We start from the raw sequence: 144,179 nt of genomic DNA, 5'->3' as shown, positions 1-144,179 counted from the left end.
CTCTCACCGTGGAGGAGTTAGCTAGGACATTAAAAGCCCACGAATTAAGGAAGAAAAAGAAAAAGAAGGAACCCGACGAGCAAGCACTACATGTACAGTTTGACTCGAATAAATCTCGTATTACTCAGAGCTGAGGTCCTGGCGGCAGAGGGCGAGGAGGCCGAGGACGTGGTGGACGTAGTCGAGGTAATTTTGAGAATGATAGTGAAGAGCAAACCAGTCAGCAGAATTGGCATGACCGAGGACAAGGGAAAGGCCGATGAGATCGGTCAGGAGTTGAGTGTTTTAAGTGTGGCAAGTATGGCCACTATGCAAACGAGTGTAGATCAAGCAAGTGCTACAACTGTGGCAAGGTTGGTCATATTGCAAAGTATTGCGAGACCGAGACAAAGGGGAAGACGAATCTCGTTACTGAAGATGTTGAAGAAGAGTGTGGAATCGTGTTGATGGCAAAGAGCTCGGATGCAATGGACATGGAGAGTCCAATCCCAACAATGGATGAAGTGATCTTAGTAAAGGATGCAACAATTGTGGAGAAGGAAAACCTAGAGAAAGAACTCAAACAAAAAGATGAAGAGATTTAGAGGATAAGGAGACGTCTAGATGAAGCTAATAAAAATATGAATAAACAAAGGGCTGAGCTTGAGGAGCTGAAGAAGGCGACTCTTGAAAAGGAAGAGGAAGTATCTAGTGTTCTTGAACCAGACGAAGAGGAAGATGAAGATGTTGAGAAGAACCCGATGAAGAAGTTGGAAGAGATTGTTGAGAAATCGCCTAAGGTTGTAAACGAGTTGGTCAAGGTTATTGAGAAGTCGAACATAACAAAGTCAGTCAAAGCATTAAAGAGGTCAACCAAGGTAAATTACAGGAGGGCAGTATGCAAAAGAAAAACTCAAATTTGATTGAAAGAAGCAAGCCCGGTGTGGGATGATGCACATGGAAAGTCGATCGAAGGGAGGAAGAATTTAAGTTTATGGGGGAGTTTGTTAGGATAAACTTAAATTTTAGGGTTTTATTAATAATTTTGTTTAAATCTTATTTTATTAGTTTCTGTGTATAGTAATATTTAGTTTGATTTGATAGAGATGAAATAGGGATAAGTAGTTATGATTTTCGGTTTATCTAGGTACAATATTATTTTATGATAGATTAAGCAGATTTTATTTTTAAGATAGTTGATATTTTATTTTTATTCCGCATAATATTGTAAGTGTTCTTGCTATTTAAAGCCCTTCAATTATAATGAATAATAAGACTCAATTTCAGGAAAATATCAGAGTGCGTATATTGTGAGATTATCCCATCACAATCCACTTTATGAAATCGTCAACGACAATTATGAGAAATCTACATTGGTGGAGGAGTTAGAGAATTTTCATTTCCCATTAGTGAAAAGCTATAAAATTAGACTCGTTAATTTGGCCCCTTTAATATGGTTTGGCCCTGACCCTCGTGGGTTGGGACCAAAAAAGCCCACAGGGCCAAAATGCCCCTCATAGAAAAAGCCTATAGGACCAAAATATCTATAAAAGCCCTGTGCGTTACGACCAACCCATGGGCCTTTTTTTTAGAAATATTTTTTATTTTAAATGCAACAAAAAGTGTAATTAATTCTAATTTGTTGCAAGTCTAAGTGTTATAATTTCTAAAAATGATCCAATTATATTTGATAGACCAAAATTACCTAATTATCTTTTTTATTATATAAAATAAATATTTATTTTTCGTACTTAAAATTCTATAAATAATCTTGTTTGAATATATAAACTATATATTGAATTTAAATTATGATATAATATTTTGTTTCTTTTAGATGTTATAATCTTCGACAACAATTCCATTTTTCCACATACACTTCTTCACACCTATAATAATCTAGATTTCTTCTGCCAAAAATTAAACAAATAATTAATTTGGCCCAAAATACAAACAATAAAAAGATAACGTAACAAAATAGAAATTCAAAGAAAACTCATGTTGAAAGGCAAAGGAATAGAAAACTCCATTAATTTAAGTGACTACTAATTAAATTCTTTCAATTTATTTTCTACTTTGCAAAATAAAATTGTCATAAGAATTATCTTATATCATTAGCAAAGCAAATAAAAAAAGCATTTGTACAAGCCAAATTAAGACTAGAAATCATCAAATTCATATTAGAGATCTTTATTTGAATTACAACTTATCGTTTACTATAAAAAATGTATTTATAGAAAATAATTATATCTATCATCCATGAAACTCATATTACCATGAACATAAATAATTTTTATTAATTTTATAAATAATTTTTTATTATAAATAGTTATTTTAGTTTATCAAAATAGTAAGTTTTAGAAATAATTAAATAAATAATAACATTTAATTTACAAAATATTACCAACAGAATGAAATTAATAAGATAATTATTTTAATTAATATATATATATATATATATATATATATATATATATATATATATATATATATATATATATATATATATATATATATATATATATATATATATATATATATATATATACAAGTATTCACATTAGTCAAAGAACATACTACCAATAGAACATGTTGTATGAGTACTTTAGAAATAAATAAAAATGTAAGAATGAACTGAAAATTATTAATGAAAAACTGATAGATATTAAATGAATTGTTTATAATTAATTAACATATTTTTTGTATTTGTGTTAATAAGATTAAAATGTAAATTTTCAATATTAATTTTTTATATCAACAAGTTTAATTTACATAAAACCTCATTTTTTTTATCTTTCTAATGTGGTTATTTGACCAATTTGATTCATAAATATTTAATATATATATATATATATATATATATAAAATATATGAGAGAGAGCAAAATTACAATCAATTATGTATATATAAATTATATTGTTTCTAAAATTTAATTAAAGTTTTGCAGTTGGCTAAACCCACTTTCACCGTGACCCTAACCCACTTGAGAGGGGATTTTGGAAGTTGGGGTTTTTTTCTGACCCCTATCTAAGAGGTTTCTTAAAATAGGATTTTTTCAATAATAGGTTAGGACTGGCCTTAGGACCATGGGTTAAATTGACACCTCTAATCATATATAAGCATTCTTATTTATTTTATTTATTTATAAAAACATATAATGATAATTGTAGAGAAAATTGTTGCTGTATTTTAAGAAACAACAATAATATGTTTATAGCAATTTAATTAACATGCATATAGCATAATTTATTCAGACTCCACAATTGACAAAATACAAGTTTAATTTCATTTATAATTAAACCATAAAAGCATAAAACCATAAAATGTGTTTAATCATAATAGAAGACATTCATATAATTCAACATATAAAAGGTAGCAAAAACAATTTTAAAATAGTATTGTAAACGCCAAGAACATAAAAAATTAAAATAAAGAATTAAGAAGTCTAAAAAGTAATTTAAGATATAATCATGTATGGTGAAAAAATTAATAGGTTGTCCACGTGGATCTAATGTAGACATTTATTGTTTTGGAATAAAAATAGAATAGATCTATATCTTTCAATACTTGAGTTGCACTGTTAACTTATTTGATCTTGCACTTGATTCACTCTTTAAAATGTTTTATATGAAGTAGATATATTAATAATAAAAAAAACATCGTTTAAGTACAACTACGTAAGCTTAATTACCAATCTATTATTTGTTTAAAATACATGGAAGACTTCCTATATAATGAGTTGAATACAAACAATAATCAAGAATAGTTGGTATTCAAGAATAGTTGGTATTCAAGAATAGTTGGTATTGATGTCTACATAATAAAAAAATAAAATTAAATATGATTTTAGTTTTTGAATTTTGATAAAAATTTAGAATCTGTTTTTTTTCGAAAATTTGATACATTTTAGTTTTCAAACTTTTAGAATAAACAAATATAGTTCTTTAACTTTATTTGTTAATTTTTTTAAAATATTAAATATGTTTCATCCTAACATTTGTGTAATACTATATCTCTAAGTTGGTTGATCTTGGAAACAAAGTTACAAAATCATTCTCTAATGTTTAGAAACAACCAAAAGCATATGTCATGAAGCCATGAAATAATCATAAAGAAAAAGAAAATAGAAGAATCATAATAATAGATATATATATATTACAAAAGATAAACTACATATACGAAAGTTTCATTTCATGGAATGGAAATTAGCTACTCCCAATTGGGGTACGAAAAATGGCAAGAAAATGAAGTTTGTTGTCCTTTTAAATGTCTCCTTTTCTAATGCAGGTTAAAAACATGTCTTTTTCTTCTATTTTGGAGTTAAAAGAAGTCCTTAACACATAAAGTTCTATCTATTTGAACTTTTGTAAAAAATTGCAATTTCATTGTGTAAACTTATCTCTTGTTGGTAGAGGTATCAATTTGACCCACCCTAACCCACTCTTGAAAAAGTCCCCTCTTAAGAAGCTCCTTAAATTGGGGCAAAAAAAAAGCCCTAGCCTCCAAAGTTCTTCTCAAGGGGGTTAGGGTCAGGGTTAAGGTGGGTTTAGCCCCACTAAAAAATTTTTGGAAACTAAACTTCAATATTCTCATAGTAACTATTAAAAGTATTAAATTTTATATTCATGTAATTGATTTCTTATTTCAAATTATTAAATAAAACTAATTAATTATAGTATAATAGAATATTTAATATTCAAAATAACCACTTTTTTAAATAATTAAAAACAATTGCAAACCACACACTTAATTTTAGGGTTAAATATGTTTTTAGTTCCTAAACTATGAAGCGAATTTGTTTTTAGTCTCTATTTCAAAGTAAGTTACATTTTAGTCTTCATCCTTCAAAAAAACCTTAATTTTTGGTCCTCCAAAACTAACAACGGGAGGATAAAATATTAACATTGTTTTTAAATAGAAGGACTAAAATGTATCTTACTTTGAAAGAGGGACTAAAAACAAATTGGCTTGATAGTTTAGGGACTAAAAACATATTTAACCCTTAATTTTATACAACTAAATAATATTACAATTTTTTTTTACTAAAATATTATAAAAATGCTTTATTTTGTTGTCAATTTTAATACAATTATGTCCTATATTGCACACACCAATTATTAAAAAATTATATATAATTAGTAGTATCAAAATAACCCCAAAGAGGGATAATAACATAATAAATTGATTCAATATTTGCACTGCTTTTACAATTCTTAAAAAGAATCACTGTTTTGTTTCCTCGACATCTAAAATATCACTCAATCTGTTTTTAATTATTTAAAATTAAAAATAATTCAAAAATTTATTATCTAAAATTTTTGGATCAAAAATAGTATTAATATTTTATGTGTAAATTAAACTTATGTTTTATTTTGTTTTTTTTCTCATTGATAATCTTTTCTCAAAATCACCATAAGATATATTATAAAAAGAAAGTTAATTTCTTAAAAATTTATAAAAAAATGAAAATTTTAAATAGACCTAAAGTACTAAAGAATGACAAATGTTATAGTGTTTCAATTCTTTGACTAACACATTAAATAATTTATTTTTAACTTTCAATTAGAACACATAACATAAATGTATGTTTATGTTTATGTTTATGACATTTAAAATGTAAACATTTTGAGTAAGTAGTACTACGAGATTGAATCCTATGGGCGAATACAACTGCAGCCTACATAAGGTTTATGAGTTTTTTCTTTTTACTTATTATTTATGTTATGAGCATGATTTGTTGAGTATAAAATGAAAAAGAAAATCATTTATATTTAATTTATTTTTCAATAGCTTTCTTTCTAAGAAAATAAAGAAACCTTATTTTTTTTTAAATTAAGAGCTTCAATTAGAGAAAATCTTCTCTTAAATTTCAATTTGGATAATTTTAGATACAAAGTTAATTTCTGATTTATAACCTAAAAAAAAGTGAAATTAAATATTTAAATTTCAAATTTATAAAATGATCCTTTAATTATATGCTTAGAGAATCTAACTCAATAAATATTGTCATTTTGCTTTTGTTATAACTCTCCTCCTATAAAAATTTCAATTTATTTTCTATACCAATTATTTTTGTAACAAATTAAGAGTTAATTATATTTTTTCTTGTATTCAAAATGAACATTTTTTCTAAAAAAAGACTCATGGGTTGGCCCTGACCCACAGTGCTTTTAAAAATATTTTGACCATGTAAGCTTTTTTTACTATAGACTTTTTAATCTTATGAATTTTTCTAACCCCAACCCACGTAGGTTAGAGCCAAACCATGTAAGGAGGCCAAATTGACAAATCTATGTATGATAGCAGATGCTAACATATAGGACACACACGATGATGATCATCAAAACAACTACAGTCATATATATCTTATATGGCGGATGTTTCAAATCATTAGTTAAAAGTCAACGTTTTTAATCCGAACACTGACAATTATCAAATTATCCTCAATTTTTTTCCATATTATGATCCCGTAATTACGATAAATAACAAATTAATTTTAGAACTAACTTAACTATTAATAGATCCACTTAAAAATAAAATTTACTTATTTTATTTTAACCCTATTTCTATATATAGTGGGATTATAAAGTGTAAGAGTATAGTTATCACATTTGAGTCACTAGTAAATGACGTTTGAACTTTCTTTTTCTTTTTCATGAGAAAACCATGTTTAAGTTAACACGACAGTGAAAAATAAGGACAAATTTAATTATTTTTTCGAAAAAAATCAAGTAACTTTAATTAATTGTTATATTTTGAATGAATCACATCAACTTTTTCCAAAAAGAAAAAATATAAAAGAAACTTGATAAAAATGAACTAAAATACATAAAAAGTCCTGAATCCGTTTCTAATGAAAAATTGACCCAAATAAAGTCATTGAAGTAGTTAGGTCAAACATTTGTGTATCTTTTCTTGTATTTAATGCATGAGTAATGCCACTTTTTTCATTGATATTTCAGAGTAAATAAAAAAATTCTTCTTAAATTGAAGAGAAATGAGTTAGCATTCACGTACAAATATGTTAACAAAATTCTAAATGGTATTTTTGACATAAAAAAATTGATAAAAATAAAGAAACAAATTTTAAAATATAATAATCGTGATATTTATTAAAAAAACGTACAAAAGTGGATTATGGTATTAGATTTTACTAGAGCTGTCAAAACGGGTAACCCGACTCAACTTGGCCCGACCCACCACGGATTAGTCACTTAGTGAGTCAACCCAATCCAACTCGGCTCACTTATTAGCGAGCTAAAGAAATTCGAACTCGGTTCGACCCACCATGGGTTGGTAGATTAAACGGGTTGATTCACTGACTCATATAATTATAATTTTTTTAAAATAAAAAAATTACAAATTTTTAAAATCAAATCTAAATAAATTTCACACTAAAATGATGTTAAACTCCAAAGACAATTCAAAACAATTAAAAAACGTATCATACAATCCAAAAATACGTACAAAAGGCGAACAAATAAGTTTTTAATATTGATAATTTTTGTATCACTTGTCCATTTATAATATTAGAGTCTTGAATAATTAAATATATAATATTTTTCTCTCTTAAACATCTTCTTTATCACCATCTACAATATAATAAAAAAAATGCTAACTAATAATGTTGAGACACAAAATAATAAACAATTAGATTAAATTAGGTGGGTTGGTGAGCCAACTTCGCCCACCACGGGTTCAACCCCGGAGAGCCAGGTTGAAAACTAATCCGCATAAAAAAAATTACATTTTTTTCAAACTCAATCCGGCTCAAATCCGTGCTAGACCGATTGACCCGCGGGTTACAATTACAACATATTTTGACAACACTAGATTTTAGTTCCTTTACCTTTTAAATTGCTTGTTTTAATTTAATTTTTTTTAAGTTTATATGATTTAAAATTATTTGTTCTCTTTTGTCTTTTTAAATACCGTTAAAAGTTTTGTTTGTATAAATAATAATTAATGATAACATGTTGATGGGTTGATGGGATGACACATTTCTTATATTTTCATCATAAGCACATCTTATATTTTCATCATAAACACATCTGTTAGACGTTTTTGCTTTCAAAACATTTATTTGTACTGTCTAAGTAGATGATAATGAAGTAGAAAAACTAAAACATATTTTTAAATTAAAAATCAATTTAAATTTTGAACCAATACAATTAAACTTAACTCAATATTAAGGAACTTAAAAATCTTATATTTATTTTTTAAGAAATTGTCCAGGTTCCTTTGTATTCATTTCTCAGAAATTGTCCATGTTTTATTCTGGGTAAGTGGGCTAGTGATGAAGATTAAATTTCTACTGAAAATGGGATCAGGGAAATTAGGGATGGGTAGGTGGTATGAGCAAGTCAATGAAATCAAATTATTATAATCCTTAAAAGAGTAAAATTATATTTGTTTAGAATAAATCATAGAGAATAAAACCTAATAAAATTAATATAATTTTATTTATTACTTTTATAATTATACCAAGTAATTTTATCGAACCTTGAACGTGAGTTTACAAATAAATGATAAAATTTTTGAAATTCATCGTAATCTCTAACTCTCTTAAAGATTTTAGAATATCTATAATATAATAAATATATAAGTAATTATAACGTGAGTATTTATAAAATCAACATAAAATATTGATTATGTTTCTATTAGAATATATAATAATGATATATAATTAATAATAATAGAATAATAAATAATAATCTTTAACATATTTATTGGATTTTGTAAAAAATAATGTTTCAATTATTAGGCTGAGTCACCAAACTCCTTCACAATTTGTCTTCTTGCTGTCCAGTTTCGCTCCAAACTCCGTTGTCACACTCTTCCGTTCGGGAGGGAACTTGTCAAAGATCCTTCAATGCCAAAGTCAGTACAGAAACCGTTTGGCGATTCAATGGAATAGTAATGAATGTGCAGTAAATTCAACCTATCTACCACTTATCTCTGACCTGTATTTATAGTTATCGCCATGGCCTTGGGATTAGTGAAAAGTTAATCACGGTCCAATTCTAGCCCAATGACTCTAATCACTATTTACCTTAATCCTAGTCTTAATGATCCAGTTCACCCATCGGCCGATCTTGTGCAACCGTCCGGTTAGGTAGGTGTCGACGCTACTCTCTGAACCGCCCGGTCCGTACGATACATAGTTGTTACTCACCCGAGTGGAAGGATGAATGGTCGAGTAGAATAGCGCACAATGAGTGTTTATGCAAGCTGTCCGGCAATGCTATCAGAAGCGTAAAAAAAAGATTGAAGAAACATTGGCGGTTGGGTCGATATCGGCGTCGCTCTCTGGACCGTCCGGAAAAAAAAAGAATGGATTATATTGAAATTATAATATATAACTTTAGAATGTTCATAAATATTAATAAGATATTTATCACACGATTATGTCGAAATTGGATGGCCTTAAAATAAAAATCAACATTAACAGATATTTACTACAAATTTATCATGATAGTGACCGTAAATATTAATAAATATTCATTGTGTGGTCTATATTTATCATTACACGATGTATGGTGTATAATGGATAGATAATCAATTATATAATTTTTTAAATATATTAAGATAGCTTACTGTAGTATTTGTTTGTGTGTACATGCAGTTTTGGTTGAATATTTTGTATTTATTGGGTCTATAAACTTGTGGTCACACTCACTACTTACATTTTACTAAATTATGAAATTAATAAATCACTAAAAAATGTTACAAGTCGCCGAAGAAAATCTTGTATAGTTAATATTTTTTTGTGCATAATAGTGTTAGCAATGTGGAGGAATATTTATTGATGTATGTCTCTTTACTTGTTCAAAAATCTTATAGAAAATTGGATGCATCAATGTATTTACGTTATTTAATATACTTATTCTATGGTATGAAGTATGACCGAACGGTTGGAATCCAGGACCGTTCGGTCCAAGACGCTACACCACGTTCAAAGCAGATAAAATAATGTGGGGCCACAATTGACTCAACATTTAAATTATTATTGGATCAATAATCCAATAGAGGATAAAATAATTAAAGATATCTAATTAAAGATATTTATAAAGTTGTTTATGAGAAACTGATCGGATTTTAAGATAAATCTGGTTAAGGTAAGTCTGTTTATATTTTTTTAGGTTTGTGATAATCTATAAATACAGGGCCAAAACTAAAAGCCAGGTACATTCCATTCACGTTCTACTCACACTCTACAAGATCCAAATACTCAATGGTGATAACAATTCGCTAAATATTCAATTATGAGCAGAAGCTCATCAAACCGCTCCTAACTTGAGCGTCAGAATGCCTTTTGCAGGTACCTTCTCCCTCTATCAAGAAGGTAACCGAACGGTCAAAGCTGAAGGCAACCAAACGGTTAGCACCAAAAACCGAGTGGTCATAGAGAAGCGAACGGTCTAGACTGAAGGAAAGCAAGCGATTCAGGCGATCCAGGCGTTCGGAAGCAAGAAAGACACGTCAGAAAAAGTTAATCTCTCGGTCTTATAAATCCCCATCGAAACATTTTGGCACCCACCGTGGGGCCGAGAGCAAGCTGAAGAAACCTAATGGTAACAACAAGAAGCATGGAGGAACAGCAGAACACCAGATATTTGATAGCACAGATGCAAGCACAGGCACAAACCATACAAACGCAAGCCCAAGCACAACAAGAGATGCAGCGAAGGCATCCAGAGGAGATCGCGTCGCTAAGGGCGGAACGAGGTTGCACCGAGTGGTCTGCTTAGCACTCAGTGTCGACGGTCGAACGAGATAACAACCGCGAGAATGAAAACGATGGAAGTCGTAATCAACAGACATCCCAACACACAAATCCGAACGGAAGAAGGGAACCAACACCCCTGCGAACCGTTCGACCTACAAATTTACTTCCTTTTACGACGACCATCATGCAAACTCCAATGCCCGAAAAGAATCATCCTGCATTAGAGAAGTATGATGTTTAACGGATCCCGACAATCATCTCAGGATCTTCATTAATGCAATGGCGTTCTACACGGACAATGATCTGGTCATATGCAGAGCCTTCTCCATATCACTCAAGGACGAAGCATTGGAGTGGTACAAAACTCTTCCTCCAAACACAGTGGATTGCTTCGCCACCATAGAAACCCTCTTTAGGAGACAATACGCAGCTAATAGGAGACAGGAGATAACACTGGCGAAATTGGTAAACACCAAACAAGAAAAGGACGAAACTTTGAAAGCATTTATGAAAAGGTATAATGAAGTCGCACGACGAGTTAAAGATGTAATGGAAAGGTATCATGAAAAGGTATAATGAAGCCGCACGACAATGTTAATCACACTTTTATCATCAGCAATCTGCCTTCATGCTAAGGCCAAGATATTTTGCTGAAAAATTGTATTCGCGACCACTAAAAACTCTGGAAGAGCTCTAAGAAAGAATAGTTGAATTCATCCGTATGGAGGATATGCGAATCTCGCAAAGAAAGAAACAACAAGAAGTCTCTACAGGTGGAAGCAAGAAAGAAGGCAGGCAGTCATTCAACAGTAGGGACAAGAATGGAGGTACATTTCTCAAGGATTTCGTCCGAACACCCAGGTATAATCATTACACTCCCTTCAACGCACCCAGGGTAAAATTTCTTGAGGAAGCTCTAAATACTTAACTTTTTACAATTCGGAAAAAGTCTTCTCCAAAAGACGCTGACGAAAGGAAAAACTGTCAGTTACATCTAAACCGAGGACATACTACAGAGGAATGTGATGTATTAAAAAATGAGATAGAAAGGCTCATCCGAGGAGGCGATATGCAGAAATTTGTAAAAGAAATGGCCCAAACAAAAAGTCCTACCAGAGAAAAGTCTCAGCGTAGAGAAACTGAACGGTCATATCAAAGGATCGAACGAAGAAGTCGTAGTCGTAGTTATAGCCCTTATCGCTCAATTCGGGACCGTATCGACTAGAAGATATGATAAAAATTCCTTCTTAACATGTGGAATGCGACAAATCTCAAAATTTACTTTAGTTGAACATTACTATCATGCTTATTTCAATTTCTTAAGGCATAGACTTTTGTTATTTAAATTCTTTTATCATTATCACGTTTTATCTCACTTGCATTCGGCCATTCGGTTTTCCATGCATTCGACCGTTCGGCCTTACATGTATTCAACCATTCAGCCTCACATGCATTCGGTCATTCGGCCTACCATGCATTCGACCGTTCGGCCTCACATGCGTTCGGCCATTCGGCCTCCCATGCATTTGATTCGGCCGTTTGGCCTCACATGCATTCGGCCATTCGGCCTCCCATGCATTCGACCGTTCAGCCTTACATGTATTCAGCCATTCGGCCTCACATGCATTCAGCCATTCGGCCTCACATGCATTCAGCCATTTGGCCTCCCATGCATTTGACCGTTCGACCTTCCATGCATTCGGCCATTCGACATCCCATGCATTCGATTCAGTCGTTCGGCCTCGCAGATGTTTGGTCATTGGGCCTCCCAAGTGTTCAGCCATTCGTCCTTACAGGGTAGAAGACAAGATCAGGCACACATCTCATTTGGTCAATCCGAAGTTAACCGTTCAGCCCATTCACAAAACCCAGGAAACATTCAAAACCGAACGACAAAGACAATCCCCCATGGACTATAAATCAAAGACAATACCCCATGGACTATAAACCTAGCAGTAAAGACAGTCTCCCATGGAATATAAATCAAAGACAGTCCCCCATAGACTATAAACCGAGCAGTAAAGACAGTTCCTTATGGACTATAAACCAAGCGGTGAAGACAGTCCCCCATGGACTATCATCCGAACGGTAAAGGCATTCTGTCAGAACTCATTAAAACCCACTAAAACCCCCAAGTAGTGGAAGCCAAGTGTCAAGCAAAGGGGATCTGGAAATCAGAAAGTGGGAGGCAAGTGTGAACAGTTGAGTGGCTGTTCGGTTTTGACGGTAGGAGTAAAACTCTAAGTTTTCAAAAATTTACGCCACTTTCTGAATGCAATCATCTTCTTCAACCTTTTGAACTTTCCGTTTTCTCCTCCTTCTCTCTAAAAATCTCTTACTTCTCTCTAAGAAATCCTCATCTTTCCTTCCTCCGATCACCACTCAGGCACCATTTCTACTTTCCCGGCGTCGAGGGCGTCCGTTTGAACCGATCAGTTTCGGATTCTGGACTGGTAAGTTCATCTCTCTCAGCTGAGTGGTTTTTCTGTACATGCAAACTCAGTTTTCGGTTGCATGAGTTTCTTAACCCCTTTCTGAACGCCTTTCTAGTATTTCATTTGGTTAGTTTAGTAAATCGCGATCATAGTCTTCTAAGAAATTGGCGGTGAACCATATTCTGCATCTGTGAGCGTTCGGTCACGTTAAAAGGTAAGGGAAGCTTATATAATTTGATTTTATTCTCGTTTTTGAATGCTGGCATGCTTGTTTGATTGTTGGATGAAATATGAAGTATGATTGTTACCATGTTTTGGCTGTATGAATGTATGAAGATAAATGCTGAGAAATGTATTAATAAGAGTATGAATTCTAAGTCTATATTTCTATGTGAAAATTGATGTTCGTCACTGAAGGTCTTTGACCGTTCGGTTTTCTTGTAGACTCGGTTAAAATTGGGTTCTTTCATTTGGAGAGAATTCCAGTTGAGGACCGATCGTTTTCATTTTTGGTTATATCTCTAAATAAGCGTTCGACCTTGGTATTTGGTTATAAACTTCAATATATATATAAGTATTTGTATATTTCGTTCGTTCTTGAACACTAGTTAAATGATATCTTATATTTATCAAGCCTTTATTCTATAAGTTAAGTAGTGCTCGGTCTTATACCAAGCGCTCGTACTAAGTAATGCCTGGTCTTCCACCAAGCGCTCGTACCAAGTAGTGCTCGGACTTACACCAAGCGCTCGTATTAAGTAGTGCTCGGTCTTACAATAAGTGCTCGTACTAAGTGGTGCTCGGTCTTAAACCAAGCTCTCGACCTTGATTTCGTAATCTAATTTTAAAATAAGAGCATCAGACCAAAACCAATAGAGTTCGGTCTCTACAGTGCTTGGTATTCGACCAGTACTCGTTCTCCTTAACGTTCGACATTCGGTATCCTATGGGATCTGTATTCAAAGTGGTTCGGTTTAAGGTTTTGAAAATGAAAGATGATGGAATATGATGTAAATGAAATGAGTATGAATATGAAAGAGTATTCTGGGGAGGAATGTCTCATGAATGAATATTAAAATGGTAAAGTATGAATGTGGATAAAGCTAAGCTGGCGGTTCATCCTGATATTCCGTGATTACTCGTTTCTCACGTAGAGAAGGGTAAGTCATGAATGGGAATGACAGGAAATCCTAGTCCTTATGGTTAATTTGGACAGAACGGACTAACCTCGGGTGGCAGCTGTTGAGGGTATCCCGGTTACTACATCACCCGGGTGCACGAACGTCATAGCTACACAAAATTCATACAGTCTAGACAGTCAAAGTCTAGTATTAGGCTTTGCATGCAAGAGTTAATGATCTATCTTGTTTAATTGATTGTGTGAAAAATATGTTGATACTTGAATTAAATTACATAAGCTTACCCTATTCTCTGTCTTGTCTGTATTGTTCGTTCGTTCGTTTGTCCTGTTGCAATGATCATCCGTGTGGATGTGAGCAGAAGGAGAAGAATTGCTGGAAGAAGCACTGGAAGAGGCATTGGTCGAGGTAGAAGTGAAGACCGAACAGTAGAACCGTTTGGTCCAAGTTATTTTTTTGTATAACGATCGGTTGTTGGATAGTTTCTTCCTTTGTATGACCGATCGGTATAAGTTTATTTTGTAAATCATTCGGTCTAGTTTGTATATTTGTACAGTTTTAACTCCCTGCTATTTTGTAAGGTCGTTCGGCCATAATCGTACGTCCTATCTTTTGTAAGACTGAGTTGTAATATTATTATATGTGATTATTCTATTATGTGGTTTACACTATATTTTTGGGATGTTACACATTCCCCCGATGAATGCTCACTCATACGCATTCAGCCATTCGGCCTCTTCTGCTCGGCCTTCCATGACCTCAAGTATTCAAGTACTCGGTCATTCGGCCTCGCAGGTATTCTGCCACTTGACCATTCAGCCTCAGGCATTCAACCATTCGGCCTCTAAAGCACTCGACAATTCGGCCTCGCAGGTATTCTGCCACTTGACCATTCAGCCTCAGGCATTCAACCATTCGGCCTCTAAAGCACTCGACAATTCGGCCTCCCAAGTATTCAGCCATTCGGCCTGAGGTACTAAGCCATTCGGCCTCACAGGTATTCGGCCACTCGGCCTCACAGGTATTCGGCCACTCGGCCTCTACTGTTCAGCCTTCCATGGCCTTAAGTATTCAACTGCTCGGCCTTCGACGGCCTCATGTACTAAAGCATTCGACCATTCAACCTCACAGGGTACAGCCCGATCAGACCTTAGTCTCTCTCTTGCTGTTCGGTTCAAAGATGAACAACGACTAAAAGCACACTCCCCAATATAGCGAATACAACCTCCCTCAAAATCATAAATCCTATAGTTAATCATGGCTAAAGCTGAACGATTAACTCGAACTTGGGGGGCATATGTATGGTATGAAGTATGAACCGAACGGTTGGAATCCAGGACCGTTCGGTCCAAAACGCTACACCAGGTTCAAACCAGATAAAATGATGTTGGGCCGCAATTGAGCCAGCGTTTAAGTTATTATTGGGCCAATAATCCAGTAGAGGATAAAATAATCAAAGATATCTAATTAAAGATATTCATAAAGTTGTTTATGAGCAACCGACCGAATTTTCAGGTAAATCTGTTTAAAGTAAGTCTGTTTATATTTTATTAGGCTTGTGATAACCTATAAATACACGGCCAAGGCTAAAAGTTAGATACGTTCCATTCACGTTCTACTCACACTCTACAAGATCCAAATATTCAATAGTGATAACAATTCGCTAAATATTCAATTGTGAGCAGAAACTCATCAAACCGCTCCTAACTTGAGCATCGGAGTGCCTTTTACATGTACTTCCCCCATTGTCAAGAAGGTAACTAAACGGTCAAAGCTGAAGGCAACCGAACAGTTAGCACCAAAAATCGAGTAGTCATAAAAAAGTGAACGGTCTAGACTGAAGAAAGGCAAACGATTCAGACGATTCAGGCGATCGGAAGTAAGGAAGACACATAAAAAAAGGTTAATCTTTCGGTTATAAATCCCCACCGAAACACTTATCTTTTATATATTTGATAATGCATGTAATCGTTGGAGATACTATAGATATAATTTAGACACATTATAAGTTATTTTCAATATATAAGTTAGTAATCATATATATAAAAAGGTTAATAATTTGTTTTTCATATCTTTAATGTAATATTAATTACAATATTATTTTTTTGAAAGATAATTAGTATATTATTATATCATTTATCTTAAAAATAATAGTTTATAAGACTAAAAAGAGCACATAAATTAGTAATCATATAAGTTAGTAATAATATAAAATATATAAAAAAGTTAATAATTTGTTTTTCATATCGTTAATGTAATATTACTTTTTTGAAAGATAATTAGTATATTATTATATCATTGATCTTAAAAATAGTAGTTTATAAGACTAAAAAAAGCACATAAATTATATGGAGTCTATCTTCAATTAGTACTTGCTATTATACTTTATATTTCAATAAATGTATAATTAATAAATGGTGTATAGTTTTAGATCTGTATCTATTTATAAAATCACTATCATGTTCAATTTAGTTAACATATATCTAATATAATAAATGTATAGTTAATATGTGGTGTATATTTTTTGATCTGTATCTATTTATAATATTATAGTGAATTTTCACAGTCTATATCTTTTTCACCCACGAAAAAGTCTGGAAGGATTAAAAGTGAAAAAAAATATACAAAATAAAGATATAGAATACAAATACGAAAAACACAACCTATTATAAAACACTTCATTTTTCTTCTAGGTAAAAAGAAAATTTCAATAAAAACTCTAAATGATAATTAATTTTGCATAACAATATAATTGATTATTATAATTTTACGTATGATTATATATTTATGCGCAATTAATTAGCTTTTAAAGTTACTAATTATTTTAACATAATATACTATTAATAATAATTAACTTTTAAATATAATAAAATAACTAATTAAAATAATAATATATTAATTAATTTAAATGTTGATATTTTATTATTTTAATTTATTTTAATTTATTTGAAAAAAAATTATAATTACTTTTTGTTTGAATTGAAAAGTTGTTTAAGTTTTAATAAAAAATAATATTTACATTAAATAATTAAAAATTATATATATTAATATAAAAATTTATTATATTATATCAACCAAATTATCTATAATCATCCTATTCATCTCTCTTCAATTTTCATCAACTTCTTTTCCATTCAAAAAATCTTATATTTTTCCCTCTTTTTGTTTTTTTTTTCTTTTCCATTCTTTCCTTGTCCGAACAAAACTTTAAGCATCATTCAAGTATCCAAGATGACTTTAATACATAATTAATATATAATTCTCTTATTACTCATCTAATCATTTTATAATGTATAAGTATAAGATTTAGTAAATTATTACGTGAAAGTTATTGAGATTTTTTAGGCCATATTGGTCTATGAACTTAAAGAAGAACAAGTAATAAAATTTGTGAAAAGAGAAATATCATTTCTTTGGTTGAGACCATATTGATTTTATTCGTATATAATTACTACAGTCGCTGCTTCGACTTGTTTGATTGTTTAGAGATGTTTCACATAGTTAGTTATGTGATGTTGTGTCCTTAGTAGAACTCGGTAAGACCTTTTTTGTAAAATATTGTTCATTGTCTTTAATGATTGTACAGGAAATCTAATACCGATATATAATTTTTATCCAAACAAACTGTTACACCTATTGATTCATTATCTTAGACAAAAGTTTGGGTCGTCCACCACAATTATGAGAAATTCACATTGGCTAAAGAGTTAGAGAATATTCATTCCACATTGGTGAAAAGCTATAAAATAATATGGTGGAGCCCCCATGAAGTATTTCATGTTGTTGATCCTTTAGAAATGTTTTCCCAAAGTCAACATAATCTCTTCACAAATTCCACTTATAAGATCCAAGACTTTACAGTTTGTCCTCCTAAATGAAAATCATATATTTCTAGTTGCAACTCTTTAAGAACATATAAGCATAATGCATTTGAGTAAAAGTATGGAATAACTTTGTTCGAATAGTTCAATTCCTACGAGAACAAATCATGCTATTCTCTTCTTAAAGGTCTTCTCAGGATGAATATGTTCAATACCAATTTCTTCAAAATTCTATGAAATTGTAAAATTTAGGTAATAATAGATCCATACCCTTAAACTCTTGTCAAATGTCTTATTGCCAGCTAAGAATCACTTCAACATAAGAGTTTCATTGCACAAAGGGAAGTTCAACCATTAGTGTTTCATATCCTTCTTGTTTATTGGCATTGAAAGTTGAAATGAAAAAGATTATTCAATTAACACATTTTTTAGTTCTTTTAGTGCAATTTCAGCATTACTTCATTTTTTTTACAATCAATCTACATTCAATTCTCACCCAGTTCGACATACACACATAGATAGATCTCTACACTGGTAAAATATTGTCCGGTTTGGGTTAAGCCCTCACGAATTTGCTTTTGGTACCACTCCAAAAGACTCCTTACCAATGAAGGTATCTTATGTGTATATAAATACATGTTCATCTCTTGTTTTATCTTATGTGAGACTTTGTTTGACCAATTCAATTACCCCATCCTCGATCACCCAGTAAGGGATTTCAAAGTCTTAGAGGATGTGGCTAATGAAGTAGACTAAGGTTTGCTCTTGCTTTTCCTCAAAAACAAGTATTCCACTAACTACTACTTCCAAGACTTAGATGTGCAAAATTAATGGTGAACCTAGTTTTAATTTTGTAATTTAGATGGAAAGACAAGCAGCATTTTGATTTCCATAAATCTCTTCTCAAATCGAATATGAAGGTTCATGACTTTTTCTTTTTTACTAGATTTTTAGTGTGCCTTATCTTTAAAGCCAAAAATGGAAATAAATGAGATAACAAAGTTGTCTACCATCATTTGTTGTGCTTTTATCAACCTTTTTGAGTTGTAGATTTTAATGAGAGAATTTTTAAAAGTTACTTCTATACAATATGAATTACTATAAAGTCAAGGAACTTGTCTCATTCATTGTAAGAAATACATTAATCTGGATTTAGTTGCATGCTATACATTCTCAATGACTTGAAAATTTCTTTTAAAGCCAAAATGTTATTTGCATAAGTTGGATTTTATAATCATATCATCAATATATAGATTTTCATGTTCTTACCCTTGAAAACCTTATCCATTAACTTTTGATATAATGCACCAACATTATCGATGTAAAAAGAGAGGACTTCGTAATAATAATTAATTGGTTTCGTGAGAAATATAGTTTTATATGTCTCTTTAAGTGAACGAAAATCTTTTAATATTGTTGGAATATGCATGTTTACGAAGCTCAACACTTAATAACCCGCAAGGAGGCTATCAAGTTAAATCACCTTTTAATCTCTTTCTCTCCCCCCCTCCCTCTCCTCTCTCTCTTCTTGCTTTGTTAATTTTTCAAAATTAATTAACAATTTATTTTTACAACTGTTTTACAACTTAGGATGGCTTATGATTCGTTTATTTCAAATATGTTTTTCAAAATAAGTTCAAAAAGTCAATAAAATAGTTACATATAATTAATTTATTGTCAGAAAATTGTTATAAAAGTTATTAAGATATCATCATCCAAAAATTTATGCATAGTTTTGAACTATACTTTTTTTATTGTTTAAGATTGTTTGTATTAGTTATTGGGTTGAGCATATTTATATAAATATATTATGTGGTTGTGAAACATATTTTTATTTGCTAGACTAGCACATACATACATTGAGCAAGAATTGGAACATTGCACAACCCGATTTCATCATCATCAACAAGATCGCCTCATCATGGCATGGCTACAGGCTACAATGTCAAACACCCGGCTTACAAAAATGGTCGTTTTAAACACCTCTTATCAAATCTGGCAAAAACTCAACGTTTATTACGCTAGCCGATCATGCGCACGAATCAAGACGGTAAGGACTCAACTCAAAAGCATAAAGAAAGATGAGCCTATCTCCAATAACTACAACATTAAAACCTCTTACATTGGTCCTGAACAGATCAAATTAGGAAATGGTGCAGATCTGCAAATCACACAAATTAGGAACATGTTCTCTCTATTACAAAAAAACCTTTTAAGCGTATCAGTTCGCAAGAGATAATAATGTCTTTTTTGAATTCTTTCCTGATTATTGCTTTCTAAAATATCAGGAAACCTTGGAGATTCCACTTAAATGAATTCTTAAAGAAGGCATTTAGGTTTTCCTCAACCTTCAACGAGCATCAGCATTTTCTCCATGGTACATCACTCCACTGTTTCAACAAAGTTTGATCCTGTTACGTTGCTTATCTCTTAAATCTTGCACAAAAATATAATTTGTATAGTTTTTATTGTCTTTTATCTTTTCAAGACTTTTCGCGAATGAAAACACAGAGATCCTCAATCTAGAGCTTGTCTTTTGTAAGTGCCTGATGAAGTGTTTACAAAATCATTATTTCTTTCCTCCAACTTTTTAAATGAACATGTCTATCAAGATGATATCAACCTAGAAAATATATTCTCCCTTCTTTTCTAGCCATAGTATTATTATTAAGAAGATGAGTGAGTTTAACTATTCTACATGAACTTTAAAAATTAAGTTATGGTTGAGTGCGATGGGCTAGAAATTCATTATTCATGCTTCACTCAAATCTATATTTTATCTTATAAGACATGTGCATCAATTTGAAGTGGATGGTGTCCTCTATACCAATTACACAAAACATTTGTACATCTGTTAAGATCTCTTGACATTTTTTGTTCACGACATTTTATGAGCCATGTGGATGCATATCTTAGGGAGCTTCATGCTACCTTACATGAATGTGCTCCTTCTACCATCTGCATATGTGTGAAGAAGGAACTTAAGAACAACATGTTCTTTACAACCAACCTCCTCCATCACTACCACAAATGGATTCATATATCCTAAGTATGACACAATTTATTTCTGTTAGTATTTTGAGATTGTGAAAGGAATAGTTGATGAGATAGAGAAAATGTAGAGATAGTTGAATGTAGAGTAGTAGTTGGAAGAAGGTTGTAGTTGTGATCACGGTTGAAAAACCGTTATTTTTATACTTAATTTTTACCTTCAAGACAACCTTTATGACTTAGAAACTAGCTTGAAATCATGCTTTTGCTTAAGTTTTAGAAATAAGAGAGTTGGATGAGTTTTATGCTTGGTTTTCCTTGTTTTGGCAGGAATTAAGATGAATTAGATGAAAGAAGTTGAAGTAGTAAGGAGCTTGACTCAGGAAAGGAAGTAAAAGTGCACAAAAGAAGAGTCGCAATCACCGCTGAGCGCAACTTTTACCGTTGAGCGGCATTCTAAAGTCCCGCAGTCACCGCTGAGGGCCAAAAATGCAGCTGAGCGTCAATTTGAAGAACCACACTTACCGCTGAGCGCCATTTAATTGGGCTTGGGCTTATTTTCTGTAATTTTTAATAAACTATATAAGGTTTTAGTCGACCTTGGGTTGACATCTTTTTGGACAGAAAGAGGAGAAATTACACTCCTTTCACCCCTTGGAGGCAGATTTTGAATTCAGAAGATCCGATCTTCAACTTTTAGGGTTCTATCTTTCATTCTTTTCATTATTTTCATCTAGTTTCACCATGTTTATGGTGAACTAAACCTCCATTGTTGTTGAGGAAACGATGTAATCCTTTAAAACTCTCATATATTGAATTGATTCTTGATTATATATGCTTTATTCATTAAATGTTAGGGTTTTTCCTCTATACTCTATGCGTGCTTTGTTTAACTCATTCAATTGCATGATTATTGATTTTTTCGATTTGGACACATACGGGGAAGTCTAGAACTGGAGAAATTCTCCCGAAAGCAATATTACCTAGGCATTGGAATAGGAGGATCGGTTGCCTTTAAGCTTCTGTGCGAATGTAAGCATGAATAATTGATAGGGAGACAAGACATTGTAAACTAGTAATTAGGATTAGGCTTTCTTCACCGAGACATCGGGTTTAAGGTAAATTAGAAAGTGACATTAACATTAATGAAGAAAGATGAATTCATGAATACATGAGAGTGGATAGGATAAGTCAGAAACCCTAACAACATAATCATTCCATATTTTACGTCAATCACCTTCGCATCTTTCAATCCAATTGATCAACACATGCATTCATATTTATTTTTCAGTATTTGCATCTAAACCTAAAAGAATTTGTTTTCAAGTCTTATTTAATGAAGTAATAAACCGGTAAGTCCGGAAATCGTTTCCCAAGAGATTTGTTTTGAATTTACTAATTATGAAAATTTACCGATTAACAACAAAAGTGAATATCACAGTAATTTTTTGCAGTAATAAAATTAAAAATTAAATTTACTAATTGTACAAAAAGTTGTCGAGTTCAGATTCACTGGGGTTAAAGTTCAAGTTCCTAACTCCGTTTTCTTTCCATTAGCACAATTTCTCAGAATTTAGCATCGGTATTAAAGGGGTACATGCATCCAATTACTTAGATGACAATTTCTGAATCGTCAAACTAAAGTTACTAATTCCTTAGTAATTTCAGCAGTCAAATTCGCATTAATTCCAATACCACAGATGACAAAATTCATTCAATCTATGTCTAAAATTGAATTCCGTAAGCAGTTCTACCTAGGTCCACGGTTTTCATACAATTTCCACAGATTCAACCGTTCAAATCATTCATATTTCCATCATGAACAATAATAGCAAGTGTAGAACACAAAATATACCAAGAATCATGCATTAAACGGAGAAGATTACAAGAATTCGGAATTTTACTCTTAACCCCATTGAAATGGAGTTTTAGCTATCCATGAACATCAAAGAAGCAAGGAGAAGTGATTTTGATGGAGTAGATGGAGTAGAAGTGGCGTCCTTGCACCTTGGAGTGGCCTGAGCTCGAGTTGGGAGAGTCCTGGACTGTTTCCACACCCAAAAACTGCTGCTGTCTTCGTCCAGAGCGTGTTTAAATGGGTTCTGTAAAATGTCAACTCGCTGGAGCGAGTTGATCATGTCGATGGAGCGAGAAGCAGAGCTCGCTCAAGCGAGTAGCGCTGGTCGCTCGAGCGAGCAAGGCAGAGTGGCTCAAGCTTCTTGCTGGCTTGAGCGAGTTCAGCTGGACAGATTCTTGTTCTTCTTTTCTTGGCTTTATTTCCTGGACATAATTACTTAAAGAAAGCATTATTCACATCCAAAATTATTTATACACATAATACCTCTTTAAAAGAGACTTTCACACCTAAAATTTCCAAAAACTGATAAATAAGAATGCATTTATTTAAGTAATTTTTACACGTATCATTTACCAGGAGATTCTTGATTGGCATAAAATAAGAGTTTCTCCTGATTATCTTCTTCCGCAAAGTTTGCTTGATGTCTATTTTTATTATGACAATACTTCTCCATGTGACCAAACTTCTTGCAATACTTGCATTGAGGTTTTTCATGATGCCAACAATCTTTTTCCAAGTGACTTGTCTTTTTACAGATGCCACATGGAGGATATTTCCCTTGACAGGTAATAGAGAAGTTTCTAGAATTTTCTTTATTTTTAGAAATTTCTCTTCTACTTTTATTTCTTTCATATTCTTTATTTTGAAACCGTAATTTTAGTTTTGATTGAAAGGCATTTTCAACCGAGTCTTCTTCATGCCTTTTCAATCTTTGTTCATAAGTTTCAAAAGAACTCATTAGTTGTGTGACTGACAATGTAGCCAAATCTTTTGTTTGTTCAATTGCAGTTGCGATTGCATCATATTTTTGGAAAATAGAAATTAAAATTTTCTCATATATGGAATTTTTATTGTTCATAAATAATGAAAGATTAGATACAACATTAATATTTATAAGACACTTTATTTTTGAAAGAAAAATGTTTGAATAGTATGAAAGTCATCTTCCGCGTAAGTTAATTAAACCATTTTTATATTAAGAGACATGACCGTGAGTGATGGGGTAAGCAAGTCAAGGAAGAAAGACAAAGTTGGAGAAACTAGGACCCATGGTTCTTATAATATGTATGACAGTGGCAAAAGAAACTGCGTTACAATTCCATGTCTCTTTTTGTGAAACTAACTAAGCCATAAACATGCCTTTTTATTTGTATGTTTAGATACTATTGTATCTCTATTTTCATCCATTTTATTTAACATGAGATTTACTTTTTTATATCTTCAATGTAATTTTTATTCTGATAAATTTTGTTTAATTTAATCTTTTTTGTTCTGTTAGTCAGTGTGTATGACAGTGGCAAGAGAAACTGCAATTAACTAAGCCACAAACACCAATGTGGCAATATTTTTGCTAACAAGTAGTGTACCACATGAATAGTTTTTTTCGGTGGGAATATATTTATTGGACTTTATAAAAATAATAATTATATATTATTATAATATAAAATGAAAGAAAAAAAATGGATTATATTGAATTATAATAAATTATAACTTTAGAATCTTCATAAATATTTATCACACGATTATCGAAACTAGATGGCCTTAAAATATGCAAATTTATCATGATAATGACCGTAAATATTAATACAATATTTATTGTATGGTCTATATATTTATCATTACACGATGTATGGTGTATAATGGATAATTAATAATATAATTTTTCAACTTTTTTTTCTTTACTTTTGCATAAGAAAATGATTACGGGTAAGATAGCTTACTTTAGTATTTGTTTGTGTACATGCAATTTAAAAGATAACTACGGTTGAATATTTTGTATTTATTTGGTGTATAAACTTGTGGTCACACTCACTACTTACATTTTACTAAATTATAAAATTAATAAATTAGTAAAACATGGTACAAATCGACGAAGAAAAAGTTAATTTTGTATAGTTAATTTGATGTTCAAAACTGATGTTCAGAATCCCAAATTTGAGATTTCATATAATTTTGTTATTGTTAGATAACTTTACTACTAGACGCTTATCATCAGATAACTCATTATCAGACTTTCTATCATACACTTACTATCAGACAACTCTTTATCAGATGATCTACAAGACGCTTACCACCAGACAACTTCTTATCAGACTATCTATCAGACGCTTACCATAAGACAACTCCTAACCAAACGATCTATCAAGCGCTTACCACCAGACCACTCCTTACCACATAGTCTACTAGACGCTTACCACCAGACAACTCCTTACCAGACAATCTACCAAACGCTTACTACCACACAACTCCTTACTAGACTTTAGAAAAATAAGAGACCAACTAAGTCCTAAATGGCCCAGAGACAGAAGTGCAGGATTTCCCCCAAAACTATGATTTTAGAATTTGACCTGTCAAAACCCCTATTTTATGCCAAAAATTCACCTTTCTTCTAATTTATTCCAAATCAAAGTTATGTCACAAGTCACCAACTTAGAGTTACCAAATCTACATTCAACAAACCATTCAAAATACAATACAATTTCTACAAGTCATTCAAGTTCAGGCTAAAAAAAACAAGCAATATAGTTTATCAAACATTAACAATATTAGAAACTGGTAATTAGTTTCTCTTACCTAATAGATATCCTAACCACTTTAGAAAGCTTAAAACAGCCCCAAACGCACAGGAAGTATTATATGCTCCTACGAACTACAGAAACACTATCAGGGTATACCGTTAGAACCATTAATCAGTAGGGAGTCTTATAGAAGACTCAAACTTCACATGCAACACAAAATAGGCTGACATGCAAGGAAAACGAAACATACCTAAAAAAAGGAGCACGAAACCAACTTACTCTATTTGAGAAACCGATCGGTTGAAGATCTCACCGTGATAATCACTCAGGCGGCTCTGGTCTTCAAACATAAGAACAGGAAGAGAGGACCCTTAGAGATAAGTTAAAGAACTCTAAAAAAGTTATTTTTAAAAAAGATAGTATGTTTTTCAAATGATGAAACTCGTTTATGACAAAATTATTTATATTAAAACCATTTAATATTAAAATAATTGATTCTCACTATTTTTAAACTACTACGACTTTTAAAAATATAATTCTCTAAGTTTTTTCAGTTTGATTGTTTAAGGATGTTTCACATAGTTGGTTATGTGATGTCTATTGTCCCTTTAGTAGAACTCGATAAGACCTTTTCCGTAAAATATTATTCATTTGTCTTTAATTGATTATAATAGAAATCTAATACTAATATATAATTTTTATCGAAACAAACTGTTACACTTATTGATTCATTATCTTAGCCAAAGGTTTGGCCACAATCCATTGTGTGAAATCATCAAGTTATGAGAAATCTACTTTGGTGGAAGAGTTAGAGAATATTCATTCCCTCATTGGTGAAAAGCTATAAAATGATATGGTGGAGCCCCCGCAAAGTATTTTGTGGTTTTGGTCGTTTAAAAATGTCTTCCAAAAGTCAACATAATCTCCTCACAACTTAGGCTAGTAGCATTCTACTTACAAGACCCAAGACTTTACGGTTTGTCCTCCTAAATGAAAACCACATATTTCTATTTGCAACCTTTTAAGAACATATTTGGCTAGGGAAAGCATAATGCATTTTAGTAAAGGTACCAAATAACTTCGTTTGAATAGTTCAACTCCTATGAGAATAAATCATGGTATTATCTTCTTAGAGGTCTCCTCATGGTGAATATGTACAATACCAATTTCTTCAAAATTTGAAACCATGATAGTTATGAAATTGTAAAATTTAAGTAATAATAAATCCATACCCTTAAACTCCTTTGATAAATGTCTTATTGTCAGCTAAGAATCACTTCAACGTAAGAGTTTCATTGCATTAATGACTTTTACAATGGTAAGTTCAACAATTAGTGTTTCATACCCTTCTTGTTCACTAGCATTGAAAGTTCAAAATCAAGAGTTTGTTGAATTAACACATTTTTCGATTCTTCTAGTACAATCTTTGTATTACTTCATTTTTTTTGTTTGACAATCAATCCATATGCAATGCCCACCATTGCTCTTCAGTTGGTATATTTGGTTGTAACTCATTAATAATGTTGGCTAAGAGTTATCCCATTGTACTTTTATCAAGCTTTTTGAGTTTTCCGTGTTGATGAGAGACCACTTTTAAAAGTTACTTCTATACACTATGAATTACCATAAAGTCAAGAAACTTGTGGCATTCATCATAAGAAACGCATTAATCTGGATTTAGTAGCATATTGTACATTCTCAATGACTTTGAAAACTTCTTTTAAGGTCAACATGTTATTTGCATCAGTTGGATTTTACAATTATGTCATCAATATATAAATTTTAATGTTCTTACCAATTTAGTCCTTGAAAACCTTACTTATCAACTTTTGATATAATGCACCAACATTATCAATGTTAGAAGAGAGGAATTAACTAATAATAATTAATTAGTTTTATATCTCTCTTTAGGTGCATGAATAATAATTAGTTTTATATCAACTTTTGATATAACTAATAATAATTAATTAGTTTTGAGAGAAATATAGTTTTATATCTCTCTTTAGGTGCATGAATTTTTTTTTATATTTTTGAAATATGCATTTAAGAAGCTCAATATTTAATGACTCGCAAGGAGGCTATCAAGTTAAATCACATTTTAATGAGATAAATTTATCTCTCTCTTGCTTTGTTAAATTTTCAAAATTAATTTACATTGGGAGAAAATACTTATGTATAGTTTTGAAATATACTTTGAATGTATTAAGATTCTTTGTATGGATTATTGTGTTAAGCATATTTATGCAAAGTCTAGGGTGTTTCCACATAATTTCATTGTTCTACCGTTGGAAAGTTCATATTTTAGATATTATGTCGTTGTGAAACATTTTTTATTTGTTAGCCCAGTAAATGTATACATTGAGCAAGAATTTTGGAACTTTGCACTTATTACAATAAGCAATTGTTATGCTTTTTTGGGTTTTCAAATAATAAATACTCCTCTCAGAGGGAGGGGGAAGGATCCATTCTTACCACAACAAAACAATCTTCTTCTTCTCAAACTTCTCTGGCATTATTTCGGATTCAGGTTTGAATCCCTAATTCTTGAAGTTCTTCGAATATTCTATATTCCTAGACTTCCTTTATCAGAGCATCAACATTTTCTCCATGGTACATCACTCCACTGTTTCAAGAAAGTTTGATCCTATTACGTTGCTTATCTCTTAAATCTTACACAAAAATATAATTTTATATTCTTATTTTTATAGTTTTTATTGTCTTTTATCTTTTCAAGACTTTTCGTGAATGAAAACACAGATATCCTCAATCTAGAGCTTGTCTTTTGTAAGTCTCTGGTGAAGTGTTTACAAAATCATTATTTCTTTCCTCCAACTTTTTAAATGAATATGTCTTTCAAAATGACACCAACCTACAAAATATATTCTCCCTTCTTTTCTAGCCATAGTATTATTATTAAGAAGATGAGTAAGTTTAATTATTCTACATGAACTTCAAAAATTAAGTTATGGTTGAGTGGGTAACTCTCTAAATTTACCTCTTTTTCTAGTCTTAGAAGTTTATTTTAGTGCATTTTAGTTTTTTATTTTCTAGAATTAGGATAGTTTATAGATTTTTCTTTAATTTTAGAGTTTTGTAAAATAGTGTTAATTTTGTGTTTTTAAATGATAAATAATAGTTTTAAATAAATAGTATTTTTTTTCTTTAAATAACAAAATAAAAATGTTTTGCTTATATGATTTTTTTTCTAATTTCTTTTCTTTTTGCATGTTAGGTCTGGTCAAAAGGCTAAAAATCTGGTCAAAATAAGAATTTGGCTAATGATGGTGGGATGAGGATTAAAATGAGAGTGTTTCATCCTACACCTCCAACATCTCGTCCTGCACCTCCAAAAATTCCATTTTTAACCTTCTAACATCTCATTCTTATTCTTATCTTTTATCTCCAACTTTTTCAAAAATTTAATTTTTAACTTTAATAAATATTTTTTCTTTTTTTTTTCTTTTTCTTATTAAAAATACTTTGTACCATCTTAATAATAATTAAATTTAAAATTCAAATATTATTTAATATAATTTTAAATTTTATTAATTATTAAAACATAATTTATATTATAATAATAGTTATATTAAAAATATAAAAATAGAATAATTAAAATAAAAATAATAAAAATAAAAATAAATTATATTAAATAATATATTTAAATATATTAAATTATATTAAAATATTAAATGAAATTAAATAATTATTAAAATTTAAATAAAAACAAAATTTTAAAAACAATAAACATCAAATTAAATTATATTAAATAAAATATTTAAATACATTAAAATTATATTAAATTATTAAATTAAACTAAATAATTATTAAAATTTAAATAAAAAATAAAATTTTAAAACAATTATTCATCGGATATGGATATCCCTAACATAACTTATCGGATGTCTATATCCGATTAAAAAAATTTTCAAAATTTGGTTTTTGTTTAAACTTTAATAATTATTAATTTTAATTTAATATTTTAATTTAATTTAATACATTTAAATGTATTTATTGGGATTTTAAATATTATTTTTATTTTCATTATTATTATTCTTATTTTAATTATTATTATTTCAAAAGTGTTAACATATTTTACGGATTTTAAACAAGTTTTTAAAATTTGGTTTTTATTTAAAATTTAATAATTATTTAATTTATTTTAATATAATTTAATTTATTTGAATATATTAAATCAAATTTATTATTATATTATTATTTTTATTATTTTATTTTTATGTTTTTAATATAATTATTATTATGATATAAATCATATTTTAATAATTATTAAAATATAAAATTATATTAATAATATTTAAATTTTAAATTAAATTATTATTAAAGAGATGAAAAGTGTTTTTAATAAGAAAGAAAAAAATAAAAAATATTTATTAAAGTTAAAAATGAAAGTTTTGAAAAATTAAAAAGTAAACAATATAATTTTTGGAGGTGATGTTAGAGGTGTAGCTTTAAAATAAAGCCTTTTACGTGAAAACACTTTTGATTGGGTGGTGATGGCTTTGGCTGAAGCTGTGCGTTTTGACCTTACACTTTAATGAAACGGTCCGTTTTTTTCGGCAAAGGCAGAAGAGCCCGTTCATTTGGGATTGGGTGTTTGATCGTACACCTTTAAATCTCAACCTTCAAAATTTCCATTTTTAAATTTCTAACATTTTAATTTACACCTTTAATTTTTTCAAAAATTTTATTTTTATTTTTAATAAATACCTTTTCATTTTCTTCTCTTTCTTATTAAAAACACTATGCACCACCTTAATAATAATTTAATTTAATTTAAAATTCAAATATTATTTAATATAATTTTATATTTGAATAATTATTAAAATATGATTTATATTATAATAATAGTTATATTAAAAATATAAAAATAAAATAATTAAAATAAAAATAAAATTAAAAACTTAAAAAAAAAATAATAAATTTGATTTTATATATTCAAATATATTAAAATATTAAAATAAATTAAATAATTATTAAATTTTAAATAAAAACCAATTTTTAAAAAATTTATTTATGGGATATCATGATTATAATGTTAACATTTTGATTTTTATTTAAAATTTAATAAATATTTAATTTAATTTAAAATTATAATATCATTTGTTATATTTTTATATTTTTTATTAAAATATAATTTATATTTTTATAATAGTTCTATTAAAAAATTAAAATAATAATAACTAAAATAAAAGTAATAATAATAAAAATAAAAATAATATTTAAAATCATATATAATGTATTTAAATATAATAAATTATATTAAAATATTAAATTAAATTCAATAATTATTAAAATCTAAAAAAACAAAATTTTGAAAAGATTTCTTATTCGGATATAGAAATCCGATAACTTACCTTACGGATATGGATATTCGATAAGTAATTGTTTTTAAAATTTTATTTTCTATTTAAATTTTAATAATTATTTAATTTAATTTAAAGTTTAATGTAATTTAATATATTTAAATATATTAAATATTTTATTTAATATAATTTTATTTTTATTGTTATTATTTTTATTGTTATTATTTTTATTTTAATTATTTTATTTTTATATTTTTAATATAATTATTATTATAATATAAATCATATTTTAATAATTATTAAAATATAAAATTATATTAAATAATATTTGAATTTTAAATTAAATTATTATTAAGGTGGTGTAGAGTGTTTTTAATAAAAAGAAAACAAAATGAAAATATATTTATTAAAGTTAATTTGAAATTTTTGAAAAAGTTGGAGGTGTAGGATGAAGATGAAATATTACAATGTTAAAACTGAAATTTTTGGAGGTGTAGGATGAACTCTTGAAGGTGTAGGATGAAACACCCTTTTGGATTTTCTCCAATTCCCTAACCCAGTAACTAGGGTTCATGAGAAGAGAAGCAGAGTAGAACCAGGCGCAGGCTCCATGGTTGATTTGAGGGGTGTTGCTCCCTCCACCACCCCAAGTGCTCTTGCACCTCCCCACTATTTTCTTTTATTCCAAAAATACTCTACACATCTCCACTATTTTCTTTTATTTCAAAAATACCCTACACTTTCCCATTATATTCAACAATCTTTCTCTTTCTCTCTCCACATTAATGGAGTATTCACATGGCTCAGATTTAAACTTGTGATATATTGCAAAATTTTATTTACACTTTCCCTTAAATAAATTTGATTCAATCTTATTTTCAATGTTCAATATATTTTTTTCTTCAAATTACTTAATAAATGGTAAAATTTTGTTCTAAATTTCTAGAAAAATATTTATATATATGTGTGCTTTTTTTTACATTTAATATCTATAATTTTTAACATTATATTATGTTTCAACTTACCGACATGTTTGACTCAAATAACTTAAATAAAGTATTTAATTTATTAGATAAATAATATAAAAATATTATTAAATACTTAAAATATAAAACAAAAGTTATTTGTTGAAGATTTTGAATTTATTTAGTTCTTTCGTCATTATAAAGTTAGTATATAATAATAATAATATATTATTTACTATTAATATTATTATGTTTATTATTTTGTATTTGTATCTAACTTTTAAGTTTATAAAATGGAAGTGGTAAAAGCATTAATAATAATAATATATTATTTATTATTAATATTATTATGTTTATTATTTTGTATTTGCATCTAACTTTTAAGTTTATAAAATGGAAGTGGTAAAAGCACTAATATTGAAGTTTTCTCTGAATTTTATATTTTGCAATATCTCACAGGTTTAAATCTAAGCCATATGAATGCTTCATTATTGCAGAGAGAAAAAGAGAAAGATTGTTGAGGATAGTAAGGAGGTATAGGGTATTTTTGGAATAAAAGAAAATAGTGGAGAAGTGTAAAATACTTTTGGAATAAAAGAAAATACTGGAGAGATGCAGAAGCACTTGGAGTGGTGGAGGGAGCAACACCTTGATTTGAGAGCTAACAGAGGTTCTCAACCCAAAAAGGAGCTAGTCTAGAAGCTTGATCGGTTCGATGAGCTTTGCTGAGCTGGATTGTCGGTTGGAGAACGAAGCAGGGTTACTTGGAAAAGCGTGGACAAGCTTCGAAGGCAGTTAACGATTCTTCCCCCTTTCCCCTTTTCTTTTTCTGTTTTTGAACTTTCTTTGTAATATATACATTGGGTGACTGAAAGTGTTCCTAGCTTAGGATTTTCAATTCTTGTCTTTAGCTTTAGCTTTATCAGTTTTTCGTAGAGTAGATACGTTCTTTGCTTTACACTTGAGTTCTTGGAGCCTTCCATTGGGTGATAGGAAGTGCGATTTTGAGAAACTCTGGTATCTTGTAATTTTCAATTTTAGTTTTCAAATGCAAAGTTTATGTTTCTGTTTGTTCCAGTTTACATTTCTTTGATTGCCTTTCAAATCAATTTACATTTCTTGCATTTGAATTTACTTTTTCAGCACTTTTATTGATTATGCTTATGTTTTAGGTTCTTGCATTGATTCCATTCTTTTGATACTTGTTTCTGAATTTGATGATGTTTTCATATTAGAGTTGATATTTTGATTATGTTTCTTATTGCTTTTAGAGTAGTTTTATGATGTTTTTGATAATTGCTAAGACATGATTCTAGATTGTACAAATATTGGGTTGATGAATTGAGTGAGAGTCACCATTTCAAGTTCTGAAATATGGACTCAAAGACCCCAAAGTGGGCTTTATTTTACAGGATGTCTTCCTGATAGTGACTGAGACTCTTTTCACCAAATCAATATTTGTTAAATCTGAAAATTGTTCTTATCAAAATTCTTTGTATGATTCTTTTTTCAATTGGGTTGATAGATGATAGATTTACGAAATTTGCTTCAATTCTATTTCAGTTTTATATTTTCTCTTTAGTAGAATTAGGATTAATTACTTACATATTTCTTTCCTGAATCTGCATTTTAGGATTAAGCATTCGATTTCTTTATATTTTTTCTCATGCATTATCTTCTAGTTCCTTACTTTAGATTCATTTTAATTTTCCCCACCTAGTTTTAGATAGTTTTAGTAAATAGTAATTAGGTATAATTCTACATTTCTAAACTTAATAAGTACCAAGTCCTTGGATTGATATCCTAGGTTGCCCCTATACTACATTAGTGGAGAATTTAGGTTTGTTGACTTTTTTGCAACCAAAAGCCTTTCAACAAATGGCGTCGTTGCCGGGGACTCGGCAAATTAAGTTTTAGGGTGTTTAGTTAGTCTTGTTTAGGTCTATTTCTTTTTGTATTTTTTTTTTGTGTGTTTAGGTTTCTGCTTCTGAAGTTGTAGCGTGTGAGTAATGGTTCTTAGTTTTGTGTGTTTGGTGTTTGATTTTAATTCTGAAAGCTGTTATTATTAGGTTCTTTTTTCATGTTTTTCTGTGTGCTTGGTATAATCTCCTCTTGAAGTATAGTCTAGAACAGGGCCTGGAACAATCAAGAGAATGGTCACCAGCTGGTGTGCACCTACCTAACTCAGGAGCAGCATTCACCAAGTTTTGAGCTGAAGGCTAGCTTTATAAGACTGTTGTCCAAGTTCCATGGATGGGAGCATGAGGATCCACACCAACATGTCAAAGAGTTTATTCTCATTTGTTCCTCCATGAAGCCTTCAAGAATTCCTGAAGAGGAGTGTTGAAGAGAGCATTTCCAATGTCCCTGCAAGGTGCAGCAAGAGACTGGTTCATCTACCAGCACCAACCTTTTGGGAATTGGCAAGAGATGCAGCAGAGGTTTCTGAACAAATTTTTCCCAGCAATCAAAGTGGCCAGTATCAGAAGGGCGATTACTGTCATTGCGCAATTTCAAGAAGAAGGCCTGGATGAGTACTGGAAGAGATTCAACATGCTCTACTTAAGCTGTCCAAACCACCAAATTTCAGAGGCATTGCTCTTAGTCTATTTTTATGAAGGCCTATTGTTTGAGGAGAGGATGTTTGTGGATGTTGCTGCTGGAGGATCTTTGCTGGACAGAACTCCAACAGAGGCAAGGAAGCTGATTTGCAAACTGGCCGGTGAGAATCCTATTGAGGTAGCAATTGCAGAACCTGAGCAGGTTTACTCTAAACTTGAAATTCCTATACATGTTTCTGAGGTTCAAGTAAATTTTGATGCTTTTGAATTGTTGAAACTTGAAACCATAAAACCTGTTCTGGATTCTGTTATTGATATGCCTGTGCACACACATGTTTTTGATTCTTTATAATCTATTGAGCACTTTGACATCTCTACTACTGTTCATAAATTGTGTACTGATCTTGACTACTGTTCATAAATTACCTGTACATTTAAATGCCTTTGATCTGCTGCACATTGATTGTATAGAGTCTATGATTGAAACTGATACAGTTTTGAATGATCATGCTAAAATTATTGATTCAGTTTCAGCTATTGAACATGTTGATATAAATGTTGTTGTTTTTAACTCAAATATAGATGATTGCCTTGGTGAAATTTTGAATGAAAGTAGCCTTGAGTTGACCTTTGATTCTATTGATGATGCATATGTCAGTATTGAGCTTGATATAGAAACTGTGCAATCTGAGAACTCTATAGAGTTAGGATTAGACTTTGATCTAACATAGTTTTTTGAGAATTTCAAATGTGATTGTGAATCTGGTTCTTGCTCCATTTGTATTGAGATAAATTCTGTTATACAGCCAGAACTTAGAGTCCTAACAGATGCACCTAACTTTGAACTTGATTGTTGTGCAGAATTAAAGGAAATAAAGAATGTTGAATACACTAAGGCAGTTATTTGGGAGGAGGAAAGTGCAGAAAGGCTTGGAAAGATCTCTAGCCTAGTGCCACACACACAACAGCTGCCAGTGGAAGGAGAGATGTTGCTGCAACAGAGAGTTGGGAAGGAGGAAGGCAAGGAAGCCATGGAGACACTGCTGGAAAGAGTGGGTGAGCATAGGAGATTAAAACCAATAAGCCATTTCTTTACCCTTCTCTTCTATTGTAGTGATAGGTTTTTATTAATAGCTTGCATAGTAATAGGTAGCATAGTAAATAGTAGGATAAAAAATATGTTGTTTTTCATTTCAACATAAGAGTTTCATTGCATTAATGGCTTTTACAATGGGAAGTTCAACAATTAGTGTTTCATACCCTTATTGTTTATTGTCGTTGAAAGTTCAAAATCAAGAGTTTGTTGAATTAACACATTTTTCGATTCTTCTAGTACTTTGCATTACGTCATTTTTTTTTACAATCAATCCATATGCAATGCCCACCATTGCTCTTCAGTTAGTATATTTGGTTGTAACTCATTAATAATGTTGGCTAAGAGTTATCCCTTAGCTCATATTTGATTCTGAACTATAACAATTTATTTGACCAAATAATTATTCATTCAACGAGTTCTACTTTTTAAAGAATTTTGAATATAAAGTAGTTTTTCCTTCCAATTATATAGTGAATATGATTAGGACTTAGTCTTCGAGTCAAGGTAACCAATTCAATGCCCCCCTTCTCGATCACTCAGTAAGGCATTTCAAAGTCTTGGAGAATGTGGCTAATGAAGTACACTGAGGTTTGCCCTTGCTTTTCCTCAAAGACAAGTATTTCACTAACTACTTCTTCCATGACCTAGAGGTGCAAAATTAATGATGAACCTAGTTTTGATTTTGTAATTTGGATGGAAAGACAAGCAACATTTTGATTTTCATAAATCTCTTCTCAAGTTGAATCCTGTAGGGAGGTCCATGACTTTTTTCCTTTTTACTAGATTTATAATGGGCCTTATCTACCATTTCTTGTACTTTTATCAAGTTTTTTGAGTTTTCCGTGTTGATGAGAGACCATTTTTAAAAGTTAATTCTATACATTATGAATTACCATAAAGTCAAGAAACTTGTGTCATTCATCATAAGAAACACATTAATCTAGATTTAGCATATTGTACATTCTCAATGACTTGAAAACTTCTTTTAAGGTCAACATGTTATTTGCATCAGTTGAATTTTACAATTATGTCATCAATATATAAATTTTAATGTTCTTACCAATTTAGTCCTTGAAAACCTTACTTATCAACTTTTGATATAATGCACCAACATTATCAATGTTAGAACATAGGACTTCGTAATAATAATTAATTAGTTTTGAGAGAAATATAGTTCTATGTCTCTCTTTAGGTGCATGAATTTTTCTTTATATTTTTGAAATATGCATTTAAGAAGCTCAACATTTAATGACTTGCAAGGAGGCTATCAAGTTAAATCACATTTTAATGAGATAAATTTATCTCTCTCTCTTGCTTTGTTAATTTTTCAAAATTAATTTACATTGGGAGAAAATACATATGTATAGTTTTGAAATATACTGTGAATGTATTAAGATTCTTTGTATGGATTATTGTGTTAAACATATTTATACAAAGTCTAGGGTATTTCCACATAATTTCATTGTTCTCCCGTTGGGAAGTTCATATTTTAGATATTATGTCGTTGTGAAACATTTTTTATTGGTTAGACCAGCAAATGCATACGTTGAGCAAGAATTTTGGAACTTTGCACTTATTACAAAAATGGTACTGTCAACCCGATTTATCTACAACCTTATTTCCTCCTCACCTTCTTCTTGCTTTCTTTTATATAAACTTTTACATGTTCTCTCTATTACAAAAAAAAACCTTTTCTGTTAGAAGCTTGTAGCAATTGTTATGCTTTTTTGGGTTTTGAAATAATAAATACTCCTCTCAAAGGGAGGGGGAAGGATCGATTCTTACCACAACAAAACAATCTTCTTCTTCTCAAACTTCTCTGGCATTATTTCGGATTCAGGTTTGAATCCCTAATTCTTGAAGTTCTTCGAATATTCTATATTTCTAGACTTCCTTTATCAGTGGTATCAGCTTGGACCTTCCATTGGCAATTATGGCAGAGGCAACTCGTCTTCAAGCAGGAATGCGCGAACAGGAGGAGCGCTTAGAGAACAAAATTATTTCGAAACTTGACGAACGTTTAATGGAGATTACAGCTTCAATTAGGCAAGCAATTGAAGCATCGGTTGATCGGCCCATCTTGGAGACCTTACACTGAACCTCCGAATCCGCAAATGACGCTTCAAGGCGCAGTCCTAATTCTAGAGGTGCACGCAACTCGAACTCCACTTATTCTTGTGGCACTCGTTTGGCTGGAATCGATTTCCCACGCGCTTTGGCGGTGATACAATCCAACAGTGGATTTATCACTGTTAAACGTACTTTGCGATTGATGGCACTCCGAAAGATTTTCGTGTGAAATTAGCGGTAATCCATTTTGAAGGAAAGGCACTACAGTGGCATACCTCTTTTGTTAAGACTCTTCCAGGAGGTAACCTTCCAAATTGGACTGAATTTACAAGTATATTGATCGATCGTTTTGGTGAAATTGATGATGATCCAATGTCGGACCTTATGAAATTGCGGCAAACTGGTTCTGTGGTGGAATATCATGATCAATTTGATGCTATAACTTCTCGGTTGGATCTTAGTGACAACCATTTGTTAAGTTGTTTCTTAGGGGGTTTAAAAAAGGATATTCAAATGATAGTCAAAATGTTTCAGCCCCAAGATTTAAGGAAGACATTCCATTTGGCTAAATTGTATGAGTCTGCCTCTGCTTCAAACATTCCTACCAAATTTTCTCTTAAATCCCCGAGTACATATACGAATACAAAGGCCATTTTGACTACACCTAAACCTCTGAACAAGACAAGTGACTCACAACTTACCCTATACACAAACCAGCGACACTCTAATAAGAAACTCACTCCTGCTTTTATGACTAAGAGGCGATCAAAGGGCCTTTGCTATTTCTATGATGAACCATATAGCCCTACACATGCTATGACACATAAGAAATTGGAGATTCATGTTCTGAAGGTGAGTGACAATGAGGAGGAAATTGTAGATCAACTTGATGACACACAGGAAAATGATAATCCTTCTTTGGACCCTCACATATCAGTTAATGCCTTGACTGGTATAGCAACCTTCAAAACTATGACAGTGACTCGTTACTTTAAGAAGAAACCCCTGCAAATACTCATTGATAGCGGCAGTACCCATAATTTCTTGGAGGAGTCTGTAGCTAAAAACTTGGGTTATCCGTTAACTGTTATTCCTCCTTTAAGTGTAGCGGTAGCTGATGGGCCCGGGTAAACATCACTGCCACTGCTAAGCAGTTTCCTTGGATAATGCACAACATGACATTTACCTCATATATGCTTCTAATTCCATTAGGATGTTGTGATGTGGTGCTAAGAATTGAGTGATTGGTTACCCTCGGAGACATTACCTAGAACTTTGATAAGTTGACTATGCAATTTTCTGTCTAGGGCAAGAGGATGGTTTTGAGAGGAACTACAAACGTTAAGCTGAAAACTGCTAGGAAAAGACAATTGCAGAAAACCATTATTACTGGTGTCCATTTGTCTCTATTGCAACTGTGTGACCAGGATAATAATTTCCTATTGCATTCCTTGACTACACATGCGGATTGCTAGCCCATTCCTCAATCTATAGAGGCATTATTGTTGCAGTTTGATGATATTTTTCAAGAACCTACCACTTTGCCTCCTACTCGGCCTGGTCATGATCACAAAATTCCCTTGGTTGCCAACAACGCCAATCCAATCAACAAGAGGCCCTATAGGTATGTTAAACAGCAGAAGAACATTATTGACAATTTGGTGCAAGATTCTCTTAAATCTGGTATCATACAGCAAAGTAACAATCCTTTTGCTAGCCCGGTTGTTTTGGTTGGAAAAAAAGATGGCTCTTGGAGACTTTGTGTAGATTACCGAGACCTTAATAAACATACTATTAAGGACAGATTTCCTATTCCTTTAGTGGATGATTTGTTAGACGAGTTACATGGTTCTATGGTGTTTTCTAAAATTGATTTACGGTCCGGATATAATAAGTACGAATAGAGGAAGGTGATATCCATAAGACTGCATTTAAGACACATGACGGTCACTTTGAGTATTTAGTTATGCCATTTGGCTTAACTAATGCCCTAGCCACCTTACAAGGTCTCATGAATGATGTTTTCAAGGATTATCTGCGACGCTTTCTTTTGGTATTTTTTGATGATATCTTAATATACAGCAAGGATCTTCCACATCATTTTTCGCATTTGCATAAGGTATTGTTGACTATGCGCCAAAATTCTTTGTATGCAAAGAAATCCAAATGCTACTTTGGTGTAGAACGAGTTGAGTATTTAGGCCATTTTATCACAAAGGAGGGTGTATCCATTGACCCTGTAAAAATCTTGGCTGTCAAGAATTGGCCCATCCCAACGTCCTTGAAGCAGTTGAGGGGATTATTGGGACTTACAGGGTACTATCGCCGCTTTGTTCGGGGGTATGGTGGTATTGCATGACCTTTGACTAATATGTTGAAGAAAGATAATTTCTCTTGGTTTGAGGAGGCAAAGGCTGCATTTCAATTCCTCAAGGATTGTTTGACCCAATCTCCAGTATTAGCCTTACCTAATTTTTCTAAGGTTTTTATGGTTGAGGTGGATGCTGCAGGTTCTGGAATTGGTGTTGTCCTAATGTAGGATCATCACCCAACTGCTTTTATTAGTCGAGTTCTCAATATGCAGCAACAATCACTTTCCACCTATGAAAAAGAATTGCTAGCAGTGGTTTTCGCAGTTCAAAAATGGAGGCATTATTTGTTGAATACACACTTTGTTATCCGCACAGACCATAGAAGCTTGCAGTATATATTGAGTCAAAGATTGACTACAGCCTTCCAATAATGGAATTTGATTTTACAATTAAGTTCAAATAAGGCAGGGAAAATTTAGGAGATGATGCTTTATCTAGAAAAGAATCTATGGACTACCAAGCTATCACAACTCTCATCCCTGAAAGAAACATGTTGACTAGAATCATAGATTCTTGGCAGAATGATGTGAGCATTAAAAAATTGCTCCATGAATTACAAACAGATACTTCCTCACATAAACATTATACTTGGAATCAAAATGAACATAAAAGGAAGGGCAGATTGGTTGTGGGGAAAGATGGTGCTTTAAGGAATGAGTTATTACATTGGATACATGCAGGTTCTACTAGTGGCCACTCTGGTAGGGATGGTACATTAAAAAGCTTGAAATCCGTAGTATATTGGCGGGGCATGACCAAAAATGTTCGCTGGTTTGTACTAACATGTGAGATCTGTCAAAAATGCAAATATGACACATTTGCTTCTCCGGGTTTATTGCAACCCTTGCCAATTCCAGAGAGGATATGGCAGCATATCACCATGGATTTTATTGAAGGTTTACCAGATTCCAAGGGTAAGCAAGTTATATATGTGGTGGTGGACAGATTAAGCAAGACTACTTACTTGATGTCCTTAAAACATCCATATAGTGCTACTGAAGTTGCTCAATCCTTCTTGGACAACGTGTTCAAATTTCATGGTTTTCCATATTCTATAACCACTGACCGAGACCCCATCTTTGTTAGTCAATTCAAGAAGGATTTGATCTCACTTCAGGGAGTTCACTTGCAACTTTCATCAGCTTATCACCCCCAAACTGATGGCCAATCCGAAGTCGTGAATAGATGTTTGGATACGTTATTACGCTGTATGTGTTGTGATACTCCCCATGAGTGGGCTAAATGGCTTCCTCTAGCTGAATGATGGTACAATACCAACCATCATACTGCCATAAAGTGCAGTCCTTATGAGGTGATGTTTGGACAACCTCCTCCAATTTACCTTCCTTATTTACCAGGGGAATGAAAGGTGGAAATCATTGACAGAAAAGAGAGGAGGGCTTAAAGCTAGTCCAATTCCACATGAAAAGAGCTCAAGATAGAATGAAGCAAATGGCTGATAAGAAGAGGAGTGATCGATCCTACGATATTGGTGATTTTGTGTATGTAAAGCTCCATCCATACCGCCAGATATCTGTGGCATTCAGATCTAATGCCAAACTAACACCTAAATATTTTGGACCATTTCAAATAGTGGATCGGATTGGAGCAGTGGCTTACAAGCTCAGGCTTCTGCAGGGGTCAAAAATTCATGATGTTTTTCACATTTCGTAGCTTAAAAGACAGGTGGGTCACACACCCAGTTCCAGCTCACTTCCTGTAGAGTTTGAAGGTGTTATGGGGGGTAAAGAACCTGAGAAAATTTTGGATCGAACAATAGTTAAGAGGGGCAACAAAGTTGTGACCAAAGTTTTAGTGAAGTGGAAGCACTAGTTATTAGAAGATGCTACTTGGAAATTCTTTTTTTATTTGAAGAAGAAATATCCAGATTTTAATCCTTGAGGTCAAGGATTTTTTGAAGGTAGGGGAATTGATATAGGAATTTAATAAAAAGACACGTGGCAGCCAATAACTAATTATGTTCTGTTGCGATTCTGTTAGCAGCTTGTAGCAATTGTTATGCTTTTTTGGGTTTTCAAATAATAAATACTCCTCTCAGAGGGAAGGGGAAGGATCCATTCTTACCACAGCAAAACAATCTTCTTCTTCTCATACTTCTCTGGCATTATTTCGGATTTAGATTTGAATCCCTAATTCTTGAAGTTCTTTGAATATTCTATATTCCTAGACTTCCTTTATCAGAGCATCAACATTTTCTCCATGGTACATCACTCCATTGTTTCAACAAAGTTTGATCCTATTACGTTGCTTATCTCTTAAATCTTGCACAAAAATATAATTTTATATTCTTATTTTTATAGTTATTATTGTCTTTTATCTTTTCAAGACTTTTCATGAATGAAAACACAGAGATCCTCAATCTAGAGCTTGTCTTTTGTAAGTCCATGGTGAAGTGTTTACAAAATCATTATTTTTTTCCTCCAACTTTTTAAATGAATATGTCTTTCAAGATGACATCAACCTACAAAATATATTCTCCCTTCTTTTCTAGCCATAGTATTATTATTAAGAAGATGAGTGAGTTTAACTATTCTACATGGACCTCAAAAATTAAGTTATTGTTGAGTGGATTGGACTACAAATTCATTATTCATGCTTCACTCAAATCTATATTTTATCCTTATAAGATAAGCGCATTAATTTGGAGTGATGATGGTTTCCTCTATACCAATTAGACACAACATTTGTACGTGCACCAAGATCTCTTGACATTTTTTGTTCCCCGACATTTTATGAGCCATGTGGATGCATATCATAGGGAGCTTCATGCTACCTTATTATATGATTATAAATGAGCTCCTTCTACCATCTGCATTGTGAAGAAGGAACTTAAGACTGGCAATATGTTTTTTACAACCAACCTCCTCCATCATCGTCACAAATGGATTCATATATCCCAAGTTTGACACAATTTGTTTCATGTGGTGAAACGTCTTCGTCATGTACTCAAAAAGAAAAACGTTGATGATTACGGATGTGCAATTAGATAAACTTACAATTAAGCTAGACTTACTTGCAGAAGTAATTGGGAATGAAAATGCCTTAATAGAAAATTTGTCTTAAGTGTTAGCAACTGAGAAAAACATGAAATTCTTATTAAGAAGGTCATGCATTTGTAATCACCGTATTTTGGTTCAAATTCATTAGGATGACACTTTATTGCATATTTATATTACATCACCTTCTTGTAAACAACTAGTAGATGAAAATTACAATTAGGTTTTGATTGTATTCATTACTTCATAAATCACAATGTTGTTTTTTTTTTGCAGTCCAAATTCAATTTATTTTCTATCAAATTGTTCATCAATTTTTAACCTAATATCTTAAAAATCGAAACAAAAATCCATTACTTGCTATAGGTTTTCTATATTTGTACTGTTTTTAAACACAACGAATTTTGTCACTTAAATAATAAAACATAAAACATGTCATATGTCAACATAAAACAAATTAATAAAGAAATTTACAAAAGACATAAAGTTGAAGTATTCTAAATTAAGTGGAAAAGTCTTGCACACGTCACAAAACAAACGTCATAGTTTAAACAATGTGGCATATATTAAAATATATTAAAACATAAATAAATAGTATATAAAAAAGTGAACTAGCGAGGATAAAATTCACTTATAGATAAGGCATTGATAGAATATGGTATGGAGTTGCTGCCATCTTGGCCTGAACTTGATTCATGTGCAGCAATTGGATTTATTTTACGACTCAAGTGAAATGTTGGTTCTTGTGGAGGCGGCAACTCAATTGTGTGACTTCTAAGATATGAAACAATTTCTACCATTGTAGGTCTAGCATCTGGATCTTCTTGAACACATAATATACCAATTTGAATGCATCTCATGACTTCAATGTTAGAATAATTTTCTCTTAATTTTGAATCTAATGTGTTCAATGTTGTTTCATCCTTCTGGTGTCTCCAAACCTATAACAAATTTTTAAACTTGCATGTGTCATTACACTTTCATATTTCTAATAATTATTTTCTCTACACATTACCCATGAATAATGATTACGTAAGATAAATAGCAAAATTTTAGTACTCACAAATTTTATAAGACTGTCAGCAATGCGAGATTCATGTGAACCTTTATTCTTTTTTCCACTTATAATCTCTAGAATCATAACACCAAAACTGTAAACATCAGATTTCTCAGAAAAGTGTCCAAACATAGCATACTCTGGAGACATATAGCCACTGCATAATAAAAAAAAAGGTAAAAAGTAATCTTAAAAGTATTATTCAAAGGATGAAAAGTGTAAGAAAGAGTATAAAAAACTTACTATGTGCCAATAATTCTATTTGTACTTTCCTCTTCTTGATCTATTTCAACAATTCTAGCAAGTCCAAAATCTGAAATTTTGGGATTCATATTTTCATCCAGTAGTACATTACTAGGTTTAAGATCACGATGTATAACTTTAAGTCGAGAATGTTCATGCAAATATACAATTCCTTGAGCAATTCCAACTATGATTTTGTGACGCTCACTCCAACTTAAAACTTTTTCTTGTTTAGTATCTATAGAAAAAAAATGGTAAGTTTCTTGAATTGGTTTAAGAAACAATACATTAAACATCATAAATACATAATTAATTAATACTAAATGAAGAAAAATAAAATAGGTATAAAGCATCTTACCAAATAAGAAGTAGTCTAGACTCTTGTTTGGCACATATTCATAAATAAGTATTTTTTCTTGTTCATCAAGACAAAATCCTATGAAAGCCACCAAATTTCTATGTTGAAGTTTGGCTATTAGTAGAATCTCATTTTTAAACTCTTGTATGCCTTGTCTAGAATTTCTTGAAAGTCTCTTTACAGCAATGGATTGTCCATCATAAAGAATACCCTAAAAATATAAATAAGTATTTATTAAAAAGATAGAAACATATAAGAAATAAAATTTAAAATGTTTTTTCTACCTTGTAAACTTCTCCAAATCCACCTTTTCCGATTTTGTTGTCATGTGAGAAGTTATTTGTTGCTGCTTCAATTATTGGTAGATTGAATTGCAGAGATTCTATAGTTGAAATTTCTTGTCCAACTAAATAAAAATATATCAATTTTTAAACTATGTTTCAAAACTATTTTATTAAAAAGGTAGTAAAAAAAATCATACTCACAATTCTCTTGAAGAATAGTTCTTTTATTTTTTCTGATCTTTCTTCGTATCAAATAATACCAAAAGGTGAAAAGCATTCCTGATACAATTATGCTGGAAGTAATAATGATCAAGATAATTGTTCTTGATTGACTTTCACCTGCATAACGCAGAAACGTACATGCCAATAAGTGTAGTAAATTGATATAAAAAAAGACTAATTTTTATAAACTAGAAAAAATATTGGTGAAGAAAACCAACCTTAATTCGAAGCACACAGTATGCTAAAAACACAGATAATTTGATGCAAGGTTTATAATATTGTAAAGAAAAGCAACAGACCTCATATTCCAACGTGTGAAGATCACAAATAAAAATGTTATCCCAGATTAGAAAATTAAGTATTGAAAAAAATATGTTAATGTTAATAATAGTAAATTTTCATATGGTCTTATCCTTTTGTAACAAGTTTTCATAAGGTTTATGCCTTTCCAAAATGTTGTGCATATTATAAACTTATTATGGTAAATAATTTCTCTAAAAAGAATAATTCATAGTGATTGATTTAATGTACTTAATTATTTTAAAATTCTATAACATAAATTTGACAGTCGAAATAGGTGTAGATTAGACAGCTACTACATACATATTGACCAAAGGAAGCAATTAGTGGAGATTATATTTAGAAGTATTTTACATACGTCGATTCTTAGCTCATTTGTTGAAACCTTTCAAGACAAACTTTGGTTGGAATGTGAATCATTCCTAGTTTGTCAAGCATTCTTCAATTTTAAAATGTTGTGTGTTGGGCTTTAGACTTCAAAGTTTCAAATATATTTTGTGAAGGTAGTTGTTGTGTTGATTGTTTGATTAACGTAAGAATATATAATGAGTAGGATTTCTTTAATTTGATATATATTTCACCTACATGTTTGTGTTTGGAATTTTTTGTAATAGATACAACCTCCCTCACTTCAAATTTTGTTAGTTTCTTGTGGCGAGTTTCTTAGATTGAATTCTTTGACACGAATCTAGTTTGGTCTCATATTTTTTATCTTTTATTTTACATATAATTGTTGAGATTATAAAATGAATCTATCTCCAATTCCAAATTTTCATAATGACATTTAAAACGTGTGTTTTCATAAAAACATACCACTCATCATTTAGTATCTTCTGCTATCATTGTCCTTCCTTTTATTAGCATGGGAATCATAGTGAATAGAAATAGAAAAACCTGGTGAGGAAGGAGGAGGAGCAGATGGTGAGGGAGGAGGAGGAGATGGTGTGGTAGGCGTGAGATTGTAAAACCGGAACAATTCAAAGCGAAGAATACAGCTCGGATACAGAACCCGTCCACCCACGCTTCCCAAACTGCTCCACGGAATTGCCGTTCCAATCATACCACTGAGGCACCCACTGCAACCAGTGCTTGATAGATCCGATGAGCATTGACCAAGAATAAACACTCTTTGCTCATTATTCAATCTCAGAGATTCATCTGTCAGGAATTTGTTTTCAGTGTCTCCTGTCATGTAGGCAACCTTAGCTAACTGCGTCGATAATTCATAAGCAACAGAAGACTGTATCGGACTGGTGTTGCTGATATTCAGATTCCCGAATCTCGGACTTGTTTCGACGGCGGAGAAGAAATTTCTGTCGGAATAGCGAAGCCAGCAGTGATTGTACCATATTACAGCCTCCGCAGAAGCCAAACCACAGTCGGAGGTTATTTTGTCCCTTGCGTTTTTTATGCATTGTTCACAGAGGTGAGGGTGAATGTCCATACGGCACCTGAAGAGACCATATGCCGTTCCCTCATGCGTCTGGAATCCATATCTAGAGGTGGTGGCGTTGGAAGACAAGTCAAAGAGGAGGGTTCGGAGGTTTGATTGGAAATCAGCTTCAAGTTTTTTGTTTGAGCAGTTGTGAGAAATATAGCCAGGATCTTCTGAATATTCAGAATCTCTGTTTGTATAATTTGTTTCTGGGACGGGTCCTTTTGGTCCCTCATCGGTAACGCGGTAGAAAGGGTACAATTCATACCTGATGTTACAACTGGGAAGCAGACCTCTTCCTCCTTGCTTTCCGTCACACCAGTATGGAATATTAGGTATTGCTGAATAAAGACAGTCTAAGCATTGTTGGAGTGAAAGGTCTTGTGTGCACTGAGCTAGACAGTAAAGAGTCTGAGCTTCCGCTAAGTTTTCTTGCTTTGCGAAATACCTGTTACTAGAACCGGATGCTTCTTTTGCAGTTTGTTTCATGGTGTCGTCCAACAAACTCATGAATCTTGATGGGTCGGAGGAGATATTGGCCACATTGCAAATGTAATATCCGGGAGTTGTGTTCATAGTGGAGAAGAAAGAGTGGTCGGAATACCGAACCATGCATTCGTCGTACCAAATCACACTAGATTTGGACAGGGAACAGTTTGTGTCTGAAGACAGACTCTGGGTTGCGTCTGCAACGCAATCTTCGCAGGCGAGAAGATCACCCCTGCACATGAAAAGACCATATACCGTGTCACTGTCAAAGGAGTCTGTGTCAGGGACTGTGTTGATGTAGAATCCCTTGGCGCTGGCATTGGAAGATAAGGAAGAGAGGAGGGTCCTGAGGTTCGCCTGAGAGGTGCTGTTGTCATTGTTTCTTTCTTCACTGCAATATCGATTAAGCTGAACAGCAGCCGTTGCTTGACGAGTTGCGAGATTGAAGAAGGTAATCCAAAGGAATATGAGCTTGAAGAGATTCCAGACCATGCTTCTGTTCATCTTCCACAACACTCTCATACTGTTCATAGATAATGGAAAATAAGATATAACTTTAATATTTATTAGACGCTTTATTTTTGAAAGAAAAATGTTTGAATAGTATCAAAGTCATCTTCCGCGTAAGTTAATTCAATCATTTTTATATTAAGAGACGTAGCCGTGAGTGATGGGGAAGCAAGTCAAGGAAGAAAGACAAAGTTGGAGAAACTAGTACCCACGCGTTACAATTCCATGTCTCTTTTTTGTGAAAGAATAATACACTATTACATTCATTTAACTAAAAAATAAGGATAAAATAGAAATAAAAATGTAAATATTTGTAGTTTTCTAAGAAAAAAAGAGACTAAAACATAAGTATAAATAGTATTAAATAAATGTAAAAAATTTAGGTGTGTAAACATCTATTTTCATCCATTTTATTTAACATGAGATTTTTTTTTTTTAATATCTTCAATGTAATTTTTATTGTGATAAATTTTGTTTAATTTAATTTTTTTGTTCTGTTAGTTAGGGTGTATGACAGTGGCAAGAGAAACTGCAATTAACTAAGCCACAAACACCAGGATTATGATGTGGCAATATTTTTGCTAACAAGTAGTGTGTACCACATGAATAGTTTTTTTCGGTGGGTCAAGGTGACTTTTCCAATGGAGATAAGTGTTCATATGATTCCAATATACTTTCTTGGATTGATTAGAAGAAAGAAAAGAATAAAAAGAAATTAGAAGCGAGTTTAAATTTAAGGAAATAAGTGAAAATTTTATAATTAACTTATTTGATGTAATAAAATAAATTTAGCTCCAAATTAAAATATATTAAAAAACATTTATTAAATTATTAATATAAAAAAAATTGAAAATTAAATATTTTGTACTAATTTTTTTATATTAGTTTTCTCGTTTTAAAATATTTTAACATTAAAATCATTTAAATATTTATAAATTTATAAATTTTACTAATAATTATTAAATACAATGTCAGCATTATGCCTTTTTTGATCATGTGGAAATTAGGTCTTAGTCTTTAAGCATGCAATGAATGACCCTCTCTCACCCACTAAGGCGTCAAAGTCTTTCAGGATGTAGCTAAAGAAATAGACTAATGTTTACCTTTACTTTTCCTCAGTATTTTCCTAACTACTTGTTCCACAATCTAGAGGTTGCAAAATTAATGGTAAATCAAGTTTTGTTTATATAATTTGGATGTTGAAGTCTCGTGTTAGAGATAAAATTAATTTTATATATATATATATATATATATATATATATATATATATATATATATATATATAAATATCACTTTACAAATCAGTTTTATAGAGTTGAGTTAAAACTTAACATAATAATATCTTTTGTTTGTTAGATATATTGTTCCATTTGTTATCAGTCATTATCACACCATTGTAGTCTCACGCTCGAGATATATAACTTAAGATAAGATCGTCTAGATGTGTTTAGGATGACAAAAAAACTCGTGCCCACGAATACATGCGGATAAAATCCGCTACGGGTATTTAATACCCGCAGGTAAGAGGTACCCGCAGGTAGTGGGTAGCAAGTATTTTAATACCCGCTTGTTAACGGGTCGAGTTCGGGTATCACACTATCTGTACCCTCGAGTATCCGCCACCCATTAAAAAAATGAAATTACAATTTTATCCTTTAGTTTTTTTTTCTAACTTTTCAATTAGGCTTTCTTTTCTGTTCAATCTACTATAAAATTGGGTCAAGCCCAAATCCCTTTTTAGGGTTTTTTTTTTCAAATCAGAATACAGATCCTTTTTAGGGTTTCTTCTTCAAATCAGAATAAGAAAAGTTGTCTCATTCCTCACCGAGTAGGCCACCTTCTGCCGCTCCAAACGAACATGGATGCAAAGTATCAGGAGAACGGACCAAAGGGTCCTCTAGGGGAGGAGATCTCATCCTCGATGAGGAAGCTGGGTACAACCGAAAGGCGAAAAGGTGCAAAGAGAAGTGGGAGAACATCAACAAGTACTTCAAGAAAGTGAAGGAAAGCAACAAGCGGAGACTGGAAGATTCGAAAACGTGCCCTTATTTCCACCAGTTGGACGCGCTGTAGGGAGAAAAGCAAGGTAGAAGGCATGGCGACGACGGTGAAGTTGGAAAGAATGGTGGCACCGCTGATAGTGCGGCCAGAGCAGCAATGGTCGCCTCAATTGCGACATTGACAAAATAGAGTGATTAAAGGAGGTGGTGGCAGGTCATAGAGAGTGCAGGGGTTGTCGGAGGAGGTAGTGGCCATTAGGCTGCTCCCCTTTGTTTGAGAAGAAGAAACCTAGTGGTTTCTTATTTAAAAGAGAGTAAATGGGCAAATCCATCAATTTTTTTTCTTATGTTATTATCTGCTTATTATTTTTATTGTTTCCTATGTTGAATATAGTGAAAAAGTATGTATTGGATTAATCTCCCTTGTGTTAAATACACACATAGGGTTCTCTATTTATAATAGAAGAAATATGGGATAAGCCCAAAGTACAAATAAGAAATAATAACAAACTAACTAAAAAATAAAAGATAAAGATAAAAGATAAAAGATAAAAGATAAATATAAAATAAAGATAATATATCTAACACTCCCCCTCAAGCTGGTGCATACAAATCGTATGTTCCAAGCTTATTACAAATATAATCAATTCTCGGTCCCCGTAAAGACTTGGTGAAAATATTTGTTAATTGATCACTTGAATTGACGAATTCAGTCTTGATATCTCTAGATACAATCTTCTCTCGAATGAAATGACAATCAATTTCAATGTGTTTGGTCCTCTCATGAAAAACAAGATTATAACTAATATGAAGAGCAGCCTGATTGTCACATATAAGCGTCATTTGCGTGACATCTCCAAATTGTAACTCTCTAAGCAATTGCTTAAACCAAACAAGTTCAGAAGTGGTTGAAGCCATAGCTCTATATTCTGCTTCTGCACTAGATCTTGCCACAACACTCTATTTCTTGCTTTTCCAAGATATCAAATTATCACCAATGGAGATACAATATCCGGATGTAGATCTTCTATCAGAAGGAGATCCTTCCCAATCAACATCAGAATAATAAACCACTCTTGATGGCATATGCCCTAGCCATGGCTAAGCACAATTAAGAAGAGTTGGATTCATCTATGGAAGGTGGGTCCGAGCTCTTATCATCATGAGCCATCAACATGTTCTTGGTAAAATTATGTGTATTTTAGACCTTGTATTAAGGGTCAAGTAGTATAGGATTTAATTTTAGGCCTTGTATTAAGGGCCAAGTATTGTATGGTTTGTAATCTTATTTTAAAAGAGTGTGTCCCACCATGAGACATGATGGCCACATGGCAAGCTCTTAGTGAAGAGTTTTCTTAAAGAGGAAGTGGTCATGTGTCATTTTTTAAGTGGAGAAACTCTTCCTAAAGTGGATTGCCACATGTCACTCTAAGAGTGGAAAAACTTTGCAAAAGTGGATTGTCACATGGCACTTTAAGAATGGAGGAACTTTGCAAAAGTGGAGGAACTTTGCAAAAGTGGAGGAACTTTGCAAAAGTGGATTGCCACATGGTACTCTAAGAGTGGAGAAGACTTTATAAAAGTGGATTGCCACATGGCACTCTAAGAGTGGAGAAACTTTGTAAAAGAGGATTGTCACATGTCTCTTTAAGAGTGGATAATTTTAAGGTTTCTTATCTACTTTGGAGACACCTTTCTCTATAAATAGAAGGGTCTCCTTCCTTGTAAAATCACTTGATGAATTTGAATGTTATTATGCCAAAATGTGTGCAAACATATCTTGTCTCAAGTCAAGGCTAGAGCATCCCATGAGGTTCCTCTAACCACCCTACTCTAGAGTTGGCCTAACCTCTCCGGAGATCCATCAAACACCTCCATCCTACCACAAAGACTCACCAAACCTCACCAAAATTGTGAGCCCACCACCATATCCTTAGCTTCCGCCCAAATTCCACCTCCATAGCTTCATCTTCGCGCTTTGGCCCAACCTAGCTCGAGGAGGACGTTATCATTTGGTATCAAGAGCTTTAGTTCTACAAGAGCTAAGTATCTTGGTCCTTTACCTATCTTTGTATTTTTGTTGTTGTTCTTGTGTTGTTCTTTATTGTCTTCCATTGTTTACATCCATACATGTTGTTTTATGGTTCTAGTTTGTTCTTCTGCGGAACCATTCGGTTTTTAACACTAAGTTTCCATATACATGTGTTGTGGTGTGCTTTTATATTTTTTTGAGTCTTTCTTCATATATTTGGTTCTGTTTTAATGTCATTTTTGGGTTATTTTTTTATTTTTAATTCCATCCATGTTGTCTAGAGTCATGTGTAGTCATTTTTATGTCATTTTCTCTTAGTTTGGGCTTTGCAAAAATCACAAAAAAATATGTCCCACTAGGATTTCAAAATTACACTATATACATCCATTTGAGTATTTTTTCCTTTCATATTTGAGTTCATGCTTGTCATTAGATCATTGTCAAGTTCTTAAAGTTAAGTTTCTCTTGTGTTTCTTTGAGTTTCATGCTCTATTTTTTATTCTAGTAAGATTTCTTCCATTTTATGAGTCATGAACTTTGAGCTACCAAAACAAATTGTCCAGATCTAGTTTGTGGTGAAAAACAAAAGTGTAAAAAAAAGTTAAAAAAATAGTCAAAGTAAAAGCAAAAAAAAAAAGTAAAAGTAAAAGCAAAAGTGAAAAGCCAAAAGTTACTTTGACTTGAGATTTTGACATGAGACTTTACCATGACACTTGGAGATGATACTTGGACATAATACCTTGACATGACACTTGGACATGACCCTTGGATATGAAACTTGGACATGACACCTTTGAAAAAAATATTGTCTCTACCCACAATGCATCCTTAGCTCAGTGTTTGTGAAGATAAGAAGTAATCATTCTCTATTCTAATTGTTTTTGGTTTTGTTCATCTATTCTAGTGCCTTTCTCTAGGTAATTCTTTTGAGTGCCTAACCTTTGTTCTTAAGCTTTATTTTCTTGATTGTCTTGTTCATTACTCTCTGTTTTGTCTCAACATAACTCCTTTTGAAGAGTTATTGTTCAATTTGGGCCTTTATTTGCCTTCTCTTTGGATTTCTACCTTTCGGATTTGGTTTGATATTTGGTGTAGGATATTCTTTAGAGGAAAAACGAAATTGGACATAGTATATTGGGTGATCGGAGACCTCTTTGGAACTTGAAACCTTGAGGAAGAGACAAGAAGAAAAGGAGTGAAACACTTTAGAGAGGAACACACATTATTTATTTGTATTACGCATTTTTGAATTGTAAAATTGTATTGCTTTTGGATTTGTAACTCATAACCTTGTTAGGTGTCTTGGGGTAGTCTTTGATACTCAATCCCATATCCTAACACAGACTTGTAAACCATATTGAAAACGTTTTTAGTTGGTTAAAGTTTGAAGGTTCCAAAGTGCCTTCTAACTTTACCATTAGGCCGCATAGTCTAGTTTAATTATTGTCTTTAACTGCTTATAATTTATTGTGTGTCCACTTGTGTATCAAACCTAATTACATTTGAGAAGTTTGGTGCAAGAGAAATTGAGGTAAACTTTGGCTAGGAAAGACTTGGATTTTAAGTGATCCTTAGTGATTCTCCTCTCTTTCCTGAAAGTGAACTTGAGATTATTTTGCCTCCTTAAATCTCTTAAGGAATTTACTTTTGAAATACAAGTTTGTGTGTGCATTACATATTTTGAATTTTTTTTTAAGAATGTCTAAGGAACGTTCTTACCAAATTGATAGTGATTATAGTGAAGAGGCCCAACCAAATTTAGAACAAATGGCCAAGGAACTAAAATCACTAAAATTTTGGCAAAAACAAGAATCCATTTTGAAAGAAAAAGAAAGAGCTGAAAGAGAATAATATCTTGAAACTTTAGAAGAAGAGCTTAGAGTTCTAGCCCAAAAACAAGAAAAGGTCCAAGAAGAGATAAAGAAAAGTAGGAGTAGGAGCCACTCAAGGAGGAGTTCAAAAACTCCCACAGAAAATACATACCCTGAACAGAAAATACATACTCCCAAGTAGTATAGGATTTAATTTTAGGCCTTGTATTAAGGGCCAAGTATTGTATGGTTTGTAATCTTATTTTAAAAGAGTGTGTCCCACCATGAGACATGATGGCCACATGGCAAGCTCTTAGTGAAGAGTTTTCTTAAAGAGGAAGTGGTCATGTGTCATTTTTTAAGTGGAGAAACTCTTCCTAAAGTGGATTGCCACATATCACTCTAAGAGTGGAAAAACTTTGCAAAAGTGGATTGTCACATGGCACTTTAAGAGTGGAGGAACTTTGCAAAAGTGGAGGAACTTTGCAAAAGTGGATTGCCACATGGTATTCTAAGAGTGGAGAAGACTTTACAAAAGTGGATTGCCACATGGCACTCTAAGAGTGGAGAAACTTTGTAAAAGAGGATTGTCACATGTCTCTTTAAGAGTGGATAATTTTAAGGTTTCTTGTCTACTTTGGAGACACCTTTCTCTATAAATAGAAGGGTCTCCTTCCTTGTAAAATCACTTGATGAATTTGAATGTTATTATGCCAAAATGTGTGCAAACATATCTTGTCTCAAGTCAAGGCTAGAGCATCCCATGAGGTTCCTCTAACCACCCCACTCTAGAGTTGGCCCAACCTCTCCGGAGATCCATCAAACACCTCCATCCTACCACAAAGACTCACCAAAACCTCACCAAAATTGTGAGCCCACCACCATATCCACAGCTTTCACCCAAATTCCACCTTCATAGCTTCATCTTCGCGCTTTGGCCCAATCTATCTCGAGGAGGACGCTATCAACTCTTGTATGGTTACTAGAACCATATAACAACCCTTTTCCAGGAGATCCTTTAATGTACTTTAATATACGAATAACTGCATTCCAATGATCTTCACATGAGGAATTAAGGAATTGGCTTACCACACTAACTGCAAAGGAAATATCAAGACGAGTAACTATAAGATAATTCAATTTTCCAACTAGTCTTCTATATTTCTCGGGATCTGACATAGGCTCCCCCTATTTTGGTAGAAGTTTAGTATTAGGATCCATGGGTGTGTCCGCAGGTTTTGAATTCATCAACCCAGTTTCCTCCAAAATATCTAGTGCATATTTCCTTTGAGATATAACAATACCATCATTAGATTGTGCCACTTCAATATCCAAGAAATATCTAAGTTTTCCAAGATCTTTGGTCTGAAAATGATTGCAAAGATGTTGTTTCATCTCAGAGATGCCATGACTATCACTGCCTGTAAGAACAATGTCATCAACATATACTACCAAGTAGATAAATCCAACACTTGAGTGACGGCAAAAGACTGAATGATCTGCCTCACACCGAGTCATACCAAATTGTTGAATAACATTACTAAATTTTCCAAACCAGGCCCTAGGAGATTGTTTTAGGCCATATAAGGATTTGCGAAGATGACATATCAACCCAGAAGACTCCCCTTGAGCAACAAATCCTGGAGGTTGCTCCATATAAATCTCTTCTTGCAAATCTCCGTTAAGAAATGCATTTTTGACATCCAATTGATAAAGAGACCATTGTTGAAGAGCCGCCATGGCTATAAATAAACGAATAGATGCCATCTTTGCCACTGGAGAAAAAGTATCACCATAATCCAAACCAAAAATTTGAGTGTAACTTTTGGCCACAAGACGAGCTTTGAGGCGATCAATAGTTCCATCAGGACCAACTTTGATAGCAAAAACTCAACTGCAACCAACAACAGATTTCCCAGATGGTAATGACAAGCTCCCAAGTTCCACTATGCTGAAGAGCACTTAGTTCATCTAGCATGGCCTAACGCCAACCAGGATGGGCTAAGGCATCAGTAATAGATTTTGGAATTGTCACAGAAGAAATAGAAGAAAGTCAAGTATAAAAAGGTGACGACAATCTATGATAACTTAAAGCAAGATAATGTGGAGAGGGATTACGGGTAGAATGTATACATTTTTGAAGGGCAATTGGAAGGGTAGACTCAGTTGTCAGAGCCAGAGGAGACAAGGTAGTTGGCACTTCAATTGAGTCACTTGGTGGTTGTTGAGAAACACCTGGTGAACTAGGCACAATTGGAGGATCACAAACAACAGGAATATTGATAGTATTAGAATGAGACATATCAGAAGAAGAATGATCATTAAAATAAAAGGAAGACTCATTGAAGGTGACATCTGCAGATATAAAATAACGATCAAGAGAAGGAGAAAAACACTTGTATCCTTTCTTTGATTTAGTAAAGCCTAAAAAAACACATTTGTGTGATTGAGGAGCTAACTTATCAAGACCAGGACCAAAATTATGAACAAAACATGTAGACCCAAAAACTTTTAGAGGTAATGGGTGCAGAGGTTCTTGAGGAAATAAGATAGAATGAGGTATTTTATTTTCTAAAACAGAAGAGGGCATGCGATTAATGAGATAACATGCACTAAGAATAACATCACCCCAAAAATATTGAGGAATGTTACCATGAATTAAAAGAGTACGAGTTGTTTCAATAAGATGTTTATTTTTACGCTCAGCCACCCCATTTTGTTGAGGTGTATAAGCACATGAAGTTTGGTGGAGAATACCATGAGAAGCCATAAATTGTTGAAAAGAATGGGAAAGATATTCACGACCATTATCACTACGCAAAATTTGAATAGAAACATCAAACTGAGTTTTAATTTCAGTGTAAAAAGTTTGAAAATGATACAATAACTCAGAACAATTTTTCATTAAAAACAACCAAGTACATTTAGAATAATCATCAATAAAGGTAACGAAATATTGAAAACCTAAATTAGACTTAACACGGCTAGGTCCCCAAATGTCAGAATGAACTAAGGCAAAAGGAGACGAAGCACATTGTGAGACACTACGAGGAAAGGAACTACGAATATGTTTTCCTAATTGACACGACTCACAGACCAAATTGGACAACTTGGATAGGCTAGGAACAAGTTGTTGTAGTTTGGCAAGATTGGGATGACCGAACTAAGCATGAAGAAGAGATGGAGACTCCATAACTGCCCCAATATATGTAGTGGGGCGAAGATGATAAAGACCATGAGACTCACATCCGGTGTCAATCACCTGTCTCGAACTCCGGTCCTGTAAACAAACAGAATCTTTGTCAAAAGAAATATCACAATCAAGAGAACGAGTTTGACGACTAACAGATAATAAGTTAAAAGGAGACCTAGGGACATAAAGAACATTATCAATGGATATAAAAGGAAAAATGTTAACAGTCCCAACACCATGAGCTAAAACTTTAGATCCATCAGCCATTATAACAGAAGGTAAAGGGTTCGGAGAGGACAAAGAGGAAAACAAAGTTTTGTTACCAATAATGTGATATGTGGCTCCCGAGTCAAGAACCCAAGAGTCAAAAGAAGAAGATGGACTCAGACCAATAAAAGATGTACCTGTGTGTGCTACAGATGCAGTGGAACTAGAAGGTTGTTGATCCTTATACCATTTGAGAAATTTACTGAAAATAACAGAGTCATCACTAATATCAAATAAAGCAGGATTCCCAAGTAGGTGATTGTGACGAAGAAGTAGTCTGAACAATTGCAGCAGATCTAGGAGGGCGACCATGTAATGCATAACACCTGTCAATCGTGTGGCCTACCTTGCCACAATGGTTACACTTGAGACGTCCTTTTCCTGGTTTGTGAGAGTGATTGCGGTCATGACGTTGAGATGCCAACGTAGAGGAAACATATGTATCATTGATGGGTCTACTAGGTACACGCAAAAGAGTGGAACAAGTAGAAGTCAAAGTGGGAACAACAAGTGAACCCAAAATCTAATCACGAACATGAGAATATTCATCAGCAAAGTCGTGCAATGTTAGCAGCATGAAGAACTTTGACCGTTGCTCTATTTCTTTGGCAGGAGTAGAAGCAGGAGGCAATAATTCATTAAACTCATGAAAAAAACATGAATTTTACCCATATAATCAGTCATAGAGTCCTGACGCCGAGGAGCAAGAACATTGAGAAGATCATGACAAACACCATAAAGATGTTGAGTATCATTGGTGTATAATAATTTAGTGTGTTCCCAGATTTCAAACATGTTTCGTAGGAACGAAAAATTTGTTTTAAAGAGGAATGAAGGGTACCCTTGAGAACAATGCATAACTGAGCATCAACTTTCAACCAATGGGTAACTGCAGCGGAATCAATAGTTGTCACATTCTGAGTAATATGATCAAGATACCCTTGACTCTTAAGCCAAAATTTAACGTTTGATGCCCAAGTCGCATAATTAGTACCATCTAACTTATCAATAGATAAATGCACATTGACATAGTTAGCATATATGGACGGGTTAGAAGCCATGAACAAGCAAGAGAGTACAAAACCTAGAACTCAAAAGAGGCCCAATCAACATAGTCAGGTCGTGGTGAGCCCAATGAAGGTGGTCGGCAATGGAGACAACGACACTAATGTCGGCGACGGCAACTCTAACAGCGACGACGGTTATAGTGGACAGGACCAACAAACAAAAAACCTTATGCTCTAGATACCATGTTGAATATAGTGAAAAACTATATATTGGATTAATCTCCCTTGTGTTAAATACACACATAGGGTTCTCTATTTATAATAGAAGAAATATGAGCTAAGCCCAAAATACAAATAAGAAATAATAACAAACTAACTAAAAGATAAAAGATAAAGATAAAAGATAAATATAAAATAAAGATAATATATCTAACATCCTATTTTTACTTCTTGCCTGAATAATAATGCACACACTATTAGAAAATAGGTATTCAACAGGTATCTGCGGGTAAGGAAAAATCTGCAGGTTTTTTTATGAGGGTATCCGACGGGTAGCGAGGCAGCTAACGGGTACAATTTTTACATGCGGGTCGGGTTCGGGTGTAACACCCCGATTTTTTTTTTTAGAAATAAAATTTAAACATAATATCACTGCAAAATTCTAGATTAAATAAATCGTTACAATTAATCAAAGATAAACCATAATTTCAACTAATTACAAAATAGAATTCTCAATAAAATAATTCATTTAAAATAATCCATAAACTCCCAATTCTCTCTCAATTTGCTCGTTGTGTTGTAACGCAACCGAATTATCTACACAACCATCTGCTCCCATAATAAATGATCGTCGCAAGTGGAAACCACAAGCACAAACTTAGGATTGAGCTAACTGAGAATCAATCATAAGAGAATAACATAACATATGTACGCTAAGCATCCATCACAATAATAAAACAACAACAACACACATACAATTTCAACACGGTCACCCATCATCATCACAAATCAGTGGTCTATCCCTCCGTACCCCACCATACTTCCCGTTCATCAAAACGAACCAGTTCGAGTCATCCTCCCATTCGTCACTGGACCTATCCTCTTCTCGCATCCACGGCCAAAGAGATTTTCTTTCCATCATCCACGATCGAAAGAGTTATCAAAACTCAACCTCATCTCTTCCTGCATCCACGGCCAAAGAAAAACTCTTTCCCGCATTTACGGCCAAAAGAGTCATTACCACTCAAACTCATCATCTTCATGCATTTACGATCGAAGAGAATTTCTTTCCCGCATCCACGGCTAAAAAGAGTCATCCGAAATTTATTGAGTATGGTGAAACGACCCTGCAACACCCTGTCTTAATTTCATCCGCATATCATTACACGACAACTCTCACATCCCCCAACTCCATACCCGAAAATATGTTGTCTCACAACCCATCCGAAAATTATCCATCATATTCACAAGTCAATAATCAAACAATTATTGCAACTATTTCAAATCAACCGAAAATGTCAAATAGTCAAATATGTATTTATTAAATGCAAATATCACAACAGATTAAGTTAATCGAAACGCCCAGTCAATTCTTTACTAAACACACATCCTTTATTTAATTAATTTCACTCTTAGCTAACTATACAATGGGTCCCACACCAATTCCAAAGTTTCTTCTTATTTTTACTAAGGCTTAATTACCTACTTAGTCCCCATGTTGGGAGGTAATTTGCTATTTAGTACCCAGTTTTAAAAATGTAGGCATTTGATACCTATGTTTTGAAATTTGTATCAATTGAATCCTACCCACCTAACGCCGTTATAATTGATAACGTTTTTCTGACTGTGTATGTGATTTTTGCGAACGTGGCACTGAGGTTGCTTAACTGAGTTGACGTGGCAGGCTGATTTGGGAATTTGAAATGGGGTCACGTTTTTAAAATTGGGGAAAAAAACTAGGGTTTTATTTTCGTAACGTTCAAGAGGGCTAATTAGGGTTTTTTTTACAGGTAGGTAGCAGCAGAGGTGAAAGAGGTGAACTGAGGTGGGGGTGGCCTTCGTTGTTTGGTTGGTGTGAAGTGGGTGCCCTATGTTGAGTAACTATTGTTGTTTTCTGAGGTGAAGAAGATCGCAGAGGTGGGGTGCCCTTCGTTGTTTGCTTCGTCTGAGGTGGGTGTCGTATCCCTGTTGTCTTCTCTGATTGCCATGCAGAGGGTCGATAACAGAAAATTAAAACCTGGATTTGACCATTGCCTCGCAGAGGGCCAAACTCACAGAACAGAAATTTAAATCTGACCATTGCCATGCAGAGGGTCGATAACAGAAAACTAAAACCATGATTTGTAACTTTGAAAAGTTGATAAATGCCAAGTAAAACATGAAGATTTTGGAAACAATTCTCCTCGCTTCCTCTAAGATGATGTTATGTCATGATGATGCATGGATGCATGGACACATGAGACCTTCATTTTGGTCTTTTCTTTTACTCTCGCTTTTCATCATTTTTTTTTTATTTTTTATTTTATTTATTTATTTATTTTTTTGTTTTCTTTGAAAATTCCATGCTTGGAATCCATTGTTAAAATTGTCATCAAACACAATGTATGTTCAAAACGCATTCCTTAAAACAACGTTGATTGGTATAGAACCCTTTAATGAGCAGGAAGAAAGTGTAACCCTGAGTTAAAATTCTTTTTATCGCTTTTTGCAAATCCAAATTAACTTGAACCCTGTATGATGTGGAAGAATGGCTATGAAAAACAAATGAATAATGATTTTCTGTGAGCAAAAATTAACGTATGTGTGCCCCTCATTTGGGGAAAAGTGATATTAACATATTGTGCTCCCATACTGCCCCAATTTTGCACAATGGAAAAGTGAAAAGATTTGAGTATAAAGGATTCCCCCAAATTGGGTGATCTTCGATTGACAGGGAGACCTCTTTTTTTTTTTTTTTTTTTTTTTTTTGAAAATAACACTGAATTGTGTCGTTCACCACATCATTTTGTTTCAAAGTTAAATTCGTGAGAAAGATTAGGACCAACAGTCTTCAGTCAGCGTGGACTTTTATGGGCTTGTACCGTGGTTAAAGGTCAAAGGGTTTTGAAAGAAAGGATAATGAAGGCCCAAATAATTGTTTGACGGTTAAAATCTTTAGACAAGAATCATTTGCAAGGTGTCCCGTCAACTGTCCTTAGGGATTTGAACTTCAGGCATATTTATTGTTGTTTTTTCTTTCTTTCCCTTTTGGATCATTCTTATCGTTGCCCCTGTTGTGATCCTTTATAATACTTTCCTTTTCATTCATTTCTTCTCATCTTTGGATGCTTATGATGTACCCTTTTAAATTGACGTCGACCTGTTAATGATTCTTGTCTAGGGTGATGAAAACAATTATGCACTTTGGCTCAAAAGGGGTGCAATTGGATGAACTGTTTTTTTTGACGATTGGATAACGAAAAACGGCCACACGTCACTCCGAATCTTGTTTGTCTGACTTTCTCTTGAATTTAACCCTGAAACTAAACTATGTAGTGCTTGACACATCAACTTCATTTTTCCTTTTCTTTTTTTTTTCTTTTTTTTCTTTTGTTTTCTCCTTCTTTCTTTTCTTTTCTTTTCTTTTTTTTTTTTTTTTTGAAATATCTCCCTAATCAATGGATTATCGGTGATATGTAACATGATGAAAACTGCCCCAATATTAGGCATATGGCGAAATCCTTCGTCTTGTGGGAAACGAAAAAATTAGGGTTCAAGTAATGTGAATGCAGATGCTTTATCAAGAAAAGAACACCGGTTACACCCAAAACCTTGAATCAGGAAAAGGCTCACCAACGATATTTTTTCAAAACTCCTTTTTCGAAAATACTATGTCCTTGACAACTTTATTAACAACAAACTCAACATGTGACCTTCTTTTTTTCGTTTTCCTTTTTCGACATCCTCCAGGACCGAGCTCACCAACCTGATATACCTGTGATGCTTTTATCAACAAGCGCTTATTTATTTTCATTTTCATTTTCCTTTGACTACTTAACAGCTCAGCGTGACATGCAATATTTCAGATGGAATGCAAACAACCAAAATATGAATGAACTACGCGAACTTCATTTATTAAAAAAAACAACAGAGTACAATAATCTTTAACGATAATATCAACATCCCCTTAATAGCAACCACTATCACGGAATCATCATGCGTAAAACTTTTTACTGCATCAGAATTAACTGGCAATGGTAACTCCTCTCCGTCCATTCTTGTGAGAATTAGTGCCCCACCAGAAAATGCTTTCTTCACTACAAATGGCCCTTCATAATTTGGAGTCCATTTGCCTCTATGATCCTTTTGTATAGGTAAGATCTTCTTTAACACCAGCTCACCTTCATGAAATTCTCTTGGATGTACCTTTTTGTCAAATGCCTTCTTCATTCTTCTTTGGTACAATTGTCCATGGCATACTGCTGTTAATCTTTTTTCATCAATGAGATTGAGCTGGTCGAAACGAGCCTGAACCCACTCAGCCTCTTCTAATTGGGTTTCCATTAAAACTCGTAAAGACGGAATTTCTACTTCAAACGGAAGTACTGCTTCCATTCCATATACAAGCGAGAAAGGCGTCGCCCCAGTCGATGTTCGTACCGAAGTGCGGTAACCATGTAAAGCAAAAGGAAGCATTTCATGCCAATCTTTATATGTGACCACCATTTTCTGCACAATCTTCTTGATATTTTTGTTAGCAGCTTCTACTGCCCCATTCATCTTTGGACGATAAGGAGAAGAATTAAGATGATGAATTTTGAACTCCTCACATAACTCTGTCATCATCTGGTTGTTCAAGTTAGTGGCATTATCAGTGATGATCCTATTAGGGAGCCCATATCTGCAAATCAACTCCCTTTTTATGAACTTGGTCACCACCTTTCTAGTCACATTAGCATAAGAAGCAGCCTCAACCCACTTGGTGAAGTAGTCGATTGCGACTAATATGAAACGGTGTCCATTTGACGCCTTTGGCTCTATAGCTCCGATGACATCTATTCCCCACATCGAAAAAGGCCATGGCGCAGACAACACATTCAAGGTCGTGGGCGGCACATTGATACTATTTGCGTACACCTGGCATTTCTCACACTTTCTCACATGTGTACAACAATCATTTTCCATAGTCAACCAAAAATACCCCGCTCTCAGTATCTTCCTGGCCATTGAGTGCCCATTCATGTGCGTGCCAAATGTACCCTCGTGTACTTCTTTTAGTATCAGCTCGGCTTCTTTTGCATCTACGCATCTGAGGAGAACCATGTCATGATTCCTCTTATATAAAATATCCTCACTCAAAATGAAGTTGCCAACCAACCTCCTTAACGCCCTTTTATCGTTTTCGGATGCCTTCTCTGGATATTCTCGAGTCTTAAGATAATGCTTGATATCAAAGTACCAAGGTTTACCATCTACTTCCTCCTCGATGAAATGACAATACGCTGGTTCCGCATGACTCTTCATTTCAATCATTGGCAATTCTGCATCTTGATCAACTTCAAACATCGATGACAAGGTAGCCAACGCGTCTGCTAATTGATTATCTTCTCGTGGTATATGATTAAACGTGATGGAATCGAAATACTCAATTAATCCCCTGATGTAAGCTTGGTATGGAATTAATTTTGTATCCCTAGTCTCTCATTCTCCCTTCAATTGATGGATGACCAAAGCTGAATCTCCATATACATCCAGAATTTTTGCTTTAGACTTTATTGCTGCTCGAATACCCATAGCACAGGTTTCATATTCTGCGATATTATTCGTGCAATTAAAACACAACCTTGCCGTCATTGGAATGTATTGATTTTTAGGAGAGATAAGCACTGCCCCTATTCCATGCCCCATTACATTCGAGGCCCCATCGAATAATACCGTCCAGGCTTTTTCATTTTTGTCCTCTTTGTTCTCAACAAATAAAGCCATGATATCTTCATCAGGAAACTCAGGTTGCATTGGCTGATAGTCATTAATGGGTTGATGGGCTAAAAATTCTGCTAAAGCGCTACCCTTGATAGATTTCTGAGTAACATATACAATGTCGTACTCCGATAGTAGCATCTGCCATCGAGCTATCCTTCCAGTGAGAGCTATCCTTCCAGTGAGAGCGGGCTTTTCGAAAATGTACTTGATAGGATCCATTTTAGATATCAACCAAGTAGAGTGACTCAACATGTATTGCCTTAAACGATGAGCAGCCCACGCCAGTGCACAACAAGTTCGCTCTAACGACGAATATCGTTGTTCGCAATCTGTGAATCTCTTGCTCAAGTAATATATAGCATGCTCTCTTTTTCCGTCTTCATCATGCTGACCCAATACACAACCCATTGAATTGTCCAATACGGTCAAATACAAAATGAGCGGTCTTCCTGGCATAGGTGGACGCAATACAGGAGGGTCTTGCAGGTATTGTTTGACCTTTTCAAAAGCAACTTGACAATCTTCATTCCAGACTACGGCCTGATTTTTCCGTAGTAACTTGAACATTGGTTCACAAGTAGCAGTTAATTGGGAGATGAACCTAGCAATGTAGTTCAATCTTCCCAAAAAACCTCGAACCTCCTTTTCTGTTCTAGGCGCAGGCATTTCCGTTATCGCTCTTACTTTGTCAGGATCAACTTCTATCCCTCTTTGGCTGACAATAAAGCCCAACAATTTTCCAGACTTTACTCCAAACGTGCATTTGGTGGGATTTAACCTGAGTTTGTACTTTCTCAGTCTCTCAAATAATTTCCTTAGATTGAAAATATGCTCCTCTTCTGACTCCGACTTTGCAATCATGTCATCCACATAAACTTCAATTTCCTTATGCATCATATCATGAAAGAGTGTCACCATTGCCCTTTGGTATGTTGCCCCAGCATTCTTGAGTCCGAAAGACATCACCTTATAACAGAATGTTCCCCATAACGTGATAAAGGTCGTTTTTTCCATATCTTCCGGTGCCATTTTAATTTGATTATACCCCGAGAATCCGTCCATGAACGAAAATAACGAAAATTTGGCCGTATTATCAACCAGAGTATCGATGTGTGGTAACGGGAAATTATCTTTCGGACTTGCACGATTTAAATCACGATAGTCAACACACATTCGAACCTTCCCATCCTTCTTAGGCACTGGTACAACATTCGCTACCCATTGTGGGTATCTTGCCACAGCCAAAAATCCTGCATCAAATTGCTTTTGGACCTCTTCTTTAATTTTTAAGGACATTTCCGGCTTCATTCTTCTCAGTTTTTGCTTGACTGGAGGGCATTCCGGCTTGAGTGGGAGCCTATGCTGCACAATATCGGTATCTAGACCCGGCATGTCATTGTAAGACCACGCGAACACATCTTTAAATTCCTTCAACAGTACCCGCAATCTTTCCCTCACTTCCGTTTTCATACTAGTACCGATTTTCACCTCCTTTATCTCATCCTTCTCTCCCAAGTTGAGTATTTCAATCTCCTCCTGATGGGGTTTAATCTCCTTAGATTCTCGTTCCACTAATCTCAACAATTCTGGAGAGGGTTCCACATCATCTTCGAAATCATCTTCCGTATTATTGATAGGGTGCTCAAAATTAGGAACATTGATATCATTATTTTCAAAACAATCATTGTCACATCTGCATCATTTAAATTTATGAAAAAGTATAAATAAATAAGATAAACAAAGAAAAATGCCAAATGATGATGAAATGCATCTTTATTATCACGCTGAGTGAAAAGTAAAAAAAGAATCAATCCGCAAAATCTCAGTTCTAAAGCCCCAATCGAAACTATAAGCTTAATTAAAACTATTACATTTTGTTCACATTAAGCATCATAGGTAAATCCAATGTTTCCCAATTGTTGAGTTGAGTATCAGGGGAGCAAGCCCACACAAAGCTCAAACTTTGAGGCCTTTCTTCATCCTCCACAGCTGCTATCTGGCCAGTGTTGATCCACCCAGCACTGCGGAAGCTTTCCTTGATGTCAACAATGTGAATTTTGCTCTCTTTGGGCCCTCGTCTTTCTGCACGGGCCAGACTGCGTTCTTTTCTTTCCTCAATCATCCTTTTCCTGTCTTCCTTGGTGGGTTTGTACCCCAAGCCATATCTGTTCTGGTTTTCAACGATTTCTATAGGGAATGCTCGCCCCTGCCGATATTTGCCCAAACCTTCCCCATATACATAGCCCTCTTTTATCATAATCTTGGCCATCATAATAGAAGCACATGATAGACGAGGATTTACTGGAAACGGTTCCACACAAGCATTTCCCACAATCTCCAACGACTGGAAGGCTGTCTCGAGAGCTTCTTCAGCCGCCTCGATGTAGCGTGTGGATGATGGCCCACTCACAAGAAGATCCTCTTCTCCTGATACTATCACCAGCTTATCTCCCATCACATACTTCAACTTCTGGTGTAGTGTAGAAGGCACAACTCCAGCCGAATGAATCCATGGGCGCCCCAACAGACAACTATAAGCTGGTAGGATATCCATAACCTGGAACGTTATTTGAAAGACACAAGGGCCAACTTGCATTGGTAAATCCACCTCTCCCATCACCTCTCGTTTGCTACCATCAAACGCCCTCACAATCATTGAACTCGGTCTCATATGCATTCCTTCGCAAGGTAGCTTTTCCAAGGTTGCTTTCGGCATAACATTCAAAGAGGACCCATTGTCCACTAAAACACGCGCAATAACATGATCCAGGCATTTCACCAAGACGTGAAGAGCCTTGTTATGCCCTCTTCCCTCAGCTGGTATCTCTTCATCCGTAAATGTGAGATAATTATTAGCAACAATATTGCCAACAATACCCTCGAATTTATTCAACGAAATACCTTGCTCCACGTGAGCCTCACTGAGTATCTTCATTAGCAACTTTCTGTGTGATGCTGAATGCATGAGCAAGTCTAACAAGGATATACGAGCAGGCATACGGTTTAACTGTTCCACCACCTTATATTCACTTTGTTGTATGAATTTTAAAAATTCACAAGCCTCCTCTTCAGAAACTTCTCTCCTCTCTTCCTTGTCGGGGATCTCCTCTGTCTGTGCACCCTTCCTCTTTAAGAATTCTTTTGCCTTCGCAGCCATCGTTGTTTCCTTATCATTGACTCTTTCTTGTGCCAACTCTGGTGATGTGAAAATTCGACCACTCCTAGTCATTCCACCTATCCCTGATATGTTTTTGACGACAGGGTCAACGCTTTGTGCTTCGCTTGACGCATGTGTCCCATATCTCCATGGGACGGCTTTTTCGTTCTTGTAAGGAAAAGGAGCTGGTACACGGATAACAACGGGCGACCTTCCTTGAGTTGGTGGGATAGAGGTAGTCTTAGTGAAACGAATCACCAATGGTTCTGGTAAAATCATGCCGGATTCATCACCAGTTTGTGCAAATACATTTCCCTCCTCCTTCTTGTAGCATACCTGCATCAGGCCACGATCTAACAAGTCTTGCAGAATTTCTTCAAACTTAACACACTCCTCAATAGAGTGCACAGCATCTGGGTGGAGCGCGCATGCCATACTCTCATCATAATCGCTCTTCAAGATACCCACTTTCAGCAACGCCTCCAAAATAAACCTCCTAGAGCTCCTGACTTCTTTCACATTCCTCACCAGCTCATGTTCTTTTACTTCGACAGCATTCGTCGAAGCACTTCCATGCCCAGATAAAGGATTGGCCTCAATATTAGGCTTATCCTCTTGGAACTTTAACCACCCAGAATCAATTAGAGTCTGCACTTTATGCTTGAAAGCCAGACACCTCTCAGTGGAATGACCAGCGGCCCCTCCATGATAACTACACTTTGCATCTGCATCATAACCTCTTGGGTATGGAGGCTGCAAAGGCTTCAGGGGACAAACGACAACCAGACCTTGTTTGATAAGATGAGGCAATAATTCCGTATAAGTAGTAGGAATTGGGGTAAAGTTAACATAATTTCTTTCTTGGTTCCTTCTTGGGTAAGTATTTGGACCCACATTCATATTGGAACCTACGTTTGCCCCTCCCCTCCAATTATTCGTCGGAATGTATTGTGGTTGATAGTACCCTGGTTGCTGTTGAGGCCTAATTTGATGACCAAATGACGCATTAGCTGCATGTGGATGTTGACCCCAGTATGGTCGATAGTTATGAGTGGGAACCTGACCTCTCCACACCGGGGTTGCAGATGTTGCATGCACATCTCCTTCCTTTCTTTTTCCTGAGTTGAAATTAGGTTTTTTGGAATGTGCAACCACCGATGAGCCATATGCGATCTTCCCATTCTTCAACCCGATCTCTATCCGCTCGCCTATCACGATGATATCGGCAAAATTTGAAGATACATTTCCCACCATATGTTCATAGAATGGTGGTTGGAGCGTATTTACAAACATGGCCACCATTTCTTTATCATACAAAGGTGGCTCAACTTGTGCAGCCAATTCCCTCCACCGCTGAGCATACTCCTTAAAAGTTTCGTTGTCTTTCTTTGACATGTTTTGCAGCTGTAAACGATCTGGCGCAACATGTGTATTATATATATACTGCTTCACAAAAGCACCAGCCAAGTCCGCCCAACAACGAATTCGAGTCGGCTCTAAATGGGTATACCAGTTTAACGCCACTCCAGCCAAACTATCTTGAAAAACATGGATGAGCAGCTGCTCATCATAAGCATAAGCAGCCATCTTTCTGCAAAACATGGTTAGATGGCTCTTTGGGCATGTATTTCCCTTATACTTCTCAAAATCTGGCGCTTTGAACTTATGTGGTATTTTGACGCCAGGAACCAAGCTCAATCTAAAAACATCCCCAAATCCATAACTTTCATACCCCTCAATAGCCCTCAATCTTGCCTCTAGGCTCTCTAGTTTATCCTTCGCCCCATCAACATTACTAGTTACCCCCTGAAACAAAGTATATGGCGCAGCCCTTGTAGAAAAGCCCTCTCCGGTAATCACAGGTGGCACCGGGGTTACTCGTATTCCATCAGTCATGCTTGCATACATCCCTTCATTTACCATAGGTGCAGACATTACAACAGGTCCCTGAGTACTGATTGGCGGTACGTTAGCAGTGGTAGGGAAAGAGAAAGAAGTCTGCTCCCCTTCTGTGTATTCTCCCACAGGCGGGGTGTAACCTGAAGGTAATCCACACATTGGGAACGAAACAGATTGACTCCCAGCATTGAACAACGGAGGGTAATATTGAGCACTTCCCTCAACTTGCGCAGGCGTTACCCCTCCCGTTGTCTTCAGAGCCTCGAGAGCCGTCAAAATCTGGGCCATTTGATCCTTCAACTGGCTGACATCGGCCTTAATTGATTCGTGTGACTGCTCCCAATTCTCCATGACTTTTGAGTTAGCTCTGGTCCTGTACGGATGTCGTGGAAAGCTTGTCGTTGTTCTCTCACTTGTACTGATGATTATTTTTTATTAGATAAGGATGAAAAATGCAAAAAGAAAAACATGATGCATGCTAGTGATAAGTGGAAATCACAGGATAACGATGACAATACTGATGGAAAATTAACACAAGCCGATACCAAACAAACATCCCCTATCTTTCATTTCAAGAAAATTTGATCCATTACATCGTCTAAGTAACAAAACACATGATTCTGATGTACATCAATCCCGCGCCCGGGCAATGAAAGATTTCATCTCTCCCACCAACCATTTACAATGATTAATAAACAATTCTATTTCCGCTGGTGAGTTACAAAAATGAGTGCTTGCTTCAGCATTCGACACCATCCTGGGGATGTCTTCAATTGCCCCGTTTGCCAAAGCAGCCAACTGAGAGAATCTTTCCTTCCAGTGCTTTACAGCCATTTCTTGCTCGGCGATGTGCTCTTCCATTCGCTTTATCAAGGCCTGATGCCTTTCTTCAAATTCTATCGACCTCCATCGCTCCTCCTGTTCCTCGATATATTCCTCCATTTGTTTTATCAAAGTTCGATGCTCTTCCTCTGCTTCTGTTAGCTTCCAACGCTCCCGATTCATATCCGCCTCAAACGACATGGCCATCTCTTTCATCTCATGCCCCGCTTTTTCTATCTGAATCTGCGCTTCTCTTAATCTCTTCAGGGCTTCTCGCTTATCTCTTTTGGCTTCTTCGTAGAGGTGCTTCCACTCCTTTCCCTCTTCTAAAGCCACCTTCTTCTCATTTACCCTCATGGATAATTCCTTACTCGCGGCAGCTAGATCCTGTTTCACTCGAAATGTGTAATCCCTCTCAGCCTTCTGGCTTTTGACAAGGTTTTCATAAGCCCGCGACTTTTCTTCATTATCATTTTTCATATCCACAAGATCATTACGTGCCCTTTGTAATTCGTTTTCCAACCTAGCATTCCTCATTTTCAATTTCTCCATTTCAGCTTTTAATTGTTGCACCTCTTCACTTTCTGGAGCTTGGGATGGTCCTTCACTAACTGATTGATCCTTGATTGGCTTGAAAGGCAACTTGACTACTTTCACTCTCTCCAGAATCCAGGTGTGATAACTAACCCTGCTATCCACTACTCCATCCCTCAAGTCCTTCTTTGCTCAAACAACATTTTCCCAGGCACTTTTAACCTTTCTTAACAGTTCGATGAAATGCCCGTCTTCGTAATAAATGAATAGGGTAGCAAGGTAATCTGATGTAGGTGCCCCTTTCATGGGATGCCCAAATTGTCTTTGCACCAAAAGAGGATTGTAATTTATACAGTACCGGGTACCTATGAGAGGCACGTTAGGAAAACTACCACAATGCTGGATAGCCAGTTTATTTCCGAGCCAAGGAAGGCGCCATTTTATACTTCTTTCGTTCAAGCCAGCAAGGAATCGGGCCCAATCGTTTCCTCCTTTACCTTTAAGCCTTTGGTGTGACAAAGTCTCCGATAGACTCTTAATGTCGACCATTTCCTTAAACACGCGCGCTGTCATCCATGTATATAACGCCGGTAAACAACAAAGAATCTTCTTTCCCTTTCTCTCATGGCAAAAACTCAAGGATCCATAAACATCCGCAAGGACTGCTGTTACAGGATTCTCTGATCTGGTTTTACTCGCCACGAAGACGTCTATCGCGGTGTAATCCACGAACTCTTCTATTTTGGGAAACAAGACAATGCCATATATGGTGAGGGCTAATACATCCATGAAAGTTTCCCAATCCTCTTTATCAGCCAGGTGATGTAAATATTGCTCTAGATATCCCTGTGATAACCCATGCAATTGATTCCTCATCATCATCCTGTCTTCAAGCTCCTTGGGATGTAATTTCATAATGGTAGAAATGGTGGGTATAGAGGCATGATGCTCTAAATGTTGATAGGGAGTGGTGTCCTCCAGTGGCAAACCCAAGATATGCTCTAACTCCTCTATGGTTGGCGCCAACTAAAAATCTTGAAATGTGAAACATCGAAGCGGAGAATCATAATATTGTGCCAAGGCTGTGATAGCGGGTATTTGTACTTCAACCTCCATTAAATTCAACAAATTTCCATATCTTCTCTGAAAGGTTTCTCTTTTCATAGTTTTAAGCCTCTTGCCCAAGTTTATCAGCCCGGTCAAATTTCCAACATGGGTCCTTAGACTATATTTCTTTCTTAAATCGGAAGAATCGGTGTGTCGTGTAGCATCGGATCTTGTGTTAACATCCATCTTGTATGAAGTCAAGTAGGTACCTGTGATTTCCTTTAAAATTAACATGTTACTAAATGATGTATGAATATGATGCATGATAATAAAACAACATGACGAAACAAAGCACATGCATGGTATGAAATGGAATATCACACAAAAAATGAACAGCGTGAGGGTTACAGAAGTACATATTCCTCCCATCGTGCCCTACCAAAGGTTCACTGCTTGGAGTTCAAGGTCAAGTATATGCAATCTCACAAGGATGATTCCCTGAACCTAACGGTCAAAGGTCACTAGAGCTATGGCCCCCTTCATAGCATCTCCACAACAGTCGAGTAATCAACTAGGTGTGGAAACACATATGAAGAGAACAGACTCTAGCTGGAGTTCTCACGATAGCCAAACAGGAAGTACATCCCAGAGTGACACCGCTACACAACTCCTCTAATTCTAAGCTACGCTCAGACCCGGGTATAGGGCCCCACTCATGATATGCTAGAAGTGTGTGTGTGAAGGGAGGAAATTATGCACACCCAAACCCTCACCTGCAAAACAACCAGAAAAATTCCCAGGCAGATATGAACATATTTTCTACCCTAGGGTTCAATATTCAACAGTTATTGCAGTTATTCTAAATATCAAACATAGATAGAGAAAAGAGAAAGAAAAACACATAAGCAAAACCACATCGAATTCGCGCATCTAATTAAATGGCTCGACTCTCTAGACATCCCCAGCGGAGTCGCCATCTGTCGCAACCGGAATCGCGACGGGACGACGATCCAAAAAAGATATGGGTTTGAAAAAGAGATTTGGAGTCGCCACCATAGTTTATTCTGGAAAACTACGGAAAAACCATAAAATAATAAGACACGGTCCACGAAAACCAGATTCTGGGTTCGGGAGTCGGTTACGCGTAGGGAAGGTATTAGCACCCTACAACGCCTGCCCGAAGGCAGTACCTTTAACTAAATGCGCGAATGTGATGTGGTTTCAAAATGTTTAACTATCCCCTAAAATAAAATTCTAAATAAACAAAATATATTTTTTAGTTTTTTTTGGGCCCGACAAGGATTGACTTTGCTCCTATGTATTCTCATTCAAAATGAGAAATCAGGGTTACGTAGTTCTAGCTGAGAGATTACTTGTAGTTTGGGAATATTTTAGTATTTTTAATAAAGAAGGAAAAGGTTTTCTAGCACAAGGCCTACGCGAGCGGTCGCACATGCGCTTAAACCTTTTCAAAATATTTTTATTTAATTTTTAACTTTTATAAAAGAAAAGGAAAAGATTTTCAGCACAAGGCCTACGCGAGCGGTCGCACGTGTGCTTAAACCTTTTCAAAATATTTTTATTTGTTTCTTAATTTTTATAAAAGAAAAGGAAAAGATTTTTAGCACAAGGCCTACGCGAGCGGTCGCACGTGTGCTTAAACCTTTTCAAAATATTTTTATTTGATTTTTAACTTTTATAAAAGAAAAGGAAAAGATTTTCAGCACAAGGCCTACGCGAGCGGTCGCACGTGTGCTTAAACCTTTTCAAAATATTTTTATTTGTTTTTTAATTTTTATAAAAGAAAGGGAAAAGATTTTCAGCACAAGGCCTACGCGAGCGGTCGCACGTGTGCTTAAACCTTTTCAAAATATTTTTATTTGATTTTTAATTTTTATAAAAGAAAAGGAAAAGATTTTCAGCACAAGGCCTACGCGAGCGGTGGCACGTGTGCTTAAACCTTTTCAAAATATTTTTATTTGATTTTTAACTTTTATAAAAGAAAAGGAAAAGATTTTCAGCACAAGTCCTACGCGAGCGGTCGCAAGTGTGCTTAAACCTTTTCAAAATATTTTTATTTGTTTTTTAATTTTAATAAAAGAAAAGGAAAAGATTTTCAGCACAAGGCCTACGCGAGCGGTCGCACGTGTGCTTAAACCTTTTCAAAATATTTTTTGTAAATTCTTTTTATTTAAACTATAAATATTGTATTATTAAATATATATTTTAAGATAAGTAGATGTCTAAAATAAATAAATAGAACAAAAAAAAATAAGGAAAAAAAATAAATAAAAAAAGAATAAATAAACAAAAGAAATGGAAGTAGTCGAACGGACGTTGGGGACAGATTCAGAATAACGAGCGTTCGTTGGGGAAAAGATGTCGAACGGACGCTAAGTGACGAGCGCTCATTGAGGAAAAATGGCGAACGGATGCCTGGAACGAATGCTGAATAACGAGCGCTCGTTGGGTAAAGCTGGCGAACGGACGCCTAATAACGAGCGTTCGTTGTGGGGAAATGGCGAGCGGACGCTAAATAACGAGCGCTCGTTGGGTATAGCTGGTGAACGGACGCTTAATAACGAGCGTTCCTTGTGGGGAAACGGCGAGCAGACGCTAAATAACGAGCGCTCATTGAGGAAAGATGGCGAACGGACGCCTGGAACGAACGCTGAATAACGAGTGCTCGTTGGGTAAAGATGGCGAGCGGACGCTAAATAACGAGCGCTCGTTGTGGAGAAGATGTCGAACGGACGCTAAATGACGAGCGCTCATTGAGGAAAAATGGCGAACGGATGCCTGGAACGAACGCTGAATAACGAGCGCTCGTTGGGTAAAGTTGGCGAACGGACGCTTAATAACTAGCGTTCGTTGTGGGGAAATGGAGAGCGGACGTTGGGGATGAAAGCCTAATAACGAGCGCTCGCTGGGAAATGGCGAACGAACGCTAAATATCGAGCGTTCGTTGTGGGGAGATAGCGAACGCTAAATAACGAGCGTTCCAAAAGAGGCCTAAGGTCCCGGACGTACGCTCATTTCTGGGCCCGGCCCACATGGTCAATTTTAACCTAGAATTTTCTAGGGGTTCAGGAGGTTCATCCTCATTCCCTCTCTCTAGCTCACGGCCTCTCTAGAGACCCAAGGTCTCCTGCTCGACACCACAAGTTCACCGCCCCCTCTGCCATAGCCGGCCACCGTCACCTCAAACAGAACGCGCCTTGGCCTCGCCGGCGACCCCTCGCACCACCAGAACCACCGTCAACCAAGACACCACCGTCTCCACTCCTCTCTCTTCGAAAACCAGCGATTCTCAGGGATGGTTTTCCTCCGTCTTCATCTCTGATCCGCTCGTGCCATCATCACCCATCAACATCAACTTCACCATTGCTAAAACCTCCACGACGAACACGACCACTGTCACGATAATGTTCCCCCCCCCCCCCGTGCCTATACTCGTACACCTCCTCGGCCACCCACACGGTCACCATCACCTACCAGGACGACCTTAGCGACGCCACTGCCACCGCCACACAGCAGACTACTACTTCCAAACCGCCAACCACGAAACAATCAGCCACCCTCTTCCTCCCCATTCGAGGATTTTCTCGAAGGCCTAATGCCCCCCTGCAACACCATTTTTCCCTCTCTGCCTCCCCTAATTTTTTAATGTTTATTGATGGGTTTAATGTTGGTTGAATCTTGTCCATTTGATATTGGAAACGATGAGCGTGTAGTGTGCATATGAGCATGAGTAGGATAGATGATTTTGTGACAATGGTGCATGGGCTGGCGAGACAGGGGTGCATGGAGCTTATGCAGTAAGCATACATGATGAATTTGAACATACAGGTGAACAAAAGACCTACCTGTTGCGATGGCTGCTGTTACTGCTAGCTGTGTATCCGGTGACCTCCTCTTGCCGGTGCCAGTGCCGATGATGATTCTGGGTGATGATCCCAGATGATGGTTTCTCGTGTGCACCCTTTTTCCTTTTTTTCTCTCTCTGATCCAACAAAATTCTCCTCCCCAAAATCTTGGCCAAAATCCCCTTCTAACTACCTGGTCCCCCTTTTTCCAAAAATCTTGGAAAAATTCTCCTTAACCACCTTGTCCCCTCCCCTCAGACACGCCTTCCATACGCGCCCTTTTCCACGTTTTCTATTTTTTTTTCAATTTTATTTTATTTTATTTTTTTTATTATTTTCAGTTTTAATTTTATTTTTCAAAAAAAAAAAAAAACCAATAAAAACACATTTTTTACAACCCGGACAAAATTGAGTGTTGACAGATTACAAGTGTGTTTTTTTAAGCAGAAGTTTCAGGACATCACCTAAGTTGCTCATCTTATAAACATTGTTCATTTCCTTAATCATGGGGTGTCCAAACATGACTTCACAGCCTCTACTCACACTTAAACAACAAAATCGAGTGAAAACCATTGGATTTATGCCAAAAAATTACAAGTTTAGACTATGGTCACCTATGTTATCACAGTTGGCTCCTTCAGCACAAGTTTTTGTACAAAACCATATTTTTGTTCGTGTAATCGTTTACAGGATCCTTGTAATCGATTACAATGGCAAAAAAGGCCTAAAATTGATTATCATGACATAATTTGAAAGGTCTTTGAGTCCAGATTCCAACAAAACAAGAATCAACTCATTTGGAGTTCGGTGGATAAAGTTATGAGCAAAACAACTAGTAAAGGTCAGAGTTTGCAGGAATATATAAAGCATTAACTTTAAGGAATAAACTGTACCTACTCAGATGTCCAAAAATTAAAAATTAGTAGTCATTGGAAAGATTTTTTAGTCTAGTTTCTAATAAAAAAAGAATCACATCACTTGGAGGTGGGTGAGAAAAGTTATCATTAAAATAGCAAGCAAAGGTCAAAGTTGACAACATGTTAGCTTGGTCATGACACCACTTTCCTCCTCCAAAGACTGCCCAAAACCCAGTTTTCAGACTCTACTCACACTTAGACATTAAAAAAAACTCTCATCCATTCAAGAAATATGAAAAAAATAACGTAAAATGTCTTTGGCTACCTGTGTGCCCACAACTGGCTCCTACAGCACAAGTTTTTGTACAAAACCAGATTTTTTTTCGTGTAATCGTTTACAGTGTCCTTGTAATCGATTACAGTGGCAAAAAATTTCTACACTTGATTTCCAAGCATAATTTGAAAGGTCTTTGAGTCTATATTCCAACAAAACAAGAATCAACTCATTTGGAGTTCGGTGAAGAAAAATATGAGCAAAACAACCAGCGAAGGTCAGAGTTGGCAGGAATATATAAAATGCTAACTTTAAGGAATAAAATGTACCAACTCAGATGTCCAAAAATTACAAATTAGTAGTCATTGGAAAGCTTTTTGAGTCTAGTTTCTAATAAAAAAGAATCACATCATTTGGAGGTCGGTGGGAAAAGTTATCATTAAAATATCCAGCAAAGGTCAAAGTTGACAGCATGTTATCTCACTCAAATTACCTTTGGCTACTTATGTGCCCATAGCTGGTTCCTGTAGTACAAGTTTTTGTACAAAACCCACTTTTTACTCGCGTAATCGTTTACGAGCAAGTTGTAATCATTTACTAGTGTGTTTTTTGCCTGCATCACAAACATTGTTTCTTTCCTCCATCACAAACATGACTACTCAATCAAATTGGCTACTTTCTTCATTCACATTCCAAACAACACCTCATTTCACAATGACAATAACGAAGGAATAAAATTTCAATTAACATTAACAATAATTAACGGAAGCAATGCATCTTTTATAACATTGAACAAAATTGGGTACATTACACTTGTTTGTTCATCTATGTACAATGTTGTATGGCTTTCTATGACAAATCAATACAAAAATCACTCATGTCGGATTCTAAGCACTCTATTTCCCGTGTATGGAGTCTTAAGCGCTCTACTCTTGTAACATTTTTGTGATCCACTAAAGCATGCATAAAACTTTCTCTGCGTTCTCTTTTTTGTATGTTTTTTGGTGTTGGTTGGTCCTCCTTCTTATCCTCTCTAACTTTAGTAGCGGGTGTCTTCACAGAAGAAAAAAAAGTTTCTTTGCTTGAAGTACCAACATCATCATCAACCTGAAATTTAACAATATATATCATATTATAAAATCATTCATATTCTCATCAAAGATCACTAAATATATCATAACATGCAAAACTCAAACAAGAATTGCCAATCGAAAACACAATCAAAAAAATCGAAAACCCAAATACAAATCGAAAACGCAATCAATAAAATGGATAAGCCCAATTATCTTGCTCGAAGAACCATGGTCACTGGACATTGCCATTGCACACAACACTGTCAACAAAAAAAAAGGACTTTGAACAAAGCTTCGAGCATGAAAATGGAGGGAGAACGAAAATGAAAAGAGAGAGAACAAAAAATGAAGAGAGGGAGAACGAGGAAAATATGAGAGAATGAAGAGAGATGAAATAGAGTAAGGGGCATATTTGGAATCCAAAATTTCTGAATCCTTTCTCAATGGTGATGTCAGATTTTAAGTTTTTTTTTTTAAAAAAAGAACAACCAATAGCATGGTGACACGTTGCATTGTTAGAAGTGTGTCAAATTTTTGTTGTCAAAATATCACGGTCCTTAATATATTGTACTTTAACTTATGTAAAACAGAGATAATTCTCTTTCACGAGAAACGCAGGTCCCTTACTAATTTCTCTCACTCACTCCTTCCTCTTCTGGAACCCATTACCGCACCACTACCAAATCCCTTGAAGACCCCTTCCCTGTAATTTAAAATGACCAATTTCCAATACCACTAACATGCAAACTCGAAGAATCATCTACAACTAACTTTTTCCTATTCTTTAGAAATTCCCTTGCACTTACAAAAACACCCAAGTTCAGAACTGAAAGAATATTACCCACAAACATCGTGACAGAAAGACAACCCAAGGAATAATGTGCGTTAAAACAATAATATATCATCATCATGATACGAATACACCCATTCAAACATATTCATGATTATCAACATTCAAAGAATTCAATCATTGGCTACACAACTCAAAAAAAAACACAACCCCTCTAATGAAAAGAAACTCAGGTTAACTCCTCCTACCTCAAAAGATCTAAGATTTGCTCTTTGTCTCACGTTGCAATTCCAAAGTCTCCCTTTTCAAGCTTTATCTTCCTCTTCAATGTTTCCTGGTTGCTATCCCTGATACAACTTCCACGGTTTTTCTTTTCTGTCGCCCCCTTTCTATCTCTTTGCCCCTCTCCCTAAAAGCCTAAAATATTTTAACCCTAACATAACCATTGTCCTTGCTTTTCGGTCCAACTAACTCCAACGTGTGCCCTAAGGTTTTGCATGGAAAAAAAAAACACTAACATACCGTGACCTAGTCTACACCTAATTTTTAACACATTAGTTACCATGGCCCCACATGAAGTATGAATAAAAGAATCAAAGTAAACAAACAAATAGTTTCATTTTGGGCTAATACATGATCCCTATTTTCGTTAGGTGTGTTCGATTTGGTCTTAGTTTTTTTTTTCAATGTTGTCCTAAAGAATGTAATTTTTGTTCAATTTAGTCATTTTTGCAAACGGCGTTTAAATCGTTAACGGTAGACAGTCCAGGTGTGCACAAGACTAATGAGATGGCATTTAACTGTTGCCACGTCACCATCTTCTTCATCCTTCTGCCCAAACAGATATCGAAACCCTACCCTAGCGCCGCCACCGAATCCTAACGCCACCGCCGCCACAAACCTTGTCCAAAGTCATCATGCCGCCGTGAAGCCGCGCCTGCAGATAACCATGGCAGCCATCACGCGCAACCTCCATAGCCACCACCATCAAAGTCGCGATCTCCCCCAAATCACGAAACTCTCCTCAGGCCACCGCGCTACCCAGATAACCTCCGCGCCTCCACCATCACAGGATTTTCTCAAGCCGCCATGCCAGCATCTCGTACCTGCAAATCAAACACAAACACCCAGAAACAGAGAAAGCTGACTTGCACCACCCAAACCGCTAAGTCTTCACTGTCAATAATGTCGCAAGCCACCCTAATCTCGAACTTCATTCGAATCTTCATTCTCGCACATCTGCCATCAATCATCCAAATCGAGAGTTTCATCATCAGCGCCACAATCCTTGTTGTCGTCGCGCAAAGTGTAACACCCAACTAATTAAAGGGTATTACTAGTAGTAAAAACTAAATTAATTCGATATCTAATATAAACAACCAAACTTTATTTCAATTTAACCAAAGCACGATTCCAAACTTACAAACTTTAAACAATACAGTCTTCACCAATTAACATAATTTCGAAATTAAACTTACAAGTCTTACACAATATATTTTTCCAATACAAATTTATTCTTTTTACAAAAATCCATGAAAGTTTTTCCCAGCATGTCTCCCATCATCTCTAAACTCTTTCAACCGCATCTGCAACATTATCTGCTCACGTACAACATGAGTTATACGATCATAGCACAAACAAATAAGAGTAAGCTAACCATATCATACAATCATTAAACTTATTTATAATATATAATTCAATCATATATTAACACAATTATCTCGATATCATTAAATCATTTTTTTAACTTCTTCAAAATCATCGTTGTCATTTTCATACATTTTTACAAGTATACTATGCTTACTCATGAAGCCTTATGGTCAGACCGCTCTCTGCTTGCTTCCTTAAGTCTTACCCGTATACTATGTTATATTTTCCGAAGCCTTATGGTCAGACCACCCTCTACTGCTTCTATAAGACTTATGAGCAATATGTTTATGTCAAAGCCTTATGGTCAAACCACTCTCTGCCTGCTTTCATAAACCTCATGTGTTACTCTGCTTACATCAAGGTCTCCTGGTATAAACCAAATATACTACTCTCGGTAGTAAACATTATTTCATAGTTAATAATTTATTATATTCATCCCAACATTTCTAACATCAACAAATCGTATTTTTTCATCCATCTAACTCAATTATGTTCATTCTCTAATCATAATTTGATAATAGCCTATTTTTGTATCAATATTCAAAATAAAATAAACCTATAATCAGATATCATACTCTTATTAAAATCTAATCCTTCCCATAACGAGTATAAACTCAACATAATTTTACCAATCAAAATTTATAGATCAGCCAAAATACATCAACATATATTAGGAACTACATACTAAATTTTAGGTTAATCTAATGGTTAACTAGGTAGAGGTTACGATTTATAAAATTCGAAAATATTATTCAATTGGGTTGTCGACTCTATCAAATTTGAGGAATTAATTCCTTCAAGTACAGATATCTAGTTACAAATTCGAGTGGTCAAAATATAATAATATATTTTTGGAATCATTTATCAAAAATTTTCAACTTAATTTATCGATAAGAGAATGGAGGATTTAGATTTTCTTGATATAAGTTGGAGATAGAAATAAAATGATGGTCATTCTACCCATAATTATAATATTATTTCCTCTAAGTAAAATTCTCAAATTAAAGATCCTGACGGTCAAAGTTAATTTCTATGTCTTATAAATTGTATAATAAATTTTCATATTGATCTAATGCTAGACTAATTAGCAATTAGAGTTTTATTGAGATATCTTCAAAAAAAATAAAAAAATTGATCAAGGTTGTAAATTTCACAATTTGATTGAGTGTTTACTCTCACAATCTTATAGTTTACTTATTCAATATAATAAAATGTATTCATCACAGATTTCATACAAAATGAATGTATCACAAAATAAATTAACCATAATAAAATATCATAATGTAACCATTTTGGACACTAAGAAGTTGAATCTGGCATAGCCGGTTAGACAACTCCTTATCCTTCCAGAAATTCAAGAGAAAAATAAACATAATAAAAGTCCTGGGGAAACAAGAAGTTGAATCTGGCATAGCCGGTTAGACAACTTCTAATCTTTCCAAAAAAATGCAAGAGAATATAAACACAATAAAACTTCTGGGGAAACAAGAAATTGAATCTAGCAAAGCCGGACAACTTCTAATCCTTCCAGAAAATACAAGAGAAAATAAACACAATAAAAGTCTTGGGGAAACAAGAAGTTGAATCTGGCAGAGCCGGTTAGACAACTTCTCATCCTTCCAAAAATACAATATAAATAAGGGTTAAATATGTTTTCAGTCTCTAAACTATCAAGCGAATTTGTTTTTAGTCCCTCTTTCAAAGTAAGGTACATTTTAGTCTTTCTATTTAAACAAAACGTTAATTTTTTATCCTCCGCTGTTAGTTTTGAAGAACCAAAAATTAAGGTTTTTTTGAAAGAGAAGGACTAAAATGTACCTTACTTTGAAAGAGGGACTAAAACCAAATTCGCTTGATAGTTTAGGGACTAAAAACATATTTAACCCTATAAATAAATAAGAAAACAATAAAAAGTCTCGGGAAACAAGAAGTTGAATCTGGCAGAGCCAGTTAGACAACTTCTCATCCTTCCAAAAATACAATATAAATAAATAAGAAAATAATAAAAGATATGGGGAATACAAGAAGTTGAATCTGGCAGAGCCGGTTAGACAACTTCTCATCCTTCCAAAAATGCAAATGAAATAACTAAATGTTCTGAGTAATAATAACGTACAAATAGTATAACACAATCAATATCACATTTTACAACTATCAAACTTAGATCTCAGCATAGAAGCATATTCTTATTCAAAATTCAAGATTTAAGATCATACAAAAGCAAAACATTATATATTCAAGACTCAAGGTAATACAAAATAAAAGACTCAAGGGTAGCTTCTCTTACCTCTATTCCAAACTTAATCTCCTCCTTAAAAATCGTTCCCCGAAAACTTCCAAAATGTCCCCTTTGTAACTAGAAATTCCTCCAACTCTCTTCTCTCAAAAAATTTCTCAATTTTTGGTGTCCCCCTTCAGCCTTCCCTCCCTTGGCTATTTATAGCCAAAAGAATTTACTATTCATTTTTTACTATTCATTTTACTATTAGAAAATAACTTTATATTCACAATTTGTTGAAATCTGATCCCTTATGACTCAATGAAACGTGGAACACTTATCCTTTCCACAAAATATTTTTTTTTTACTATTTACTTTTTTTTTTTACAAAAGCTTCTAAAATTACTCTAATATTTATCTTAAATTTTTAATTTTTCTAATCATAAGTTTTGTTATTAATTATATCCTTTAAAAAATTTACTACTAACAAAAGAATTGATGCTATTTATTAAAATAAATAATAATTTTTTTTTAATAATCTAGTATCTGAATTACGTATATTTTCAAGGGTCTTACACAAAGCTCCAAGGCCATCATCTTCTCCAACCTGCAGAGAACCACAACGAAATCCAGAAAAATCCCAAATCAAAGAAACCCGCTGCTTGCCTCCACCGGCCACCATGAGTGTTTTCTTACACAACTAGGTTCGTCTTCTTCATGTTACCATGAGCCGCACAATTCGTGAAATCATCCTCCATTGAAGCAAAACCGCAGGTTTTCCCCAAATTAAAAAAACTGGGACCAAATCGAACACACCTAACGAAAATAGGGACCTTCAGGGATATTAAACCTTTCATTTTCTAAAGATACATAGGGAAGGTTTGAAGCCTTGCCCTTTCAAACATTCACAACACCCATAACCACCATGCTACAAGCTTTTCTACTGAAAATAATGCACAAAAGCATATATAACTCATACCAACAACAAATAATATACCCATAAAAATAAAATAAAATAAAAAGTAAATAAATAACTAAAATTATAATTCAATGTATATACTAACCAACAATCTAACATCCAGCCAACATAAAAAAATAATAAAACTAATAAAACTAATTTATTTTATTTTTATCAATTACCACTATTTTTCTTTGGATTTTACATCGGGTATCACTCTATCTGTGTCCATCCCGACCTGTTGTCATCCCTAGATATGTTGATATAAAGGGATAAACAATATTTGATAAAAACGCATCTAGAGAAAAAAAACAATAAATGCACGCTTGCCTAGTTGATTATAGTCAATGACCGATCAAACATCATCCAATTTAGTTCATTATCACAATTCAGCAATGCACACTCAAAACAGTCAAATTGCACATGATCCATTTACTCTAAAGACTTAAACGTAGTTCAGTCAACACAATAAACGTAGAATCATCACACATACATATTAAATCACTAATTAAAGCAATAATCTAGCTTCTCTTACCTCAACTCAACCGCTCAAAACTTCTAAACGCTCCGTCGATTGCTTGCGGTACAAGAAACTTCTATAAAACCTACAAACCATCGATTAGTGATTGAAGACCAACCTTAGAATCACAAACAAACTAAGAATCAATGAAGAGGAACTCTTGATTCATGCAAAACAGAACTGCTTTACACAATCAAGAACCCTAACTACTAAGAAAAGGGGTTTACCTTTTACTTGCTCAATTCAACCAATTGATCGGTCAGATTGGTATCTCTTGACGCAAGGATCGCCTAGACACTTCCTGATCGTTGAATAGATGACCCAAGAGTGAGAAAGGTTAGAGAGAAGTGAGAGAAAGCGAAGAGGATAGTGTTTTAGAGAGATATAACGTATCTAGATAATGAGACGAGTTTTAGAAAATTATATTTATATTATAAGATTATTTTAAAATAAAATACTCGGTCTCATTATTTTAATACACCTATCTACTCTAATACTTTATTTTCTAGGGTCTTACAGTATAAATTTAGATGAAAAATTATTTTTTAAATACAATTCAAAGTGAATTCAAATATTAATTGAAATAAATTTAGTCTTTTACAAAGTAAAATAAAATTACATATTAAAATATTAATTCAAAGTGATTATTTTTAAAAAATAAATTTAAATTGGTTCTATTAGAATATTTGGTAATGGTAGTATCGATCCCTGAAGTTCCTGATGATGGTGTTTTTGACCCCTTTACACCTGGTCCTGATAACAGGGCCCAGGCACCCAACAAGTATCTTGACGATTGCTAAAAACTCCTACGCCTCGCATCACTGGAATTTGCGATGCTTGTCATGGTGCACCTAAGAAGCCAGCAGCTCCACCTAGGAACATTCATCCGAGGTTGTGCAAGAAGCTTGAATTCTGACTCAGATTCGATCCACCCTGCTTCATCTAGATGAAAAACTTAGACCAGTTACATAACAATTCTTTCGCAACTGCATTTTGTGCTCCTAATTTGGCGATGCATAGGAAAACGTATTTTACAGAACAGAAAACTTTTGAATCTGACCAAGATGATACATCTAGCAACTACGTTGTATAGTAAACTGTTGGCGTTAGTTTATTTTACAATGAATTATTCTGTAGTTTTAATTTCTTTGTCAAGTTGGTCTGATTCAATTTCACCGCAATTAAGTTTTGTAAATGATGGTCCAAGCTTGAATGATTCTTTCCCTCTGAAATCGTTACGTTCTTCCCATTTCATATATTATCTTCTTATATGGTTTCTGTGATTATTGATATCAATTTGATATGCTTAATAACGTAATCAACCAATAAAACTTTAGTGAAACCTGGATTGATGCTTGGGCAGAAATTTAGTACTAGTTGATTGAAAAAACTGGTGCGAGGAAATCTATTCCTTTTCTGCATAACTGTTTTTCTTTTCACTTTAGCATTGCATGATCGATGGGGTGTTGTGGTGGCCGTCACATATTGTTGGGAAAAAAAATTTCAAATATGGGGAAAATTATCAATCAAGATTAACAAAATCAAAGCAGAATATGGACAATTACGACCTAAATACTGAGAGAGAGCTATATTGCGTCAAGCCTTAATATACGATAGACTTTAAAGGAAAAAGCAAGTCTATAGCTACTAGCAAAAGATATTAAATAATGATAATCGACCATATATAAAGTATAACAGCTAAACATTTTATTGCTTTGGAAGGGACCTATTGAATAAATATTGAAAAAAAACATCAGAACATAGGACACAAATGTAAAATTACGTGCTCAGCAAAGTGCCCAACCCGGATAAATCATGTTAGATATCTAGTTGAAATTTTATCACTACTAAGTCCACGGCAGGAGAACTTCAAGCTAAAGACAACTCACCTACCACAGTTTCCCCCCACAGATCCAACATCAACTACACGGTCACCTCACCTACTACACTTACACTAACCATCAACACAGTTCGTTCCACCAATCCAGTCCACAACATTCCCCACCAATCCAGCTGCAAAACTTATGAGAGACTCTATCTCCTCCAAACACATGCTGAAACCAATTCACCACCACAAGAACTGCTTGCAACATGAATCAGATAAGGAGGTAGACAAATTGAATCAAAATAAACGAAGGACAACAATAAACATGCCAAAACCTTTTAAATTTATGAAGGTATATAGGACTCATCACTGGTTCTAACTTAAGTAAATATATATTAGCAGCAAAAGTCAGTCCATATCTACACAATAAGGAAAGCCAATATCTTGAAGTGTGATTCTCCCTATGTACAAATCATTTACATTATCAGTGCAGAGAATTACACCCATCCCTTGCAACCATTTTTCTTTCTCTGATGAGTTCACATTCAATCTGTTGTGCAGCCAATGAACCCAATATAAGATTGTGGTTGTCTTGTCACAGAAATGGGCAATGCTTTGTGATGGAGGTTCACCGGATGCCAACCTTACTACAGCCAAAGATAATGCCCCATCTACTGGTTTGGGATCAGAAATATTTCTATCTCCCATCATCTTAACCTCTCTTTCAGTTGGAAAATGCACTGCATGATTTCCATTCATATCATAGAGTTTCAAATCTATTAGGGCAATGCCAACACCTTAACAAGATTAAAGATGGAAAGAAAGAAATTGTAATTACCTAATGATTTAAACTACAGATAGCATAAATATGGAGGTTAACTTGAAAGTAAGCATTATTATGAAGTAACCAAAATAGGAAAATTAATACCAAATAAATTTCCAAAAGTAGCTTGAGCGGGAAAGGGGCGAGTAGGATCAACCACAATTACGAATAAAACAAAGTGAAATATGAACATTAAGCAATAAACACGGTCTACTTATCTAGAATATAGTTTCACTCCTAAATTAAAAACTGTTAATCAAAGTTTTGTTCTGTATTGGCACTCTTGGTTCCCAACTGTTCTATTAGAAAGATTAATTGCAACATCACAAGACGTGGAGGAAACAACATGGACTTTGATAAACCCTAAGATGTTGACTTTGCCGGAAATCCTCACAAAAGTATTTAGGGGCAATGTACCAGATGTGACATCAGAGAAAAGTTGGGAATTGGAGAGCAAACGGTCGGCCATAATGGTGAGGGTGAGGTTGAATCCTTTGGTCTCACCAGACGAAATTTCTCCAGCAGGGATAGGGACTTCACCTATCAGCTGTCCTCTGTAATTGAGGTGAGCGGTGCTATCTGAGTACTTGAATCCAACCTTGTTTGGGTTCTTCACCGAGACATCCGTGCTCAGAGTCACATTCAAATCTACCCTTAGCCTTGCTATATCCAAACTCATGTGAAAATCCTCTAGCTTCGTTGAGTCCACAACGGTAGTAGGATGCTTGGCTTTGAAAACAGTCAAAGCTAGTATCACAATTACCAGTACAAGTGCAATAACAACACCTGTCACTATCAGGCACACTTTTCTCCCTTTACCAGATCCTGCCTTCATTCTGTTTTCCTCCTTACAGTCAAGCAAATGCGTAGTTTTAGTTAAAATTATAAACAATGACTCATGACACACTTATCATTTATAACATACCAACTACAAGTATCTTTGGGGCATCAACCTTTTAATTTTTTTTCTTGTGAGTGCGTAATGGGTATTTTGAGGGAAAATATATCATAACTTGCAGGGTTGCCCTCCCCAGTGACATGCTCAATTATTATTCAGAAAAAAGAGCCACAGTTTAATTTCTTGGTTTTTCAATTTTCATTTCCCTGGCATAGATATTTTCTAACAAATGCAAAAAGGCCATAACTTTCCTATATTCAGTTTCTTGGTCAGCAGATCATTCGATATTCATTTAGAACTTAAAAAAAAACATTTAAAACACCCAGGGATATTATGACTCAAGATACAAGTAAGACGAAAAGTGAAATACCTTGGAATTGAGGTTATCTGTGTAAACTGAATCTCCTCCTGGAAGATGAAATCCCTCAAAATGCAATCCTAATCAAGACAAGATCAAGGCCGTATCAAAGCATTCAAATTTATAATCGGGACAAGAAAAATTTTAAACCCTAATGACGAGAATGCCTGTGGGCAATCACGAAAATGACGAGAAAAAGCAAAAAAATTTATAGATGTGAAAAGTTGAAGGGGAATGCGTAGATTTAAACTTCACAGGTTTTTCAACGGAGACGCCATTAAAAGGCACGTTACAGTGTTTCTTGGGCTGAGTCGTGACAGAATAACTAACTGCACAATTTCAGTCTAATACACTTCATCTGATACATAGTATTCAGTATTCTTTTTAATGCTCTAACAGTTGTCATGATAAAAAGCATTAAAAAAGTGTTTAAAAGTATACTAATATTTCTCTTTGAATTAATTGCGTCATAACATTATTAAGAATATATTTTTTAATGGTTTTCTATACATACGAATTTAGCAACTTTTTGTTTATATTAAAGTTTTTTATTTGAATTTTCGTGTTACTTATTGATTTTGTATTTTTTATTAGTTTTCATTATGGAACAGCGCACTCTATTGAGTTATCTACCTAAGTTATGAGTTAATATGATGTCCGTGAATTTAATTTACGTGAAATTTAACTAATAATTAAATTCTTATTCTTTTGCACAAGAATATTTTTGAGTTATTATTTGGGCTTTGTTTTTCAAATAAAACAAAATGTTCATCTTCAATAAGATTCATGTATTGAAAGGTAAACTAAAAGTACAGTGTATGTCTTTTATTTCTAGAACAAAGTGTATTTATAAGAGATGATAATTTTTCACAAATGAGACAACATACACGGTCAACTTTCTTATTTTAAGCATTTAACATATGTAAATATGTTCAAAATCATTTGTTTCAATTTCAGATGCATTATGTCTCTTTGCGGGTGAATTTGAGAAGATAAAGGCCTGTTCTTTTGAGTGGATTTGAAAGGATGGATTTGAGAGGATTTGGGAGGATTTGAAGATAATATTTTTTTGTTATTTTTTTGATGAATTTGAAGGTAATTAAGAATGAATTTGGAAATAAATTTTTTTAATATGTCATGTCAATAAAATTCTACACTATTTGTCACAAATTTTATTTCCAAATTCACTCTTATTTACCTTCAAATTCACTCAAAAAAACAACAAAAAATATTATCTTCAAATCTTCTCAAATCCCTTCAAATCCTCTCATTTCTTTTGAATGTGAAATTGATTAGATTAAAAAAAAATAAGATATAAAGGGAAGGAATTTGAGTGAGTAATGTATTAAGTTTGATAAATTAAAAAAAGTTGTTTTAATTTATAGAAATAAAAGGTTATTATTTTGTTTTTCGTCATAAAAATAATTTAAAATAAAATATATTATTATTATTATTTTATTTTTATTATTTTAACTCTTCCTTTATTTTGGCAAATGGAGGGGCTTAATCTTTTTCATTCATCTAAACGTCTTCTCTCTCCTGGTTAGAAATCTACTGCTATAGTTTTACAGCTCCCAATCAGAACAACTGCCTTAAGCATATTTGCCTTAAAATATATGATTGGAGGGCCGTGTTATTTCCTTCTTTTTTCCAAATTACGTAAACTATCTACATTCTTCCTAAACAAAAAAAAAAGGATAGAATCGATTCTTCCCAAATAAGAGAAAGGAGAATCGATTCTCCTCCATTCAAAATTTTCATAATAATATCCTTCTTCTTCCTGTATCAAAGCTTCTCTCTATCCATTCAACTGCTCACATCCATACTTGCTCTCCTCCTATCAACACAACTGTAGAGATGTTATTGACACCGTGTCGAGAAAGATAATAATGAGTTCTTTACATTCAAATTGTTTAAAAATAAAAATACATATGGGTATTATTCAAGGGTAGTTTAGTATATTCACATTTTGATGAGTTGACTTGCTCAGTTTATCTTTGTATTTGAGAAAATATCTTTCAGCATTTCTCACACATCTCTGTTCCTAAATCTCATCAAATCAACAAAAATAAACATACAGTTTTTATGTTTTTCATTCATTGTGAATAGATTCACAAAATTAAACACAGGTTAAATGAAATTATTGTATAAATGTCTTACACGTAACATAGTCCCTTTAAAACATATATTATGAGGAATTCGATTGCATATGTTTGTTTTTAACCGTACATTGTATATAATAGTGAAATTCTCTTAACCAAAATTTGAACATTTTTTAAAATATTGAAGGATCAAATTGGAACTTTTAAATATCATTAAAAAAACAAGTAGAGACATTTTAAACATATGAAGAACAAAATTGGAACATTTTAAATGATGAAAAAACCAAAATGAAACCTTTCATAAAGCCATAAATATTAATAGAAATTAAGGACCAAAATTTAATCTCATCAACAATTAATTATACTTTAGGATATTTTTTCATTTGTAAATTATTATATTTGATGACTATATTTTATATCGCATTTAGAATATTTAATATTAAATATTTTAAAGAATAGTTAGGTTTAAATCTAATATTTTAGTTGATACCTATCCAAATGGAATTAATTGAGCTATGAATAAAATCATTCAGTTTCTTTAAGTTTTGCTAGACGATATAGAAAATTTGTATTAGACACTCTAGCTAAATGAGTCTAATTAAGTAATATAGTTTGTTGAATTTTAGTAGACAACTTGATGAACTATCCATAGGTTTGAGTTTTGACTACATATGATAATCTACATATATATTCTATGAGTGTTTTAACCTGTGATTTATATAGTTGAAGTGTAAGCAAACTCATAAGTTTTTTATAGGTGAGAAAGATCATCTAATGAACCTAGAAATAATGCTAGCCAAATGAATTGGAGATTTCTACTGACTTAGAGAAGTTGATGTTATAAGTTTAATGAAGAAATAAAATTGTTTCGGTTACATTTGTCTGGGGTCAGTCGTCCTTCGTTGCAATACTCCGATCGGCCAACTCTTCAAGTAATCCTTCTCGATTGGTGGTTGACCTGCAGAAGACACTTTGACGCTCAAGTCAGATATGTTTCATAAAGAGGTATATATTTTATTAAGATAGAAGAAGATGATTGTACCTGACATCAGTTGTATTATTTATAGAGTTTATGGCAGTCAAGTCCATTAATTAGTTATCAGTGTAGTATAATTTTAGAGAATCAAACCCAATAATCAATAATTAATACCGTATATTTGTAGAGCGTAAGGTAATATGACCTATTAATACCTGATAATTGCCCATGAATGACCATTAACTCTGATCGGTATATTTCATATAGTACATAAGCCCCCTAAGTCCGAGCAAACTCTTTATTAAAAGAGGTGCGTAGGGATTATTATGAGCTTTAAAAGAGGTCGCTCACGTTGTATTTAGGGGGTTTATCTTCGATGCTTTAAGTCTTCATTGTTCTATGTACCGAGCGACGAACTCTAGGAGTTCTCTTTGGATCTGTTCCTTAGACTGAATAGAAAATGCTAAGAGTTCTCTTTGAAACTTTTTCCTCTGCAAGAGATTTTCACTCCCAAAAAATATGCTTTTAAATAAAGTAAACGCTTCAATATTTATTTTTATAATGAAAAGGCATTGGAACCTGACAAAGCTGAACCTGTTGAGTAGTTGGTTGATAAGAGTTCTTTTTCGAACTTCCTGCGTTGAGCGGGATTTCTGAAATCATTTTTCTGACTTCCCCCGAGCGACTTGAGGTAAGAGTCCTTTTTCTGACTTCCTGCGTTGAGCGGGAATTTCTGAAGCCATTTTGCTGACTTCCCCCCGAGCGGTCTTGAGGCAAGAGCCATTTTTCTGACTTCCTGCGTTGAACGGGGATTTCTGAAGCCATTTTGCTAACTTTCCCCCGAGCGGTCTTGAGGCAGGAGTCATTTTTCTGACTTCCTGTGTTGAGCGAGGATTTTTGAAGCCATTTTTCTGCCTTCCCCCGAGCGGTCCTAAGACAGGAGTCATTTTTCTGACTTCCTACGTTGAGCGGGGATTTCTGAAGCCATTTTTCTGACTTCCCCGAGCGGTCCTGAGGCAAGAGTCATTTTTCTGACTTCCTGCATTGAGCGGGGATTTCTAAAGCCATTTTTCTGACTTCCCCCCGAGCGGTCTTGAGGCAAGAATCATTTTTCTGATTCCTGCGTTGAGCGAGGATTTTTGAAGTCATTTTTCTGACTTCCTGCGTTGAGTGGGGATTTCTGAAGCCATTTTCTGACTTCCCCCCGAGCGAGCTTGAGACAAGAGTCGTTTTTCTGACTTCCTACGTTGAGCGGGGATTTTTGAAGTCATTTTCCTAACTTCCCCCCGAGCGGCCATGATAACCTGACCAAGTTGAGGTCTGAACCTTACTGCACATATTATTTTATAATTTTAAATTAAGAGTCGTTAGAACCTGGCTGAACGCAACTATGAACCATCATGTGCATAATATTTATAATTTAAGAGTTGGTAGAACCTGTCAAGGTTGAACGTAGTACTGAACCTTCCTGTGGAGGATATTTTTACTCACAAAAAATATATTATAATTTGTAAATTATGATGAGAAGTGGAACCTGTCAAGGTTGAACGTAGGACTGAACCTTCCTGTGGAGGATATTTTTACTCACAAATATATTATAATTTATAAATTATGATGAAAAGTGGAACCTGTCAAGGTTGAACGTAGTACTGAACCTTCCTGTGGAGGATATTTTTACTCACAAAAAATATATTATAATTTGTAAATTATGATGAGTAACCTGTCAAGGTTGAACGTAGTACTGAACCTTCATGTGGAGGATATTTTTAATCACAAAAACATGAGTTAAATAAATATATTATAATTTGTAAATTATAATGAGAAGTGGAACCTGTCAAGGTTGGATGTAGAGCTGAACGTTCCTGAAAGTTCTCAAAACAAAAGTCATGTCTTTAGGAATTATTATGGAATTTTTTACTCTTGTTGCAAAACCTGGTGTTGATCCGAATAGCAATGTCGAGACTGAGCGCGCGTCTGGTTCTTCGTGGCTTCATGGGGATGCCGCTCGGCCCACGGTGGACGCCAAAATGTTTCGGTTACATTTGTCTGGGGTTGGTCGTCCTTCGTTGCAATGCTCCGATCGGCCAACTCTTCAAGTAATCCTTCCCGATTGGTGGTTGACCTGCAGAAAACACTCCGACGCTCAAGTCATATATGTTTCATAAAGAGGTCTATATTTTATTAAGATAGAAGAAGATGATTATACCTGACATCATTTGTATTATTTATAGAGTTTCTAGCAGTCAAGTCCATTGATTAGTTATCAGTGCAGTATAATTTTAGAGAATCAAATCCAATAATCAGTAATTAATACCGTATATTTGTAGAGCGTAAGGTAATCTGACCTATTAATACCTGATAATTGCCCATGAATGATCATTAACTCTGATCGGTATATTTCATATAGTACAAAAATATTCTTAAGGATTGAAAAGAGAAGATGATACATGATAAGTCCTCTAATTAATTATCATTTAAGTTGTTTAATCAAAGTATCACTAGAGTCATCTGATGCTTGTATTGCTAGACTCATGTACTCTGGAAAAATTAGATTGTTTTCTTTATAGATCACTGTACTTTTTGGAGGTACTTGCCTCGCCTAATCAATGTATTGATTAGAATCATCTGCTCTAAAATAATATTGTATTGTTTATCGCTTTGAACCTTATGTGTTTAATTTTTGAACACAATCTATGACTTTGATACATATAAAACACTTAATCTCTTGCAATAAAGTATGTTTGCATTTCTCTTTCATGTTGAATATCTATAAAATAATCTATCAATAAGGATTGATACTAAAATCTTTGCAACTGAATATTAGTTCATTTGGATCGATTAAATCAAGGTCCAAACTTTATCAATAAGAAACAAATTTGATCAACAAAGAGTACTAAAAATGTCCAACAAAATTCGATCTATTATCCATGATTTATCACCATCACTACATCACATCTTATTTTCATATTTGTAATGTCTTTTTATTGTCTTCCACCTCAAAGACTAAATTTATTAGATTGATTCTCTTATAATTTTATAATTGATTATGGAATTTCGTACAATTAAAATATTGTTTTTCAATTTCTATAAACAAGTCTTATTCATCTCTTATGATTTTTTTTTAGAATGTTGGGTGATAATTCCACCTTATTCTTCATTAGAATTTTTGTTAGTTTACATATAAATAAATATTATCAATCATCTAAAAATTTCAACTTTTCAAAACAAACTTTATAATATGGACAAAAGACATACATTGACATTTTCTTCTTTAAAACAAAAAAAAAACATTTCATTATCATCTACAACCGTATGCTAAAATTACACAAATAATCGTGATACAAATCAATTATAAATATATCCTTATATTTTTCTTCTTTTACATTATTACCAAGTAACTAAGGTTTAATGTATTTCATAAAACAATAGCATACATTTATCAATATTCAAATGTTTCCTTTTTTTTTTAAGTTGTCAAACAATTTATCTACACCTAGTTTATCATGATGTAGTTACAAAGTATTAAGATCAATTAAAAATATATGAAAATCATTCACAAACTCCCATATACTTTTGTTTAGATTTTTAATCATCAAATTATTTAGCACTTTTTTTTTTTCAAATGAGATCAACCAAAGTGATTTATATATAAAGAAAGCAATAACACTTTAACATACTTATACTAAGTTTTAAACAAATCTAATTAAGTATAAGGAACCTTCATTCACATAAGGTTTCACCAACACCCTTTTTTTGTCACCTACCCATTAACGTGCAGATAGTGTCCTTGTAATTGCGAGAAGAAATAATTCATAGAAAAAGAAAAAGGTTATATGCAATGAGTAAACAATAATGACGTTTTGATAGGTCAATGGAATCGAGAAAAGATTAATTATGTAGGTATTGCATATAATGATTTAAACCTAAGAAAAATAACCCTAAAAAATATGATAAGTTTTTTAAGTATAAAATGAATTGATCAAAATATCGGTACCCACCTAACTCGTGATTCATGAATACCAAGCTTAATATAATCTAAATGTGAGTTTAGACACATTAACCAAATTTCCAACACTTAAGTACTAAAAATGGTTATCTTGAAAGCAATGCAATACCCACTATTAATAATGCTTAGTTAACACTAATACACCGCATTTATTCTATTAACACTTTGGTTTCATGTTGCTAATTCATATACCTTTTTTAAATGGTTTAAATTTCGAGTAATTATTAATACGAGATTCTCTAGTTTATTAAGTAAGCCATTCGTTATTAATTATAAATGTAAACACAGCAATGTAAATATATGTAGGATGGGAAATTAATATTTTTATTAGGACAATATATTGTATTAAATATGCCTTCTTCGCAAAAAAATATAATCATTACGAAATATAAAGTTATCATTGGAAAACAAATCTTAAAATCTAGAATTTAAACATGAAATCATAAACTAACTGAAACAACTCTTTTTCGATTAACTCGCATAATCTGCAGTAATAATGTAAAATATTCAGACATTTTAAAAACTATATAGTAACGTTATTTAGATATTCTTATATATTTCGGGTAATAACATTTTCAACTATACTATAACGGGGAAATATTATTAGATTTTAATATTTCTGAAAACATTTTTAAAATGTAAAGTAACTAAATAGAGAAACATGAATTAATAATAACAGAGAAAAGAAAAGAAATGTTGCACAGAAGAGGAGCGTGAATATTAATTGTATATTAAAACGCAATAATAATAATATTTATAAAGACGCAATTGAAAAAGTATATTAGAATTAAAGAAAGAAAAAAAAGAAGGAAAGCGATAAAGAAATAAATAGTGGAGTACGATGAAAAGCAAAATCAGAAAAAGCGATTAAATATGGCATTAAGGAGGGAGCGAGTGAGCTGAAAAGAATTACGGGAGAAACAGAACGGGGGGAGAAGGCGAAGCATGAAAAACTTGTCCTGCCGGACACCACCACCACCACCGTCAGCACCGTCGTCTACTACTCCGCAACCACCACCGCAACAATTGCTCCAACGACGTCGTTTTCCCACTCCACCACTTGAATGAATGGGAAACTGCGGAACCAGAGAGGAATCTGCCGTAGTTTCCAACGCGCAAGGTTCCAGATCTAGGGCTCGCAATTTTCGTATTAATTAGTTGCATCATTTACTAATCGGCATTCTCTTCAATTCAATTTCACCGTGTTAACTCAGAAACTCGCTCGCTCACTCACACACATTGTTTGTATTTTGGTTGCTTCAGTTCAGCAGCTTCACCATGCGGCGTCCTTGGGCGCCAGTACGAGGAGTCAGAATGCCGGTAGCGAGAAGAAGCACGGTCACGGTCACGGTCACAGACACAATCTGAGTGAGTGCGCTTCGGATCTGAGCGAAGCTTGTTCGACACCGCGAGGTAACAATAGCAACAACACGCACGTGATATCGTTCACGCTCTACGAGTTGGAGACCATAACGAAGAGCTTCCGCGGAGACTACATCCTCGGTGAGGGAGGGTTCGGCACCGTTTACAAAGGCTACATTGATGAGAACGTCAGAGTGGGACTCAAATCGCTTCCTGTGGCGGTTAAGGTTCTGAACAAGGAAGGATTACAAGGACATCGAGAGTGGCTTGTGCGTTTTGCTTTTGCATCTTCTTTTTTACTTACTTGATTAATTTGTTTATTTAATTTTGTGATTTGTGTGTGTGTGTGTGTGTGTGTGTGTGTGTGCAGACGGAGGTGAATTTTCTAGGGCAGCTAAGGCATCCTAATCTGGTGAAGTTGATTGGGTACTGTTGTGAAGATGATCATAGGCTGCTTGTGTACGAGTTCATGTTCCGAGGGAGTTTGGAAAATCATTTATTCCGAAGTACGGCCAGTTTTACGCTTTCGAAATGAAAATTTTCTTTTCGTTCTTGCTTAGTTTAGGAAGGGAATGGGTTTGGATCTACGCGGAGAGAGATTTCTAGTATTTTGTCAAACAGTTAAACAGTTATGGTAAGTAAATACGAATACATCGCGAATGGGTAATTTAATTAGGTTATGTTTGGATGGATTTCTTAACTAGCATTTCAAAAGAAATAAAATAGAAAGTAAAATGAAGCAAACTTGGCTTTTGGAGAAGTTAGACAGATTTTAACTCATGGTAGGGGTTTGATTTTGTTTTATCTGCTTTTTTCTTTTCCTTGTAAGTGATTACTTAGAAGTTTATTCGAACCGGGCCTTAAAGTGTAACATGCATTATTGGGATTGGATTTGGCTTTGCTGATGCGAGGAAGTTATGGGTGTTGATTGGAAAATAAATGAAGTATTTGAAAGGAGCTGTGCTGTTACACAAGTGTTATAGTACTTCGTAATAGAATATAGAATCTAGGCCACCGAGTGCAGTACACTTATAATGCACTAGAATTTCTACGGAGAAAGTGGATCTGTGTGGGAATGTGCTTTGAATTGATAAAACGATATTATTTCTAGAGTTTCAATTTAAGCTCTCAAAGATTCTCTGCTTTATTTTAATTCTGGATATATTGTCAGTGTTGTTTCCTCAGTTCAAGAGATCACAGCCTTACAGTTTACAACTAATGATTGACACATGCACTTTTGTATACGGTTAATTTAGAATCTGGAAACGTTGTTACTGATATGCTTTATTATATTTCATTCACTTTGTGACTAGATAAATCATCATGAACAATAACTTGTTCTGATCTTTTGTTCATTATCAGTTGTAATACTAAGTTAAGCTCAGACTTTTGTCTTCGGGTGTTTTTCAACTTGTGGACATGACCTTTCTTGATTCTTCCAGAGGCAACTGTCCCTTTATCATGGGCTACAAGAATGATGATTGCTTTTGGAGCTGCAAAAGGACTTGCATTTCTCCACAATGCTGAAAGGCCGGTTATCTACCGTGACTTCAAAACGTCTAATATATTGTTGGACTCGGTAAGTTTCTGGTATTTGAAGGTTAATTTATCCTTTCTCTCCGTTGCATTTTATGGCTGTTATAAAGGAATTACTATTTTTTTCACTGTGATACCAAATGACTCCATAGGATTATACAGCAAAGCTTTCTGATTTTGGACTAGCTAAAGCAGGACCACAAGGTGACGAAACCCATGTATCCACTCGAGTCATGGGTACATATGGTTATGCTGCCCCTGAATATGTAATGACTGGTATGACCTTTGTTTTTCAAATATGTTCAATTTGTAAAATGAAAGGGAACTACAAATTGCTTTAAAACTTGAACTCGAATAAAAGAATTTTGTACTCAAATATTTTGTAACGTGAATTAGCGAGGTGAAAATTGTTGAATGACCAAGAAAGACAGTTTATGAAATAGCTATTTTGGAATCAAGCTATTGTTATCACATTAGGGATCAATCTCCTTCAAAACGATCTATACCTTCCTTTAAATATAATTTGAAGACCATTTTCTCATTATATGTCCTGACATTTTCGAAATAAACAAGCATTTTTACATTATATTGTTGCATATTTAAGCGTGTATTGACTCATCTAAATTTTGCATTTGTGAAAATGGTCAGGCCACCTGACGGCTAGGAGTGATGTCTATAGTTTTGGTGTTGTTCTTTTGGAGCTCTTAACGGGGAGGAAATCAGTGGACAAGACCAGACCTGGCAAGGAACAGAGCTTGGTAGATTGGGCAAGGCCAAAGCTAAATGACAAGAGAAAGCTACTACAGATAATTGATCCTAGATTGGAGAATCAATACTCAGTGAGGGCTGCACAAAAAGCGTGTAGCTTGGCTTATTACTGTTTAAGTCAAAATCCCAAAGCGAGGCCCCTAATGAGCGATGTAGTCGAGACATTAGAACCCTTACAAAGTTCCAGTGTTGGTGCAGGTGAAGTCTCATTATCTGGATCGAATAGTGTGACTGCTGGGCCTTTTGCCATGAACAAAATCTCTGACTACCGTATGCGTCAAAGGTTCTCAAACAATGTTGGTCCTGGTTCTGCGTGTCGATCTCCAAACCCAAATTGTTCACCAGGTGCCCCAGCAGCACTACGAGTGAGATGATAATCTCATGCAGCATTAAAACCCTGTCTTCTTGGTGTGCTTCTCGAACCTTCACTTATCTCAAGAAATAGTTGTTAAAATGTTGGTGCATCCTTGTTTTTGTTGCTTTGTACATGATAATGTGACAAGAACTTAGCCCGGTGCATAATTTTTGTATGGTTGTTTGGGCTTTGTGTTAATCTGGGTGGGAATTATTGTGTGGAAATCTGTGTAGTTGTAATGATGGTGGCATCAGAACTAATTTAACTGGCTCCTCCTCACATCATCAGCAGTGGAAGGGAAAGACGACCCAAACACGCAAGTACCTAATGATGTATTTTATTGGAGATTATTAGGGAAACTGAGGGTAAGAAGAGACAATCATAGTTAACATTTCTATATCATTCTGTCTCTTGAAGTGACTAATTCGTATTTTAAAAAATAAAGATGGAGGGTCATTTTCAAGCTTTTTAAGGTTTTTGTAACCTTTCTACATTCAACTCTTGCAACTTGCTCCACTTTTTGTAGTTCATAGCATCTTGGGTATAATATAATAATCAGTTTGTTCAACAACCCCAGCTTGAACGAATGAATCAATCTAGTTACTTTGTTTTTGGAAGAAAAACAATTCACTTTTTTAACTCTTGTGATATCAAACTGGTTCTTTTAAGAATTGTTTCATTTGCTACAGCATTTTCGACTTCACTCAAATTACAGCTAATAATATTGTATTATTTAGTCCAATTAAAGCATCACTTTGTAAACTAATCCACCATTCGGGAAAGACATTTCACTTGTGGTTGTCATCTATCGATTTCTTTTCCATATTTATCTAAATCTATCATATTAAACGTATTTAAACATAAATCTGATAAGTATGAATTTTTTATTTTGTCAAATTATGGAATTAACATCCTCAGAAGTACATGTAAAATTTGTTACATGAAATTGCTGGTAAATTTCAACAATTAAGTGAACTTATTGTAGGTTCAACATAATTAACCTCAAGGATACGTTTGGCAAGGAAAAAAGAAAATAAGAAGAAAAACGAAGGAAGAGAAATTATTTTATTAAAGAGAAGTAAAACATAAATACTCTAAAACTTAACTATTTATTTAATAGAAATTATTATGTTTTCACATTAATTTAATATTTCTCTTATTACTACCACTTAATTATTATTATTATTAGGTTTAAATATATTTTTGAAAATTTTAATTCTAGCAAAAATATTTGTAAGTTTCAAATTCCTGAAATTTTCTTATTATTTTTCAGTTCTTATCCTTAAATGTAATTAATTAACACTAAAATGGAGAATATTAATTTATCTAGTTAGTAACAGAACATTTACAATTAAGATAGTTAACTTTTTACGCTCGCATATATAAATCCAATAATTTAAACTTAACGTTATGCTTCGTTATAAAAAACATTAAAATTTACTTAAATTTCTATAATTTATTTTTAAATATTCTTATGATATTATAATTTTCAATGATTGTAAAATTACTTATTTATTAAAAAAACACGAAAGGTCAATAATACATACTTTTTGCTGGGATTTAAATATTTAAGACAATTATTTTATTAATTTTAAATTGTGTAAGAATAGAAAAAGAAAAAAAAATAATGATTAGTTTCAATATTACATATAATTTTAATGTTATAACTACTAATTTTAAAATAATCAAACATATTTTATTTTTTGTTTTTATAGAAAAAGCCCTACTCATAGTACAAGAAGATATTGTATATGTAAATTTGTGTCTTGAGCCTATAAGGACCTGAAAAATGGACCAAGAGCAGTTGGATCTTATGTTAAGGCAGTCAGGTCCACAAAACTAAGGACATCATGACCTTATAAAGGACCTTTCAAAATCTGAGTTCATTAGTCAACTTTCTCTTCTTTCTCTAGAATTCTTATTTTTCCTAACCTTGCTCTGCCTTCTCTCTATCATTCCCTCACATTCAGCCATTGCATGTTGGATTAGGTGGTGCTCAAGTGACCGCGGCGCAGTGAGCTTCGCAACCATCCGATTAGATTTTCCTTCTTCAGCAGGGTTTGGTCGGGTTCTTGCTATGTGAGGCACTGTTAGAGCATTCTAGTGGGTTGTACTGCTCAACTCCAAGGTAAGGGGAGCTAGAGTACTTCTTTGAATTTCTTGCATGAAGTGTATGTATATTGGATTCTGAATTGGTGCACTGTTTGAAGTTGTATTTTTGCGTTTTGAGTATGTTGTAATGTATGTGTTGATATGTGAAATCCATGAAACTGTGTTGAGTTGTTTAGAATTGATTTGGATAGGTTTGAATTCCTATAATTAACCAATTGGAAGTGATTTAAGTGTGAAATCTGGTATATTTTTGGTTGGATAGAAATTTAGATTTTTGTGGTTTTAGGTCACTTTGAGAGGAAGTGAGATAGTGATTTTGGGCATTTGAGGTCTAAAGCGCAACTGGGTTGTTGGGGCAGTCTTAGCTAGTGTATTGTGACTTGTTTGAATCATTAAATTGATCAAAATAGGTGCAAAGCAGTAGGATTGGGTTTTGGATCCCTAAGTTGGGAAAATTGGTGTTTTAGAGTTGAAATTGAGTCTTAATCACTTTAGAATGGTAGTAAGAATGTTTAGAATCATTTAGATGAGTTTAATTAAGTATAAAATAAGAATTAAGGGTGTTAAAAGTAAGTAAAAAATGGTTAGGAATGGTTATGTTAGGTGTTGTTCATAATTCTGCACAAATTCTGTAGAATTATGCAGTTTCGCCGAAAGTAAACTGATAACCGTTCGGCCATGCGCTGTTGAGCGTTCGGTCTTAGTGTTCGGTCTTAAGTAACGTTCGGTCTTAATGCTCCGTCTTAAGTAGCGTTCGGTCTTAGTGCTCGATCTTAGGTAGTGTTCGGTCTTGATAGTGCTCGGTCTCAGGTAACGTTCGGTCTCTTAGGTAGCTTTCGGCCTTGATAGTGCTCGGTCTTAGGTAGCGTTCGGTCTTGATAGTGCTCTGTCTCAGGTAGCGTTCAGTCTCTTAGGTAGCATTCGGTCTCTATGGTAGCGTTCGGTCTTGATAGTGCTCGATCTTGGGTAGCGTTCAGTCTCTCAAGTAGCGTTCGGTCTTAGTGGGTGGTCTTGGTAGCGTTCGGTCTTAGTAGATGGTCTTAAATAGTGTTTGACCGCTTCTTCAGTCTTACCTTTTATGGACCGTTCGGTCCTATCCTTTGGGAAGTGAGATATCGTTCGGTCTCCACCATTCACAGGGTGTTCGGTCTTGCTCATTATGTGTCGATGTTTTCCGTTCGGCCTATATTCCTATTTATTCCAGTATGTTATTTTACTTAATTGTTCCAGTTGCTTTAAGGGCTTATGTGTGCATTATCATGTTGGTGTTAAAGTGAAAAGTATCAGTATTGAACGTAATTCTATGATCCTCAAGGGGGATACATGGTGGTGCCCTCAGTGTTTAGAATGATTTGCATGGTAGCTCAGTCTTGAGGGTTATCCTAAAACTACAATGATCAATCATTCTCAAATAGAGAGGATTGAATCATGTCGTGAGTAGTAGCAGGAGGTCCTAGTCTTGGGTGCTTCCAGTATGTCCAAGGTGAGTGATAACGGACTAACCTCGTGAGTGTGGTAGGGTGAAACCCATTGACAATGACTTTACAAAGCAGTAGAAGCCACCATGAGTGCATGACCCGCCATAGCTCGACAATCATTCTAAGTCCGGACGAGTCAAGTTTAAGTGCCACAAGTCATGTTTGTATAATATAGTATATCTGTCTTTACTTATATGTTGCCTATGACTGTTATAACATGATTTTTATATCTAGCTCACTCTTACTTGTGTGTTTGTGTTTGCTGGAGTATGTTTTCTTTTACAATGATCATCCACTTGGATGCAAGCAAAGATGGATGAGGTGCCTCTGAAGCAGGTTTTGGAGGGAGACGATGCTGCTACTTAGTCTCCTTAGGATTCTCTTAGTATTTCTTGTATTTTGAATTACTATTTAGTTGTTGAGGATTTCCCTGTGATTCCTATCCTTTTGAAATACTTTATTTGCGTTTAAGTTTTAAATTATGTCTCATTTTGGAATGACTGTAAGCTTAACTACTTTATTTACAATCTATTCTAACTGTTCTCTTTTATTTAAATGTAGACTTACTATGTTATATGATTCTATACAATCTCAGATGTTACAGAGCCCACCTGGAAAGCTAATTGTTTTAGTGATCAGTTCATCTGAATAAATTTAAATTTTCATTCAGTAATTTATTAATAACAAATTATAAATATATTACTTAATTAACATATACACCTAAAAATATAATTATCTTTTAACTTAAAAAATATTCTTTATTGTCTTGAATATATACTAATTTGCATTTCTCACATTTAGATCCCATCATCTTTATAATCTTTTGCATAAATGCTATCAACATGTAATGTAATTGAAAACCATGTCCATAAATTACACTGCTAATCATACACACCACAACTTAGTTCCTATAACAAACAGAAATTCAAATCTAAAACTATTCAACTGTTATTTTTACCCAATACAATTTCTCTAATTGATCAAACCAAAAAATAATACTTAATCAGACAACTCTCCATCAAATTCTCACACACAAGTAATATAATATAGGTTATTACAAAGATAAAAAAAATGAAGAAAAATAAGTTGCGTTGGGATGGTAGCATAGTTGAACATTTGGGTTCAATATTCCATTCAAGTAGAACTTCAACTGCATAATTTAGTTGATCACCAAGTTATTTGGAAAGAACTTGTTTCATACTTGTGTCAACTGTGTTGGTTAACTTGTAGAGATGCAGAACACGATGTCCAACATAGTTTTCCAAGTCGAACAAAAACCTATTTTTCGATAAGACTGTGTTTGTGTGTGTGTTTCAAACGAGACACAAATTAGTCTCCAGACACATGACCCTTGCCCTCATAGTATCTTTTCTCACTCTCCCCTTTCTTCTCATTTCGTTTCTGCATGCCAAAGAAAACCAAAATCGAGTGATGAGAACAAAACAAACTAAAACACCATATGTTGGATGAAAACCAGACATTCTCTCTATACATGTATGTCCAATGTTCATGCACACTAGCGCTGAGGTACAACCATAACATTTTTGTCACTCCATTCATCCACATTGAACTGTTCATCTCTGTCCCCTCATCATCATTCACTAACATACAAATTCACACAACCTATCTGAGAATTTTCAATTTTGATGGGACATTCTAGCCATCAAAAGTTTCTGCCATTCATTAGTATAACTTAGAATCCTATGTATGACATCACTACCAATCTCCATATCATTCACTTAAAGTGGATTCAAGATACTTCGTACCAAAAAAACCAAAATGAGATAAAAGATCGTTTTCTCAAACCAAACCAGAGAAGTCATAGTTTGCGATAATGTTTACCATTTTCATTTTATACTTTTACACAATTTCAAATATTCTGCTTCTTTGATATCAGAAAACAACGTAGTATTCCTGTCATTTGTTGTAGAAAATAAAAAACATTTCCACGAACAAACCCACCATTAGGCTCCGTGGATTGAGGTATGCCTCTCTCCCTTCTAAACATTAAACTTCTGCCTGTATAAAATTCTTGAAATCAAAGCTCATTCCAATAGGAGTGAGAAAATCAGTTCACTCCTAAGCTACCAAAAAGAATTGAATAACATAGGTGTATCAAATACAAATCAACCCCATCAAACACCTTCAAAAAAATACTTTTACTTCTGCTTTAAGGGAGTAGTTGACCCACCTTTGCCACTATATTTATAACATATGAATTTCCTACAGACGATCAATGCCAAAGTTATTTATTTGTCAAGGAAGGCCTTAGAAAATAAAAGGTTTCTAAATTACTAAACCAAGTTACCAAACAAGTCATACAAGTTAACATGGACAAACTATTATTTATATTTGTGATCAACTACTATATATATATATATATATATATATATATATATATAAAGGATTAACAGAAAAAAGAAATGAGCTCCATGAAAAGACACCAGTAAGTGTATGTCTGATTTTGTTTTGAAGTGGTTAGCTAACAAGAATAACTAGGATAGAGATTGCTTTTAAAATGTTACTATATTTTTTTTATATTTTCCCTATGCAAATTATAATTGAGACATTTCTTCAAATGTAGAATTCTGACATATTTTGACAAGAAATCTCATACTGGACACTAATCTCAAACTAACAACCCAAAAGAGAAGTTAACCCAACTACGAGTATATATGCATGCTCATTATACACTATACATACCAATTTATAATTAGAGTGTAAATGCTACAGACCATCACAATAAGCATACTAGATATGCTAGCAATAGTAACAAGTATTACAAAATTAAAAAATAATAAGCCAAATAAGTAATCAATTGCTTCTAACCAAACAAAGGTCTGAAAGTACCTGGTATGCCTCGTGATTTGAGACAATTCTTTTAATTATTGTAGTAGTTGTTATACCTAAAGGGCTTTCCAAAACTTTGAAGATGCCCATGCTAATAGGAACAGCATATGGGTTGCATTGTTCCTATATGGAAACCAATGTCAATAACTGATAAAAGGAGGGATAGTTGGAGATGCAGAAGCAACATATATATAAAAACAAAAAGTAATAATAGTAGCACAATGTACCTTCTCAAAATCATTATTTTCTGCAACGGTTCCATGAACAACTATTGAAATGTTAAACGTAGTGATCTGCAATCAAATGAATTTAAACCAAGTGATTACTTAATTAATAGCAAACCATGTAAAATGGAACATGTTCCAACTGAACCAACCAACAAAGAAATAGTCAATAAAAAAACTTTATCTCAATATGTAGGCTGGCTATGTTGCCGTACTTATAACTAAAGTAACAATTAGACAGATGCACAGAAAACAAAAGTGTGAGAGAAACAAGAGATTTTGAAGGCCATGAACTCAACCAACTTATGCAGTATAATATAAAAGGGTTACACAGATAATATTAGTTAGATTGATCAAAACTAACATAAAACCAATGCAAAAAGGTAAACAAAAGAAATTTATTAGTAAACCAACACTGCCAGATCTCTAAGTATTAACGAAATAAAAATCCTGATAGAAGCTATATGTAAAATCTTGTCCTATAAACAATTTAAGGACAACAAGGAACCATTTATCTAAAAGGATAAACAGTGAAGGTTCAGGGAATGCTCAAGTTTCCTCCTTTTATCAAATAGTGAACATCACCTAAAAGAAGACCAATTCAAAGGAGAGACATAATCTGTAATGACCATTTACTTCAGAATTTCAAAATAAATAAGGGTGAATAGCACTGGCATTTCAACATATATTAATAAACCTAGTGGCTCAAGAACATTTACAGCCATAGAAAAGAAAGGATCACCATGCAAAAAATTAATGAAAAATTAAATAAGCTAAAATGAGACTAACCATATCTTTGGACACCTCCCATGGTGCACCAATTATGACCTCATCCACATAGCGACATGCTAAAACACTCAGACTTCTTTCATGAAGATTCATGATAGGACGATGTGATCCTCTAGTTGCACTACAAGAAAGAAATTACAATATAAAATTCCCAAACATTACCACCCTGTATGAAATATAAACAACCAAAATTAGATGCTGAAATTTTACTAATTCAAATGTAAAACTTACAATTGAAAGAAAAAGAGTTTCTATTACTGTAAAACAGTTTTTGGCAATGTTGCAAGCCCAATAACTATGGAGCATCACTCAAACACCATAAAAATGCAACAAACAAATAGAAAAGATAGATTAATCTTTAATACAAAGTTAGACAGAAGCACAAACAAATATTTCAAATAAAACAAAACGATCATAATCCTACAGCATTTCAGAGAAAAGACAACCACTTGAGAAAATCGTTAGCCCAAATGATCAAATAGAAGCCAACAACATACATAAAACCTTGTATTTAGAATTTTATATCACCCTATAATTCTGAACAGGCTTGAAATTAAGCAATTACCTGCATCATATCTACACACAAGGTGACAAAAGTACCATTAACTTTTTTTTACTTGAGACTTCCTTCGTGGTACAATAGATGCATTTAAAGTTGCAATATAAAATGGTGCAAACAACTCCCAAGAACAGGCCCAAAAATAACTGTATCACCCCTAATAATTTCAATACGAAGTCCCCCATGGCAGAAAATGACTTGGCAGATTTTACATAAACCATTGTCACTCTAGCACCATGGCAATGCAACTTCACAAGGGTGGCACCATGACAACCACCTGACAGACAGTAGATCAGAAACTAGAATGAAATGAAAATTTATTAATCAAATCCCTAATTTCCAATGAGTACCAGTATGATAGTAGAATGAACAAGGGGAAAATATAAAATTACTGAAAAAACACATTAGGAGTTCAAAGCCCTGTCTCTCGCATAGTCCCATCCCACCCAATATTAATTTTCATCAGCTGACATCCCAAATCATGTCTTGCCTGCTATATAACAGGCTAACTAATTATAAGCCTCCTCTCAATTGACAAGGTCTAAGTAGCAGGGCCAATCTTAACACCTCCACATCAACACGATCATAGTGTGATAGCAACCCTATGGCTAAAATTCAACCTGCCCGCCCACCACCAGTCATCTAATATGTCAGGCCCCCATGAAATGTTACTTTGTATAAAATTTCCAGCCTGCTCACACCATTTAGGTGACACTTCATGATCACACAATCATCATCTAGTAACTTTTCTAGTATTGGTCTTTCTGTTCTTACCTTTCTTTAAAATTCAAGAATGGTATACTTTTGATGAGTTTGATATATCAAAAAATAGTTTAATTGCTTCACTTCAGAAATTTATTATGCATCTGACATTCACCAATTATCCATTCAGATAACTTCCATAGTGAATTTTCTGGTTGCCACTATGCACCATTGATAACACCGATAGTAGGTATAAAATAAAATTTCAAAAAATAAATAAAGGTGGAAAAAGGAGATATAAGGGTTAACAACCTGACTGTCTGATCGGTGTGTATTCCAACAAGAAGAAAATCTCCAAGATCCCTAGCAAGCCTCAAGATCTATATAAAATAAAAGTCAGTCAAATATCCAGTCAAATCTATATAACATTAAAACAATCCAAATGGAAGTAGTAGCATATAAGCAAAAAGTATTGCAACGTCCCAGTATAAAATTTACCACATTACACCCTCCCAAAATAACCTCCATCTAATACACAGGCATTTATTTTGCCAGATATAACAGTTAGGCAAATGACAATATATTATTCAATAAGAGCAACACCACAAAACAGGATATTAGTTATCTTATGTTTCTTTCTCACTACCCACCACTCAATGTTGTGAGACAGAGATATTCGATTTGACGCAGGTTCTTGTTTGGATTACTTAGCAATAAAAACAGCTTACAATCAATATATTACTAAGCTGAGAGTCAGATAAGAACAACACCACTCAATGTTGAGAGACAGAAATTTGATTTGACACAGGTTCTTGTTTGGATTACTTTGCAATAAAAACAGCTTACAATCAATATATTACTAAGCTGAGAGATTTTGAATAAAAGGCTGCTTTTAGGTATATGTAACAGAGTTTTTAAATTATACCTCCACATGTCCGGCGTGAAAGAGATCAAAAGCACCATCAATATATACAATGCGAGAATCAGGTCCTGGACCCTGGAACAGCGTGAATAAATTATCAAGTGACACGAAGAAATTACTGCATACAGGTACAGCCAACACAAAGCATGAATCTACTTAAAATTATTAGGAGAAAAATGTTACACTATCTCAAAGTAACACAAAATAACATATATTTCTATAAGCAATGGGGAGAAATAAACCAACCATAATGATTCAATCACAACCATAATACTAATCAGAAGACCAAATCAGCAACTTGTACAAAGAGATATGCCATAGTTACTGCCATAACTCTCAGAAAATGGAAGAAATTCAGATAGAGAATAGAGTAAACGAGGAGAAAAAACAGAAACGAGCTCAAAAGAGCTAACCCTGTCCGCTTGATACAGTCTCTTGGTTTCTTCACTCTTCACATAATTACACTCCAAAAAGAAATTAGAAAACACAGTCTTGAAATTTAACTAGATTTACTCTCCAAAACCCTTGGGTCCATTGCTAGTCAGTCAATTACTGAACCAGTTCACATCAATAGCAAAAGTTATCCAACAAAGGTCAAGCAAGATAAGTTACTCATGTCTCCCACAGCCAGAAAGCCTTGTTTGTAGTGACTTGTTAGCATTCAAAATTCAATCTACTTTTCTTCTTTTTTTTCAGTTTTTCAGGAAGGTTCCTGTTTTAACAATTTCTAAGGGTGGTTATGGGTTCCATTCGACCCATGAACCTTAAAAAACAGACAGGACCTAACATAAAGGTAGTCTGGGTTAGTTCAGGAAATTAGGGTTCGTTTTAGGTAGAAGAATGAACCTGAACAATCAGACAGGACCTAAGGTAGTCTGGGTTAATTCAGGTAATTAGGGTTCGTCTTAGGTAGAAGAATGGTAGTGATTGATTTGCGTTGTTATTCATGTAATTAAGTCAGTGAACTCAAGCTGGATTTGTTATGTAAAACAAAAAACCTCAACCTGTGCCTCGCTCAAGGATCAATTATCTGATTTGCTACATCATTTGCCTACGCCTGCTCATGGTACCATACCTACCTAAGGCTACATTTAGATACCTTATGGAGAATGGAATGGTATGAAATGCAAGAGAATGAGTGTAATGAAATAGAATTAAGTTACCACTTCTTTGTGTAGATATTTTTATCATGGAATGAAAAAGAAAAGGGCCGGTTTCGTCTCATAACCACCCTCCCCAAATTGAAAGGGGAAGAAAAAGGGTATTCGATGGAATGCATTCCATCTTCTTAAACAATAGAACTTATTATCATTCCATCCATTCAGGAACCATTACTTACATTAACAAAAGTCAGCAGTGTAAACTGCAACATTTACTTTAAACAAAAAAGTCTGGAAGCCTGGGTATGTTGTCTTGTCACTAGATTTGTAATTTTATGCCACCTATTCTGCTGTTTACTTATTTTTCATACAAGATGGCATGAAGTACATAACTAAAGGAAAATACCTGACCCTTCTATGTCATCTTATCAAAACAAACTGTACTAACCATTAACAGTAAGCAATTAACACCTATTATCATTAGCTACAAACTCAAGTCTCAATTACCAGCTTACCTACATGGAATTTATTGATATATATAACTACAAGAGGATAAGAAATCCTCAAAATATAAACAAAGTACAAAAACTGGAAAAATAATTACTAAGAACATGTACATTTGACATAATGTCAATATCTTGTAAATCTACCAATAACAGACCCCCTTCCTCAACGTACACACTTAAAACTTGGCAGAACACCAGAAAGAAGCCAAGTGATCGACTTGATCTCAAATTAAATGGAAACACCCATTTAAATTCTAGCACTTTTCTCAAACCATTTACACCAAAAATTGAGAAGTGAACAACACCAAATCCATTTAGCCACAACGTTTAATTTTGTACAATTCTCAGGCACAAGGTTTTCCTGTCAGTTGATTTTCAAGTAAAAAAAAATATTGCTAGCTCTTCCAAGCCACAAGTTTCTATAAACAACCAGAAGCCAAATTAAATTCTTAAAAGTAATGTGCATGAGAAGGAAATAAGAACAAAAAAATGCATTTGTCATGATCAAAGGCTCGTCTTATAGACCAAAATCATGGTGTGAAATGAAATACATGATTCAAGCAACGCAAAGAGGGGCTTTAGAAATAATGTAGAGAACTAAGGAAGTTGATAGCAAGGCAGTAAGAAATCAGAATGAAGATTTTACATGAACATACCCTCCCATTTGAGAACTGAACAATTCTACGAGATGTTGGCAGGAAATGAGATATACGAGTTCCACTTGCAGTTGCTGCAGGTGAACCAGCTTCAAACTTTGGACTGTGGCCGTTGCTGAACTGTCTTTGTAAAGAAGAATGATTGTGACTATCACTTATAGATCTTTCTCTTACACAGAGAAGCATGCGACCTGGGTAAGAAATTGTTATAAACTTCAATTCTTTATATATGTGAAGACTATAAGCGAAACCCTGTCAGAAAGAAGTATAACCTTAAAAGGAAAAACATCGATACCAGCTAAAGTGCAAATGTATGCTTGCATAAAGTAATCATAAACAAAAAATCATTTACAATGGAACAATTAGTAACAACCGTTGCTAGTACCGTGAGAATGGCCTAGAGGTTTCATCACATTAGGTGGACATAACCATAGTCCATGGAACAATGCGGAGTAAGGAAAGAAATCTAAAGAAAGGGTAAGGTCTGAAAAGTCTTCTAAAAAATTTAGTCAATTTGTCAGAAGGAAATGTGTTGCATAATTAGATAATTTGAGAACAAAGATTCACCCACGCACCAAAATTTCCAAATTAAGCTTCACGGCAAAACAAAGCCAAATGGAATGAACATATGTTAAATTCAAGGTCCATTTAACATTTTGCATATATAGAATGAAAACAAATATTCAAGAGAAGAAAAGGAACATAAAGTTTAAGGAGTGAAGATAACTTATTGTCCATCAAACCAGAAAAAAAAAAGATAAGGCATGAAACATAATATACATATATATATATATATATATATATAGAGAGAGAGAGAGAGAGAGAGATGGATGGATGGACGGACGGATATATATGGGATAGGATCTCTTGGTATAAGATCAAAGACTTACACCAAACATTCATCGTCAATATCAAAATATGTAATGGCCCAAAAATACTTGAACTAAAAAAATTAGAAGAAAATATCTTTGTCCGTTCTTTTTGATTCCATTGTCCCATATGCTCCCACAGAAAATACTATTACCGGGGAAGCAATAATAAACCCCCAATTGTAATGAAATCTTCAAAATAAATTAAATAATTACATTCATTTGAAAACAGTTCACAAAAAATGCAAGTGTTTTCCAAACATTGAATTTTTTTTAGCAATGGCTAACCCGCCAGAGCACAGCAAATATAGCAGTTTTATTTTCAGATAAAAGATTTCAAGCATTGAGTATGATTTGCAGTATTAGCATAAACAGAACTGAAAGAGATGAAATTGAGATGGATTGATTTGTACTAAAAATAAATTATTAACTGTAATTTATGAAAAGAACAGCTCATGCCAATTAGGAATTCCTGCAAAATAAAAATTTGGTTTTAAACAAAGAGAGACCGAACTGACAAGGAGTGGGATAAAAATGATGGACAATCCAACGGCTAGTTGATGGTTGCAGCATCCTGTGGCAAATCCACACTTTCAGATTAGAAGAAGCACTGCAGCAGCTTCAGACGGAGGGGCAGCAGTATGTACCCTTCTTCAACTAAGCAACTGCCTCAAATTCATCCTTTACATGAGATTGCTAGTAATTTATAGTTTTTCCCAAGTTCATGCAGAAGAGAAAGGCCGCAGCCTAACGTGAGTTTTCTTAACTATTTTTATTTTTTGGTCAAAGTACTATAAACTGTAAGATTTAGTTACATCATCAACAGTTTATATTTATACATATTAATACTGTCAATGCTCAATGCAGACACTCAATGCAGACATCTAAAAGTCACAATCTCTTTAACACAAACGACAAAAGCATATTCGAAAGTATTTGTATCCAATTATTTTATGGAAACTCTACGGTAGAGACAATTAGCATGAGCAGTAGCATGATAACCAAAGAAAAAATGCAAAAGCAGTATAAGTCTAACCAACAATATCAGTGCTCGAAACCCCTTCAGTGCGCTTTATCTGCTTATACCGACCAGCCTTCTTAGCATGAGCATAAGCATCGGTTCCATCCGGAAGAACGCAAGGATCGTCCCCATGAATAATGAAATCTATCTTGTACTCATCAAAAAGCTTCTTCATGAACTCCTCAGTTATCGCATAGGGTGCTTCAGGAATAACCTCATCCACCCACTTCACCGCATTCACCATCATCAACCTAACACAACAAAAACACACTAAACGCCACATCAAGATTAAAACAAACAAACAAACAAACAAGTTTCAATAAAAAGCTAAGAATCCGGCTCCTCTAAGGTAGGCAAGATTACCGTGAGTAATATGAGGCATCAATAAGAAAATCAACTGTAAATACTTTAACCAAGGTTTTAAAAAAGGGTCCACGAACATTACGCTCAACGTCAAGGGCTTCCGGCAAAGCTCCATCTAGAAGATTACTACACAAATTCAAACAGCAAGCAATTCCACCTCGTTGTAGCTACTTAACACCATGGAAAGGTGAAAAACCGCGACCACAGTGTAAAACTTTGATTTTAACACATCTATGATTCGTTATACTCATGCCTATGACATAGACCGTTTCATCAACCTCTAAGGCAAATTGCAGACATTAGGGGAACCGGATCCCAATAATAAACAAACAAATAAATGGCATTCAAAACAATGCCAAAATCGCCACCTACAAGATCACCACCCCAAAAGAAACAGTAAATTAAATTACAAAAGGGATCACAAAGATGAAACCTTTCGTGAAGAGGGGTAACGGGAGGACCCTTGTTGGCAATGATCTCGGCGTCACTAACAACCCCAACAATCAATTGGTCACCCAGTGCACGAGCTTGGCGAAGGGCATTGCAGTGGCCATAATGCATCATGTCAAAGCAACCATCCATGTAGACACGAACGGGTTTCTTGTTGCGTCTTCGGCTCTTCCAGAACATTCCAAGCTGGCTAGAGTATGCACCCAACAGTGACACCCCCACGATCACCCCTCCCACCATGCACGTTACCACCCATTTCGTCCCCGTCGCCGGCTTCTCCGTCACCGCCTCGTAACTACTCATTTTCTCTCCCTCTCTCTCTCTCTTTCCCTCTCTCGATGTCGATGTCTGTGTATCACCGCTTCTTCTCCTTCCTCATTCGTAGCACCACACACAAATGGAATGGAAAGGAATGAAAAGCGTAGCGAATTGGAATTGCAAAAGCAAAATATTCGGCCTTGGTAAGACAATTCTAATTCTAAGATTCCGTAAAACTGGGCCAAATGTCGGGTTTGGATATTTGTTCAAACCGAACCGACAATGTTCGAGACACATCCATGGTTTATTTTTTTATTTAAAAATTATCAATTTTCTGGTGATTTTACTTTCTGCACCTCCACAATTTCTTCGTGCATCAGATTACATATTTTGGAAACTTTTAAAACGATTTTTTTGAAAATTTTTAAACAATATTTTCATAATATAGTTTTTAAAAAAATGTGAATTTTAGAACAAAATTTCTCAAATACAAAAAATACATTCCGAAATAAGTTTTTGGAAATGGAATTTTCTATAATATTTTTCAAAATAAGTCCTTCCAGCTAAATTGTTTTCAAAATACATGTTCTAAAACAAAAAAGTCTTTTGCACTTTCTCTTTTCTTTGTCTTTGGTAGCATTCTTCTTTGTTATTTTTTTCTTTATTTGCAATACGTTGATGATGAAATATATAAAATAAAAATAAACAAGGTCAGAAACATTGATAGTGTTTATTTATTATTCGATCTACAATAAACAAAATCAATCTATTATTATATATTTTCATAAGTTAACAATTTTCTTTAAGTTGTTCCACAAAGTTTAAATTTTTTGGATAAATATATAACATACATAAAATGTTTGGACATCTAGAAATGTTTTAATTAACTTAATTATTTTAAGATAATTTCAAGAAAAAACTTAAACCATTTGAACTAAAATAATAAACAAAAAAGAATAAATATCACTATTTTATTTTCTAGTTTTTTTAAGCATACTTTAGTCTTAAATTCTATAAATTGAGCTAACACAAATAGTAATTACTAATTTTTAAGAATAAAACAAAACAATAAAGAAAACTTTTGTAAGCTAAATCTGGAAAATTCCATCAACAAAGTTGTACAATTTAGGAGACAAGTGGCATCTACACTGTGCACCACGTGACCTTTCAAAAAAAATTTGAATTCGAAAACCAACCGGAAACACATTATGCATATTATTCTCCCATCTTATGTACCACATACACTCTTTCTCTCGTCGTCTCTAAACGCACTAAATGTAAAAATAGAGTTTTAAAATTAAAAATGTGATTTACAATTTAAGATACTTGATTGTTTTAATAATAAAAATTTAAACTACAAATAGAATTTAGTTTTATTATTTTAAAAGTATATTAATTTTTAACTTTTTTTAGATTTTTTATCCAAAACTATTGAGGTGATCTTTAAAGAAAACTCACCACTTTGGTCGGATCAGGATTTAAAATATAAAATAAGTTGATTTTTTTCCTATTTTCTTCGTTGGTATGTTGTTGTTTTTATGTATATGTGGATAATTTTAATTTACGTGTAATGTTTAAGTCTTAATGGCGTATCCTGATCGTGTTTGTGTTATTTATATAAACAAATAGGATTTTTATGCGTTTAGAGGTGTTTTTTTGGATTTTTGAATGTTGGTCGATCTTCTAAATAAGAGAAGTTAATTGCATTATTTTTAACTTGTAATAGGTGATTGTATGTTTGTATGAATAATTGATTTATATAATTGAATTATTTGATGAAATGACATGTGTAATTAAGTTTTATACACTATAAAAATTCGCAAATACCAACAAATTTTATCGAAGGATTTAAAAATTTTAATTATCAACCAATAGATTTATTATTGACGAAAAAGTCTGCCAATAATACATATTTTATTTAATGACGAAAGAATCTATCGAGTAATTTATTAATAATATATATTTCATTTATTAAAAAATTTTGTTATTGATACAATTCGTTAGTAAATAAAATATGTATTACTAACAAAATAATCTATCAATAAATTCGTTGATTAAAAGAACGAAAAATTTTCTATCCAAAATCTTATATTTAGTGTCAACATATATCATTTCATCCCGGAAAAAAAAAAGAAAAAAAATCAACCCATTATGTAAATTGTCGTGTTCCTTAATAGCACAACATAGGAAGGGTTCCTAGTAGGAGAGAGTATGACACAAAAGAAGAATAAGACATCATTTCTTCAATATCTAAATTGTTTATCACAAGTTTCAAATTCTATATTCCTATTTATCTTCTTCATTAAACATTACTTACAACTTCTAAAAGAATTTATAAGATAACTTAAATAAAACATTTATCATTTTATATATATTTTCTATATTTATTTATTTATTTTGGTGTCCTTACTTTTAATTTTTTATTTATTATTATTATTTTCATTTTATTAGTGAATTGTTTATAATATCAGTTTTATTTATTTATTATTATTATTTTATTAGTGAAGTGTTTATAATTTAAATTTATTTATTTATTGTTATTATTTTTATTTTATTAGTAAAGTGTTTATAATCTTATTTTTATTTATTTAATGTTATTATTTTATTATAGTAATTAGGTGTTTGAACCTTATTTTTATTTATTTATTATTATTATTTTTATTTATTCAGTTAGGTGTCTTTAACCTTATTTTTATTTATCATTATTTATATTCAATTTATTAAAGAAAAAGTTTTTAACCTCATTTTTATTTATTTACTTTGTATTTAAATTATTCAGTGAGTTTCAGTGTCTAATAATTATTATGTAGTACAAAAAATATCATGATAAAAGAAAATTGATTTATTATAGCTACAAGTATAACTTTGGGGATTTAAATGAATTAATATTTAACTCATTTATAGTAACTAGTCACTAATAAATAATTTCACATGTTGTAATTAGAGGTATAACCTTGAAGATTTAAACGAGTAGATATTAGCTCATTTATCATAGCTAGTTATTATGAGAAAACTTATTCGAATATTTATAAATATATTATAAAGTGAAATCAATGAATTTATCAAGAATTTTCAGTATATTTTTTTTGATATTATACAAATTGTTTAAATCAAGTTGCTGATGATAAAGTTATATATATTATAATTCAACGTTCTTACCCTTGCATTTTATAGATGTAGTTTTCATCTACGATGATTGTATATCTAAATCTATATATAAGAGTTGAGAATCACACAAGTAATATTGAGAATCGACAACAAGACTGTGAATATGTAAATAGGAATGGACACAAATATCTATGTATATTCTTAGTATTTGGCACTAGTTAATATAAATTTTGATTTGCCAAAAAAAAATATTACTTACAATTGTTGGAAGACTGTGAATACTTAATATAGATATACACTTATGTATTTGGCTCAATATCCTCTTTTGTCCCTAGTTTTGCTCGATTGTGTCATTTTGGTCCCTGGTTTAAAAAAAGTCTCTAGTTGGTCCTTACTTAGTAAATTTTGTGTCAACGTCGTCCCTTCCGTTAGAAAGAGACAGACGGAGTTAATGGATTGATGATATGGCAGTACATAGTGGTAACGTGTCATATTTAGGCTTAATGCGTGGTGGCGTGTTAAGTAATTAGAGTTTACGGTGGATAGTGAAGATTGGGTGTTTGAAATTGAGGAAAAATTAAGTTAGGGCAGAGGCAGAGGGCATTTTGATTTGTGCGAGAGAACAAAGTTATTCACCTACATTGCGAACACAGTACACTGGTGGGTGTTGTTGATCTTGTTTGTCTTCTTCTCCTTTCTGTTGTTGTTGTTTAGGGTTTGGATGTGAGTGTTGTCTGTTGGTAGTAGCGTGGTTGGCGAAGTGGTTTGTGGTCGTTGGTGGTTGTTCGTGGTCGTTGTTGGTGGTTCGTGGTCGTCGTTGTGTAGTTTTGGCGTTGGGGTTGAAGTGACAATGCTTTCAATCAATGTTGTTCGTCTTGCTTATGGGGGAGATCTCGTGGTGGTTCATCCAGAGGATTCGTTGGAAGCCAAATATGCCATTGTGAGGAGGTTGTTGTGTTGAGAGTGGAAAAAACAATGAAGAACGAGGGGAAGCAATTATGGGTCTGCCCTAATTATAAGGTTTGTAGTTTAATTTTTGTGTTAAATTATTTTGGTGATTAATGAATTGTTTATGGTTGGATAATTTGAACAGCGGACAAGAAATAAAGAACTTCAAGGATGCAATTTCTTTAAATGGTGTAATGAAGATAATGTAGATGATGCTGGTAGTACTATTGTGAGGCAAAGAAGAAAGATTAATAGCTTAGAGAAATTTATTATGGGATGTCAGAAAAGGGAGAAGATGTTAATATGGATGTTATGTTTTATGGGGTTCATTAACATCATCCTTGTTTATATGTTGTTTAAAAGTCCATGATGTGTTGTATTACAAAGTTGTTGTTAACAACAAATTAGTTATATTGTAATATGATGTTTTGAAATGAATGAGAACTGTCAATTTGTGCATCTGAATTTATGGTTTCAATATACATCTGGTCTGCTATTCCTATGAATAATAAAATGCAAATAAAAATTATGGTTGAAATGCGCTATGAATATAGAACAATAGCACATTGAAGTTTAGATTGAAATCGAAAACTCATCATAGAACTGATCACATAATTCATTATCATTACAAGTTATTTATATTGAACTTCGAATACACAATGAATATACATCAGGTAGAAGTTGACAATAAAATCAAAAAGTGGACTTGAATACAATCATAAGGCTAAATATCAGTGTGAAGTGGATGATCTTTGGTTGAGAGGCAAAATCAGAAAGTGAACTTCAATATACATCATTACAAGTCATCAAAGAACTCATCATCATTAGAACTCATTTATAGTGAAATTTAAATGCACATTGAAAACAGAAACTGAAATTCAAATTCAGACTGAAATCATTGAAATATACAACTTTCTTGTTCATGGGAGAATAGATATTGAACCAGGATTCAAAATGAAGTTCAAGTTACATATAAAAGTTTACAAAATAGCCAATACTGGGTTGTAACAGACATGACCTAAACATTTAGTGACTTCTAAATAACTTCTAAACTTCTGTTATACTTGGGTGACTTTGTTGAAGTTGGCATTCAGTGAGGTGGCTTGATTGAGATTGACTTTGGTTTGTTGGAGGATGTTGTGGGCAAGTATTTCTTTTATGACTAAGTTGTCTACATATGCAACATTTCTTGCGAGATCCACCTTGCTTTAGTTGTGTGTCATCCTTCTTTAGCTCCTAAGGCTCTAGTCTTTTTTTCTTTTTTGGTCTACCAGGAAACACCCTTTTAGGTGGAGGGAACACATCAGGATGAGAAGTCATTTCCCATAGCTGAGGACCGTTGATAGGGTATATGATTGAAATGTATGTTTCTTGATATGTTCACCTTTTAAACCAATTTGGGATGTATTTTTCTCCACTGATGTTCAAAAATTACATGGCAGTCAGTGCTCCACACCAGATAGAAGTTCTTGTAATGCTGGTACAAGTCCCTATCAAAGTAAAAACATGAAGCTATACAAGTTAAAATAAGGCTTGATACCTCTTTTGGTCCCTCAAAAGAGGAGGATTGTTCAAAGTGGTCCTACCTTTTTTTAAAAGTTCGAAGTGGACCCAACTTGTGAAAAATCGGGTCAACTTAATCCTTTTTTGTTACAGCATCAAAATGTTAATGGTACAACTGCCTCGTTGGCCAAAACTTAATGAGTTGTCCTATTTTTCTCATACGTGGAATATAAAGTGTCAATTTTGAATTCTAAAAACACAAATTGCTTGCCACATCAGCTTCATCGTCCACCTCTAGAAAGGTTATAGCCACAAATCGCCGCCGTCAACACTTCATACCACCACTAAGGGTTGGCCAAATCGAGCCTCATCCACCGAGAACCTACAAAAACGAATCCGAAGAATGTGGGCGTGGTGCTTGACAAAGGGTTTGCTTCCCCCGACACCCATTATAGGGCCTTTTAAGCTGAGAGAAGCCCCTAGTGGTTGGTCATCAAGGCCGTTGGGGCTCCCGACCATGGATCCAAGATTTATGATATCCGGAAACCCAACCTTCATCTTCAATCTCGCACAGCCATGGCGTCATGGCGGTCATTGATGTCACCGCTATCGAAATCGAACGCGCTTTGTAACGTCCCGACAACTCACAGGGACCATCGACTGCCCCCACAGATCACCACCAGGCTTTCCAGTGTGCTTTGTCCTCACTCGCACACTTTCTGGAAAAACTTCCCAGAAGGTCACCCATCCCAGAATTACTCCAAGCTAAGCACGCTTAACTATGGAGTTCTTATGAGTCAGGCTACCGAAAAGCAAATGCATTTAGTGATGAGTAGTCAAATCAATTCCTTTAAGCTATCCTTCAACTGTATAGTCCCATATACCTACAGAGTCTCTGGATCCCTCTCATTCCGGTGTATGTTCGATTCGTCCATGTACCCCTTCCACTCGAAGCCTGCCAGGAGCCGCTCCTTGTTTGTGCCCCCTGCACCATGCCTCTTGCACCGGCGACACTCCCCGCCCTCGTCAGTGTCCGGGTGTCACATGCCCACCAGCTTCCGTCTGGTTCGTCCTCGAACCACACCGTACTGGGAGAGGCTAGGCTCTGATACCATCTGTAACGTCCCGGCAACTCACAGGGAGTGTCGACTGCCCCCACAGATGGCTTTCCAGTGTACTTTGTCCTCACAGATCACCACGATGGCTTTCCAGTCTACTTTGTCCTCACTCACACACTTTCCGGGAAAACTTCCCAGAAGGTCACCCATCCCAAAATTACTCCAAGCTAAGCACACTTAACCATGGAGTTCTTATGGGTCAAGGTACCGAAAACCAAATGCATTTGCTTTTCGGTAGCCTGACTCATAAGAACTTCATGGTTAAGCGTGCTTAGCCTGAAGTAATTATGGGATGGGTGACCTTCTGGGAAGTTTTCCTGGAAAGTGTGCGAGTGAGGACAAAGCACACTGGAAAGTCTCGTGGTGATCTGTGGGGGCAGTCGATGGTCCCTGTGAGTTGCCGGGACGTTACAGATGGTATCAGAGCCTAGCCTCTCCCAGTACGGTGTGGTTCGAGGACGAACCAAGCGGAAGTTGGTGGGCATGTGACATCCGGGCACTAACGAGGGCGGGGAATGACGCCGGTGCAGGGAGCACGAAGTGCGGGGAGCACTGACAATGAGCGGCTCCTGGCAGGCTTCCAGTGGAAGGGGCACATGGACGAATCGAGTATACACCGGAATGAGAGGGATCTGGAGACTGTATAGGTATGGGACTATACGGTTGAAGGATAGCTTAAAGGGATTGATTTGGCTACTCATATCATCAAATGCATTTGCTTTTCGGTAGCCTGACTCATAAGAACTCCATGGTTAAGCGTGCTTAGCTTGGAGTAATTCTGGTGTGGGTGACCTTTTGGGAAGTTTTCCCGGAAAGTGTGTGAGTGAGGACAAAGCACCACTGCCATCGTAGGAGATTACACACGGCGCATCACCACTTAGGACGAGCTTCATCGTCTCTCCGCAACAGCTGCCGAACGCGTTCTTCAGCGGCTTGTTAGCCTCCCAGTCCCCGTCCTCTCACACAGCTCCCTCCCCCTCTCGCTAAACACGTCATTTAACTTTAGTGACACACAATCACAAAAAATGGATACCTCATTATGTTTTGTCCAGGAGGGCACTTGCACCGTTAAAATTTTGATGTCGTAACCAAAAAGGATTAACTTGACCCGATTTTTCACAAATTGGGACCACTTCGAACTTTTTAAAAAAGGTAGGACCACTTTGAACAATCCCCCTCACCAAAAGAGGTATTAAGCCTTAAACTAAAACATATGAGGTTTCAAAGATAAAAAAAAACAATGGGCTACGTTACTCACTTTATGTTGATCTAAAATATATGTAATTGTCGAACAAAACTCCACACCACCAAGATCATCAATGATCAATTGTAAAAACAAAGCCCAACTATCCTTATTCTCCACCTCCACAATAGCGTATGTCAAAGGACACATTTGCTCATTCACATCTCTTGCAACTGCAGTCAACAACTCACCTCCATATTTTCCTTTTAAGAAACACTCATCCAAACCTATAATAGGCCTACATGAAACAAAGATGTCCTTACAGGCCTTCAAACACACATATAGTCTCTTAAATATTGGAGTGTCCTCATTAGGTTCAACATTAACTTTGATAGTTGAACCAGGATTTGACCGAAGCAACTTATTTGCATAGTCATACACTCTTTTATATTATTCTTTAAAATCACCTTTTATTTGCCCTACAGATTGTAGACCAAGAAACACCAATGTTCCACTTCTTAGAAACTTTGTTTTGGAGGTTATACAGATTAATATCGGGATTCTCTTTTATGGTCTTCTCTAACCTCCCACTTAACCATTTTGAAGTCATTAAACGAATGTTAAATTCTCTACTGCATGTGTGCTTGTCTATAATCTTCCTTAGCTGCCATGTATTTTCAGCTGCCTTATATGCACAATATGCATACCATGTGCATTTTCCTTTTGCCCTAGAACATTTGACACAAGCTCTTCTTTTGTCATTTTTATAAATTTATAATTTCCTTCCATTCTCTACTTCATACTTTCTTATTGCTTCTGTAAAATCTTTTTTTTTCAGGGAAATACGTGTCCACTTCCCATTTAAATTGTTCCATACTTTCTGGCATTGAAAAAAATCCCAAAATCCTCATACCCATCTTTATCATCATCTATGTTATCACTTTCCACAACACTATTCAAAGTGTCAGATTCCCAATCACTTTCAGATAAACCCCTAGGTCCACCAATTTCTATTTGGTTAGTAGCTTCAAATATATCAAGTTCTACTTCATCTCCATGGTCAGTCAATACATCCTCTTCGGACCCATTCTAACTTCTAACATCATACTCGTCAGCTTCTACATCAGCTTGACCTTGTACCTCCACACAATTACCTTCTGCCTCTACCTGCCCCTCTACATCAGCTTGGCCCTCTACATTCACACAAACATCCATGTCTCCCTCCCCATTTGCCTCAACCTCAGCCTGAGGCTCTACTTGACAGTGTGCTAAAAAACTATCACCCTCTATCTCAGCTTCTACCTCAATTTCTACCTCAGCCTGTACCTCAACGTCTACATCAGCCACTGCCTCAACCTCTACTTCAGCCTCTGCCTTTACCTACCGCTCTACATCCACACCAACATCAATGTCTCCCTCCCCATTTGCTTGAGGCTCTGCCTGACCCTGTGCCAAAAAATCGCGACCCTTTACCTCAGATTCTATCTCAGCCACTATCTTAAACTCTAAATCAGCCACTACAACATCTTCTTCCTCTTGGTCTAACTCAATTTGTGGTTCAGCAACCTTTATCCAAACTTGTTTTTCAGCACACTCTCTCTTACAACTTCTGCTTGACCACTATGTCTCTCAATTTCAGGTTCAGTAAAGTATTCCAATATATGAACATACTCAAGCTCACACATCATGTGTACAACATAAATGTGAGCTTCACCATTCAACATAACAATATTCACCATATGACATGCACCTTTATCGTCAGATAATACTTCCAAACAATCTTCTAACACACGACCACAACCCAATGAATACCACAACTCCTTTACATACCCATCTCTTTAAGAATGGACAAAATTTTAAAATAGCTTCAACGATCTGGGTCAATTTTTAAATTTGTGGTTTGACGATAGTGGTATCTGAATGTCCCATTATTATCAAATCTATCCCCATGGTGAAATACGACTTCAATGTCTGATTTGGCCATCTCAACTAATATGAAAATTATTGATGATTGTCGCAATCGGAATCGCGACGGGGAGAGACGGTGAGACTCTTAAAAATAATTAAAATATTTTTAAAATCAGAATTTGGAGTCGCCACCATAGTTTATTCTGGAAAACTATAGAAAAATCATAAAATAAGGCTTAGTCTACGAAACAAGAGTTTTGAGTTCGGGAGTTGGTTACGCGTAGGGAAGGTGTTAGCACCCTACAACGTCTGCCCTAAGGCAGTACCTTTAATTAAACGTGTAAAGTTGATGTGGTTCTCAAAACGGTTATTTTCCCCGAAAATAATAGTACAAGACAATACAAATGAAAGAAAAATGTTTTATTTTTATTTTTAGGAAGCCCGACAAGGATTGACCTTGCTCCTACGTATTCTCATGTGAGAAATCAGGGGTACGTAGTTTTTTTAAAATATGTTTGGAAATTTTGTTTTAAAAAATATTTGGAAAATTGTTTGGAAATTTATTTGGATCATGAGAAATTCTGGATTTTTGGGAGGTGAACCTGACAAGGCTTGCCTTGCTCCTACGTATCTCCACTCTTGATGTAGAATCAAGGATCATGTAGTTCTAGCTCAGATTAAATGTATGAGAATTTGATATTTTTTTTAGCTTTTTGGAGATTTTATATTTTTTTTGGGTATTTTGATATATTATTTAGATTTTGCATAATGAGCACTAGACTGAACGCACGAGTACTCATACGACTTTTTAGTTTGTTTTATTGTTTTGCGTATTGAGCATTAGGCTGATCGCACGAGCACTCATACAACTTTTTTAATTTATTATATTGTTTTGCGTAATAAATACTAGGCTGATCGCACGAGTAATCATACGACTTTTTGGTTTATTTTATTGTTTTGTCTATTGAGTACTAGGCAAATGATAGCACAAGTACTCATACGACTATTTATATTATTATATACTTTTTAAATTTTTATATATTTTTATCATTTTTTTTATTATTTTTTTTAGAAGAGATGAGTTGAAAGATCTATTATACACAAATGTAGAAAGCATAAAATAAAATAAATGTGGTAGAAAACAAGATAAATTTACAAACATAAAAAAAATGATTAAAATGCATACATAGAGGGAATGAGAAGAATATGTGTACCTTGTTGAAAATTTGAATTATGGATGAAAACCTTACTTGCAATAAGTTGTGAGAAGAGGTAGATGAAAGGTGAAGAAGATGATGACCTTGGAGTAGAAATGTGGTATGGGTTTTAATGTGTATATAGGAGTTAGGAAATGATAAAGTATGAGACAAGAATGAAGTAGAATTTTTGGATGAAATGAAGAGGTTTTGAGAGAGAAGAGATGGATATTATGAAATTGTGTGTGTAAAATGGAGTGAAGAATGTGGGTATTTATAGAGTTAAGGAGTGAGAAAGTGTTACATAAAATATAATTTTTTTTTAAAAATGAGTGGAAAAATAAAAAAGTTAAGGTGGAAAATAAGTAAAAGAAATAATATAAAAGTTGGTGGAGAAATTAGGTGAAATAAAATATAGTAAATAGTAAAAGTTAATGTGAAAATTAAGTGAAAGAAATAATATAAAAAGTTGGTGAAGAAAGTAGGTGAAATAAAATACAGTAAATAGTAAAAGTTAATATGGAAATTAAGTCAAATAAATAATATAAAAAGTGAGTGGAGAAAGTAGGTGAAATAAAATATAGTGAATAGTAAATTGAAAAATAAGTGAAAGAAATAATATAAAAAGTGGGTGAAGAAAGTCGGTGAAACAAAATATAGTAAATAGTAAAAGTTAACGTAAAAAATAAATGAAAGAAATAATATAAAAAATGGGTGGAGAAAGTAGGTGAAATAAATAGTAAAAGTTAATGTAGAAAATAAGTGAAAGAAATAATATAAAAAATGAGTGGAGAAAATAGGTGAAATAAAATATAGTAAATAGTAAAAGTTAATGTGGAAAATAAATGAAATAAATAATATAAAAATGGGTGAAGAAATTAGGTGAAATAAAATATAATAAAAAAATAAGTGGAAAAATTAGAAAAGTTATGAATAAATAAAAAATAAATTTTTAAAAAATGTAATAGTAAATGAAAAAGGTAGGTGATGTGGAAGGATATGGAGGGTGATGTAGAAGGTGATGTGGAGAGTGAGGTGTGATAAGAAAAATACGTGGTGAAGAAGTAAAAAAGTGTTGAACTATTTTGGATCATTGGGCTAAGGGTTTAAAAGTTAATTTGAGGGGTGTAAACAATAAAATAAATAGTAATTATTATTATTATTATTATTTTTAATTTTTCTAATGAATTTAATTTACCCGGACAAAATTGGGTGTTGACAATAGTAAATCTATGCTTAATCGAAATGTTATCTACACTACAAACAAAACAAAATAATATTATAGGGAACCATAAACACACCAATAATAGACCATAATCAAGTAAAAGAACTTTCTAGTGGGACCATAAAGACAACATAAACAAAGGAAAAACACAGTTAATGGGGGACCACAATGACACTGGGACACCACAAACAATGGAAAAACATAATTAATGGGGGACAATAAATAAACAAACCATACCCAAAGCAAAAGTTATGGGAGGACCACAGGGAAAGCAACGAAACACAACAAAAGCTACATACACGCACCTTCGAATGTCGCTTTTCGAAAAACCCCACCAACACGATCTCTGCAATTACGCGTCCAAATCCGTAAAAAAAACTTCAGTCAACTAAATCCCAATTAGGGTTTGAGAAGTGTGTGTTCGCAATGAACGTGAAGAAATGCGATAAGGATTTTCTCTTCTCTCGTAGAAATCAAAATGCCTTGTGCCCTAACTCAATTTTTCCCCAAATTCTAAAACTCAATCTGTAGAATCCACCTCAACCTCTGATTGCTTGCCACGTTACCATACAAACACCTTCAAAATGGCACGATACCAGTTGATACTGCCAAATCATCAATCTATTAACACTGTTACTGTTTTGTAACGAACTGGACGACATTGACATTAAATTTACTAAGTAAGTACCAAGAAGACACTTTTTTTTAAACCAGGAGACCAAATTGACACGATCGAGCAAAACCGGAGACAAAAGAGACTATTAAGCCTATGTATTACTAGTTATTATTTTAGAAATTATTTAAATTAATAGATTTATTTTCTAATTTTGGTCGTTACATTAATGGTATCATAATGTGATTTGAGGTTTATAAATTTACTCTGTTTTGATTATGTTTGTTGTGTATTAATATTTGTCATAGTTGTCTAAAAGTTTAAATAAGTTAATCTTATGATTGATTAGCGAGTGTCATTTATTCATCCCAAAACGAGATTTTTTTTACTTGACTAAGAGAGTAATACAAGAGACAATTTATGAAGTTTCTCGTTATTCTCTAACCTTTTCGCACTATTTTAGTGTAGAGTCTGAAGTTTTTAAACCAATAAGTACATAACATCTAAAGTAGTATTGTCAAAATGGGTTGAAACCCGTGAGCCAACCCGGCTCACCACGGGTTTGAGCCGGGTTGGGTTGGAAAAAATGTGAAAATTTTGATGTGAGCCAATTTTGACCCGGCTCACTAAGAATCCGGCTCACCCGGGTTGAACCCGTGGTGAGCCGGGTTGGCTCACCAACCCACCTATTTTTTTTATTGAAATCAAATTAATTATTCAAATCCAATTTTTTTTATTGAAATCAAATTAATTAAATTAATTATTCAAAACGCACAACCTTTACTTCACAGTAGAGCTTTCCGTGTTGCGTTGTGTTGTTGTTTATCCAAAAGTTCCCTTCTGCTATATATTTTTGTTAACGGCTATATGTAGTTTCTTTGTCAAACGGTTGTGTATGTCTCATTAAACTAAATTGGCAAATTTTTATGCTTGATAGCTTAGAATATATAACAATAGAGTTTTTTTGTTTCATTTTCTTTTATATCAATTGGTCCAATTATTACTGTTTCAATTTGATCGATCAAAGTAACATGTTATAAGAATCTACGAAGAAGAGGGTGAAAAAAAGTTAAGTAAGCCAATGAGCCAACCCGTTTAACCCACCAACCCGTGGTGGGTCAGGTCGGGTTCAAATTTTTTCGACTCACTAATAAATGAACCGGGTTGGGTTGGCTCACTAAGTGACCAACCCGTGATAGGTCGGGTTGAGTCGGGCCAGATTACCTGTTTTGAGAGCTCTAACCTAAAGTTTTTAAACCAATAAGAACATTATAATTCAAAATATCATTTACAAAACAAAGTGCAAATATAAGTTTACTCAAATTTGTATTACAAATATTTACGAAGGATAAATGAAAATAATCATCTTTATCTTCATCCAATTATTCTACTTGCATCTATACTATATATATACTCGAGTATATAGTAACCTCATTGCATGTTAAAACCATCACCACAAAACGAAAGGGATAAACATTTGATATTATATCATAATGCATATAATATTATTATGATCAATTTAATTTAAACTATTCATATCATATCAAAATAATACACCAAACATTCTTAATAAATTTATTGATTTCACTTTATACTATCTTTATGAAGATTTGAATAATTTTGTCCCAACCTACTCATAGGTTGGGGTAAATGAGCAAATATCTACTCATTTAAATCCATTATACTTCAAACTACAATAAGTCAAATTATTTAACAGTGACTAAAGATAATGAATTAACCTTCACTTATTTAAATCTATAAAGTTATACCTTCCGTTACAATAAATTAAATATTTATTTATCATTATTTTTTTCATTACATAATAATTATTAGATATTAGAACTCATTGAATAATTTAAATATAAATTAATATGAGGTTAAGAATGCGTCAGTGAATAAAGTAATTATAATTATAGACAAATGAAAACATAAGACAACTCACTAAATAAATGAAAATAATAACAATAAACAAATAAAAATAAAATTATAAACACCTCACTATAATAAAATAATAATAATAAATAAATAAAAATTGAGGTTACAAACACTTTAATAATAAATAAAAATAAAAATAATAAACAAAGATGAGGTTATAAACACCGAAATAATAATAATAAATAAATAAAAATGAGATTATAAACATTTTACTAATAAAATAAAAATAGTAACAATAACGAAATAAAAATTAAATATAATGATACCAAATAAATAAATCAATAAATATAAATAAGTGAAATATATAAAACGATAAATTTTGTTTTTTTACCTTATAAATTCTTTTAGAACTTGTAAGTGATGATGATGAAGAAGATTTGGAATTTGAAAGAAGTTTAAGTACAAAAGAAGAAGTGGTGTCTTGAAGAGAAAAATATGTGATTATTAATAGAGTGATGGAAATGTATAAAAAATATAAAATATTAATGAAATAATTAATAGAAATAATAAAAAACGATGCATGGAGTAATTAAGTAAAAATAAAAAAAAGAAGCATGGATAAAGTAGGTTGAGTTTGTCCAAAAATTTGAAGGTTAAAACTAAATAACGCATTAGGTTAGTTGGCAGAAGAGTAAAAATGTAAAGCTGGCAAGGAGATGTTTCAAAATAGTCACAAACAAGGGTGTAATCAGCAAAATAAATAAAATAATAATTATAATAATATCTTTTTTTTTTACAAAATGACATTATAACATTAATTATCAAATATAATAATTATAAATACTTTACTAAATAATTTTGTATCAAAAGATTTTGAATGAAGATGAAAATGTATCAACTACAACTATAAACTATAAATGTTGTTTAAAGATAAATATTTGAAAATCTCTAAAGTAAACCATTTTGACATTGGATAATGATATATACAACTTATTATCATATTACTTTCTCAAATTATTAATTTTTTATGGCATAAATCTAAACATATATATCAAAAGATTGATTCCTATAATTTTTTTATGCAGGTTTGGATTTGTTTATCTAAGATATTTGTTTATGCAATATACTGATATTGACTTTGCCATTTGAATTTTATATTATGTTAAAATTATTTAAACTATTTTATGATTATTGTTATATACTTACTAACACTGTTTATACCAATTATTAATATTATTATCTCTATATTAATGATACAAAATCATGTTTCCTTTTTCACGTAATATAAATTTTGACAACCTTTCAAATTTATATAATATTTTTTCTTTTCTTTATTTCATTTAATGAATTATTAATAAAAAATTCATATTTCAGATTCTTTCTTTTTAATTGAAGTTAAAAAATTTATAATTGAATTCAAATGAAAATTAAAACGATCAATATCAAGTAATAAAGAAAAAAGGCTTTTTCTTCCGGCACCTTTCAATTTCTTTGTGTACCCTCTCAAATTTTCAAAATGACTATTTTACCTTTCCTAAAACTAACTAATTTTCGAAATATATATTTTGGAAACTTTTCAGAATTTTTGGAACAAGATATTCAGAACGAGATTTTCAAAATAAAAATTCTAAAATAATTTTCAGAACCCATGAACTACATTTCACAATTAGTTTTCTATAATCAAATTATTGAAACAAGTTTTTCGAAACTTATATAATGCCTTCCAAAATAAATTTTACCGTACAATCCAACATGAAATATATTTTAGAAAGAACTTTCCTAAATATATGAAATATTGTAAAATAGTAACAAAATCATAGACAAAAGTTTTCTAAAGTGTGTGGATTACTGTTCTTAAAAACTTATCTGTGAGATATTATACAAGTCTCTCAACATATAACAAAATTTTCTAAAAGTTTTAAAGATATCATAACTAACAAGTGATCTCTTTGAAAATAAATAAAATACAGGATATTATAAGAATAAGAAAAGAATGAAGGAAGCAAAAAAACAAGAGAGGGAAAGCTCACGAAGTATTTATGTGAGAGAAAGAGAGAGCTTGTGAAGGTGTTTTGTGTCTTGGGAATGATCAGATGACCTTTACATATAGAATTTTGTAAAGATATGTGACTGGCCTAAGGATCATAACATGTAAAATCTCGCATCTTGTGGCTGATGAGATTAGTTCAACGGACTATGACATGAAAAGATATCCCACGACTTGTGGCACAAATCGAGTAACGTCCACGAGTTCCTTGCAGTGACAGCTTAACCAAGACAAACGAAATCTTTCAACAACAAGTTGTTGCAACGAGTTCGACTAACCCGAACTCGCTCAAACAAATTTGACCATAAGAGTTCAACCACAAAAGCTCGATCACATTGTAAAAAGAACTTTTTGAATAAACTTGTCGTCCACAATTTTTCTCTTCTTGATTAGCATTTCCTCTTTCTCTTTTTATTTTTCTACATCAACATTATCTATAAAAACAAGGACAACATCAATAATGATAATAATAAAAAATATTTAAGTCTTTTTCTCTTCTCTTATAGTGAGATAGCATATAATAATTATGGAAGTATAAGAGTAAATAATCATAAAAGCAATCTCAAATTTCAAACACTATGCAAAAATGTCTCAACCATAACAAATTATAAAAGGCATAGAATCATTGTTCTTTTTACCTTGAGTGATTCAATCTTAATCTTGTTCAGCAATAAATGGAACTTGAGAAAATACTTAGATATTTAAATATAAGGTGAAAATAGCACTTGGTGCATGAGAGAAAATACATATACTTCAATTTTTTTTTCCCTTAAACACGATTATATAGAAAGAGGGAAAAGTACAAGAACCGAAAGATAGTTGGACATGATTAATCAATAGACAATTTTATCTAAAAGCACAATTTGTTGGGCAATGTCATTCATGCATCTTCTACTTTCTTATTCCATCTTTTGACAAAGTTGACTTTTAAATTCTTTATATCTTAAGGACTAAAATAGATTATACAACAACAAAAAAATGACAAGGTGAAATTACATAAAGTGATAAATTTCCTTTGAATAAAGTGTTATTACTATAATTAGTTTATTTTGTATTTCGTGATTATTAACTTCATAATGTAAATGTTAACTTAATCTCAAATAATATAACTTCCGATCGACTTAATATTCACTTGCCACCCATTCCATACATCAAAGAAACAAACCGTAACATCATATTTAATTAATTTATGAATCAATTATCTAAAGCAGAAAAACTATTAAAAACATGCATATAATCCACTATTACCTAAAAATAACGAACTAAATATATATGCGTGATAAAACGCATGCTAACATCGAATTGATTAATTTATATCTTTAATAGATCAAATTAGAATTTCAACCATCAGTAGCTTATATGTTAATCAATACACGTTAATAAATTTGACAAGTTAAAAATAAACAAAGTAATTGATCTTCACAATTTAAAACACAGTACATAAGAAACATATTCATCCAGATAATTAACACTAATATTCATTTAACTATTGAATTATAAAAAAAAATAAAGATTAATATGAAGCTTTGGATTTTTGTTTCAAAATGTAGTTTGGAATTTGAAAGAGCCCTTATGATATATGTGAAATATGATTGAATATATTGACATGTCAGATGATGAAGATGGTTCCATTGGTACAACACATTGTTTGAACATGTGGAGGATATGAAGAAGGTGTTATTTGATTTGTTTATTTAAAGGTGGTAGAAGAAGAAGAAGAAGAAGTGAGATGAAGAGGAAGAAGAAGAGAGAGAATTATTTGCAGTTGATAGGAAAAGGACGAAGGAGTAAGTAGAAAAGTGAAAATGGTGTTAGCTAAGTCCAAAAACATGGTGCAAGCAAGTTAGCTTTAAAAGCAAAGACAAAACATGTATCTCATCAATCTATCGCCAACTTTCTCTCTCACTTTGTTGTACTACTGCATGCTATTACAACACCCACGCCACCAGGCTCCACCAATTCAACAAGATAACCGGCGAGGACCAAGGAGAAATCACTGTCCCCTTCCTTCTTCAACCCCAACACAACATTTTCCAATTTCAATTTCATCCATTTATCTCAATCATCTAATTGTTTGGACTTTTCTCATTGTCATCATTCAAACCCCTTAAGCCTTCTCAAAGTTACATCATTCAACAAAAGTTTTTCCTTTAGTGTGCTAAATAATATGGCTTTAATTGCACTTTCATATTTACTACATGATAACTTTTAATCTTTTACATTAACAGGTACAAGGTCATTCAAGGCTATTCATAAATATACAATACTAATAAAACTTAACTCTAACTTATATAAAAGATTCCCACTTATAACTTAACATCTTAAAACAATGCATTTATAAATTTTATTTCTTATAATATATTTAAATTTCTTATTTCTACTTACTATAAGAATCTGTATAATAATATAAATAAATAAATTCATTAGTAAAACCAAATTTACCAAAGAATTTTATTTATAGATTTTAGAATTTCAATCACTGAGGAAAATATTTATTGATAATGAATATGTTGCTAAATTTGTTAGTAAAATAGAATTTGTATTATCAACAAATATTGACATTGGTAATATATTCGTCTGTAAATTTTATTGGTAAAATCTATCGGTAATTTATAATTTTTATTATCGACAAATTGTTTTTTAATAAATTCATCAGTAAGATAGGTGACAAATTTTTTGTTAATTCCAATGAGATTATTGTATAATTTAAGTGGAGATGGATGAGAAGAAAAAGAAGACGAAAAGAAAATGAGAAGTCAAAGTCGGTGATGACACAATGATGATGCAAGGACGGGGCAATGGTAGAGCCACGTTGAAGTTAGAGAACTTATAAGAAGAGAGGGGGAAAAGGAATATGAGGAGAAAGAGGATGAAGAGAAAAATAAGGAGGAAGGAACGACGAAGATGCAATAACAACAAAGATAAAAAAGAGGAGATGAAGAAAAAGAAAAAAAATACTTAATCATAATATTTATTAATAAATTTTAGTAATAATCAAAATCTATGGATAGTTATTGATAGATATTTATCTACAAATTTTTTAACTGTCAATAATTACCAATGAATATTTATTTACACGTCTAGTTTTTAATAATTTTTGTGGTGAATTATATCAGTAAACTCGATTTGTTGACAAGGTTTTATTATTGTCCACAAATTGTATTTGTTAATAATTAATGAATTTCTAATAATTAGTTAATATAAAAATTAAAGTCATGTCTAGATTTACGATAATCATAAAACTATTTTAAATATTGTTGATTGGTCGTGGTATTTGAATGTTTAAAATGTGTGTGGGGGACGTTAAAGTTGATCTTTTTAGTGGGAGATGAAATGAGAAAATCTGAGTGATGAAATGGTTGAAGCATGATCCATCAAAATCAGTGATGAGAGGAAGAGGTGGAAGGGCATGTGGGTCTGAATCAAGTTTTGTCTTAAGGTCAGCAATGTCGACTAGGCCTTCTGAACTCAATCTACCTCTGAGATCTTCATCAAACAACGTCAACACCAACGGATTTTTTACTTCTCACAAACATACCTATGTCTAATTCATATGACAAAACTGTCTTCACGTCTCAATATAAAATGCACAATTTATATTTCCAATGTTCTATTTTTTATTCGTATATTACATTTTATTATAAAATATTATACATCTTACCGTTTTCAAGAAAAAAAAAAATACTACACACTTAATATTTTTAATCATGTTCAGGGTTGGATATGATTATAAAATGATATGATATAATAAAAATATTATTATTTATATTCTGTTTCGTATGTACTATGACAGAGATTGAATAGTGTTATGTTATGTTACAACGAGATTATAATATGTAGTAATAATAATGATATGCTGTGGAGAGAACAATTATATAAACGTGAGGTATACAAAGTAGTAACAAAAAATGGTAGCAAAAGTAAGTTAACTTATATTAAAAATGAAAGTATGAGAATAAAAAATGAAATAATAAGATAAAATAATAAGATTTTTTTAACATTAGTAAAAACTTAGGTGATGGTGTCACATATGTGCATTTGTTAAATATTTATATTATAACATAAAGTATTAATATTTATTAATAAAATTAAATATATTTTTATATAGGATAAAAAAGAGAAAAAAGTTATTCAACAAATTTTAAAATAGTAATTATTCTTAAATTGATAGTTAATAATTGTGTTATGAAAGATAAAATAAAAATTAACGGCAGTGTAGCTCAGACAGAATTAATTATAGGACATTTTAGGTTTAATTGTTTTTTTATTTTCTAGTTTTGTTGTAGTGTCAAGTTGGTCTTATCTTTTAAAAAAAATTAATTTCATCCATACTTTTAGAATTTTTAGTTAAATATGTGAAAATAGCGTTAACTCTTTTTATTCTTTGCTCTTCTGCAATGTCGCAGCTCTTTGTTAGTGATTTCTTCATCTCACTATCATGTGATTTATAGTTAATTTTTTATTAATTAAATGTTTAAAAATAAATATGTTTCTCAAAAGTAAGATTTGTTTTGATAATGCACAAAAAATATTTTTTGTATAAAATATGTGAAAAAAAATAAAAGTAAAAGCTATAAAAGTAATTTAATTTAATTTAAGTGTTCTTATATTTTTTGTATGTAAATTATTTTTGGGAAATTCTTATATTCTTGTATGAAAATTATGTTTCAAAAAAATTATATTTTTATATGAAAATTCTTTTTAAGAACCTAAAATGAAATTTTGAGGATTGTATATGTTTTCTTATAGCCAATTTTTAAGTGATAAATCGGATACTTAATGAAAAGGGAGTGGTAAATTTAAGTTTATATAAAAATGTTCTATATATATTTATTTTGTTCTCTAATTAGTTGTGATTTACACAATATTATTTTCAAATATATTTTGTTTCCATATTATTTTCAAATATATTTTGTTTCCACATATTTAACAGAAGAGTTTGAGACAAATTATACCAGGTGTGAATGAAATTGAAATATTTTTAAAAGGTAAGACCAACTTGATATACTGAATGCAAGACTAGGAACAAAGAAAACAATTAAAACCTATACTTTATTATATATTAGAAAAAATATAATGTATTTATATTTATTTCTTGTTTTTTTTAAAAACAAACTATCAAAATTAATGTAGAACTTAAATTATAAATAAATATGTTATCAATTAAATAAGTATTAGAATTTAGTGATAAGACCAAATATTAAAAAATCACTAACTATTTTTTGGTATACATATTAGATATTTTAATTCGTTTCTTTAAAGGCATTTGAAAACATTTTAAGGTTGTGAAATTTGGTTTTTTATTTGAGGCTTATGAATTGAAGATTGAGTGGGGATAAATTGAAAACTAATGTATAAATTTAACAAGAAAAGTTTATCATTATAATATTAAAGATTTTAATTATAGTTTTAAAAAATAAAGAAGTGTGTTATAGTATGTATAAATTTGGAGCTATAAATTATCATAGATAAATATTTTTAATACCTTGACAAAAAAAAATGCAAAAATCAGTTCTCCAAAAACTATAATTAATTCTTTAATTTTGTTAAGAAAGTATTCATAAATTACTCATCTAAAAGATTTGTTGTTCACTTTTCATCTAGTTACGGTATTGTTGCTTAGATGGAAAACATAAGACATATCACCAAATTTCATTTGTAATTATTGAATACATAGTAAAATAAGGCATATAGTATTGAACATGTTGGTTATTGAGTTTCTAATATTAAGCCTGCAATCTATTATTCTAAAATTGGTTTGGTGAAAGAAGGACTATTACAAGAAAAATTAATGTTATCAACCGTTAAAATTTATTGACAATATTTAAAATAGGTTGGGAAATCAAAATTGTTATGGTCAAAAAGATAAAAAAATATTTATTAATAAATTTTATTGACAGAAAATTTGTCAGTCATTACCAATAAAAAATCCATGAGTAAACACTGTGATCTAGTTCAACTTCTTCCTACTCTTCCTTCTTCTTCCTTTTATCTTTTCATTTTTCTTCTTCTTCTTCGAATACCTCCTTAATTTAATAATTCTAGACTAACTCTTTCCACCTATTTTTCATAGTTATGGTCAAGCACAAGAAAAAAGATAAAATCTTTCTCTCATAAAATATTTTATCTTTTCATTCTTGTTAAAGAAAATAGTGTTCAGTGCGGTGTATATGGTTGTGCTACTTCTTCTCATTCAGGCAGGTGAACAAGGTGTATTTAGTAGTACAAGGTGTCGATGACATCATGGGTGCGGGATGAAGGTACTCGTTGTGCAGTGAGGACAAGGAGGACGTGATAATGCTTAGGCGACAAAGTGAGGCAAATAAGGATGTGAACATGATGAAACTGAAGAAAGAGATGTAGGGTAGATTTTACGAGTTTGGGTTTTGGAGACACCCTTCTCAGAGAAATGAAAAAAAGTTGTTTATGTTCCAAATCTTAAGCTTGTTTCTCCGTAGATATGGATGAAAAATTGTTACTCTTTTTATCAACAGATTTTCTGATAAACAATAATAAAATTTTAAAAGTATCAATAGATTTTAAAATATGTAATTATCAACAAATTTTATCGCCAAAAAATTTCGTCAATAATAAAAATTTGTATTGTCAACAAATTTTAATTTGTTTCTTGAAAGTCATTTGAAAACATTTTAAGATTATGAAATTATGTTTTTTATAAAGCTCATGAATTGAAGATTGAGTGGAGATAAAATGATAAGTAATATTAAGAGACGTTAGATTCTCACATAATTGACATTCATGTACATCTGTTTTCAAATTCAATGTCAATTTGATGTCTCTAACTAAGACATGAGAGTTTCTTGTCACGTTAAAAGTAAAAAATAAATGATAAAGCAAAAAAGTCACATCACCACATATCAAATTCACATAGTTCACAAGTATTTGCGAGGGACGAAAAGCGATGAATTTTGCGTTCACTTGAGACGAAATGCGTGGAAGGAATTGTTGCGATTTGCGAGATGCATTAATTTTTTATCACCCGCAAGAATGAAGAGGTTTGGAGGGATTTACGGTGCAATCTCTCATTTACCCTTGAATTCCAGCTCCAGTCCATAAGCTTAAATACATAATCAATTTGCAGTATGAAATTTGGCGTTGTTTTTTTACATTGATGGCCATATGAAGATGATGGTTGAAGATGAAGAGGAGTTTGAAAGTGCAGAAGATGAATAACAGTGGCTCGAATGAAATTTGTTGGAGGTGTATTCGATTTCCTCCACCTGTATTCGATTTCCTCCACTTGTATTCGATTATAGGGATGTGAAGAGTTTATATGGAACCATGTATTCGGTTCCCATGGGGTTATTCGGTTCTCATTGTGCAGAAGAAGGGTGTGTTCGGTTCCCAACGTTGGTATTCGGTTCCTTCTGTGTTTGGGGTTGCGTTTCACACTAAACTCGCCATCAATGTGCAAAAGAAGAATTTTTGTTTTTGAGATTGAATTGTTTATGATGTAATATTACAATTAAAAAATATTACAATTAAAAATAAATTCATTTTGATAAAAAATTTGTACAATATTAAAATTAATTTTAATAATTAATGTTAATTTTTTACTCTTTATAAACATTTTTACAATTAAATATAACATTAACAATTATCATTTTATATTACTTTAATAACTAGGGACATTTTGATAATCTTCAATTTCTATCAATTAAACAAATTTTTTTATTTATCACATCAATCAAATCCTACATTAATTTTCATAAACTTTACTTCTAGATTCACTCTCATTTACCTCCAAATCTATTCAAATAAACAACAATTAATTCACTCTCAAATTCCCTCAAATTCATTCACTCACTCTTTCCGAGTTCTTCTCTCCAAATGAACAAATCATAAGTGATAGACGATTAAGGATGATTTTGACTTTTAATGAAAGAAATTAATGATTGTAAAAATTGAATTTAGAAGTAGTTGTTGATTACGAAAGAAGAAAAACTAAAAAAAAGTAAATCGATTTGATTCATATATATATATATATAATTTATATTTTTTATTATTATAATATAATTAAATAATAATGATAATAAATTACATTTTTTTAATTTTAAATAACAACCTCAATCTTATTTTAATATAATTTATATTATTTACATTTAAATTTATATTATATTTATTTTCATAAATAAAAAATAATAATAATCTAATTTTATATATTAAAATTTTATTTAATCTATAAATCACATCATACACAAACTTGTACGAATTCAAATCACAAATCTTCTTTTTAATATAAACAACATCATTTTTCACCTCTTTTTCATCTCAAATTCATACCCTCAAATTTAAACCAAAAATAAATTTCTTAAAAATTTAAGATACACGAATATTTCAATAACTAGATATTGTTTCAACTAAATGTTTTTTATCTTCCTTAAATTCAACATTCGAATCATAATTAAAATAATGGCCATATTATAATAAATAATAATAATTTAATCAATTAAATATTTATAATCAATTATTACAATTACTTTAACATTAGAAAATCATTTCCACCGAAATATGTTTTCAAAACGGAAAATTATACTTTAACAACAACATTTGACAACATTTTAACACGGGACAAGTGTCAAAATGTAAGTGGTGCATATGAAAAATGAGTTTTTAATATGAGAATGACGAGACAATGAGAATTGGGGCATGTTTCAAATTTTAAGTTCATTTTTTCATTTTCAGAGTTGTAATCTGAGAAACATTTGAGAGAGAACCTCTAAGCACTAAAACTAGAGAGAGAGACTCATCTTCCCTCCACCCAGCCACCACTATTGTCGAAGTACGTGTCGTCGCAGTGTCGTCGTTCATACGCGAAACCTAGACGGTCTCGTCTTCCCTCCACCCAGCCACTCATTGGTGTTGGAGTGTCGCCGTGTGTAGGCGAAACCTAGACGATGTCGTCTTCCCTCCACCCAGCCACCCAGTGTCGCCGGAGTGTCGCCGTTCGTATGTGAAACCTTGACGGTCTCGTCTTCCCTCCACTCAACCACCCATTGTTGTTGAAGTGAAGTCATAGTGTCGCCGTGCGTATGCGAAACCTGCGCTTCCTCCCACCCAGCCATTGTCGTCGGAGTGTCGCCGGAGTACAGTCGGAGGAGGAAAAAGAGGCGTTTTCACGATTGTTCCTCCCACCTACACATCTTGCTTCATTGTGTTCCAACTGAGAGCCATTGTGTTCATTAAAGGTTGGTTTATTTGTATGGAGAGAAATGAATCTATAATAGATGTATGATCTTGATTATGTAGGATATGCTCCTTATTACTATAAATATGATATGAACAATGGTGTGCATAAGTATTGTGTTGGATGGCGGTGGAAGGTTATGAATCTCTAGGTTGGTGTTGGTGTTGGTCGGACTGTTGAAGGCAATGTTTGTAGGCACCAAACTTTAGGCGTTTTGGAAACAACTTACTTGGATATCGTCATCGGAGGTGCTTTGTGAAGGTTGTCTCATTTGTTTTGGGTAATTCCTTTTTTTGTGTTTGGTTGGTTTAGTTTATTTAAATTTGTTTTGGCATTTATGGGTTTATTGTGTTATTTGGGTGTTTTTGGTGGTATGGTTTAGTGTGGCATGAAGTTGTCTAGAACATATAGCAGTTGATGTGGTTTTTGTGAGGAAAGTATGAATTTTTTTGGTTTGTAAGAGTGAACTAGATGATTGACCGAATAATACCTTATAAGTCTGAGTTTGGAAAGAATAGAAGGCTTGTATGCAAATCTGTGCTATATGTTTTCTCTAAACTCTTGGATGATGTTTTGAAATTTGTGGAAATTTGGTTTCTTACTGATAAATGATAAGTTTGAGATTCAAATCTCTTCTAAATGCCATAAGACCGTGAGTAAATGATAAGCATGGGGTCCTGCACCATTTGATATTGTATAACTTTAGAAATGTTTGGTGATATGGGTCATGGTATTATTGGTCTAGTTAATACAACTTGCCTTATGGTGTTCGACCATACTTTTTCTCAAGCTACTGTCCAGCTCCTTATTTCAATTTAGTGTGTAAAGCCAAAATAAAGGCACAATCCAGATTTAAAATTTCCTTGAGTCTAGAAATTTTGTGCAAACTTACGAAAATTTGAAAAATTAATCATAATTAGTTCAATGCTTTAAAATTTATGAATTTATGGTTATTAGAGAGATCTTTGAGTCTACTATCCAACCCAAAAAGAATTAACTCATTTAGAGTTATGTGGAGAGAATTATAAGCAAATCAATCAGTAAAGGTCATAGCTGAAAATACAAAAAAAACGTGATTATAATGTTGATCTTAAAATTTTTATTGCAGCTAATTCTGTGATCTAAAATTTACAAGTTTGGTGTCCAAAGAAAGATCATTGAGTCTAGATTCCAACAAGACAAGAATCATCTCTTTTGGAATTATGTGAAGAAAGTAATGAGTAAAATAGTAAGTAAAGGTCATAGCTGAAAATACTGAAAAACGTAATTAAAATATCGATCTTATAATTTGTATTGCAGTTGACTGTGTTGTCTAAAAGTTACGAGTCTAGTGTCTAAAGAAAGATCTTCGAGTCTCGATTCCAATAAAACAAGAATCATCTCATTTAGAATTCTGTGAGAAAAGTAATGAGTAATATAGTGAGTAATATGTATTTTTAACACATATCCCGTATCAAAATGTTGTCAAATGTTGTTGTTAAAATATCTTTTTCCTTTAAAAATACCACTACATAATATGTATTTTTTGTTAAAATCCCTTTTACGCAAACAAAAAATCTTTGTTTGATATGATTATAATAATTCAGGTGCGTATTGTGACATGTGAACCATTTTCACTTAAACAAAATCTTTGAAATCAGATTCTGTATGATGTAGTACGATTGGTATCTGGATTATGCGATATTACCATACGTACAAGGTTGTATATACATATTTCTTGAATATTTGTGGTGACCCACTTTAAATAATATATAGTCTACCAACGTATTTATAAATGGAACTGAAATTATATATAAATCATTACTTTATCCGACAGGGTAATCATAAGGGACGGATTTGTGAATTTTATTGAGAAATAGTCACGTAATTTTAATTAATTTTTATATGTCAAATAATTAATTTTAATTTTTAGAAAAGTTTATGAAAAAAAATTAGTTAAAAATAGAATAAAATTAACTAAATTCATATAATTTCTTTTAGGATAAATCATTAAATTCGTTTCGTGTATTGATATATATTAGCTTGTGTTTTGTTTAGTAAAATATTATTGCGATATGTTTAGCAGTTTCATATTATTTATATGTTATAATAATGACAAATTTTAATATATATTTTTCTTAATCTTCTAATAAAATCATAAAAAACTTTTAATATATTGTTTTCTTTAAAATAAATGTGTAATCTTCTAACGATAAAATCATAATATATATTATTAATTTTTTAAGACATTTTCTAAAGACATGATGAAGTTCAGTTTTAAACTAGACACTATCTTAGACTTAATATAAAACATTAATGTTGATAGTTATTTTTATTGTAAACAAAGTTCATTTGAAATTTATAAAAGCAGACAATTCATATTTGATTAGAGTTCATTTATAAAATTATAGTTTCTCTCCCTTCGTGTAATCTCACGAGTCTCTTATTCATTTATTATTATTATATTATTCGATTAACTCTTATTCAATCAAAATATTTAAATAGAAAAATTTATATTAAGTTAGAACTCTTCTATTGTCTCCATCGAAGATAATCCTAAGAAAATGGATCAAGAAACTCCATGCCACTATGAGATTTCAAATATAATTCTTATTCTTTTAAGGAATTTAAAAATCTTTATTTTTAAAAAAATTGTTTTGACATGTATAATAATAGTTTAAGAGTTAAGGTTAATACAATTTAAATATATCTTTAATCATATAATTTAGTTTTTAAAAATAAATTTGTGTTTACTGTCTATTAAAGCACAAGCACAAAATAAATTTATATTTAATTTAAAAATAAAATACAATTTAAAAGTTATTTAAAAATAAAATATATTTAACCCTTAATTAAAATATTTTGGTTGGTTTTGTTTGAGACAGTAAATTAATGAAACTGTGTACTATATAAGAGTGTTATCATCTATTGAATGGTGACATTACTAAGAAAAAGTAGGCTTTTACGTCTCTCACGTGCTCCAACTTTTTCTTACTATCTCTGACACTGTCATAATGTACCTTCTTTTTTCTTATATTTTAGATAAGATTTGAGTATAAAATTAAAACTTTATTTCTAGTAACTATCCAAAATCCATTTAATATAATGTAAAATTCACCTATAAATTCATTTTCCAAATTTGTTAACCTGAATATACACAAATTGTTCAAAACTTATTTCCTATGTAAATGTCTCATTTTTAAAAACCTCACATCATCTAAAAAATATAATCACGTTATATTATAAGAGTTGATGAAAACTTCATTTTACAAAATTAATTTTATAAAATTAAATGAAGTTATAATTTTTACAAAAGGCTATTAAATATAGATATATGTGATAACTTTTGAAACAAATATTATGTTGATATCTTTAGGCAAATAAATAAATTATAGTATATATGTGACCTTTTTCAGATGAAGAGGCCTCGTATACAGCTTCTACATTAAATAAATGTAGATTACAACTTTTTTAACCTATAAAATTTTAATTGGACCAAGCTTTTCAAAATATATGTAATCTTTAAAAAAATATACAATTTTTTGAAAAGTGAAATTTGTAAGAATTAAGAAATTCATGGGTATTAGTAGAAGGGCACAGAACACGAGAATTGAAGAAATAAAAAAAAGAAATCATTGAGAAAAAAAGTACAACATAATATAATATAATAAAATGTTACTATTGAACTAAAAAGACATTTACCTTTTTTATTTTTTATGCAATGCAAAGACGTTTACCTTTTGGGTTCACAAAAAATAGTTTACTGTTGGCTCGAGAGAATCTAAATAAGGACAAAAATTAAATTTTAAAATTTTGTTTTTACTTCTGAAAGACGTGTGCCTTTTCTCCTTCATTTTAATTTTACAATTTCATTTAAAGAAAACACCAAAATTTGAAAACCTTTCATTTTAGATTGGTTTTGTATTTTTATAAAGAAATAAGCAAACGAATTCACTTTTAGTAAAAGTTTTTCTTAATCACGTTTCCAATAATTTGGGTGAAATTGATTTAGAATATTAAGATCCAAATATTTCCATCTTTTTGTCAAATTCCAGACATTATTATTAATTATTAAAGTAAAAATTTAATATCGATTGAAAAATAAATATGATGTTCAAAAGTTCCATTGGTGTGAATGTAAGTACAAGTTCATCGTTCTATAAGAAAAGGAAACATGCTCGTAAAGCTATACTTCAATAAATTATTGTTCTTGGAATTCAAAACCCTTTTTGATCTTTGTCTCACATGGCTGGATAGACATCAAAGTTTACCTAAACATTAAAATTAATTTTATATCACTTCTTTGATTTAGATCATGTTTGAAGAATAAATTTAATTTTGCAATATATTTAAAAAAATGTGTTTGTAAATAGGTTAAATATGTTTTTTTCTTTTTAATTATTGTAAAAATTGAAAATAGTTTATTTTTAAAACTTTAAATTAATTTAGTCTTTTATCTTTAGAATTACGTAAAATT

At 33.2% G+C, this 144,179-nt stretch overlaps 6 protein-coding genes and 1 pseudogene across 14 annotated transcripts; 2 read left to right on the top strand and 5 right to left on the bottom strand.

Moving 5' to 3' along the window:
• Positions 1 to 32,585: 32,585 nt before the first annotated feature.
• Positions 32,586 to 35,791, top strand: LOC108327050 (uncharacterized). Of its 3 annotated transcripts, none has more exons than XM_017560735.2 (2): positions 32,586 to 34,712; positions 35,396 to 35,791. In XM_017560735.2, the coding sequence occupies exons 1-2, from the start codon at positions 34,335 to 34,337 to the stop codon at positions 35,399 to 35,401; spliced, it is 384 nt and encodes a 127-aa protein (XP_017416224.1). In that variant the 5' UTR covers positions 32,586 to 34,334; the 3' UTR covers positions 35,402 to 35,791. The 3 variants fall into 3 exon arrangements, with proteins under 3 accessions (XP_017416224.1, XP_017416222.1, XP_017416223.1); XM_017560733.2 differs by having other exon boundaries at positions 32,587 to 34,695; XM_017560734.2 differs by having other exon boundaries at positions 32,587 to 34,736.
• Positions 35,792 to 43,571: 7,780 nt separating this feature from the next.
• Positions 43,572 to 48,030, bottom strand: LOC108328291 (cysteine-rich receptor-like protein kinase 7). Of its 3 annotated transcripts, none has more exons than XM_052873932.1 (7): positions 46,448 to 48,030; positions 45,233 to 45,370; positions 45,032 to 45,153; positions 44,748 to 44,958; positions 44,390 to 44,627; positions 44,153 to 44,240; positions 43,572 to 44,030 (listed from the first exon to the last, which is right to left on the bottom strand). In XM_052873932.1, exons 1-7 carry the CDS (start codon positions 48,006 to 48,008, stop codon positions 43,701 to 43,703), a joined length of 2,688 nt encoding a protein of 895 aa, XP_052729892.1. In that variant the 5' UTR covers positions 48,009 to 48,030; the 3' UTR covers positions 43,572 to 43,700. The 3 variants fall into 3 exon arrangements, with proteins under 3 accessions (XP_052729892.1, XP_052729893.1, XP_017417625.2); XM_052873933.1 differs by having other exon boundaries at positions 44,153 to 44,303; positions 44,390 to 44,459; positions 46,448 to 48,029; XM_017562136.2 differs by having other exon boundaries at positions 44,153 to 44,303; positions 46,448 to 48,028.
• A 9,783-nt stretch (positions 48,031 to 57,813) lies between these two features.
• On the bottom strand, positions 57,814 to 69,665 carry LOC128195269 (uncharacterized; annotated as a pseudogene).
• A 1,197-nt stretch (positions 69,666 to 70,862) lies between these two features.
• On the bottom strand, positions 70,863 to 79,565 carry LOC108327262 (uncharacterized). The gene is made up of 2 exons (XM_052872504.1): positions 79,479 to 79,565; positions 70,863 to 71,696 (listed from the first exon to the last, which is right to left on the bottom strand). The coding sequence occupies exons 1-2, from the start codon at positions 79,563 to 79,565 to the stop codon at positions 70,863 to 70,865; spliced, it is 921 nt and encodes a 306-aa protein (XP_052728464.1).
• A 6,066-nt stretch (positions 79,566 to 85,631) lies between these two features.
• LOC108327921 (uncharacterized) lies at positions 85,632 to 88,206 on the bottom strand. 3 transcript variants are annotated; one of them, XM_052873822.1, is made up of 3 exons: positions 87,840 to 88,206; positions 86,989 to 87,415; positions 85,632 to 86,488 (listed from the first exon to the last, which is right to left on the bottom strand). In XM_052873822.1, the coding sequence occupies exons 2-3, from the start codon at positions 87,404 to 87,406 to the stop codon at positions 86,157 to 86,159; spliced, it is 750 nt and encodes a 249-aa protein (XP_052729782.1). In that variant the 5' UTR covers positions 87,407 to 87,415; positions 87,840 to 88,206; the 3' UTR covers positions 85,632 to 86,156. The 3 variants fall into 3 exon arrangements, with proteins under 3 accessions (XP_052729782.1, XP_052729783.1, XP_052729781.1); XM_052873823.1 differs by having other exon boundaries at positions 86,989 to 87,407; XM_052873821.1 differs by having other exon boundaries at positions 85,636 to 86,488; positions 86,989 to 87,418; positions 87,840 to 88,204.
• A 7,516-nt stretch (positions 88,207 to 95,722) lies between these two features.
• Positions 95,723 to 99,404, top strand: LOC108328917 (probable serine/threonine-protein kinase PBL8). Its single transcript, XM_017562820.2, has 6 exons — positions 95,723 to 96,031; positions 96,175 to 96,542; positions 96,644 to 96,779; positions 97,716 to 97,852; positions 97,962 to 98,085; positions 98,458 to 99,404. Exons 1-6 carry the CDS (start codon positions 95,980 to 95,982, stop codon positions 98,949 to 98,951), a joined length of 1,311 nt encoding a protein of 436 aa, XP_017418309.1. The 5' UTR covers positions 95,723 to 95,979; the 3' UTR covers positions 98,952 to 99,404.
• A 3,968-nt stretch (positions 99,405 to 103,372) lies between these two features.
• Positions 103,373 to 114,014, bottom strand: LOC108328918 (ethanolamine-phosphate cytidylyltransferase). 3 transcript variants are annotated; one of them, XM_017562822.2, is made up of 10 exons: positions 113,517 to 114,014; positions 112,736 to 112,971; positions 110,831 to 111,021; positions 108,572 to 108,643; positions 107,959 to 108,026; positions 106,386 to 106,506; positions 105,600 to 105,665; positions 105,373 to 105,495; positions 104,485 to 104,541; positions 103,373 to 103,923 (listed from the first exon to the last, which is right to left on the bottom strand). In XM_017562822.2, the coding sequence occupies exons 1-9, from the start codon at positions 113,834 to 113,836 to the stop codon at positions 104,530 to 104,532; spliced, it is 1,209 nt and encodes a 402-aa protein (XP_017418311.1). In that variant the 5' UTR covers positions 113,837 to 114,014; the 3' UTR covers positions 103,373 to 103,923; positions 104,485 to 104,529. The 3 variants fall into 3 exon arrangements, with proteins under 3 accessions (XP_017418311.1, XP_017418310.1, XP_052728239.1); XM_017562821.2 differs by lacking the exon at positions 104,485 to 104,541 and having other exon boundaries at positions 113,517 to 114,012; XM_052872279.1 differs by lacking the exon at positions 104,485 to 104,541 and having other exon boundaries at positions 112,736 to 112,990; positions 113,517 to 113,650.
• Between the last annotated feature and the right edge of the window lie 30,165 nt (positions 114,015 to 144,179).

Source organism: Vigna angularis, chromosome 2, assembly GCF_016808095.1.
Source record: "Vigna angularis cultivar LongXiaoDou No.4 chromosome 2, ASM1680809v1, whole genome shotgun sequence".
Taxonomy (NCBI): domain Eukaryota; kingdom Viridiplantae; phylum Streptophyta; class Magnoliopsida; order Fabales; family Fabaceae; genus Vigna; species Vigna angularis.
This window is presented reverse-complemented; position numbering and strand designations above follow the sequence as displayed.

Coding starts and splice junctions, on each gene's coding strand:
- LOC108327050 (XM_017560733.2), top strand. CDS start 34,335: ATGTCCCTGCAAGGTGCAGCAAGAGACTGGTTCATCTACCAGCACCAA. Junction 34,696..35,395: donor GCTGATTTGCAAACTGGCCG/GTGAGAATCCTA, acceptor ATTGTTGTGCAG/AATTAAAGGAAATAAAGAAT.
- LOC108328291 (XM_017562136.2), bottom strand. CDS start 48,008: ATGAACAGTATGAGAGTGTTGTGGAAGATGAACAGAAGCATGGTCTGG. Junction 44,959..45,031: donor GATTTGGAGAAGTTTACAAG/GTAGAAAAAACA, acceptor TTATATTTTTAG/GGTATTCTTTATGATGGACA. Junction 44,304..44,389: donor AATAGAATTATTGGCACATA/GTAAGTTTTTTA, acceptor TTTATTATGCAG/TGGCTATATGTCTCCAGAGT.
- LOC108327262 (XM_052872504.1), bottom strand. CDS start 79,565: ATGGTGGTGGCTATGGAGGTTGCGCGTGATGGCTGCCATGGTTATCTG. Junction 71,697..79,478: donor GCATGATGACTTTGGACAAG/GTTTGTGGCGGC, acceptor CAAGATTTTTAG/TTGGCGCCAACCATAGAGGA.
- LOC108327921 (XM_052873822.1), bottom strand. CDS start 87,406: ATGAAGGCAGGATCTGGTAAAGGGAGAAAAGTGTGCCTGATAGTGACA. Junction 86,489..86,988: donor TTTCTCTGATGTCACATCTG/GTACATTGCCCC, acceptor GAAATCATGCAG/TGCATTTTCCAACTGAAAGA.
- LOC108328917 (XM_017562820.2), top strand. CDS start 95,980: ATGGGAAACTGCGGAACCAGAGAGGAATCTGCCGTAGTTTCCAACGCG. Junction 96,780..97,715: donor GGAAAATCATTTATTCCGAA/GTACGGCCAGTT, acceptor TGATTCTTCCAG/AGGCAACTGTCCCTTTATCA. Junction 97,853..97,961: donor CTAATATATTGTTGGACTCG/GTAAGTTTCTGG, acceptor ATGACTCCATAG/GATTATACAGCAAAGCTTTC.
- LOC108328918 (XM_017562821.2), bottom strand. CDS start 113,836: ATGAGTAGTTACGAGGCGGTGACGGAGAAGCCGGCGACGGGGACGAAA. Junction 111,022..112,735: donor TTCGAGCACTGATATTGTTG/GTTAGACTTATA, acceptor TTTCTTACCCAG/GTCGCATGCTTCTCTGTGTA. Junction 106,507..107,958: donor CACACCGATCAGACAGTCAG/GTTGTTAACCCT, acceptor TCTTTCTTGTAG/TGCAACTAGAGGATCACATC.